At 38.9% G+C, this 142,179-nt stretch overlaps 9 protein-coding genes across 18 annotated transcripts; 3 read left to right on the top strand and 6 right to left on the bottom strand.

Moving 5' to 3' along the window:
- Positions 1-276: 276 nt before the first annotated feature.
- si:dkeyp-115e12.6 (centromere protein F) lies at positions 277-15,906 on the top strand. Its single transcript, XM_036568584.1, has 12 exons — positions 277-476; positions 1,502-1,744; positions 3,004-3,200; positions 3,520-3,623; positions 3,876-3,928; positions 4,109-4,391; positions 7,462-7,643; positions 8,082-8,207; positions 9,057-9,185; positions 11,897-12,019; positions 13,982-14,117; positions 14,696-15,906. The coding sequence occupies exons 2-12, from the start codon at positions 1,583-1,585 to the stop codon at positions 15,874-15,876; spliced, it is 2,676 nt and encodes an 891-aa protein (XP_036424477.1). The 5' UTR covers positions 277-476; positions 1,502-1,582; the 3' UTR covers positions 15,877-15,906.
- A 1,208-nt stretch (positions 15,907-17,114) lies between these two features.
- Positions 17,115-23,405, top strand: LOC118806904 (centromere protein F-like). 3 transcript variants are annotated; one of them, XM_036568587.1, is made up of 6 exons: positions 17,115-17,261; positions 18,252-18,460; positions 18,700-18,829; positions 19,345-20,251; positions 22,277-22,423; positions 22,597-23,405. In XM_036568587.1, exons 1-5 carry the CDS (start codon positions 17,157-17,159, stop codon positions 22,402-22,404), a joined length of 1,479 nt encoding a protein of 492 aa, XP_036424480.1. In that variant the 5' UTR covers positions 17,115-17,156; the 3' UTR covers positions 22,405-22,423; positions 22,597-23,405. The 3 variants fall into 3 exon arrangements, with proteins under 3 accessions (XP_036424480.1, XP_036424479.1, XP_036424481.1); XM_036568586.1 differs by having other exon boundaries at positions 22,277-23,405; XM_036568588.1 differs by having other exon boundaries at positions 18,703-18,829; positions 22,277-23,405.
- A 2,353-nt stretch (positions 23,406-25,758) lies between these two features.
- Positions 25,759-33,761, top strand: kcnk4a (potassium channel, subfamily K, member 4a). The gene is made up of 9 exons (XM_036568589.1): positions 25,759-25,950; positions 27,832-27,941; positions 28,519-28,773; positions 30,166-30,280; positions 30,414-30,574; positions 31,248-31,431; positions 31,793-31,929; positions 32,232-32,509; positions 32,715-33,761. The coding sequence occupies exons 3-9, from the start codon at positions 28,585-28,587 to the stop codon at positions 33,274-33,276; spliced, it is 1,626 nt and encodes a 541-aa protein (XP_036424482.1). The 5' UTR covers positions 25,759-25,950; positions 27,832-27,941; positions 28,519-28,584; the 3' UTR covers positions 33,277-33,761.
- Positions 33,762-40,979: 7,218 nt separating this feature from the next.
- Positions 40,980-47,221, bottom strand: tgfb5 (transforming growth factor, beta 5). The gene is made up of 7 exons (XM_036568591.1): positions 46,166-47,221; positions 44,877-45,040; positions 44,622-44,754; positions 43,817-43,927; positions 43,488-43,665; positions 42,179-42,332; positions 40,980-41,643 (listed from the first exon to the last, which is right to left on the bottom strand). Exons 1-7 carry the CDS (start codon positions 46,512-46,514, stop codon positions 41,485-41,487), a joined length of 1,248 nt encoding a protein of 415 aa, XP_036424484.1. The 5' UTR covers positions 46,515-47,221; the 3' UTR covers positions 40,980-41,484.
- A 4,215-nt stretch (positions 47,222-51,436) lies between these two features.
- On the bottom strand, positions 51,437-53,351 carry trmt112 (tRNA methyltransferase subunit 11-2). The gene is made up of 4 exons (XM_036567828.1): positions 53,183-53,351; positions 52,506-52,607; positions 52,039-52,131; positions 51,437-51,804 (listed from the first exon to the last, which is right to left on the bottom strand). Exons 1-4 carry the CDS (start codon positions 53,255-53,257, stop codon positions 51,703-51,705), a joined length of 372 nt encoding a protein of 123 aa, XP_036423721.1. The 5' UTR covers positions 53,258-53,351; the 3' UTR covers positions 51,437-51,702.
- Positions 53,352-53,808: 457 nt separating this feature from the next.
- Positions 53,809-72,934, bottom strand: atg2a (autophagy related 2A). Of its 3 annotated transcripts, none has more exons than XM_036568594.1 (42): positions 72,380-72,934; positions 71,815-71,977; positions 71,560-71,709; positions 71,311-71,413; positions 69,681-69,819; positions 69,168-69,350; positions 68,874-68,973; positions 67,840-68,010; positions 67,595-67,737; positions 67,070-67,145; positions 66,701-66,953; positions 66,229-66,370; positions 65,783-65,881; positions 65,323-65,484; positions 64,719-64,980; positions 64,036-64,123; positions 63,706-63,877; positions 63,373-63,515; positions 62,987-63,120; positions 62,752-62,909; positions 62,510-62,660; positions 62,166-62,350; positions 62,000-62,080; positions 61,785-61,891; positions 61,502-61,594; positions 61,348-61,418; positions 61,194-61,270; positions 60,925-61,095; positions 60,668-60,794; positions 60,150-60,376; positions 59,841-60,070; positions 59,340-59,475; positions 59,025-59,240; positions 58,647-58,748; positions 58,229-58,313; positions 57,983-58,136; positions 57,815-57,884; positions 57,259-57,341; positions 56,964-57,085; positions 56,441-56,595; positions 55,914-56,066; positions 53,809-55,326 (listed from the first exon to the last, which is right to left on the bottom strand). In XM_036568594.1, the coding sequence occupies exons 1-42, from the start codon at positions 72,548-72,550 to the stop codon at positions 55,090-55,092; spliced, it is 6,045 nt and encodes a 2,014-aa protein (XP_036424487.1). In that variant the 5' UTR covers positions 72,551-72,934; the 3' UTR covers positions 53,809-55,089. The 3 variants fall into 3 exon arrangements, with proteins under 3 accessions (XP_036424487.1, XP_036424486.1, XP_036424485.1); XM_036568593.1 differs by having other exon boundaries at positions 62,752-62,906; positions 67,840-68,013; XM_036568592.1 differs by having other exon boundaries at positions 67,840-68,013.
- Positions 72,935-73,208: 274 nt separating this feature from the next.
- Positions 73,209-91,211, bottom strand: zgc:153681 (uncharacterized protein LOC751719 homolog). Of its 3 annotated transcripts, XM_036568595.1 has the most exons (22): positions 91,126-91,211; positions 90,197-90,253; positions 88,658-88,865; positions 88,318-88,492; positions 88,104-88,187; positions 86,377-86,481; positions 86,029-86,109; positions 85,872-85,941; positions 85,657-85,745; positions 82,101-82,208; positions 81,226-81,335; positions 77,307-77,343; positions 76,965-77,033; positions 76,833-76,888; positions 76,613-76,720; positions 75,684-75,742; positions 75,215-75,330; positions 75,069-75,111; positions 74,862-74,934; positions 74,464-74,646; positions 73,723-73,783; positions 73,209-73,535 (listed from the first exon to the last, which is right to left on the bottom strand). In XM_036568595.1, the coding sequence occupies exons 1-22, from the start codon at positions 91,196-91,198 to the stop codon at positions 73,497-73,499; spliced, it is 2,004 nt and encodes a 667-aa protein (XP_036424488.1). In that variant the 5' UTR covers positions 91,199-91,211; the 3' UTR covers positions 73,209-73,496. The 3 variants fall into 3 exon arrangements, with proteins under 3 accessions (XP_036424488.1, XP_036424489.1, XP_036424490.1); XM_036568596.1 differs by lacking the exons at positions 90,197-90,253; positions 91,126-91,211 and adding an exon at positions 90,317-90,545; XM_036568597.1 differs by lacking the exons at positions 90,197-90,253; positions 91,126-91,211 and having other exon boundaries at positions 88,654-88,859.
- A 1,477-nt stretch (positions 91,212-92,688) lies between these two features.
- On the bottom strand, positions 92,689-101,202 carry si:ch73-22a13.3 (inositol-trisphosphate 3-kinase B). Its single transcript, XM_036567959.1, has 7 exons — positions 100,690-101,202; positions 99,220-99,304; positions 97,899-98,112; positions 94,998-95,202; positions 94,822-94,923; positions 93,174-93,245; positions 92,689-93,030 (listed from the first exon to the last, which is right to left on the bottom strand). The coding sequence occupies exons 1-7, from the start codon at positions 101,083-101,085 to the stop codon at positions 92,689-92,691; spliced, it is 1,416 nt and encodes a 471-aa protein (XP_036423852.1). The 5' UTR covers positions 101,086-101,202.
- Positions 101,203-103,842: 2,640 nt separating this feature from the next.
- On the bottom strand, positions 103,843-115,441 carry bscl2l (BSCL2 lipid droplet biogenesis associated, seipin, like). 4 transcript variants are annotated; one of them, XM_036568599.1, is made up of 10 exons: positions 115,154-115,246; positions 114,141-114,210; positions 111,612-112,268; positions 110,763-110,847; positions 110,382-110,525; positions 108,987-109,121; positions 108,199-108,296; positions 107,964-108,093; positions 105,654-105,750; positions 103,843-104,704 (listed from the first exon to the last, which is right to left on the bottom strand). In XM_036568599.1, the coding sequence occupies exons 3-10, from the start codon at positions 111,869-111,871 to the stop codon at positions 104,427-104,429; spliced, it is 1,227 nt and encodes a 408-aa protein (XP_036424492.1). In that variant the 5' UTR covers positions 111,872-112,268; positions 114,141-114,210; positions 115,154-115,246; the 3' UTR covers positions 103,843-104,426. The 4 variants fall into 4 exon arrangements, with proteins under 4 accessions (XP_036424492.1, XP_036424494.1, XP_036424491.1 ...); XM_036568601.1 differs by lacking the exon at positions 114,141-114,210 and having other exon boundaries at positions 110,763-110,844; positions 115,154-115,266; XM_036568598.1 differs by lacking the exon at positions 114,141-114,210 and having other exon boundaries at positions 115,154-115,266.
- Positions 115,442-142,179: the final 26,738 nt, after the last annotated feature.

The following is a 142,179-nucleotide window of genomic DNA, read 5'->3' on the forward strand; positions in this document are numbered from 1 at the left end:
GTGGTCCTGTGGGGGTCCTGACCATTGAAGAACAGGGTGAAAGAGGGCTACAGTCTGTAACTGTAGAACTCCATAGTGCACCTATACGGTGAATGGAATTGATATAATGAAGAAAAAAAGGTGTTTTTAATGTTGCGACTGGTCGGTGTGTATGATCTTGTTTCAGTCACATTGTGAGTTGTGTTCTGCCCTCCTGTGGCTGAAATGGAAACTAGGGGAGGCGAGGCCCCGCCTTCTAACTACGTCACCCTCTCCGCCTCGTGTCAAATCAAGTTTAGGAGGGCTGACGGGGCGCACGAGACGCGCCGCGTCTGTTGTGTTGTCGGATAGCAGGTTAGCTTAGATATCGTTGGGTTCATTTAGTTTTCAGACGCGATATTTTGTACACAACCGGTAGAAGAAATCTCTGCTTCCAAATGGTTTACGTCGGGCATCGTGAAATGAATGACCGTGATTTACAAACCCCAGAAGTGGCGGTAAGTGATCCCCAACATACTCGCTAGCTAAGCTAAGCAGCGCGACGCGGTGTGTCTGTTAATAATTTAATCTCAGTACACTGGCCTGGCTTTTTGTTGTTTTTTTTTAGCTGGCATCAGGCATGGCTTTGAGGCTGTTGCACTTTGTCGTTCTTTTTTCCTTCCCTTTTTTAAATCATGCTTGCAATGGGAGCTGCCATAATAAACCGGGGGACAAGCGGTTGTTTGCTTGGTGACTAACGTTACCATCCATTAAAGATGCTTCTTCGTCATAACGATATTCGGTTCAGTTCGTAACTGTAATCCAAAGCGCAATAAAGTAAATAATGTTTAAAGTCCTTTAGCAAATAAGTTACATAAAGTGTGAGAGAAGCTGTAGATAGAGCCAAAGCAGCTTCTTTGGCTGCTCCCTGATCCCTTTATTGGCAGCACTAACATCAGGCTCTTTGCTTTGTTTTGCTAATCAGCGTGACCGAAGGTCCACAGGCACGAGAGCTCCTCAGATCAAGATATGAAGTTTGTAGTTGGACCCATGATCCGGATTTTCCACATTCCTCTCACTGTACAACACCTTTCCGTATGAATGGATGAACACTTTCAGTGAACAAAAGAGTCTATTTCAAAACCCAGTTTAGATTTCTGCTTAAAAAGATTAGATTCTTTTATTTCTCTTCTGAGTGACCTTTGTGTCGTTTATATTTTATTATTTATGCAATCTGCCATGTCGGTGTCTTGGCAGCAGAATTCCCTTGAGTGTGTTTCCATGAGAACCTGAACAAAAATACAAACTGACTCTTACACATCTGCAGACTGGATGAACCAGCTTGTTGCTGGATTGCCCGCAGTGGATGTAGTCACTCTCCAAGTCAGAAACAAGTATGGATAGAAATACTTCCCTGAGGCAGAACGCTGTTTTGCACTGAGTTTCCATTGGAACTAGAACCTTGTAATGTAAAGTATTTCCAGATCTTGTCTTTCACCACCTGGTCATGCTCACTTTGTCATGCCTGTTCTCTTGTTTCCAGAACTGAGAACCACCTGTCTGTAAACCCTGGTGGATTTCTGTAACACAGCTCTGGTTCTGGTGGCTGCAAGTGTGTGCTACGATGAGCTGGGCCACAGAAGACTGGACCGCAGGTCTCTCTGGCCGTGTCCTGCAAAAGGTTCAGGAGCTTCAGGCGCACAATGAGAAGCTGAACCGAGAGAGACAGCAGAGGCAGCTCCAGCTGGACAACTCTGAGGCAGCCCTGCACAAACAGAAGCAAAAGGTTGCGTGACTTGATAACATTTATCTGTGGAGCTGCTGCGAAATGGAAGTGCTTGATTTGTGCTTGATCAACTGTCTGAAATAAATGAAATGACTGAAGACCTTTTTTGTACAATAATGCATTAGGCAAGGTATTGCAGTATTTGTAATTATAGATGAAGCAAGATTTGTAATTATAAAAACTGTCAGCTTAATGGACTTATAAGTAGCAGGCATTAACTAAGCCAGCCTTGTAATTGCAGAGCTCTTGTAGAGCTAGGTGGAGCAAAAGGTAAAGGTATTTATTTTGTTTGTTTCTCACTGAGCCAAGCATACAGTTGGCTATGAGCTATGAGTCGTTTGAACATATTGTGGTTGCATTATGAAACTGATCTAGGATAAATATATATTTAACATATAAACCTTAATGAGTTCAATTTCCAGTCAACATGGCCATTACATACAACTTATTCCTTTCTCAAGGGATATTCCTAATGAGACTAAATATAGAATAATCTACTTGTTTAAGGAAGGGGAAAGTCAAAGGAACGATCATCTTTTAAGAGATAAAAGAAAATCAAGCTCCACTCTTACTTCAGATCTGAAAAAAAGCACAGGTTTTTGTCTCTCCTTCCGCTGTAAGAACATAACTCAATGCTATAGGTCTGAAAGGATGTGTAGCTGTCAAGAAGCTGTTACTGAGAAAAGGAAATGCACAAAAAAGAAGAAAATTTGCAAATCAAACAAAGAAGCTGCTGGTCTTCTCAGAACAATGGACTGGCCACCCCTCAACATCACTAAATGTGTTTAGGTAATCTTGGATTTTGAAAAAACGAAAGTACAGCCAACTTGTGGAAAAATATCCCTGCTGATTTCTTTGAAAAACTGAAAGCGAGTCTCCTGAAAAGAATGGAAACTGTCATAAAGGTTAAGCCTGGACACACTAACTACTAAACAAATTGATGTTCTTATTCAAATGTGTTAAGGCTTCTGATACTCAAACATGAGTACTTACTTGTACTTAATGTCCATTTTGACTGGGAATTACATAAATGAAGGGTGGTCTCTGACTTTTGCACAGTACTGTATAGTATATTTAAAGAGTGTTTGTCAAATACTGTAAATATCAATCCAAACTTTATCTTTCTTTACCATGCAAAGGTCACTGGGAATCCTGATGTATGGTTGAATTGTCTGACAAAGGATTTACATATGATATTTCAGTGCTGGTGCTTTTATTATTTTGTCTTTAACCCTTACACCACTCTATCCCTGTCTCAGTATGAGGAAGTACGTGTGGAGCTGGCGGCAGTGCAGAGGGAGCTGGTGGGAGTTCGAGAGGGGGCGCAGGCAGAGGTGCGAGTGAGGGAGAGACTGGCCCAAGAGCTTCAGACGAAAGCTGCTCACGTGTGCGCTCTTGAGAGCCAACTCGAGTCGGCAAAAACACTTACACAGAGGCTCACACAGGAGGTTAAACGGTGAGAGACCTGCAGCCTCACAGTAGAAGCGCAATAGAGTGACCAGTGACATGCACACAGTAACAGTATACAAATGTACAAAGCATGACTAGCACAATAGGTGTGTATTAACATACTCATGTAAGCTTCATAGTGTCAGCTTCATCAGGATGTGTGGAATCCTAAATAGCTTTGGAAATCTCTGTGGATTGCCATGAGCTAAATAAAAGGAAATTCAGGAAATCAAATTTGCATGATTACGGCCCTCTACTAATTAAGATGGAGGTGCTAAATGATTTAGAGCTTCCTCTTGACCTCCCCCTGTCTCTCCCTCCCCCAGACTGGAGGCTGAGCTGGAAAAGCTACAGAAGGATAGTCTCTCAGGAGACTCCATGTTGTTTTCCACTCCATGCTGGAACATAAACTCACCCTGGGATCAAAACGGTATCCTCCCTTCTGTTTTTCTTTTTCTTTGCTCCATATTGTTTTTCTGTCACTCCTCATCACTTCATTTCTAATGTTGTGCACTAGTACCATATCATTCAGAGAAACCTGAACCCCAAATGAAACTTGTAAAAGAAATCATTATTTGTTTCCAAGAGCAAATCACTGCACAGTGTGTTTTTATTCTTTCTGTGACACTGTGCTCTGAGCCTAGATATATAACGTCAATTCTCTGTGCTTGTATCTCTGCAGGTGGTAAGAGTGGTCTCAGAGGAGAATGCGACACTAAAGCTCACCATGTCAGAGTGAGTTTCCTCAAACACAAACAGTCCTTCACCTCAGTTTCTAAACTGACCTGCATAAACTTTGTCCTGCACGTTTTTTGGACACTTAGGAAAAGTTTTGGCAAATTAATCAAATATTTAAACAGACTTAAAACAGAATTCTTGGTACTAACAGTTTTTGCTTGTCCTATTCCTCTGTAGCAACAGCTTCTGTTTGGAGAAAGCCCCAAACCCTCGGTGGGTGGAGTTTCATCACCGTTCTCTCAGCAACCCCACAAAACCCCATCCCTCCGGCGTGGAGTCCTCCAATCAGAAGCACGTACCCACTCCTCTGTGTTTCCGTGGGAACGGGATGACACAAGGTCCACTCCCAGAGGAAGACCAGCGTCCCCCCCTTCTTCATTCTCCTCGTCCAGTGATGTCGTTGTAGACTCTGATTCACAGGATAATGGGGTTGCGGAGGCGCTGAGGAGAGAGAGAGAGGGTAAGTGCCTCTATTACAGTGAGAAAGCCAGAACAGTCAAATGAAAAACCTGACTTTATAGAAACATAACACATGCACAAAACTCTATAATCTAGTCACACACACCATGTATAAAACCACAGGACTAATAAATATGCATAAAATGAACTAGGTTCACAAAAAGAGTCATTTGAAAGTGCAATGAGACTATTAGTGCTCTGCCACTGGCTCTCTGATGTTCTGGGTCTGATGGAAAAAATAAAAGCTTCCCTTCGTTCAAAGGGACTGTTTGTAGTGTGTTGCCATGGTAGCCACTTTGACTTGGGTCATGCAGCCCTGCCAGTGGCCGTTGCATATTTGAGTATTGCTTTGCATATTAGTAAAGAATGGGGGATTCCTTCAGTTCACTCAGAGGAACTAGAATTAGAGCTAGAGCTTTAGGCCTGTGCAGTAAAAGCCTACACGCTGTCCTGTCATTGAGCTATTTTTGTAATCTGTCATAAGACAGGGTGTGTTATGAAAAGGAAGCAGATGCTGTCTTATTGTATTTGACTCATCCGTTTGAGGACCAGAATTAAACACTAGAGCTCCAGACTCTGGCTGTTTGTTTATTCTGTTTTGTCTTAGAACCACATGCAGCAAATCCAGGGTTGACTCATCATTGTATACGGAATACTGTACCTGCATTATAGGGCAGAGTGTCACGTGTCAATTTTGAGTTGGAAGGTGGGAAGGTTGTAATTTTGGTATTTGAGGTAGCTTTAAAAGGGTAAAAAAACACCACTTTTATGTGACTCTTCCCTCATCACATCGTGGCCCATGAAGATGTCTCTGGTTTTATTATTTTTTATAAACTGAGGCTGTGGAGCTGAATTGAAGTGTTAGATTTAGAATGTCTTGTGAAAATTGTTTTTTTTCCATTTTTTTTTCTGGTTGTTTTGCATTAGGTTTGTCCCATTTTTAAGACAAAGTGATCTAATGAGCTATAAGAGGTTTAACAGAAGAGGTTCCTGTCAGGGACAGAGATTCAAAAAGCAGATAAAGACTGCTTCGGCTGGCATACAATACTCATCTGTAACGAAAACTACTGTAAATACTACAGTGCGACCAAAACTATGTCGGTTGTATGTTTGCATCGTCACTGTTGGAGCAAAACTTTGGTAATTAAACAGGAGAAGGAAAAAACATTATTAAGTTGTAATTGTAATCTCTATTTCTATTGGTCCGTTAATTATGAAATGAAACCAGTGAAAGGCTAAAATTTTCAAATTGTGCAAAAAAAAAAAAGTAAAAGACAACATAAATGGAGAAACAAGATTTTTCCGTGATAATGGTATTATAGGCATTTGCTAATAATATTGGTGATAATACACCAATAATTAGTATTTTTTTTTGGTCACAGCACTGCTGGAATTCGACTGATGGTTCACAAAACTGGGCAGCTCAATGTGTATTACTCTCTGTTTAAATATATGACAGCAATACAGGCTGAACTAAATCTTCGGAAGTATTAGTAAGTATTACAAAAAATATAAAATGCATCCAAACCTACCGTTTAGCACAAAAATAACACAAAAAAATATATAGAGAACTAATGAAAAATGAGGACAATAAAAGGTGAGTGCAAAGCATTTTGGGTAGCTCTAACCATAGTGCATATACTATTTGAGTTTCTGTTGTTCATTTGAGTTTAAGAAGTGAGATAATTGAGAACTGACTGATAAAACTAAAACCACTGGAATATAAAATTAAAATCTAAAATGTAAATATAAAAGTGTGTTGGCTGATTATCGGTTATTGTAATTTTTAGCCTCCTAAAATCAGTTTTGGCCACAAAACGTTTGTATCAGTCAGTCTACAGTGAACATAATATGGTTCTCAGTCTTTGAGTTGTAATTCATTCCTGTAGTTCTATTTTATTCAGTAGTTGTTGGTTTTATTATGGAAAGAGGTCTCTGTGTGTGTCTGTTTTATGGCTGCAAGAGCTTTAATGTATGTTTGAGAGAGGAACGTGTGTGCGTGTATGTACACAGTAGAGTTTGTTTAGTGCTGTATGAGGGATCTGAATGCTCGTCATTGTGTCGGGCTATGTGTAGTCACTGCTGAGGTAATCTGCTATTGTCCTCTTTCACTGACACATGCTGTGTTCCCGGAACACTCTATGGGATATTACAGCGCAGTATAGGAATAAATCATTTGGCTTTCCAATGCAAGACTATATTTGATTGTTAAACTTAAATTAAGCATATCTGCGTTTGACTGTTAAACTCAGATTTCACTGCTAAAATGTCTTATAAATAATTAAATATTCATGACTTTCACATGATGCATTAAGTAGGGCCTGATTAATATGAAAATTTTGTGGCCAGTACTGAATTTAGGAGGATAAAAATTCTGATAACTAATAATTTTAAAGTTATATTTTGGTGTTATACTCCAGTAGTTTTAGATAAATTCATTAGTTTTTTGTTGGTTCTCAATTGTTGACCCCAGGTAAAACAACAGTAACGTACAGTCTTAAATAATATAAATATTGTAGAACTGGGGTGGTACTAGATTTGTTTTCAGTTTCGGTTTCTGTTTATCACCTCCTATATTTTATTACTTCTCTTAATGAAATTTTTTTTGTCACCTCATGACATTTTATTCTCATGCGAAAAGTTAGGTTTGGATACATTGAATGTGTTAAATATAACAAGAATAGGCTGTTCTTGGTGAGAGATGAAAGAAAACGTACCTCAAAGCCCTTTGCAAACCGTTTCGCACTTCGTTTTTACGAAATGTCATTCAACTCTGATACCGTAGCAAACTGGTGCACAACGTTCTGAGATTGAATGTGCCTGGTGCTGCCCTGACCCCCCCCCAAAAAAAAAGTTGCAGTTTTTCACTGATACTGATAAAATTGCAGGTTGTCAGTTCTTTTTTTATTATTATTATTATTGGCCAATTAATGGCTAACAATCTGGATTAATGTTAAGATAGAAATTATTACAAATACTCATTACTAAAATATTTTGGGAAGTTTATACACAACCTCTCTAGGAAAGTTTTGTAGTTTTATATCTGTATCTCAACATTTTCTCTCTCCCAGATCTGTGTGTGCGTGTCTCTGGGCTGCAGAAAGAGCTGCAGGTGGAAAAGGAGCGCTGTAGGGAGACTGAGTCTCGTCTTGCTCAGACACAGAAAGAGCTCAGCATGAAAGAGCAGAATGTTACTCGCTCCAGAGACGAGTTGGCCCGTGCACAAACGCGCGTCACACAGGAAGGGGACCGGGTGAGCATGCACGTGCACACAGACACACACAGAGGGAATGAAATGTGTTATTCATTAGCTGGTTAACTCTTAAATGCTGTGACCAAAAAAGAGTCTTTTCATCTTTTCTGCCTTTTCATTTATTTTGTCCTTTAATAATGTGACTTCTCAGTGCTGTTATCACATTTGTTCGTCTCACAAACTGTCATTTTGAGCAATAAAATTATTTATTTATTTATTTATTTTTTTAGTAGTGCTTTCAGATATTGTACTCTAATAATTAAAACGTAAACATTAATATATTGCATAACATACACACATTTTTAGGCACTCCTTATTTTTGCTGTATTAAAAATGCATTGAATTGAGGCACCGTTGTATTGAATCAAATTCAGGATCTTAATAATTGATACATCCCTAGTAATATATTATAGACAATAAGTGTATGTATGTGTGCAGGCCCAGGCAGCTGAACAGCGTGTGAAGCAGCTGCAGGAGGAGTTAAAGTGTCAGAGGCAGAACGCTGAGACCAGCCGCTGCAATGCTGAGCAGCGCAGGAAAGACATGGAGAGAGAGCACCAGAAAGTGAGTAATGCTTTGTGTGCATTAAACATGCATCCCTCATACTAGCTATCATATCAAAGCCTACACCATTTACACCAGCTGCCACTTCCATTGTGTGAACATTTCATGACAAATGGACCTATAGAGTTGGATTATTTGGCATAGAGAGTATGACATTGTTTGAACTAAAATCTTGTTACATTAAAGAGCCCATATGCTACAGTTTTCTGTAATTTAAGTTTTTCTCCTCAGGTCCACTTATTATGTTTGTGAGGTTTTATGTATGGAAAACGGTCATAATTAATTTTTAGATGACCATTCAACCTCTTTTTATCTTAGAATTAAACAGGCTGTTTTTGTGCCTTGAGGAATGATGTGTACATGACCTCTCTTCTCATTCAAAAGGCAGTCCAGGCTGAAACATTCCTTATGACTTCATTGTGAATGGGCCGGGCTAAACTACCAAATGCTGAATAGGATTATATATTTAAAACGCATTGGTTTTCGTGACAAAAACAGTTAAAAAGCAGTGAATTTTGCTAATTAGTTTCGATGTACGGACTGTATGGACTTGTTAGTAAACATTACATTTTTAAACTTCTTCAGTGTTCACATGCTACATCAAACTCTGTTCTGTGGGAGAAAAATTCAGTTTTCCATGATATGGGCCCTTTAATGTACATTAATGTTAAATACCTTTTCTATCACCTGTAAAAGAACCATTTCTTAGTTTTATGCCACCACTGAAAGTTTGTTAGTTTCCAAACTCCAGTTAGTCTTTTATCTCAGGATTATAAATGAATGGAATAATGGATGGGTGCATGGATGATTGGACAGATATGGATTTTAAATGTGTGGTGGTATTTGTAGGAGTTATTGGAACTGCAGAGAGAGAGGCAGTCTATGGAGAAGCAACATCAGCAGGAGAGCAACAGACTCAACCAGGAGATTCAGCAAGCAAGAACAGCACACAACACACTACAGGCGCAGCATGACAAGGTGTTCTGCACATACAAACACTACAAAACACGTTTGTAAGCTCATGTTGCCCAGACCCAGTATGACAAACACTCAGACACTCATGATGTAACATACTGCAGGCACAGCTGTCTCTGAGCGCTTCCTTAAACCCCTGTTGTATAACCCTCTTCTCTCTCCCTCCTCTCTCCCGTCCTCTTTTTTTCTCTTCTTTTCTCTTGTTTTCTCTGTATTCCAAAGGTTATTACACACAAATGTGACTTTGTGACTCTGTTTCCCTTTTCTTTTTCTGCTGACTGTTTCTTCTTTTTTGTTTTCGCTCTTTCTTCTTCCTTTCTAAGTAGTATAAAAGTTATTGCAAAGAGATGTCGATTTAATACAGTTTTATCTTGGCCGTTTGTGACAGTATGTTCCCTTTTCTTCTTTGTTCTCTGTTGCTTTCTGTTCTGTTCTCTCTTTCGCTCTGTCTCTCTTGGGAGTTTCAGTATGTATTCAACAGGTCAATGCTCTAATGTCACCTCTCTCCCTCTTTGGCCTCAGGGCTCCCCCCTGCTTTCTCACACTTCTTTCTGTCCCTGGGTCACTCTTTCTCTCTTTCTCGTTTTCCTTCTCTTCCTCTTGGCTTTCTGACAGAAGGCACTTGAGTCAAGGTCAGTGTTGTAATCTCTGTGTGAATTGATTAAACTAGTTATACATTCTCTCTCTCTCTCTCTCTCTCTCTCTCTCTCTCTCTCTCTCTCTCTCTCTCTCAGTAGTAATTATTTGGGGGTGTAGGCTGAGCTTGATGAAGGGGTCAGTAAGTGGAGATCCGGAGACATGCAGACTGCATGCCCAGCTGTCTGTTTGTATACTGCAGTTAAGAAAAAAAAATGTGTGTTATTTTTCATCCTGACGAGTGGGATAGTGTGTGTTTAACTCATCTGTCTTTGTTTGCTTAGCAGTAAAACAACACTCTCATGTCGTTAACACTGCTAGCCTGTGGGCAAATGGCACCGAGGCCTGGGCCTGTAGCTTTCTCAGGAGAAAGTGGATATGAATAGCGTTTGACCCCGACTGACAATAACTAGTCAGAACAGTGCACTGTTTATATTGTGCTTGTACATGTGGATATCTAATCTAATCTAATTCAAACCGATTAACTGATTAAACTCTTACACGCATGTTATGAATTCATAGTACCGCTAAGACTTGTGTGGTTATAAGCCACTATTTCAGTCATGTGGTAAATATGTCAGTCAAACGTGGTGATCAGTCGTGCCCCGTGCTCTGTGCTGGTGTTGTGTTAACTAAAACAAGTGACCTAAAAAGAAGTATTGAACAAGGGCTTTTAAAACAGGAGAATCAAACTGTTAATTTAGCTTTGCATATTCTAGACTATTATAGTGGATTGTCGTACTATAACTGTGTGCAAGTGTTTGATTTATTAGTGTTTTGGCAGTCGGCTGCACAGTCTTATTGTTATTTTAGCTCGGAATATTTAAATAAGAGTGATGAATTGTCCTGTTTTTCAAAATTGGGCGGTCAGTAAGTTGTTTAACTGGAAATGTTTTCTGTGTGTGTTAATATTTGAATTTCATCACTTGGAATGCATGGTTTGGCACGTGGTCATAATTCATACTGTTTGGTTTGTACTAATGTATGTTTGTGAAGCTTCTTGAATCATGAACCATGGCACTGAATCCATAAATGATGTTTATCATTTTGTATTTTATATATATCAGAAGTACAGTTTGAACAGGAAGTTTTACATGAGAGGTTATATAATTTTACCACAGGGAGTTTTATGATGATTATGACCAGTTCACTCTGGATAAGCTGTCTCCTTATAAATTAGAGAGGAGAGTGGCTACTTAATTTACGTATTGCTGTTACACCAAAAAAGTTCCATATTAAGTATATTGGGCTGCTCACAAGCAGAAAATATGTCCAAGCAGTTAATGTAGTATTTTACCCTTAACCATCTACCTAGCTGCCTTAATTGAATGTACGGTGTGCTAAGCCTTGTTATTAGCTTGATAGTTTGCAGACCACAGTCAACATCACCATGTTAAAAATGACATTGAAAAAATCAATGTAAAAATTTTTGAGGTAGGACAATACATATTGGTGCCTCCATATGCCAAAACTTCTTTTCCACAGGATACAATGGAATCTTTACTGACATGGCAGTTCGTATGGGATTAATATAACCTACATAGGGCTCAGCAGTATGACACTAGTCATCGTTTTTGTGATAAAGTACTTTGTTTAAAGTGTTTAAAATACCCAAATGCATTTTTGATTGCAAAGAGAACATAACTATTAAATTGGATGGGATTAAATTTGCTGAGAAACACTGGCAATAATTGTATTACCCCACCTCCCTATGTAAAACTAATCCTGTCTGAATAGTACTATACATTAGAGTTATGTCTTGCCTTTCTACTTCAGCATGGATGTACCATATTTGCTGTGACATGGAATTGTTTCACTACAGAGCACGTGATGGCCAAGTTCTTCATGAATAATTTGTTGGAATGAGCTGTTTTTTGCCACGCCTGTCCTCCAGCATTAGTCTTTATTCTGTTCCTTCTTTGTTTCTCCTTGTTCCCTTTACTCACCCTTTTCCACTGTCCTCTTTTTCTACTCCCCCTTTTCCCTACTTGCTTTATTTTCCTCTTCCTTCTTTCACTCTCCTTGTGTTCAGTCAGCTCATTCTATGTGTGTTTGGGTCTCTGTGTGTCTCTTTTCAGCTGGCTCTGCAGAAGCAGGCGGTGGAAAGGGATCTGGAGGGAGTGCAGGCCAAGCTAAAGAGCACACAGGCTGATCTCACTGAAAGTCAGAAGAGGGAGACTCAGACACTGGCAAAACTCACGGTACGCCATCACCCTGTATACACACACAAACACAAATAAGTGTGTTTTCATACAATGTCAGGACATGGTGTCATATGTACAGTAGGTGCCATATTTACTTTACATATGTAACTACCTATATATAATGATAATGATAATTTTCTAGTCTAGCCATAATCTCAGTAACAAAATACAAGAATATTTTGCCTTTTCAGTTTTACAAAATGAAACATGAAAGTTTTGTTTAAAGCAGTTTACAAAATCAGCATGATTTTGTTGGGGCTGACATCATTATTTACCTCTGTTTCTCTCTGGTTTTCTGGTTTTCCCTGAGACGTCAGAGCTATTTTGTTCAGGAAATTTACAAAAACGCGTGCACACACACACATCCACATACGCCCACATACCCACATGCAAGCTGTGCAGTATACACATGCTGGCGAGTTTTTTTATTGCCACAATAAAAATTGGGTGGGACAGAGCGAAATGGCAGTTGATCAGTCAGAAGAGCACCCCAGATCTGATTAAACATTGCCATGGCAACTTTAATTTGCCCTGTCAAAAACATTTTCCTCACTTTACAGAAATGGAGTTTAATGTGTGCAAACATTGTGTCAAAATATACTTTTCACTCCCCAGTCAATATGGTCCACATAAGGAAACTAAGCTGCAAAAACAGCTTATTTTGAATTAATATATATATATATATATATATATAACCAATATATTTACATATTTCCACCCATTCAGTTCATAGCAGTTTAGCCCCGCCCATTCACACTGAAGTTGTAAAGAGTGTTTCAGTACTTTTTAGAATGAAGCCCAATCCAGGGCAGCCAACCAGAAACAAAGGTCATTTACAGATTGTCATCCAAAAAAATCTCCATTTCTTTGATTTTTTTAATTTATTTATTTATTTATTTTCCTACATCTTTACATTATGTGAAAAAATTATAATGAATGGACTGAGAGAAATGCTGCAAAATTACTTGGGAAAGGGGGGGATTCTTTACATTAACTTGTATTACAGTAAAGAACGTTTTTGACTTCTGTAAAGTTGCTGTTTTGGACAGCCATGATGTATCAGTCTTAAAAAGTGCAGTAACAAGAACAGCCTGTTAACTTCTAAGGCAGGGGTACCCAAACCTTTTGTCCTAGAGGACCAAGATGCAATTTTTGTGGTGGACTGAGGAAGACAAAATCGTATACGAATAAAAAAGAGTTTTTAGAAATGTAAATGAAAAGATTACACTATATTTTGTTATTAAAAATACTATTTTATGAGGACAATAAGAATTTAAGTTATGTGTAGAATTAAAAAAATGTACTTACTCTCTCACTGAAAAGGTGTGTACGGTTAGAGTAACTGGTGGGGCTTCTAAAAGGCGCCATCAGTTGCCACAAGTGGTGCAGCTGTTTAACTGCCATTAATGACTCAGCAAAATAAGTCCTTAGGAGATAATGGCATTATATCTAGTGGCTTAACACTGTTGCAGTCTTTTTTTACTGTTGCTGAAGATATTAGGAGTGTATCTGCTGCAGTAGCTTCACAGCAAAATCCCCTATTACACGTTAACTCCTGCAGCATGGTCACCAATGAACATTGTAACTGTTAATTCAATACTGGAGATTTTGCACTGTGAATTATAAATGCAGAAACCCTGTGTGACTTATTGAATACTGAATGATACAGCAAACTCCTTAGGGCAGAAACTCAAGTTCATCATAGCAATGTAACAATGTTGTTGTTACAATACATAATTTTTTATTTATTTATTTTTTTTAAACAGTTGCATGAGCCTTGCCTCACCTGTTTTGCCAGCGTTGGTGTTTTTTGCCACTGTTAGAACATTCATATGATGTCTAGACACTGATTAATTATTTACTGTGACAGCAGGGCATACAGCGAAATACATTATTATTTAATGCCACAGATGATATTTTGCTGTTTTCCTGTATTGTATCACTGATCTTGGCCAGTAGGAGTCACTGAGGGAAAGTGAGACCCTCAGAGTGTCTCTGGAGCAGCTGAAGAAGAGGGAGAAAAGTCTGGAGGCAGAAGTGAAGAGGCTAACTGAAGAGTTAGCTGAAGCACTGAAGCTCATTAAGGAGTTGCAGGGTAAGGAAAGGAGGGAGAGTGGATTGTTAATGTGTTTGTGCCACGTGGATGTCTTTCATGTGCTTCTATCATCAGTATCATGTGTTTTTGCTTCCACCTGCTGGAACATATCAGATGGTACATTTTTTTTAAAAGTCTGATCTGTTTAAACTTTTGTTAAGAAGATAATGAATATAGAAAGGATATAAACTGATGTTTAATATATCTGTATTAGGGCTGTCATGATTATGTGATTAAACTTGATTACTCAATTAAAAAAAAATCATGAATTTAAAACATACATCCTCACTGGGTCAGCAGTGATAACAACAAGAAACAACAAGAAAAAATAGGTAGATAAACACAGTCCTTTTTAATCTTATTTTTATTTTATGCCAAAATATTCTGCCATTTTTTTCCTTTTTTGGCCAAAAATGAAAGTGCCATTTTTAACCGTTTTTAGCTGGAAACTTACAGTGGCTGAAATTTTGGTGCCTCTCTAAAAATAATAGATCACTTAATTACTGATTGTGACAACCCTATGCTGTGTATATATTACCTTGCGTTCTCACCATGTCTCTCACTCCTCTAATATTCAGCCCAGCTTGCAGCTCTTCCTCCACCATTGGTCTCTCATTCTTTTACTCCTGTGGCTGGAGATAGCTTAACTCCTGTTCTCTCCGTCCACCATGATCGCTCTCCTCCTCCTCAGTACTCAACCCAGAAGAAGAGAGCTCCAAAACCCGGAAGACCAAGAGAGATTGACAGACCAGGGATATTAACATATCCACCCGACAGAGAACCTGGTGAAGGTATTGAGTCGGAACATGTCAGCGAATTTGGATCTGGAGACTCTGTGACACTAAGCATCAAAGAGCATGAAGGGAGTCAGCACAGAGCAGGAAGGCCTGGTGAAGTTGACATGGACAGCTCTATTACCGAACAAGACACAGGGATAGAAGATACGGACACAGACTCCTATATGTCTGATTCAACCAGTGAGCGTATGTTTAAAGATGAAGGTTTTCCACAGACAGACATTCATCGTGACCCTGGAACCAAAAACTCAACCTCTTCCCATCAGGGACAGAAACAGGATTCCTGTTCTATAAAGGAGTTAAAGAAAGAGAATGCTGCTCTGCGGGATGAGCTCAGGGACACCAAGCATGAGCTGGAGCGACGTCTGGACGATCTTGAGACTCAGAGGCGTGCAGAAACCGAGGCCAGGACCAAACTGAAGCAGCTGAGCAAGAAGTACTCAAGCCAGGCTGAGCAACATCGTGCCAAGGCCCAGGAGTTCAAAGAGAAAGGCAGCAAACTGGAAGCCCAGCTGGAACAGGAGAGGAAGGAGAGTGCTAGACTCAAGGAACTGGTAGCTACTTTGGAGAAGGAGGCTGTAAGAAGACAGGAGGAGGGTGAGAGAGAAGAGGAAGAGAGCAAAGAGGAGAACATCAAGCTCAAAGAGACCTTGGCTGAGATGGAAAGCAAGGAAGAACAGCTTGAAGAAGAAAAGGAGAAAATGCAAAAGGAACTTGAGAAGCTTCAGTCTGAGCTTTTGCAGGAGCGAGAGGAGAGAGCGAGGGAGAGGGAGGAGGAGAAGAAACGACTCAAGAACAATGAACTGGAAGGTCTAAAGATTGCAGAACTTCAAGCAGAGTTAGACCGACTACAAAGGTCCGCTGGCCTGGAAGACAAAAATGTAAAAGACAACATGCCTTTAACCTATCTGCAACTTTGGAAACCAGTCAAATGCCACAGATTACGTTACTGCAGTCGTTGAAAATAACGTAATTTCATCTCCTGATGCTTTTTCCTTCTGTGAGTCTGTGAACCTTCAGAACACCCTGCTCTCCAAGGAAACAAGAATAACGTCCCTGATAACAGAATATGGCACTCGGACAAAATCTGCAGATCACTCGCAACAGAATACAGAGAGCAGTACGTCTGACAGAAGTCTTGAAGGCCAAGAACAAAACCAAGAAGGCACTGACTTGGATAATATTACCATTTTGGTCTTGGAGGTGGAACATTTACGAGTACAGAGAGACAGGGAAGCAGAGAGGGCAAAAAAGTCCCAGAAAAAGCTGGAGGTTCTTCAGAACCAGGTGACAAGTCAGACCCAGCAGCTAACACTAGCTTTTGAGAAGCAGAGCAAGCACATTCAAGATCTCTTGAGGGAACTTCAAGAAAGAGATGATGCCCTCCAGAGGCAAGGAGAGGAGCTGCGAAGCTACAAAGAAGAGATTGCCTCTCTCAAAGCAAATATACACATGGGGGACATGGAGAAGTCAAACACTGAACAATCTGCAGAGGCCTTTGAGGAGTCAAGCTGTGATTTAGTTTCTAGCAGTCCCACTGCAGATACCCTAGAAATGGTCAAAGAAGAGGCTTCTCGCACTATGAAAGACAAACCACTACAGTCTGATTCACAGTCCTTTACACATGTAGAGGACAGGGAGGGTCAACCTTCCAGTAAAAATGCTGAACTGGATAAATCACATATGAGTGAGGTGACAAACACCAAGGAACTGATGTCACTACCCTGCAGAGACTGTGCCTGCCCCATTGAAAACACTAAAGCAAGTGAACCACTGGAAGTACCAACTGCTGCTCAGCAAGGCAGAGGTCCTGTGGTTGAGAATAACACAGATAATGCAGAGAGTTACACTACGAGTTCCAGCAAGACAAGGGAACAATCTTATATTTCCGAGTTCCCACAGAGCCTAACTGAATACCCCACAGATGACGTCAGGAAGTTGAAGAGGGTAATAAATGAATTGCATGAAGCACAGAACGAGCTGTCCCTCTTGAAAGCTAAGCATGACCAGCTGACATTGCAGCTGCAAGAAGTGTCCAAGGAGGATTTTCTGTTCCTCAAGCAAGAGAATGAACAGCTGAAATTAAAACTGGAATTAAAAGACAAAGAAACATGTGCATCACAAAAAACTCTGCTTACACAAAATGAGTCCTCACATTTGACAAACACTAAAAGCAGAGGATCTAGCAGCTGTAAATCAGGATGAACACCATGCTGGCAGTTCCTCTAGGCTGAAGGAGGCAATGGGACTTGGTGGGCGTTCTGGAGATGACAGCAGGGAGAAAGGTGAAGAGAAAAGTGGAGGGAGTGAAGATGAGACAGCCCAGACTCACTCTCTTCAGGAACAGGTATTTATTTTCTGCAGAGTCTGTTCTTCTGCATATTGCAAATCTAATCCTTTGCTTCCCCCCTCACATTCTCGAAGGGACATATTCCTGCGCACTTCAGCAGTTTTCCTGCTTTAGTGTGCCTCTTTTAATCCATCAGATAATTATGAAGCCCATAGTTACTGTGATGGGATGGGCTGAGCCAGCGCAAACCAGTGATGGCTTACAATCAAAGTAATTGCAGTCCCAGATACAATTGCTGCATCATTTTTGCAGAACTGTCTAACAGTCTCACCTAAATAATTGGATATTCAGTATTTGTGTATATGTGCATCTGTATATAGCACAGTTCAACAATGAGAATTAAGCAGAGTATCTGGATAGTTAGCACTTATTAACTAAGAAAAACTAGCATTTGTAGTGATGTTATAATTTTATGTCAATGTATTCATTTGTCCATTTCTAAGCGTCTTCTATTATCCTATTTCCTATATTTGTAGTGATCGTCCAGTATCTGTTTTGCCTAAGCAATCCTTCATTGAATTAAATCAGATGTACTAGTGATGGACTTTTAATAAATCTGTGTGATGGCTGGGGGCTCCAAGGAGAACTAAACTTTGCTCTATAAACTAGCCATCAAGATATCAGCTGCTTTTTTTCAAAATACATAATAATAAGTTTTTGTTGCTGTTTACTCTATTTAGGCTGACGTTTATCTATATGATATTGGTGCTTTTGCAAGCAAAAACACATTTATTGCCAAGATAAGGAAATATGGTATGTTGCATAGTTACATATGTAGTGCTGTGGCCCATCAGGAGTGAAAATTACTGAGCAGTTCTGATTCTTTGCCAGTTTACTGACTGAGTTGGTGTAAATCAGTCTTAATAAAAAAAAGTTAAGCTGTTCAGCGTTCCTAGTATTGAGAAGTCTGAAAAAATTTATATTTTGTGCATATTGCCCTTTCCTTGAAGAGGGTGTTTCATTTCCATTCTCCTTCTCCTCTCTCAGGTTCAGGCCCTACAGTCTCAGCTCCAGCTCCTCTCTGAGCAGAACAGAGAGCAAGCTGAAGAGCTGAAGCTCTGGAGACTCTCTGCCTCATCGTTGGGGGAAACCATGGATGACCAAGGCAACGGTAGCCCCATAATGCTTGTGCGAGAGGACCAGCTAGTCCTCTCGTGCAGCCCCACTGCTCTACATATGTACAGCCAGCAGAGCAGGTACCCATTCAGTCCAAGAATTTGAGTGGCATTTGTTATGGATAAAAGCACAGTAAAAGTGAGCCTCTGATGTACAGTGTGTGTATTTAGGACATATATTTATACGTTAGCTGTAGGGCACTTGAAGTGATTAGCGGGGTGTTGGGACAGTAAACACAGGTGCAGGGTCGAGGGTTTATGTTGTGCCGTAGGTGCATTGTCTTTCTTTCTTTCATATTTGTCTGTACTGTCTGTTCCAGAAGCATTGGGGAGTATAGAGATCTTTCTCAGCCTAAAGGTTTTTCTGGCCTTGAGACTGGACAGGATGAAAGAGATAAGCAGCTCTCATCACAGACCGCAGAAAAGTTTCAATCAGTGCTCAAAGCCGAGGTAAATTTTTGGAAAAAAATGGAAACATAGTTTTATGTGAAGAAGTCCAGGTTACTGTTCATTGCTCAGTTGCAAGATCACTATTTGTTTTTACAAAGGTATGCTACTTTGCAGTCTTTTGCTTTGAAGTAAAATTTTTATGTTTCTGAGCCAAACCAATGATGCAGCATGTAATTAGAGTTTCAGTAGACATTTTTAACACAGAAAATGTTTAAAATAGAATTAAATCTTCAACTCGGAATCGAAAATTATATTGAATCTGAAAATATTCGCATCATTTCATCCCTGCTGTTGTGTGGGGATTGACTTATTATTTTTATAACTTGAGGGTTTATTTTACTTATTTGGTTAATGTATTTTTTTGATGTGAAGCACCTCATGGAACTGGCTACTTAGTCACATTTAGCAGGCTAAAAATTATCCACAAGGTGGTGCCATTAGCAGTCAAATAGCTTTTGATGCTTCATCAGAGCAGTGCTTCACCTCACTGACGCTGTGTGTCCTTGTTTCCTCAGGAATTGATTGCAGACTATGACAGTACAACGATCAAAGTCGATGATCAACATAAAATGGAGACCGTAGCCGTGGATATTTATAGCACAATTCCAGTGTTATCTTCTAGAATGGATAAATCTGGGGACAAGCTTGATTCAGCTCATCCTGTCAAATCAAGAGGACCACGAGAGGATGCTACAGAAGCTGTCTTAGTCAGCCTTGAGGAACAGTCAGATGAAAACACTTTCACAACAAAAGTCCAAGAGGATTGTTCAGCTACATCCAAATCTGAGACTAAAGCAATTGATCCAAAGCTAAACACAATGCTGTCAGACTTGAGTGATTCACTGAAGCCTTGCCTCAGCCATGATGAGGGAGTTACACTTACACAACGCCTTGACACACTTGGAAGCACGACAGATCAGCAAAATGAGCACACTACTGCTGTTGGGAGACAGACTGATAACTCTGCACAGAGGGAGGATGATGTTGTAATGAAGTTTCTTGCTACAGATCAAGGTTTAAGATCAGAGGCTGTCAAGGTCACAGGCAGTGCAGACCATGCAGGCACCAAAGAAGTGAAGAGTGTGTCCACTCAGACAGAAGAGTGCAGTGAGAGGGAAGTAGAGGAGGTTGGAAGGTCCATTGACCCTCAGGAGAGAGCGATCCTAACACACGCCAGCACTCAGACCCAGGTCGAAGAGGTAAAACAGCCTGAGGCAGAGGATTTTGAATCAGTTGACTCCCCTTCCTCCTCTCCTGTCCCACCACCAGAGACAGAGAAGCTCCTGTTTTCTGGTGCCTTCCCCATCCCAGCTAATCCAGCTCATCTAGCCGAGCGCATCCGACGCAACCGCAGCCGCATGTCTGCAGCGTATGACGACACAGAGTATGAACCCTATGGCCTGCCTGAGGTCGTCATGAAAGGTTGGCGTTACACTATTTCCCTCTTCAATTCAAACATAATTGATCAGCCAAGACATATCTGAAGTGTGGTTCTATAAAGGCCTGTCATGATTTACATAATTGCCTAATAGCAGTTATGTGAGCTGATAAGTTACTTGAGCTGATCACAATTATTTTCCACAGTTGTTAGCCTTCACATTGTTAATTTGATAACGGCTTTAGAAGGCGGCAGTGAGTCATGTTTGTTTGAGCTTTAGCTGTGTCTGTCGTCACGTAGGAGTGACTAATGTAGCTAACAAGTACAAACTGTTGTCCCACCATTTGGAACTGGACTGTCACCTCATTATTTTCTTTGCTGGGGTGGAGCAAAAATCAGGCAAGTATGGGTGGTTAAGATTAGGGGTGGGCAGTATGTTGTTTTATCATTAATGTGATCAATTATGTCACAATATGCTTTTCTGAGCATATCATATACATCATCGGTACTTGAAGAACATTCACCAACTGCATGTTTCATTACAAAGAGAACATAATTAGTCCTGCTTAACTGGATTTAGTACAGTGCGGTTTGTAAAAGATTGAATAAAATCATTGTAGTTATAGGTTTATTATTATGCTTGTAATATTTTTAAATGTGGCACTATACAGGTGTTGTCTATTCCAACTTATTAAATCTCTTATTAAATGAAATATTGTGATCCGTATTGTGTAAATGTCTTGAAGCATTTCTCCCCAATTTAGATGCATCCAATTCCACTCACTAGTTAGAACTCCCCCAGTCACACAATACTGTCAGCGCTAGGAGGGCGAAAGCTAGCAGGCTTCCTCCGAGACCTGTGAAGCGAGCCACCGCTTCTTTTCGAACTGCCACTAACACAGTGTCTTTTGACAGCTGAACACGCTCCAAGGAAACTTCCAGTTCTGTTACGTCAGCTAACAGACGCCTGTGCTGGCTAGCATCGCGCTAAGTGATAAGGGAGACATCCTGCCCACCCAGACAGCAGAGAGAAAGGGCAGTTGTGCTCTCTTGGAGTCCTGGCCACGGATGGCTGTAGCATCACCAGGGATCGAACTCACGATCTCCTGATGATAGGGCCAACAATTAAACGGTTGCGCCAATCAGGAAACACGTTATAATATTTTTAACTAGTTTGCCTGCGAGTGACAAGCAACATAGCAGTATGTTGACTGAGGAGCAGTTCCTAGTTTTTTTCAGAAAGATATTACGACTCCCTCTTGTTTTCTGTTGGCTTCTTGTTCTGAGGTTCACAAATTTAAAGGGTTCAAATTCATCTAGATTACATGCGTCAGGTTCCAGTACTCACAGACTTCAGAAAACTGCCTCATTAAACACACCTGATTCAGCTCATCACCTTATTAGCAAGGCCTTCATGAACTGCAGTAGATGAGAGTAAATGCAAATCTCTGCAGCAGTTTGGCCCGGAAGGTCCTCAGTTTGACATGTCTAATGTAGATGAAATTAGTGGGAAGTGAACTTATCTGCTAGTAAAGTGTTCTGTACAGTTCAGTTGAATTGGCTTTTTTGCCAGACAAATCATACTCACATTTGGTGAAGCTGCAGCTTAATTCATCACACGCTTGCTCACATGTACATATGTGGTTTCTGACACTGTGAGCTTGTTTATACCTTACCTGTGGTTCATGTCCAGATTGTATCTGAATGTGCTTTGGTCAGATTCCATTAACACTTCACTTTAGCGCTTCACTAGCCAAGTGAGATCCAATATGATTTTCCCTCATAAAAGCACATCAGCTCATGCACGTTTCAGTTTTATTTATGTTAACCTGCTGTAACCTGTGTGGTTTCTCCCCTGTTACTACCAGTGTATTAAAAGCTGTCAAATAACAGAAGAAACCATCCAACAAGAATAGTCTGCATTGTAGGTGTCGTTTTACTGCTGCTTTCTGCAGTGGTCAGTGCTGTTACTGTCCAGAGGACTATTTAGACACGAGAGAAGTCAAGACTTAATTGTATGCGGATATAAAAAATGCATCACCTTTATATGTCTCTGTTTCTCTCTGCAGGTTTTGCTGATATACCTAGTGGCCCAGCTTGTCCATACGTTTTGCGCAGAGGGCTTCTGGGGACTGATGCTCTGCCTGTTTCACTCAGAGAGCCACTCAGAGAAGCAGAGGAAGATATTGACCCATAACAGTCTAACACTGCCTCTGGTTAGTACTTTCATCTAAGCAGAAGCTTCATATCTTTCTATGGGTGTTCCATTTTTCTGTACAACAAACATTTACTTAATTTGGTTGCCTTTATTTGGATCAAATCAAATTTGAATCATTTTACGTATGTTTAGATATTTTGACATTTACGTGTTTAATTTGCCTTATTGCAGGTTTGTAGGGAAAGATGTATTTGAAGCTGCCTATCTCATCTTGAATGTTAATAGCCTCTACCCCCACCCCCACACCCCCTGAAGACTCAGTAGTGAATGCTAGCTTTTTTGAGTTTTGGATTAATGAATTTCAGCTTTTGGGAGAATAATAACATGTAGGTGTTCTATATGCTCACAAAAGCAATGCCTTATTATTTTGTGCAAATATGTTTACAGGGACTTGTGACGTATGCTAGTTTTATTTTTAAAAACTTGACCTTTGTGAATATCCTTATTTGTAGGTTTTGTTAATAAGAGTTTCTTTTATGTTGCTGTAGATTGATTGCTGTGAATATTGTAGAATAAGAACTTTGGGTGTGTGTGTGTGTGTATCTGTGTGAGTGTGGAGTATGACTCAGACCAACCTGAGTCTGTTTCCGCTCCTTGTATGGTGTTGAAGTGCATATACACACTCTTGTCTGGCTGCTCTACAGTGCCTGGTTGAGCTTATTTCAACAAGACTTTTGTGTAGTTCACTTTTCATGGAAAAGTTTTGAATTGTAGCTTTTTTTTTCCCCCTAAATTAATATATTGAATATTGAACCTTTTTTGTTCAGTTGTAGCATGTGTACATTGTTAATATTTTTGTTTCATATCAAACAAGGAGGGTTTGCAGTGCTGTATGCTTGTTTTTATTTTCAGATTTTCTGTTAATTTCTTTAATATTTAAAAGTTTCTTGACTTGTTTGAAGTTTCATTTTCTCCCCTCCACTGCCTTGAGTTGTACAAGTTTAAGCTAACTCTAATAAACTCTGTGAAGTGACCTTGAAATTGCAACTTGTGTGAAGGTTTTTTCCTTGTCCTGCTTATGTTATATCACCTAAATTAATACATGTTAACAGTTCAAGCAGCTCTTTGTGCTCACATAACACTGATGCAATTGATGCAGGTTGTTTTGTTTTTAGGAACTAGCGAAAATAATTAAATTGTAGTGACAGGTAGCTTCTCTTTGGGACGCCCAGTATACAATACGTGTATGGATACATTTACCAAAACCATTGTAGCCGTATAGAAGATAATTAAGCTGTCAGCACACATTCAGTACTACACTGCTTTTGGAAAAACAGACCCAGATCCTGTTTATTTCACTTGTTAACATTATTATTTGTCTTAACTGGATCAGGAATTAAAGGTGTCTGAATGCTGGAAAGAATGGTTTTGGCATCTTGTGTTGGCACGGAGGCCTGTTTATACAGTGCGGCTTCGAGACTGAGATACAGATCTACCGCAGGTCCCTCGTGTGTGGGAGTTAACCAGAGCAGTCTCGCGCTGCGCTCCCGCATGTCAGCTGAAGTGCCGTTCTTTCCGTTCTACTACGCTAGAACCAATTCTTTTGTGTCAGATACTGAAGGCTTTGTGTAAATTAGTTTTTAGATCATTTTTTCAAATTCTCCTTTTAGTGTGCAAGATGGGTGAACACAAAAATTGTCCTAAAATAGAGAGAAATGTAAACGTGTACTTTTAACATAATCGAAAATAAGAAATTATAATGCGTTTTCTTCCACATCTTTGTATATTTAAACATGCATCAGGGAGTGTCTCTGAGATAGCTGAGTATTTTTGCTGAGTGTTAGGTGGAGGTGGTTCGAGGAGGAAGTGAAACGTTATATTATTGGTTAATATTATTATATATACCTCTGGTGCACAGTGATGTAACCAAAACTCAGAAGACATTTTTGAGATGAGCAAAAGTCATTGCACTTCAGCCAAAGCTAACAGGAAAAACAAAAATTTTGCTTTTTGATGAACTGTGCTTATGACCAGAGATATGGACTAACAGGGTAATAAAGGTAAAAAAATAAATCTGTTTTGAAGTAATTGATAATTACAAGTACAAAGTATCAAAATTAATTGTCCAACCATGCCTGGACATTTTCCTTTGGTCTCAATAAAGATTCAATGTTTAAAGCATCCAGAAGTCGTTGTCAATCATACAAAAGGTAACATATTGAATAATACTTCTGTGCAGCTATAGTGCATGTTTATTAATATTTTTGTTTTATGTGAAACACACAAGGATGCTGAGAGTTTTTTTTTTTTTTAAATTTCATTCCACTCTAGTGCTTTGAGTTGTATAGCGTGCATTAAATTTAATAAGGTCTGAGGAGTGATCTTGCAATTTATGTGAAGTTTTTACTTTCCTCCTTCTTAAAAGGAAATTTCTCAGAATTTCTGCATAATTCAACCATTAAGTTGTACACAAAAACATTCTAACAAAGTTTTTATATGAAATGGAGCACTGTATAAAAACAGACTCAGATTTTTTTTACAGTGGTGATAATAGGAACCAGTGGTCACAATGTCTGAAAAATCTATTTTGCCTTACAACACCCTGCCTGCACCTCTCCCCAGTGAATGGATTTTAAAAATGCATTTTGTCCAAAACCATATTTTAAAACTGTAATAAAAGGTCTGGGGCAGCGTGTTCATCATCGTGTAATAACTTTCTGTGAGGGAGCTTTTAAAGCTGTTAAACGCTCCGGACCTTAAGTTACTGTCACCACAACTGTGATTACTTCTGACTTGGCAAGCTTCTCTAGAACAGAGCGTTTTACATCAAACCAGTCTGAATGACAGTTTACATCTCAATGATTTAATTCAGAGATATTTTGAAAAATGGGAGGAATTCCCCTTTAAGCATCTCTGTAGTTTGTCACTGGTCATATTAAGTGTCCAAAGTTAATGCATAAAAATACAAAGATCATACGTAAGGACACGCATGTTTAGGTTTCCTGGGTGCAAGTAAAAGAATCAGCATTTCACCATTGTTTCAAGAATTTTATTTTTTTTTTTTGTAGAAAGATGCCCATAGATGAAGTCTTTCTATGCAAAATCAACAGAACTTAGAGGCTAATTGTTTAAATGCCTATGTAGAACTTATGCATCCTGTATGGAACTTGTAATGCCTTCAAAGATGAACAAAATCCAGCGAGGAGAAGGTGAAGAACATGAGGCTAGAAATAGAGGGATGAGCAAACAGTGGGCAATGAAAGTGGTTTAGAAATATGAGATGGAGACAGATAAACATTTATTTATGTGCTACTCTACGTCCCTAAACTATCTTCCTCCTCCTCCTATCTCTCTTTCTCTCTCCCACCCTCCTCCAGCACATCTCTGATCTCTGTTCTGTCTGTTTTCTGTCTTATGTCCTCTGTTCTTTCTCCTGTTGTGCGCTGGCAGGCTGAGGTAAAGGCATGGGAATGGGGAAACACCAGGAGAGTGTTTGCACACACTCCTCTCATTTATTGCACAGAGGGAACTCCTGACTGTCACTTGCTGGATTCTCACGCTCTTGCATCTTTTCTCTTCACTGAGGTAAGAACGCTTGTGGCAAGGTGGCAACTTACCATCTCAATCAGAGTAGGATTTGTTTTTATTAAGATATGTATGCATGAGTTAGAAAGGTTAAAGTCAATGTGGCCCTCAGGTCATCTGCTTGTTCAAGTGTCTTAAATGGTACAGTGTTTTGTACTTGAAACTTCTTAACATTGAGAGTGGTTTGACATCTCAAACTCTGGGCTTATTATTTAGTCATAGGTCAAGACTTACTGAGCAACTACTATGAAATGACTGTGGAATTTAAGCAGGTATGAGTGAAGAACTGAAGTGGAGATCCATATATGGCTGGTTTTCCAGCCCCAGTTTAAGCCTAAACCTAGGCTGAAAATGGTAATTCTCCACTGACACTGAAATTTAGTCCAAGATTAGGCTTGATACATGTCTGAGAGACTGTCAGACTTTGTAAGATCAGTCATTGGTGTGTTTAAATGGCAAAATGTTCTTTTCCCAAAGTTCTTAAAATAAGCCTGATCTGTAGTTACTACGGTACTACTGAAGTACTCTGTGGTTTGGCAGTGATTGCACAAATTCTGAACACTACTTTACCATCTCATGTCTTTTACATATTCTGTGAATTTCAGTAAGCATTCCCTTGTAATACATGAATAATTTCTGTTGTGGCTGTTTATACTTTGGCAACCAAATTTTAACCCTTAAATTCTGAGGCGTATTACTTTATAAGCCTTATTATTCAGTAATTGCATGGCCAACGGTGCAAAATGACTGAGCTATGTTATAGGAGTGAGGAAAGGAAACCTGGACATCCTGGTATTTGAGAGGTTAACTATCCTAAAATCTTTGAAGTTTGTTATATACAGCAAAAGTCAATTATAAGCTGAATATGAAAGCAATATTAAAAAAAAGCTTGTGCAGTCATAATGTAGGTGTTTTATTTAAAAGGTGAATTGCGTTGATTTTTCAAAATTTCTGCGTAATTCGCTTGTTGCAATGTAAACAGTCATTCAAAGTGGTAAGATGTGAAATGGTGCACTGTAAAGAAACTTACCAAGTTGGAAGTCACAGTGGTGTTGATAGGAACCATGGGCCACAATGTCTACAACAAAAATATAGCCATTTTATTTACTATCTAAAATGACAAGAATTTATATATATACACAACGTTGATGATTGTAAATCAGAAAAAATAAATTTCTTTGGAGTCTATTTCTCCTTAAAATGCTGAGTGCGTACCTCTCCACCATGAATGGATTTTAAAAAAATACATTTTACACCAAAACCTTATCTCAGAACAACTGTAACACAACCTATCAGGCATCAAGCGGTATATTTATAATCATTTAATGTAATAGCTTTCTGTGAGGGAGCTTTTAATGGCATGAAACGCTTCAGATATCTGGTTCCTATCACCACCACTGTGAACAATTCTAACTCTGCAAATATTATTAGAGTAGCACATCTCACATCATACCACTTGGAATGACTTTGTTTACATTTTAACCATTGAATTATGCAGAAATTTTGAAAGATCAGTGGAGTTCCCCCTTTGCTGCATTTTAATTGCTTTTCGTTATCAATTTAAGAACTAATCTGACCTCTTAACTTTAACAAATACTACTTTTGTGCAGTCTTCTCGTATTTAATGCAGTGTTCTCGCATCACTGCCGCATGTGAGCATGTGCCAGTGATGCTGAATGTCCTGCTGTGCATCAGGGCGCTGTCAGCAGGCTTTAGAACACTGTGTTTACACAGACCTCCACCACAGGCCCTGTTACTATGGCGTCATTTGTTGTGTTCTGATCTGTTATACTTATGATACTCTGTCTCGTGTCTGGTTCGCGCCGACATGTCTTCAATACGGAGCTGTTTAGCACATTTTTTGGCCACTGTGCTCCACAGGCCGGCGTAAGTTCCTGTAAAGGAGGCTGAATGCAAGGAAGAGTGAGCGAAGACACACTGTGATGGAGGAGGAAAAGACTACCTTTTGGGATGACAGCACAGTGTCATAGGTGACCTGTGCATTTTCACCTTTCTATTAGATTTCTTAGTGAACTGACCTACACTGCCTGTGAGCTTTTCAAAACGCTTTCTGAACAGCTGTATAGATATTGCTGTTTTTCTTTGTAAAACCTGCAAAACTGAAGGCACATCTGATGGAAGACGTAGGCTGCCTTGGGAATTATGGCATACTTCATTCATTTTAGCAGCACTCAAAGCTCTCAGGTGTTTAAACCATCTTTGGGAAAACAATTTCAAAATGTGCTTTTAACAACAGCTTGGGAAAGAAAACTGTCAAACCAAACCTAGCACCCTACTGAGGAAGACACTTTGATGAAGATAAAGCTCAGTTTTTCAAAGCTTTTCAAAGTAAATAGCTGTTTCTTAATAACCAAAGCTTTGCAGGTATTATATTTCTTGCTTATTTCAAAAGTAACAGTGAAAATTAGAGAAGCCAAGTTATTTCCAAACTTGACAGGCAGTGTACATGCGTATGTTTAGTCTTGACCTTGTTAAGCAGAAATGCCTAACAGTTAGCAGCCATATTTCCCCCGCAGACAGCAATTAGCAGCTACATTTCCCCTGCAGCTCGTTCATGTGGACATGACAGAGAAAACCCCCTGAATCAGAATCCCAGAGGAGTGCTGAAGAACCATGCGTTGCTCAACCCTGCTGACGATCCTGGCTGCTGTGCTGCTGTATCTGGTAATGGGGGCATTGGTGTTTGGTTGGCTGGAGACGCCCAGAGAAGAGCTGGCTTATGGGAAGCTTCTCAACTCTCGCCTTGCTTTTCTGCAAAACCACACCTGCGTCAGAGAGAGCAGCCTCACCAAGTTCACTCAGGTACATTTGTATGAGCAGGTAAAAATGAACATCCTAGAGTACCAGATTCTGTTACTGCCATATACCTTAGTAGCATATATACACATATGCTTTCATAAATATTCATATATACACATACAGATATATACATATTTGTATGGATAAATAATGACCATAAAGGGATGCACATGGTGAACAATAGATGGACTATGGCATTCAAACATTCTCCACACCATTATACCTCCGCCACTAGCTTGAACTGTTAATACAACGCAGGTTGGGTAAATCAATTCATATTCATATGATCATATATTCACCTGCTAATTTATTACACCACTCTAATACTGGATTGGATCCCTTTTGCTTTCAGAACAGCCTTAATTCTTTGCGCCATGGATTCCAAAGTTCAGGAAACATTCCTTCCGGTCCATGTTGACATAATTAAATCACTTAATTACTTCAGATTTGCCAGATGCCGGTTCATGTTGCAAATGTCCTACATTCTCTTCCACATCTCAAGGGTGCTCTAATGGATTCAAATCTGGTGTCTGGGGAGGCCTTTGAAGTACACTGAGCTCATTGTCATGTTCATGGAACTAGTTTGAGATGACTTGTGCTTTGTGATAACTTGCATTGTCTTGCTGAAAGTAGCCATTAGAAGATACATTATGGCCATAAAGGGATGCATATGGCATTCAAACTCCACACCATTACACCACCACCACCAGCTTGAACTGTTGACACAAGGCAAGTTGGGTAAATTGATTCATGCTGTTTAAACCAAATTCTGGCACTATTATTTTCATGTGGCTACAGACACTGAACTTCATCAAACAAGGCTATGTTTTGTTCCAGCTTTGAACTGTCCAGTTCCAGTGGCCTTATGCTGTTGTAGCCCATGCACCTCAATGTTAGACATGTTGTGCATTCAGAAATTCTGATGTTTGATATGAAAATTAACTGAAGCTTTTGACCCGTGTCTTCATGATTTCATGCATCGCCCTGAGCAGGTGTTTCTGATGAAGTGGCCGAGTGTATATGCATTATTTAAAGATCAGTTCTTGTAAATACGTTATGCAAGTGTGACAAGGTTTGAAGAACCTTGATATAATGTTATATGTCAAATAAAGGCTTTTACTGGAACCATCCCTCCAAGCCAATTATCACCTAGGAACCTTTACTTTTGTAATAGTTGTACACTGATCCCATGTTCCTTCGCATTTTGGTGTTTTAACAAACCCACTTCTATGTAGGAAGGGCTTGTTAATTAGCTAGTAGTTCAGTATCAGGTGTTTCACCAGGGAAAACACCAATTTGAGTGGTGAGGGTTACTCCAGGGCAGTGTACCACTCATATAGGGTATGCACAGAAGTACAGTGTCTAACATCTTATAATCCTCTGATATCTCTGCAGGAAGTAGTTAATGCCATTGAGGCTGGAGTAGATGCTAAAAGCACTGCTAATTTCACCAGCAGGTGGGATCTCTCCAATGCTTTCTTCTTCTGCGGGACTATCATCACCACCATTGGTGAGTGTCACAGTTTTGCCTCTCTGAAGATAGACTGGTCATCCCTCACTTTAGCAAGCGCAGTGCTGCGTTACTGTTGAACTACTAATCAAATGGTCATAATGGTCCGTTCTCTCCTGTGTGCACTGCTCAGGTTTTGGGAACCTCTCCCCTAAGACTGAGGGAGGCCAGTTGTTTTGTATATTCTATGCGCTGGTGGGGATCCCCATATTTGGAATCCTTTTAGCTGGAGTGGGGGATCACCTGGGAACCATACTCAGGAGGGCAGTAGCAAAGATAGAGGGTCTGTTCCTGGTGAGTGCTTTGAAGTAACACGCTGCTTTAAGGACCCTTTTATTTATGTTAAAGTCTACTGCACTCAAAAATAAGCGTTTTAAATGGTTAACTGGATGGCTTGTATGACTACATAAATGTGTGTCAAATGTGATACCACACAATATTATGGTTCAATATACTAGAATATGCTAATTAAAGGATTACCACATGGTGACAGGCTTGTTTAGCTACAGAACATGCCTAGTCTAACACAGCTAAACATATAGGTGCCAATGATATTGGGTCATTGGCCCCCCAAAACTGAAGATGGGGGGGGGTGAATTCCCCACCAACTCCTGCACAAAGGTTGAGAAAAGCTGTAGAACAGTCGCAAACAATTAAATTGCATTTAACAGTTAGCAAACAGTAATGATTTTGAGCATGCAAGGATGCTATGACAACCAGTAAGGCTGCTGTTTTCCACATACATGTATTTCACTCACTACTTGTCTGATAGTGAGTCTGTTGCCTCTTTTGTTAGGTAGTCTAGCAGGATGACAGGGATGAAGTGGGAAAAAGTAGGAGTAGTTTTGGGGGTAGTTTTAAGACCATTGTCTTGGCCAAAGCCATCAGTTGGGTGCTTTGTAGAGTATAAAATCAAGGATGTGTTTGGATAACAGCTATTTTTCCTGCTTTTCTCAAATAACTGCAGAAGAGGGTGAGCCCCACCAGCGTACGGGTCATATCTGCTGTGTTCTCCATTTTGATTGGTTGTTTGATCTTCATCGCCTTGCCCACCGTGGTGTTTCAGGAAGTGGAACAGTGGACTCTTCTGGAGGCAGGATACTTTGTAGTAATAACGCTGACAACAGTCGGCTTCGGCGATTATGTAGCAGGTATTCAATTACCTTGTTAATGTCATTAGAGGGGCAGGATATTGCATTTACATTGGGTTTGCGGGAAGTCTTGCAGATATTTTCTCCCGGCATACAGAGCATTCTCTAATTTAGCTAATTTCCCCTGCTGAAGAGGTTAATAACATTGAAGTTTTAACAAGCTGATTAAACATGCTTCAGTGAAAATTTATTTTTTCCAAGAATGTACATTTAGATATTAGAGTTAAGAATTTAGTTTCTAGTCCTGACAAAGTCAAATAGTTAGAATAGTTACTGAAAATTTCATTAGATACTTGAGCTCTGAAAGTTTTAGTTTGAAGTTTACATTTGGAATAAGCTCAGTGTGTCTGCCCCCAACTAGATAACCGTAGACAAGGCATCCCAATGTACAAGCCCCTGGTGTGGCTGTGGATTGTGTTTGGTTTGGCCTATTTCGCTTCCATCCTCACTATGATAGGCAACTGGCTCAGAGTGCTCTCCAAGAAAACCAGGGCAGAGGTGGGAATGTGTTTTTATTTGTATTTGCCTTTGCAAATAGTGTAACAGTATATTTAACATCATTCGACAGATTTATAACATACTTGATGTCTTACAGTAAATGTAGTGTCAATATTTACATACTTGCATATTTTTCCCATAAATGTTTTTCTATCCAAATTCTGATAAAGTAACAATTTAGTCAGCCCTAGATGACCCTTATCAGGATAAAAGTATGAATTTTAAGCATTTAATTTCAAAGTATTTAAAGCAAATAGTTCTCTGTGTAATTATTTCCATTTGCCCTTTATCTTTGTCCAAAGATGGAAGAGCTGAGAGCTCATGCCACAGATTGGACTCAGAATATCCAGAACATGTCCATGGACTTCCGCATCCCTGTCCCTCTGGACCTTAATGACCCCTTTCAGCTCCAGCGTAGACGCCGGAGGAAACGCCACCGTGGCGCCCACCGTAGGCACCCACGCTTGGCTGTGGATGGGCTTCCTCATGGGGTCTCCCTGGAGGCTGAGCCCATCAGGGAAAATGGGCATTTGTTTGTAAGCTGGCCTGGCTCCCGATATAACACTGCATCCGATACCAGGTGGGAGGGGGAGTCTCTTCACTTCTCTCTACATTTTGATGCACCATCCTAGTTATAAGAAGCTTAAACTTACCATTTTTAAAGTTATAATAACAAATGCTAAATTAAAGGAATAGTTAGAGATATTTAGAGATAGTTAGACACTTCATGCTTTAGAGTGTCCGTTTAAAGACAAGATAATAATAATGTTGTGATCTTTGTCTAGATTATATGCAAAGTACGAGATGAGGCCTGGATCAAGACTGACGTCAGGTCATGGGTCAAGGCCTGTCTCACAGTCTGAGCTGAGGTCCCAGTCCAAGCCTGCGTCAAGGTCTGCCTCCAGATCAGTTTCTGGGTCAGATTCCAGATCCGAGACACCATCAGAATCCTGGTCGGAATCAGACTGGAACTCGCAGGACTCCGGCTCTGCCTCCGGGTCCGAGGCTGCACAGAAAAGGCCGTTAAGTGAGAAGGACGTCCCTGTTGTCTTGGTTGCAAGTGGTTCAGCTCTTCCGCCTCCTTCTCCTTCTTCCCCATCTTCTCCTCCTCGCCCTTCTCTCCTGGACTTCTTTGGTGAGAACCTGGCTTACATTGATGAGTCTTCAGACACTTTGAGTGATCGCATCAAACCGACCGGAAGTGGATCAAACAGGCCTCGCAAACCCAAGCGGAGAAGCATGAGGAGGCAGCTTCCCTACAGGGGTCCTGCAGGAATACAGAGAGAGTGCAGCAGTGAACTTCAACCCCCATCACATCCTCCAACACCTCCACCACTCAAAGACTGATGCTGTGTCTTAAATCAAGCACTTCTGTAGTACACTATCTTTTTTTTAGTGCAAGTAGTGTGTTACACTGGAAAATTCAATGGGTTGTTAAGGGGCAGTTCCACCGATTTTTAAAAACTTCTCCATACTTCAGAGGTTAAGATGTAAATAAAGTCATTCAAAGTGGTTTGATCTGAAATGCTGCGTTCTAGAGAAACTTGCCAAGTCAGAATTGTTCATAGTGGTGGCGATAGGATCCGGACATCTAAAGTGTGTCACTCTAAAAACTACCTCACAAAATGTTATTACATGAAATGGCTATGAATATGCTGCCTGATGCCTGGGACATTGTTTCGCAATAGTTTTGAGATTTGTTTTTGGCATAAAACATATTTTTATAACCCGTTCATTGTGGTGAGGTACTTGCAGGGCATTGTAAGACAAAATAGGCCCCAAATCTTTTTTTTTTTCAAATTTACCATCACCAACATTACATATAAAAACATGTAGGCTCACTGGTCAGTTTGGATAGTAAATAAAATGGCTATATTTGCTTTGTAGACATCGCAATCTCTGGTTCCTATCACCATCATTGTAAAGAAATCTGAATCAGTAAGTTTCTCTACAATGAACCACTTCATATCAAACAACTCTAAATAACTTGATTTTAACTTAATTATGCAGAAATTTTGAAAAAATCTGTTGACTTCCCTTTCATTGCCCAGATCATGTACTAGAACCACAGAAAGATGAAATGTGTCTATTGTTGCACAATGTTTATAGTCAGCAGACCCAGGCTGCCATATGTAGTAGGCCATAACATTAGCAGGGTGACTGCTGCTACACTGTACATATGAGTTAAATGTCTTTGTCCTTCAACATTTTTTTATTTTAAAATTGTTGATTGTATGGAGACCAGACATGATTCAGTGACATGAGGTGGTAATTTATAATTACTGTTTAATGCAATCAGTTTGAGACAATAATACCCTACAAAAATCCAGGCCCTAGACAGTGAAGTACATAGTGTACAGTGTAAGAATATAGTGCACAGTGCCTGAATTGAGACTCAAGGTGATATTAAGCAAATTGGCCCCCAGGACTGTGGGAGCACTATATAGAAAAATAGAGTGGACATAAACCAATATGACTTAACCTACAACGAACAATTATGTTGATGAGATTACAGGTGTGAAGACTAAGTACTATCCTTGAAGGGACATTCCTGCCTAGTACTAGAGTTTAATATATGTTATTTATTGTGTTTTGCAGTGTTTTATGGTACAGAATTATCCCTCAGCCTCATCAATTTGACAGAATTCACAATCTTATATTACCATGTTTTCATTCAGCAGTGTCCCCTCATTACAATATCCAGCATGCATTACAAAAATACATCTATTGGGAATCACTGTAGTGTCAACCAGTCCTGAATCCTAGCCTAGCCACTGAGCTATAGGTGAATAAATACAACCAGACTAGAATGAATGTACCTCTTACCTCGGTCATCAAATAAAAAGAAATAGCAATTTGATATTCATTCAACACATACAGAATGCCACAATTTTTTAAAGTTTCCAGCAAGAGAAAATGAGCCAAACTGAGGTAAGATAACTAAATGGCCATGAAGCTACTTTGCTTATTTTACCTTTTAGCTTGTTGTTCTCCTGATTGGAGTCATTTCTGTCATTTCAGTATTTTACTCTCTCCATTGTAATTATGATTTGAAGACACATATGGCAAAAAATTTACATATATTTAAAAAAAAGTCCACCCCAAAAAATTGACCCAAAGCAATGCTAGCCTAGTTTTTCAAAAGTTTCTCCCAGAATGCCTCTGAGATATTTGCCGCTGTGAAGGCAATGCTGCATCGCACAATTTCCTGGAGAGTTTAGTGCCTTCCAAAAGAAAAGCTAACATCATATCGCTGTCCAGATGATAATGTTAATCAAACAGTCTGTAAACAGCCTGTAACCCAATGGTCCATTGAGGGTGTTTGAGTTAAAAAAGCCTACACAGTTAGTGAAACATACCATTTACAGAAGTCTTACATTTACCATGACACTTTCCACAACTTGTTTTAGTGAAGATATTCTTTTTACTTTTGTTAATGTATTGTTTAAAACAATTATGGTGTTTTGAGTGATTATGATATATTTTTGTGATTTTCTTATTTGCACTTCTTATTTGTCATATGTGACATGCATGTTGTTGTGGCACTTCCAGAATGAAGTTTCTGGATTGCTTCAGTTTGGACCTTTTACAAATGTTATCATTTTTTTTTTATTTTACTGTATTTTACTTCTTGATGTCGTGTGTGACGTACATTTGATGATTATATGAAAATCTATTAATGTAAAAGTTTGTTATTAATGGCTGCTGTATTTCTTCTTTGCCATGGTGTTCATGGCAGGGTCGGTTTTGGTGTGAAGATGAACAGATGGCGCCCTCTAAAGGCTGCTTTTCCATAAATTTCCCACCATTTCCCATTTTTCTATATTATTTTACTAAACATTGTCTTCTTCTTGTGATATTGAAGGGCTTGTACAGCCTGAGTGAAATGTATTAACTCTGTAGGTGAATGGTTGGCTGAGAAATGAATCACATACACATGCCCTCTGTCACCCACAGTAACCTGATTCTTTACATAACTCTCCATTTCCCAGAATAGGCCTCCATACGTCTACTCCAACCCCCGTTTTAGAGTATGTACACAAAACCTGAGATAGATCACAAACACAAACAACATGTCTATGGAAAAGTCCAAACAAATTGGAAAGCGCTGGCCAGATGAGCTTTTAAATGCCCAGGGTGGCAGATGAGAGTGAGAGAGAGAGAGAAACACGTTGCAGGCCAGAGGGAGACAGCTCCAGGAATGGCTTTTGTAAGGCCCTGGAAAGCTTGACTGCGGGGATAAGTGGCGGGTGTGCTTAGTGAAGGGGGTATTTAGAGGCAAGAGGACAAACACATGATGGTGGTTTAGTGAGGAGCCTCGCCACAAGGCCGGCAAAGCTCCCCTAATTTCTACCTCTGAGGGCCTACAGCTCAGCCCCACCTAACACTGCCTCTCTACACCCAGAGCACTGATGTCTGGGGGTGGACGCCTTTTTTCCCCATCCGTCTCACCCAGAAAATCAACCCTAATCTGCTTTTTTTTCCCTCTCTTCATTTTCTTTGTTTGTACACGCTGAAATTTCTCTGACTACGTTTTCTCTTCACACTTATGGACTATACAGAAAAACTACCAAATTTTTTTGAATGGCCTGATTTTTCTCTCAAAGCAAATACAGGTATATGTAGGGAAATATATAAAGGGATAATAGTTTTATATACACAAATGTTAGTTATTCTACTGAATTGGTTCAAAGTTGAAAACACATTGTGGACTTTTAACTAAAATCCTTTTCCTTTGAATGACTCTATACCTTAATATAAACAAATGATTGAATATTTCATTTTGTCACTACCACTACAATCATCATTTCTTTAAAACTTTACCAAATGTTTCAGTGGTGAATGTTTCGCTAGCGACAATTTTGGCTAATTTTGAGGATAACTCAAAAACACTAGCCAGTATGTGAATAGCAAACACAGCTTTGAACAGTGTACACATATAAAATCATAATATTATTCTAGAAAACATGAAAATGTGTTTCAGTAGTGACAATTCTTAATGTTCTTAATAGCATTTTTACTATTTTTTTTTAATTAAACTCATTATAAATCTAAATCTTCCAGCTTCACTTTAAAAGCAATTAAAAACTAAAACATTAAAAAAAAGTATTATATTCACAATTTGAAATTTAGGGGTTAGGGTTTGGGTTTGGAACAGCCACCAAAGTACTCGCTAACACTTTATTTGAAAGCTATCTACTTAGAGACTACATAACAGATGCATAAGCATTGAATAACATATTTATGAAGCAATATTTGAGTATTTATGACCAGCTTATGCTAGAAACCGCAAGATGACACAAGATGTTATAAGAAGTAAATGACTTTGCTTTGACATAAGGGACCTTAAACTAAAGTGACTGACATTTGTGCTATTTATAACACTATTTACTTCAGCTCATAATGACTCAAATATTGCTTTATAAATACATTATTCAATGCTTATGCATGTGTTATGATGTCCTTATGTAAGTAGTCTTCAAATAAAGTGTTACCAAGTACTCCTTAAATGCTTATTAATATCTCACATAATGCCTTTGTAACATTATCTCTGTAAATATTTAAGGTTTGAATACTTAATTTTTTTATTTTTTTATTTTTTTTACTGTGGGACTGCATGTTGATCTAATTTAATCTCTATAAATCTCCAAAATGGTAACTATGTGGAAAAAGTTCAGAAGTTCAGTACTACGCAGCTAGATAGCGCCTGTTTCTCCAAACTGTAGATCAAGCAACAGTGCTGATTTACCCACTTAAAGGAAGAGTTTTACAAGTAGTTAAACCTTTCACGACCTATGTACAATCAAAAGCTCAATTACAGAAGCATTCAGACATGCCAGGACTATGTGAACCTGTATGACATTTGATACTACTTCTGTAGATACCAGTGGAAGAACTTCATATTTGTGAACAATTGCAAAACCATCTCAGATTGTGGTGTAGTGGTGTTAGCATTGCTACATTGCTATGTTGGTTTGGTTTTCTGGAGCAAACGCTAAGAAATGATGCAGAAGGTAATGTCATGCCTAAATCCAGAAAACCACAACCTGCTCAAAAACTCTTTAAGGCTGGTTTTGAGAGTGTTTGGGTGACCAAATAGTCCTGAGGCAAAAGGTGATTTATTTCTGCTATATTAAACACACAATAGTGGAATTTATTACTGCAATATCAAATCTTAGGTGGACTCAGTTAGACTCAGTTGCAGCTCTTTTAACATGGTCAGCCTCTTATAGCCTCTCACTTTCTTCCTCCTGTTTCTTTCTTTATCTCCTGTTTATTTCAAAACACATTTCATACATATGTAAATATATGAATAATGTATGTATACGTGCATTATTTACATTTTCATCTGAACACTCCATGTGGAATTTGATGCTCCATGACAAATAAGAAAAGTTACTTTTTCTTTTTAATTCACTACTGTCTGTATTAGCTGATGCACTCTTACCATATTTTGCTCCACAACAGATTTGTTAGTTCACAGAAATGGAAGCAAACTCTTCTTTCTGAGTAGGAACTCCTAATCAGAAAGAGAGGCTGTGTGAATTCTGCAAAGAAGGGAGCTTTATTTTACGAATGCCATACTCTTGTGACAAATCAAAGAAGTTCCCTCATTAACGCTTAGAACCCGCTTAGAATGTTCATAGCGGTCTTCAAGCCTCCACAACTTCAGAACAATTCACATATTCACAGTAACCCAGCTCCAAAAACCACCCAAAATCCAACAACATATGACATGTATGACTGTCTCATGTAAATACTGTAATTGTAACTGTAATTGTAATTGACCAAAATACCAAAACAATTACCCTACATTATTGCAGGGTACTAAGATTTAAACAATCCTACCAAATTTAACACTTTTGAATTCTTCAGCTTAACCAGATCAAGGGAAGTTATACCAAAAGAGATGACACTCTATGCACCTCTAAAATCTTCATGGGCTTATATTACAAAAGCCCAATTATATCTTAAACTCAAACTGCAAGTCTAAATCAAACAAAAAAAAAAGTAACATTACTCTGTTAATTTAGTACTGCTTCCTACTACCTGCTACCTTTTCATTCATTTCCAGTCAAAATGGTTATTAAGTACAAATTATTCATTAGAAAATATTTCATATTTAACAGAAAATTACACAGAAGCCTCCATCACATTCCATTCTTATTGAGAAACATGCATTCTGTTTCCCAAATAAATCCGTAGGGATATTTTTCCACATCTTAGAAGTTGGTTGCATTTTCTGCTTCTCACAATCCAAGTAATCTCAATTACAAATTTAGAATCATCAGTCCATAAAACCTAGCTCCACATCTCAGATGTCCAATTTCAGTTTTGTGCAAATTTTCTTCTTTTTTCTGTATTTGTGAACCATATAGCTCTACATTTATATATACGATTTGAAAAACATTTTGAAAAGTCACATTTGTGTAGCTTGGGTGAACATTTTTGTGGCTCAAATTTTGTCACTGAATGGGATGTATTACACAACTGAAAATGGATTTAGTCAGGCACTTCTAAACTGAACTATAACCAAAGTAGAACCCAGTCAGAGAGCACTAACATTTTGAATTAAATTTATTATAATCGCAAACTTATTCCTTGAGCTGCCTCCTCAGGCATATCATTTGAAACCGTCCAAGCCGACCTCTTGACTACACTTTCCGTAAGAGTCCATGAGCAGCCTATAAAAATGACTCATCTGAGTCAGGGCTGCTCTGGTTTATTTTGTGGCTTGTGTAGGTTGTAGGGAAGGAAGGAGGAAGGAGGATAGGAAGGAGATGTGTGGACTTAATGGATTGGCTAGAACATTTCAGTGTAAACCCACCTAGCCTCAACCTGGTGCAACATCTGAGCTCACATGAAACCTGTCTGAACTACGGTCTTTAGCCTACAGAACTTCAGAGACAAACTTCTACTCTCTCTCCAGAGCTGTGACTTCAGTGGACCACGATGACTGGGCAGTTGCATGGAGACAGTATTTTGGTTGATTGGATATAGAAGCCACTTATGTAACTGCATTTAACAGACTCTCTCTCTCTCTCTCTCTTTCTCAGCATCCCCTTTTTGCTGGGTTATAAAAAGTTGTTTTCATAAGGCTCAAAAAGACGGAGGCATGCGCTGGTTTGGACTCTGGCAGCCAGACACAGAAAGCCTCTCATTTCCCAACGATCGCCCTCCCAGGCCGCAGAGCTCCACAGATAAACATTATAACAGCACAAAAAACTTAATGTCTCCGCTCAAAAACAAACAGCGCTCTGCCATGCCAGGGCTATAGGGATGGTTTTTAAAGGATACACTGAGGCTTTATAGGTTTAGATGAGAGGAAAAAAAAACAAGCAGACGCAATATGTAGGGCAAGAGAGCAGCTGCAGAAGGGCATTATTCAGCAGTATAGAGGAGCAGACGTGGACGGCTCAGCTGCGATATTTAAAGAAACGTCCAGCTCGCTCTGACCGATATTTCAGAGGTCTGAAGAGGATACAGAGGGAGTGAAAGGTGCTCTATCAGTCCTTGCTTTCTCTGTTGTCCCGGGTGTGACCGCTGACCGTGAGGCCCAGGCAGTCACATCCTGTTTACAGCGGACATCTGTAGCCCTGACCACAGGAGAGGTGCTCAACACAAAGAGCAGTGCAGTATCAGTTTACATCCTACCTCCTTTGGCATTTAGATGAGAACTAGAATGTTAACTAATGCAACAATTTATGATTGAATAAATAAATAAATAAAGCAAAGAAGTTAGTAGGTAAATAAATACATAATAAATAAACGTAACAATTAACTACCTGAAGAAACGCAAGTAAATAAACAACTCAATGCAAGTAAATAAACAAATAAAAGTGAGTTCATTAAAATAACTAAATAACATGTAAATAAATCTAAAGTAAATAAACATAAACAAAGGCCTGAAAAAGGAAGTAGATAAGTAGAGTCAACAGGTTACTAGGTAACTAAATAAATAAACATACTGTACATTATATCTACAGATTACCTCCACATTTCAATAAAACCATTGCGCAGCTTATCCAATTAAAAGTGCCAAATTCAAGTTATGTAATCACATTTTATTTTTATTTGGTACATAAACATATACAACCCTTACCTGACTGGGAAAAATATTTACACTTGCTGTAATCAAAAATATAAACTGCTCTACAGTAAACTGCTCTTGCACAACTATGTCCACACTCTATACAAGCAGCACAGAAGAAAAAATGCTTGGTGTTTTTTCTGACCACCACCTCCTGAATGCTTTATTTTTTACTCAAGCTATGATAACTATGATTAAAAAACAGTTTGCTAAGACTGATTATGACTATGCACCTGAACGTAGTTTGTATTTCTCAAGTAATGCTGTGCAAGTCTCTGAATCAGCTCAAAATGAGTGAAACCTGAGAAACAGCATGCACACCAAGATCTCAGATGTATTCACTTGCTCTTCTTGGTGTCCAGAGATACTGTCCATCCTGTCTATCACGTCCTCTCCACCCGTCTCCCGCACACCACCTCAAACCCTTCGACTCTTCAGTATCCTCACTCATGTACCTCTAGCAATCAGCGGCATTTGCAGGATTTGACCACCATGTTGGAAAGCTGCTCCACCCGAGGGGTCCGGCCCAGGAAGTAAACGATAGTAAGGGGCTCCAGGTCCTGGGGTACACAGCAGGGAGATGCTGAAGCCTCAGGATTCATTTTATTATAGAGCGGCAGAATCTGGGAGAAGTACAGAGGTGTACAAATAAATAAAGATGTATAAGAAACAGAAAGTAAGAGTATAAATTCCTCCAAAGATTTCTAGGCGACACAGAAGTAGCTTGTATTATATGTATAAGACAGTAGGCTAGACCAGCGATGCTCAAATAATGTGCTAGTTATCTGCTGCCCCGTAGAGTTTCATTCCAGCACAGCTGGAACTAATAATCAGACGCTCCTTATTGCCTTGATTAACTGGATGAGGTGCGATAAAGGTGTAACTAAACTGTGCCGGGCAGCAGATCACCAGGACCGGACTTGATCAAACAAAGCCGATTATTATAAAGCAGGGAGTCAACCCGGTTTCCTTCCAGGCCAAAACTCTGCAGAGTTTAGCATTATGCATCATTAAACATACATTAAACATACATTATTGAACACATCGCCTAAATAGAAAGACCTTTATGTGTTGGATTTGGAGTGTTAAAGCTGCAGAGCTGTGGCCTGGAAGGAACCCAGTTTGACACCCCTGATATAAAGCATTTCATTCACGCACCATATTGTAGTGATTGTCTGCACTCCACAAGTAAGGACAGTTCCCAGCACAGAAGTTTGCTCGATATCCTTTTGGCTCATGGATCCATTTCCAGTTTAAGTCCCGACGGAAGTCAATATATAGAGACCTCAAACAGCAGCTTTGATCTGCATTCCTGTAGGAGAAATGACAAGAAATGACATGCAAAAACTAATACACAATTCGACCTGGATTTGTTTTACCAGAAGAGGTTCTGTAATGTAATCCATAAGATATGTGACCAGCTGATTCATAAAGTATCTGTTTAATTTATCCAAATTACAACATAGTGCCTTCAGATGGCCCTAGTGAACTCATGAATTTCTAAGGTAATCTCAAAACGTTGCACTTTAACAGCTGACAAAGACAAAAATACCAATTACACACTGGCAATTTTACTGGTTTCCCAAGATCTAAATGCAAACAATGGTAGTTAAACTACCTCCTCAATTGAAACAGCAGTTTAATTACAGTATATCCTCGACTTAAACGGTAGTTAAATTACAGTATTTCCTCATTGAGGAGCTTGGGGAGATCCTAGGAGTGGCAAATAATAACAGTCTATCTTTACAGTTTACTGAATCTTAAAGTTACTCTATGCCAATGACCTTTTTATATACTTCTGTTCCATCAGACAACACACATGGATAAAACTAAACTACCTCCAATAAGGCTTAAGAACAAAAAATAACAAATAACAGTCCACCCTCACTACTTACTCTGTCTTATATTCATTCTATGCTAATTACCTTTTTATGTGAACCTCTGTTCCAACAGATGGATTGGGGGCTGTTTTCAGTCAATTTGAAAATGTTTTTGTAAGAATTGCCAGACTTTTCAGTGCAAGTGTGTTGACCTCAGATTTGTTTTTCTTATTCAATCTTTATAAATACATTTAACTGGCCATGGGGGCTCTAACTTTAGATCATATTAATACCAAAAAGCTTTTAGGAATATGTGAAATATAGCCCCACGAGTCCCTGATCTCCAGCCTAATTAATAAGTAAACAATCAAAAACAAGCTAAACATGAGATACTTTTCTCAGCCAGCACTGAAAATCACTTATGATTTCAGTTTATACAGCAATGAGATGGCACAAGCAAAAAACATTTTATGCACATCTCTATGATTCTTTTTCCACAACTAAATACAAGGCACTCCCTAAGCAAGTCACTGCATGCAAACACTGGATACACTGTATGTCAGTCAGGTTACAGTATAACAGGGTACAATGGCTCTTTTATAGACGCTATCATGCACAGTATAATGTAGAAGTCTTTCAAAAGCTACCTTGAGCACGTTGTGGTGTCGGCAGCTGCCCTCTTCTTGCGATTCTTTTTAGCGGGGTTGTCCAAACGATCAGTGGGCAGCAGGGTCAGTATGAGGTGTGGTGTTTTAGTACTGAACTCTATCTGGCCTTTGGTCGCTCCCGGCCTCCTGTTCTGTCGAATCAGGTCGTCATCAACACCTGTGAAATTGAGGAAGAATGGTTTGAATTTGATTTTTTCACCCAATGTACTGTTAAAGTTAACAGTAACATTGTTCCTGCAGTGTGATCATCAAAAACATTTCAGAACATATGCTATATATATAGAAAAAAAAAACAGAAAGACCCTGACCTGCAAATCGAGCTTCTAGTTCTTCACTCTTGTTGGGCACGATATTGTTTGTGGATGGCACAAATGTGCAGCAAGGACAATGAACGCTGAGCTTTAGACCCAGGTTCCTCTCTGAGTGGGAGGATAATGAGGGAAAATTATTGACTGCACACATCTTTCACTGTGATGTTATTTGCAGATTTCAAAAGAAGAAGAGTTTGAGCAGTTCTATCATGCACTATATGTCCAAAAGTTCCTCCTGCTCATCCAACCTTTCCTCTGAAATCAAGGGTATTAATAAGGAGTTTATCCCTCCTTGCTGCAGTAACAGCCTCTACTCTTCTGGGAAGGCTTTACATTAGATGTTGGAACATTGCTGTGAGGATTTGATTGCATTCAGCCACAAGAGCATTAGTGATGTCAGGTATTGATGTGTCACTCCAAAGAACAGAGTTCTATGCTCCACTGCCTAATACTGGGGAGCTTTATACTCAATGCTTGGCACTAGGCATGGTGAACTTAGGCTCTTATGCGGCTGCTCCAGACGACCTCATTCTAGTGGCAATTTTCTATGTAGATTATATAAGCTGCACTTTAAAGTTGCGTAATTCAGTAATTAGAAGGAGTCTCAGAAGTAGATCCTTTTGGGCATATAGTGTTTGACAGCAAAGAGAAACTATTAAAATATGACTCCACACATATTGCTCTGTGATGTTATTTGCAGATTTGTGAAGGAGATGACTTCTAAGTAAATCTGTCATTTGAAAACAAAGGGAAATGAGTAAAATGCAGCGCGGCTGTGGTGTGGCTGCTTGAACTCTCTGACCTCTGAAAGCCATCCATTCCTTCACTGTCTCAGTGACATCCACAGACAGCCACGCCCCCTTGGCCTGTGGCTGCACTGTTCTTGAGTCTATATACCTCTGAGAGGGGCCTGTGACTTCATCAGACTTTAGAATCTGGGGAGAGAGAGAGAGAGAGAGAGAGAGAGAGAGAGAGAGAGAAAGAAAATAATGCTAGATCAGCACTTTTACTCTGGACTAACTGCAGGTCAGTGCTTATATCCACGGTAATGACCCACCTGGTAGATTTCCACGCGCTGCTCGGTGGCGCGCGCTCGCGCGTTCTGCACCCTGAAGATGCGGAACTCTGCCTTCACGAGCGTGCTGGAGTTTCTCTCCACGTTGGTGACGTCAAACCGAACCACTCTGAAGTACGGATTGAGGGGCTGCGGGTTTATCGCGTCTGCGGGGGGATAAGATCGATTCAGTTCAATCACAAAGCACAGAATGTATTGTGCAGCTTTCAGCATTACAACTTTTTAACTTGTAAGGTTACGTGATGAAGCTAAAGGCAACTTTACGCACTGTCAAGAACTGTTTATTCATGGTAAAGGGGAACTCCAACGCTTTTTTTTTAAGTGTCCGTATAATTAAAGGGTGGAGATGCAAAGAAAGTCACTCAGAGTGGTTTGATGTGAAATGCCTCGTTCAGAATTGTCAGAATTGTTCACGGTGGTGGTGATAGGAACCAGACGTCTGGAGAGTTAAATGTCTCTGAAGGCTCCCTTACAAAAAGTTACTCAATGAAATGATTTGATATATGCTGCCTGATGTCTTACACGTCATTTATGGTAGTTGTGATATAAGTTTGGCTTAAAATTTATTTTAATCCATTTATTTCAATCAGTCCTTAGCGGAGGAGTACATGCAGGACGTTCTGAGACAAAATAGTCACCAAAGAAAACTTTCTTTTTCAGATTTATGACTATTTTAAAAACTCATAATACACATAAGTGTATGTTCGCTTGTGGTTTTGGATAGTAAATAAAATGGCTATATTTGTGTTGTAGACACTGTGACTCTTGGTTCCTATCACCACCACTGTAGCCAATTTAAATCGGTAAGTTTCTCTACAATGAACCATTTACACCAAACCACTCTGAATGACTCTGTTTACATCTCAAGGGCTGAATAATTTAGACCTTTTGAAAAATTGGTGGAATTCCCCTTTAAAATTGAAAGAAGTTAAGCAAAGAATACAAGAAAAATCTTGTAAAAACTCTGTGAAATCATTTGCCATCATGCCATTTGCATAAAGTTAGCTATGAATATTTGTACAGCACCCCAAAATATTTTTGATGCACTTCAGCGTAAATTTTCTTTATAAAATCCTTTTCCATAACGTTAAAGTAAGCTACCACTAAAGTACAGCTAAAGCAAGTGTCTATAATCCTGAAATGAACCCCATTTTAAACTTTTCCCACAAAAAACAGTCGGTTACTGTCACTGCTATCAGAAGGCTGCAGGCAGCTCGACCTCCGCGCAGTGATTTACGGTAAAGATAATGCCGAGCTCGCGCTGTACTGACTGTTGTCCGCGCGCTGGGGCAGCATGTCCACGCGTTGCACCTCCTTGGCATAATAGTCCTCCTCGCTGCTCTCGCGGTCGCAGGCGGCCTCGGCGTGGCGCGCGCGCTCCTTAAGCAGCTCCTTCGTGCTGTTGTAGAGCAGCATGACCTCCATAGGCACGGCGTCCGGCTGCGGGGCGCTCGCGGGGTCCGGGGGCGAGCGGATGCGCAGCTTGCTGAGGATCTGCCCGCGCACCGCCTCTATGCGCTTCGACTTGTGCTCGTCCAGGTCATACGACTGGCAGGTGGAGAAGCCCTCAGCCGACACGGAGAGCTTCAGCACGAGAAGGATGAGGTTGATGAACCACATGGCTGAAGCAGGAAGGAGAAAGTAGTAAAACAGCAGCAGTTTCCTCGCGGAGTGAGCGGACCGGAGTGCGTGGGCAGCAGCGCCGCCGCCTTCACCTGCTCAGCACCCCGCGTGGCGCTCGCGTGCACGTTTTAACCGTCTTTGCGCGCCCCTTTCCACCTCCTTCACGCGTAGCAGCCCAGCCTGTTTGTGCGAAGTTACTTTTAGCCTGTGAGAGTTTCTTTGAGTTTACAGCTGCAGCTTCATTCAGCCTCCATCAGCCGCGCGCTTCAGGTAAACGAAGCGAGAAAAACCATTTTAGAGCCCCGTGTTAAACTGCTGCACCTCATTACGGATTCTGCCTGCATGCTGTTTTCTGGGAGGTGTTATAAGTGCCGTTTCTTTTTCTCTGCATTATTCTGAGCAGCTCTCGCTCTCCGCAGCGTCGGGAGCGGAACCGTGTCTGCGCGCCAGTGTTTCTGCCGGAGCTCCGCTGTGGTCTGGATTCTTGCGGTCCGAGCTTTGTGAGGAAACGCTATTTTAGTTAAACTACTTTCTTTTTAATGTTACTCTCCACTTCACTTTCCCACGAACACAGGACGGTCCAGACACATTTAACCGTTTCGCTCTTCGCGAGAAACTCGCACTTAAATGAGTTCACAGTTAAAAGTCCAAATTTTTCCTCTTAAATTCGTTCACTACCGCTGCCGCTCAGAGAAATAAACACTGAAAACATTCAGCACATTTCTACACGCAACCGCACTGAGCGCCGAGCAGTCCGGACAGCAGAGACAGAGCCTGGTCTATAAGAGAAATGTAGAGGGTTTTAATTCCGCTCCGTAATGGAGAAAAAACAAAACAGTATGTCGATCAGTGTGGCGTCAAAACGTGGACAAAAACATTTAGCTTTAGTCGAGAGGGAGAGAGAGGGAGGGAGAGTGAGCGAGAAGGAGAGAGAGAGAAAGAGAGAAAAACACCGAACTGCCACAGTCTCTGGAGAGAAGAGTGGGCTGATCATACAAGATGTCTGGCATCTTGCCTCCACCTCAGCGACAAAAAAACCAGGAGCAGTTATTTGGGCATTTATGCCTTTAAAAAACACCACGTTACATTATAATAAATGCAAATGCTATAAAGAGTAACCAGAATTCCTTGGTTCCAAAAAAAATAGTTGTGTTTCGGACATCTTACTGACTTACTGACTAAACTCCTAAACACACCCAATTTATGAAGTGTTGATCTGACAAACCAGCTACTGGACAGTAACTACAAATAATTCCACAAGGAGAGATTTGACCTTGGCTATGTGAACACAGGCATTCATAAAATCACTACTTAATACTAATATTAATTGTATTTAATCTGATGTTAGTATTGTGCTGAGCAAATAAATACCTAGTGCCCAATTAAGTACCTTTTAAGTATAATTTTGTTTTTTTTTTATTTTTATAGAGAAAAATAAAAAACAAGGAAAATTATATATTACATATATAATACATTATATATGTATTAAATGTACTATATACTTAATAACTATGTTGTAAAGTTACATTATGAATGGGTCATAAAGCAGAAAAGTGGAAATAGAACAGTAGAAAATAAGGTTAAGAATAAAGACTAAACATCAACAAAGAAATATGATTTTTTTTGTCCCTATTTTAAATGATATAACATTACAAATTAACATTTATGTTGAACAGAACACTTCAGAGAGAGAGAGAGAGAGAGAGAAAGAGAGAAAGGGGGTGGCAAGCCTGAAGAATGTAAGAAAATGATAGGTCTGTTTCAAAGAGGTCAAAAATCACAAAGGAAGAATTTAAGCAGGTTTTATCCCTTCATAATGCCAGCCGTCTGTGTTTTGAAGTTTTCACGCGTAGCTCGCCGCTGCTCAGCCTGAGAATGATTGCAGTTTGATCCTCCTTCATCCCCCCCATCCCACCTCACTCTCTCCGTTTCCACACACGAGCCCATTAATGAATCATCGTCCTGGCTCACCTCTGGAATCTACTCCCAGAATCTTTTACACAGAAAAAGTTTCCACCCAGCTCAGGTGCTGCTGGGTAATTAACAGCAGACCATACAAAGCGCTGCAGTATAGCGGAGAAACTAAAATAACTTTCCCTCAACTTTTCCCCTCTCATGATCCAGCCTTTTCGATTCGCCTCACCTTCAGCTGTGTTATTTTGAACTTCCATTTTATTCTCACACTGAAAAGATTAATTTCCACCTCAGCTCTCAGTCCTTTCATTTTGACTACACCCTCTCCTTCTTCTACCTCTCCCTTCCCTCCTCTCTTCCCTCAGTCTCATTGTTAATTACAGTTCATGAACTACACGATCGTTAATCTGTCAAAAACAGCTTTATTGCAGCTCTCCACCTCCCCCATTATAACGTTATTATAGTCGCAGTCAGAGGGCTGTAATTGAAGAAGTAGGCTAAGCAGAAGAGAAGTGCGCTCCAAGGCGCAGAGACACCCGAGCAAGGAATTTCTTTTTAGCAGAGTGGTTGATGCCACTGATAGAAAAAAATGTTTTTTCCTGTTCAAACATGACTTCAGAATTTGAACATTCATTCAAAGGAAAGCGCTCCCGGCAGGAAAAGTGAAAAATGCTTACGTGGATCTAGATGGTTTGGCGACATCTAGCGCCAGCAGGAGGGGCGGAGGAATACGTTTCTGGTGGTAACTCTCTGGCGGTTAGTGGAAGGATTGAAATACGAGATAAAAATAGTGACCACCAAAGTGTATCGCCCTTTATTTCTGACGTCCCATAATCTAAATATAGTCCTTAAAACGCCACGTCATCACACCTTCAAAGGTTTGAGTGCAAACTTTATCAGCAACACGCATCACACATCGAGTAACAGGCAAACAGTACTAAAGAAAACAATAATAGGGGTCCAAGCACCTCGAACCTCACCTGCCAACACTGCAGCTACAGGGCAGGAAGAGGTTGCTTTCAAATCCAGTATTCCGCTAAGACTGTCAAACGGCCACTGAAAGATAATCAGCTCTTATAGCCATGTCGATCATTCATTTTTATTTAAGGTGAGAGTTCCCCTAAAACACAAAGAGCACTGTTAGACATCACGTTTTTCAACACACTGTAGTGATTCAGATCATCTTAAAATTATGATTTTAGGAAATTCGTGCAGACCTTTGAGAAATGCCAAATTTAACTTGATTTGAACTCTCTAGAAACCAAATGCACTAAATACCAGTCACAACACCGGCTGGTATTATTGTACACCAAAACACCACATAAGTTTCTTGATGTGGTCGGTGACAGAGTATTTTGAAGTTCCTCTCAAAGCATGACAGAAACCATACAGTGTAAATGCAGATTTTGTAAAAAAAAGGCTGAGCTGGAATTTGTGTGAAAACAGGTGATTTGTTTCTTAGGGATCCAGTGATTATGCATTTTTGTGGCTGGCTCAGATTCTGATTTCTTTACAGTCAAATTGGCTGATGGACATTATTTTTGGCAATTTTTTATTAGCCTTACATTTATTGACCCAAACGCTCACACTGTAAGGGCTAAATAAACACATAAAACACACCAGCACATTTCCAGTATTTTGTACATACCAAAGTTGACAAAAAAAAACTTAATTTGCTCTTTTTTGGGTCGAACTGGCCTTTTAAATTCTTAAATTAAAATTAGTTTCCTATTTAAAATAGCAGGACTTCAATCAAGGGCTACTTTGAAAGAGGCAACAGGCTGTTTAGCACAATTAGCTATTAATAATTCTGACATCTTTGTAGCAGCAGCTTTCAGATACAGCACAAATGCACTTTACTGCATCATGTTATTTACACTAAAGTTGCAAAATATTAAACTGGCTGATTTGTGACTGTGTGTTAATGCAAAAATCTGTTGAGGCTGCTGTGGGCACAGGCTCACCAAAACTGGACAGTTGGAAGACTGGAAAAACATAGCCTGGCCTGATGAATACTGATTTCTGCCAAGGCACACAGATGGTTGGATCAGAATTTGGCACCAACAGCATGAATCCATGGACCCAACCTGCCTTGTGTCAACAGGTAGAAGTGATGTAATGGTGTAACGAATGTTTCTTCGCACACGTTGGGCCCATTAATTCTAATCAATAATCGCTTGAATGCCTATTTGAGTACTGATGCTGACCATGTGCATCCCTTCATGGCTACATTTTCTAATGGCTACTTCCACCATGTTAACCCGTCATGTCACAAAGCAAAAGTCGTCTCAAACTGAATGACACTGCATGTTCTTCACTGGCTTTCCCAGTCATGGATTGGGATGTGAATCCAATAGAACACCTTTGGACTGTGGTAGAACAGGAAGGTCGCAGCATGAAAATGCTGTTTCCAACATCTTGTGGAATCCGTACCACAAAGAATCAAGGATTTGTTGTTTTGAGTGCAAATAGAGATCCTACCCAGTATTAGTATAGTGTTCCTAGTGTATATATATATATATATATATATATATACATACATACATACATACATACATACATACACACATACATACATATACATACACATACACACACACACCTACATATAGATCCACCACCAGAGGGCGGACCTTCCCAACGTCCCCAGATTTGTATGCAATACTGAAATTATGTCGCTGTTCAATCCGGCATTGCTTTTGTATAGGGTCCTCTCTTGCATTTGTTATAAATCTTATGGAAATTTTACCTTTAGCTTTTTCTTAAAGTCAACCTCTCAAAGTCAAGTCTCTGCCTTCCACAACCCCCATATATCACTGAATGAAATGCTACACTAGCTCAGAAACCCTCACTGGTACCGCATTTCACTCAGAAATTCTGAGAAAAGATGTGTGATTTTGATTCATACTGACTTTAAGGACATCAATAAAGTGCATTAAGTACAAGCAAAAGGGGCCATAAACAGAACCGAATAATGATATAAAAATTACTTTGTCATTTTTTTTAAACACAATACAGATTTATTTCAAAGTATATTACAAAGCATAACACACAAATACAAAAAAAGCTGAAAGAACAGTGGCCTTTTCTTTGAAACAGAAATGAACTGCAGAAATGAAGGATCATTTTAAAATTCTTGCCAGCTTTTCAGATTAAGTCCTGCTATCCTTTCTAAAAGGATTTGCTGATATCCCTTTCAATTCTGCTGCAAGCCCATTTGACAATGATGCTCTATTAGTTTATTGGAGCGGAAAGGGAGAGGGATCATCACCTATGACTCATCTTCATTGAGCAGCATGTTGGGGACTCCTTTGGAGATGGGGAATTCTCTGCCAGATTCGGGACACTGTAGCGACCCTTCAATTACCTCTACCTATGATCAAGTAAGAAGAAAAACATTATCAGTGTTTATAAATATTCTTGTACCATTGCTGACTCAGTACTGTAGGTACAGTCTATGTACATAGTCATGTTTTCATGTGTAAAAATCTGTCAAACGTAATGCAACCACATCAGTTATTTGGGATAAAATGCACCAAATAATACACCTGCTACACAATGCACCTACTGACTATTACATAAGGATGCTAAGCGCAACTGCACTTACCTCCAGCAGAACTCTGTGTACTTTGCGTAGAAAGTCTTCATCATTTTCATAGTTTGATATGAGTGTGCCGGGCAAGTCTTGCCGATGTCCCAGCTATAGAAACACAGTCAGCACAGTCAGTAGAATGATCTAAAACAATGATGCTGACTTGAAAGGCGCACCGGGCCTCATTCACCAACCGTTCTTAATAAGAAATTTCTTCTTAACTCACTTACATAAGGTTTTCACAAGGATTCAGACATTCACCAATGTTTTCTTATTTGGAATTTGTTCTTAGGTAAGTACAGAATCTACACACACTCAAGAGCACAAAGGTTCAAACAATTCTGCGGTTTAAGAACATCAACAATCTGATGTAGACTTTTTCCTCAAGGACTTTTCTCAAGAACAAATTTAAGGAAAAAACATAGGAAGATGTTCACGAATGAGGCCAATTGTGCCTAAAATGGAAGTGCAGTCCATCTTACCTCTTCCGCTGCCAGGATTAAAGCACTCCACTCAAGCTTCGGGATCATTCGGCTCACAAACTGGGGGTTGAACTCCACTTCATTTACTTTGACCTCTGTTGCCTTTATAATGGACAGAAGTACAACAAATGAACAAAACAGCCCAATATAGTCTCCCCTCTGAGCCTTTAAAGGGGAACTACACTCATTTAAAAAAGTAATTCAGTGGTTTGATGTAACCTGCGCCCTTCTAGAGAAATAAAATGGATACCAATGTTGTTATTGACATTGTTATGCTTTACTTTTTAAAATAAGGTTTTGGCTTAAAAATCATTTCTAGAAATTAATTAACGGCGGAGTGTTACAATAATAACACATCCGCGTTTCCGTGTCCTCCATGTTAAACGCAACGTAGTGTAAAGTTAACTACGGAGCCTCTCGACCACCGTTAAACACCATATCCAGAGCTGAGTCCGGTACTGCGGCTCTGCAGTGAGACCCTTCTCAGGGCAGGAGGGGCTGCTATTTCCCCATACAAGGTTTAACAAGACAAATACAAAACTACTATCTACATTTTTCGCTGTAAATGCTACAGTTACGCAGCAGAAGGTGGCCGCTGGTGAGTTACTGGATGGTGGTTAAGTTCCTAACGTTACCCAGCTTTCTGGCTCCTGTTTTCAACTCCTTTATTCATTTACCTTTATCAGCAGTGGATATCCTTTAGTCACACCTTTAACGTGCGATGTCAACATATTATGCGTTAGTAGTTTCATCTCTGTAGTAGCTGGAACTCTAAATTTGAGGGAAAATAAATAACAAGTAAGGCTCCCTCGTTAGCTTTCCTCGGCCACTCACGTGTACTTCTTCTTCTGTGTTCAAATGGCAGCTACGACCGGATCATATCGCCACCATCAGGACGTTCACTGAAATGATTTTACACCTTCAGTGCTTCTCTTTCAACAAACGGACAAAAAGAAACACTTTTGGTAAAATATTACTTGAGTAGAGGTACAAGTATTCTGTTTATATTCCTAATTGAATAAAGTACTTGTGTTCAATGCACTTAAGTATCAAAAGTTTTATTGTTTTTGCTGATTACGGAGACGTGTAACATTTACAAGCAAGTACTTTTGCACTTTTACTCGAGTAGAAATATAGATAAAATACTTTTAAAGAGTACTTCTACTCATACTCTAGCACAGAAGTGCTTCGTCCACTCTTAGCAAATACAACAAATACAGTATAGGTACAAAAGTAGAGCGGCAGGCAGACGGCCATCAGCTTCTAATTCTCCACACATGCAACACTAAGTTCAGATCAGAACCTCTTTCAAATGTACATGTTTTATTATTTTTGTATTAATTTGTTTACACATTGTCTTTGTATTATACAGGTCATTCTTACAGCTTATGATATAGTAGTAATTACAGAAAGAAACATACTGAGAGCTATGAGTGACATAGCCAACAGATCACCCCAACAAAACAACGGTCAGCCCACAAACATGCACATCCTCAGTCAGACACTCATAAGACACCATGTACACACACCACACATATCTCACTTTCTTTAAACTGTATAATGCATTTAACAAAAAAAAGTGTAAAACATTAATCATAACCCCCTTTCCAACCTTTCGGTGGCTGAAAGCCATTCCCAGTACAGACTACATCACAATGAATATGATGATCATCCTGTTAATCATAATTAGCAAAAAAACAAAAAATAAGACAAAACAAAACAAAAACAAAACAAAACTTTTTTAAAATTCAGGAAGGCAACTAACAAGACAAAGCCAAGCATGTCTGAATTCAGGAAAGTGGACAGATAAAGGCTTTTCAGCAAAAATAACTACGGGTACTGATTAGGAAATTAGCATGAAAGTGCTACAGAACCATGTATATACTGGCCTTAGGAGGAGAAGGATCAAACTAACGTTCAAACCAAATATTGTTCATCTTCACGTTGAACAGAATTATGGCACAATAATACCAGGGTCATAGTTTAAAATAGTTCAAGATCATTAAACAGGTTGTGGAAGATTCACATTCCCATTGTTTAAAAAAATATTACAGCAAGGCCACCTTTATGCAGTCTTCCATGTTTTGCTGACAGATTTCTCTCATATCCCCCATGTGGGCCAGACAAACAATGTCACATTTATTATAGCTGACAAAAAGAAACAATTTAAACAATTAAAGAAAGACAGGAAAACATTCTAGATGCCCTACGTGTAATTCCAAGAGGAAACAAAAACTAGTAGCAGATCATTTGGTAAATGGTAAACAGTGTTCAAGATTGATATGATTGCATACTTTCTGATAAGATGACATGGTAGCGTATTGCACTTGGCTACCTACAGAGAGCTTTACTTGTACCAAAGTGCACAATGAAAATGCTTGCATTGCATGAATGTGAAAATGTGCAACTAACATCTGGAAGCCACTTAAAACATCTCAGATTTTGCTGAGCGGCAGATTTTTTTTCTTCTTCATCATCACTGAATTGATACTCACACAAATACTCACACTTTCACTTGCACACTCACACTTTCACTCTTCCATTTGCACTAGGAAAAAAGTTATTAAGCAACTATCTCAGTCAGTCATTCTTGGCCATCTTCTGTGCGCCATTTTAAGAAGTCTTCTTTTCGTGCGTCTGGTTTGATTTGGTTCCGCATGCCTCCAAGCAGGTTGGAGGTAGCCTCAGAGGCCACTATTAAGGGACGCACCACAGTGGGTGGGATCTGACGCAGAACCCCACCGACTGCCCCAGGAAGACCTTTCTGCTCGTGCCCTCTTGAAGCCACGTCACACAGGGTCTGAGCAGTGTCGATCACTCCCTATAAAATAAAAGAAGATGGCTCTATCAGGTAGGGTTAGTAATGTTATGCTTTAGTAAATTTGTGCATGCATGTGAGGTAATTTTCAAACTGTAGGGGAGGAGGTAAAGGAGGCCACAACAAAATTTACAACTTTGCTTTTTTTTAATTTTGTCAGCTATTAAATCTGCTTAGATCTAAAAAGGATTCAACTGTTTAAAAATGGTAGATGTTGTTAAATATTCAAATTTAATATACAAGCCAATCACAGTTCAAAGACCAGGGGGTGAGACGAGAAGAGGAGTGAGAATGAGAGTGTGGAGGACAGGGGGGTTTGGGGGGCTTGTGGGGCTTAGGTTGGCCAGGTTGGTAGGTACAGTGGCACTTACTATCCACAAAGGGGCCTTAGACAAAACGTTTTTATTCTATTCATCTACTTTTGTCTTTACAATTTAACTTCTATCAAATTATGACAATATCAAAGCAAAAGAAACTGAGCAGAGGGAAAGAAGATATTTATATACATTAAGTAACTGTATTTGTGTCACTTTATTTTGCAACTTACAGCTAATGAGCACTGAAAATATGATATGAAATATAAACAATACCTCTCTGACAGTGTCATAGGCCTTGGCCACACCTTCTCTGAGGTCAGCTGGTTGGGGGGTCCGTCTGGGGCGAGAGGTGGGGCGTCCTTCTGTGATATAACGTGTCAAGGGTGGAGTTGGTGATAGGATGTCATACACTGTTTCTGCTGTGGCCTGCAAAACAAATACGCAAATGTGAAACACTTCCACATTTTTTTTGCACTTGTATGTCATCATAGAACCAAATCTGTTTTACAGATTTGTTGCACAATAAAATGACCATAAAATTACTTTAAATTAGATCAGTCAAATTCCACAGATTAAGTAATCAAATGAATAAAAAAATATTGCACTTACTAATCTGAATACAATTAATACATTTAGTCTACATTTATTATAAAAAATGTAATCTAAAGAATTGTTTGTCATTTTAGTTATAGGTACTTCACTGAAGAGATCTCGAGCCAGAAAACAAGACAGTTTTGAAAGCTAATTTAGAGTACAAAAAAAAAAAGCAAAGAACAAAATGAACAGTTGTGTGTGTGTACCTGTATGGCCTGCACCAGTCTGTTGCTAAGCTCTAGAGCAGCAGAGGCTGTCGAAGTGCCGAAGGATGCTGCCCCCCTCTGTAAGCCACGGATAATGCGCCCGTCTCTCCTGTACTGCTCAATAGGCATCCAGAACAGGTCCCGCACCCCATGGACTACAGTCAGAAAAGAAAAGCAAGCAGAACTTAAGCAAATATACAAACATAAATCAGGATTTTATGGATTTATTCGCTTTGTTAAACACTGATTAAATAAATACAGTAAATAAGTGAAAAATGACTTTTGCTAGGGAGCTCCTATTGGCAATCAAATCAAGTCAAAATTTATTTATACAGTGCTTTTTACAATAGGGGTTATCACAAAGCAGCTTTATAGAGATATAGAGATATAGAGATAGATAGATAGATAGATAGATAGATAGATAGATAGATAGAGTTTCTGGGCAATGACCTCGGAATGAGAGAAGTTGCAGAAATATATGGCTGATTTTGATTAATTAAGCTGTATTATAATGCATACTCACAGAGCTGAACTACAGAGTGCATCGGACCTACACCTCCCAGAATGCCTGGCAATTGATTCTTCCTGATGTCAGTCAGCCACTCGTTCACAGCATACTGAATGACTTTATCAACACCCAGCAATCTAACAGAAGAAGACAAATGTGAATGTCACTTACTGCAATATAATCAGGCAGGCCTTGGCATACTATTGTGAAAAATGAAAGGAAAAGTGAGAAGTACTAGGTATAATGGAGAGAAGTGTCCTATAGGAAAGAGGACAGAGATGGTGGATGTGAATGAGAGGGAGCTATTCACCCATGTCTACAGCACAGCCTCTTCAGCTTCAGCTCTGAGCAGTTCAGCTGGGCCAGGCCGATCAGAATCCCTGCAAATGTTCCCTATAAAACAGTATGACATCGGTGGGTAAACACAAGGCAGTCTGCAAGCCACCAGCAATTGACCATTTTTCTTGTTTCAGTTGTGTACTCCAGTATATTGTACTTTACAGCATACGGTACTATCTATGGATCAAGTTTGGCTAACACTGATTTCAAATCATTTGCAACTGACCACTAAACATGACAAGTACTTTTGATCCTCTAATGTGCTGGAGTACAAAAACTGTATAACTGTGACTTTTGGGCTGCACTGTAACAGATATATATATAGCTCTGAGCATATATATATATATGCTTCTGAGGCACAGGAAAGAAGTGTTATTAAGCATAGAGAGACATCTGTGTCCTTTCTTAATGTGCTATGAATACAAACAAATCAATGCTTGCAACAAAACATTCACTTCTGCATTAATTAAAGAGTTCTTTAACCCAAAAATAACTTGTATCATTTAGCATATCTCCTGAACCCCCACCTGTTCAATGGCCACATGCTTCCCGTGGTAGTCAAGCCAGATAGGAACTTCTGAGGTGAAACGGAATTCTCTGATAGGAAACAAAAAGAGAAAAGGCTTATAGACCTTGATGGAAACATTACATACTGACAAATCAGATTTGTAAATGTTACTGTAAATCCAGTTTACCGGAAATAGATTGGCTGGTCAGAAGACGAGGAGGAGCCAGCAGAAGAAGAGCTCTGCTCACTATAGGTTGTCTCCACAGAGGCAGTGAGGTCAGGGCCTAATCCAGAGCCAGGTTCCGCCTCCTCTGACTGCTTTTGTGTAGTGTCTGCCTTCACTATAAAATAAAGAAGGGAAGATGTATAAGAATATCTCAAATATTTAAGCATCAATCCTCTCCTAAATGCTGGCTCAGACTTCTAGGCTTACCCTCAGCTGCTGGGTCAACAGGCAGATAGGGGTTAACTCCAGCTGCCAAGTTACTGAAGAAGTCCTTCAGGAAGAAAAGTGCATCCTGGGGAATAAGAAAACAATTATAGTAAACAGTCGCAGTGCTTACCCACCACACTGGGAAAAAGTTTCAAGTTTTGGCTACCTTGACACTGGGGCAGTGTTACTGGTGTGTGAATATGAACATTTTAAAGTGTGGCACAACACTGTTTCAAGAATCTCTACCACAGAACAGCTGGGTCTCCTAAACAACTTTCTACAAAACAACTTCTTACAAAGCTCTATTCCATCTTGGATATAAATACCACCAGTCTATCAAATCTATGCTAACATTCGTAGTGATTCCATCGAATGGCAGAGGCCAGTGAAGCAATTCTGCTTCACTCATGCTGCTTACCTGGTCTATGTTGAGTCGGAGGGGCAGCAAGCTAACTCTCAGGCAACATTCTGGTCCTCCCAGGCCAGACTCAGGAAGTACTTGCAGAGCCTTCACTGTCAACTACAGCACACATACACAACTATGTTAAACACACCATGATAGAATACTATTAATATATCCCCTCTGCATGCTATTGCTGGTGCACAGGTAAAATTCTTTGACTCGGACTGTCCAGATGTCGGTGCAAGTTCCATACTGCATATATTATTCCTACCTTCTTCTTCTCCCTCAACACCCAACTATGTCTGATTAAGCTTTCTACACTCTTTGAAGTGGGATAAAAAGAATTACGCACTCCACACCAGTACAGAGAGTGTGCTCGTCTTCTTTGCTCACCATGTTGGAGTGGGCTCTGCGAGGCATGCTCTCGCTGGTGTACAAGTAGAGGAACTTGTTGATCTGGGAGGAGGCCAGTCTGTCGCGCACCTCCAGCTCCTGCACGATGAACACCTGCCGGGAGAGAGGCTGTTCCCCCACACCTGCCCCTTCTACATCCTGCCCTGGGACAGCAGGAGGCACCACAACTGGGTATGACTCGTGCTGGAAACTGACCTGGAATGACAAGTAGGAGTTTCAGACCACATACAACAAAATGCTGAAACTACTGTTGTAAATATTAGTAAATATCTTTGGACCACTATCATACTCAACCTTAGTCAGCTGTATCTCCATGAGCAGTGAGTGTTGTCTGCCACTGCCTCCCACCCAACGCCATGAGTTCTGCGGCCTGGAGGAGCCTGCTGAGCGGGAGGGAGAACTACGGGCTCCTGGAGGAGCTGAACGGCCTCTGTAGAATGTACAGAGGACTTATCAGCGGTATCACAAAAAGGGGTACACACATCAAAGAAATTTTAGTTGTAGTCCTGGAGACCTCCAGGAGAGTGTTCTACAGGCCCACCATACCTGATTTACCTCATTAGCTAATAATTGAGCCTCTCATCAGCTAAATCTGGAGAGTTAGAGAAAAACTCAAAACTGGCAGGAAAAAGGGCACAGACCGAGAGTAGGAAGTACTGCCATAATAATCTTCACTTCTTCATGTAAGCCTAAGGTCATCTGACCTTTTTTTAACAAACAGGCAAACCAGCAATATCATTGTGGAACTGTATGTGCAAATTTGCACATGCTAGTCAGTTATATACACTTCCTTACCTGTGGCTGTGCTGCGTGTGAGCAGATGTGGGTTTGCCCCCAAAGTCTCTGCCTCCAAAGAGGTGCCAGACGATGGAGACCTCTCTGAGCACTACTCTGCTCTGGGGCACAGGGAAGCGGGAGGGGGCCCGCAACAGGTCAGAACTGCCCCGAGGACGAGAGAAGTAGCCATCACGCACTTTTATAGGGCCTTGACACAACACTGTCACCACTGGCTCTCCGTCTTTGGGCTGTGAAGGAGAGAGAGAAAAAATACAGTAAAATGCTCATGATTTAAAAAAAAACAAAAAAAAAAAAAAAAAAACTTACCGGAATGCCCATGCCTGGAGCCTCTAAGATACAGAAGTCATCGTTGTCAGTGGAGCCTTCGGAACCCTCTTCTGACATCATATCTGCATGAACCTCAGTGGCTGTGACCACTAGTCGATCAAGCTCTGACTCCTCCCCTTCTAGCACAGAAGAGCGTGACTTGGGGGCCTCTCCTGGGAATAAGTACACTGACACAGGGGAGCCTCGCTTTACTGAGGAAGGAGAACCTGCCAATCAAACACAAGGGGTGGAGAAAATCAGCGAACAGTAAGTGATCATGCTTAGCATTCAACAAAACAGTAGTCCATTTGCTAAGTGTGGTGTGCCTACTGAAAGTACACCCAGCTCATTGTCTGATAAAAATTCTGTAATAGTATGGTATCCTAACAATTAGACTATTATTATTATTTATTAGACTACCATGATTTGGTTGGTAAAATGTACATAAAATAAATATAAAGCTAGGCTACTGACAAACTCACTGATTTGGTCACAAAAGATGACAATCAAAATCTTACCAGTGTCTTGATCCTCTTCATGTATGGTTCTTTCTGTGTCAATCAAGGCATCAGTAAGATCACATTGGTTAATCTCTGCAGTCTCTGCTGGTGGGCAGGGTGGTAAAGATGCAGCAGTTTCTGAGGGCTGCAGAAAACCAACATCTTCACATAAGATTCCTGATCCTCAATTAACCCATGCCAAACACCAAAAGCCAATAGGTTTTAACCTTTAGTTTAAAATAAATAAATGAAAAACCTTAGGGGCAGATTCTTACCGGAAGTTTCTGTCCAGCAATTTCAGTAGGGGAGGCATGCCGTGGGGGTGGGTGCAGGTCGCCCTGGGAAACCAGGTACTGTAGCATGTTCACCAGAGCAGCACAGGAGTCTGCACACGTACGCACGTGAACCACATTATTTGAGCAGCGCAGCTCAAACAAAGGCTGTGTCTGAACATGGGAAAGTGATGTCAAACATTCAAACTTTGAACACTACACTGAAACATAAATGTAACACTGAGGCACGAAAAAAGCATCATTAGGCTCACCAATTTGCCAGTGTCATTGCCTTTCCATGTAGTAATGGCCAGCTCCAAAAGGTCAATGTCTAATACACAAACGTAGTCTAGAGAAAAGGAAAAAAATATCAGTAACAGAAAAATTATCATTTGGTGAGACGTATACAATATACAAGCACTGTACCTCGTCTCAAATCCACTGTCTCGCTCTCACATTTATCAGTGAGGTACAACGCAGAGTCATCCAGGATGAACCTAAGAAGGGTTTCAAAGTCAGCAGCTTCCACCAATAGAACATATCTTAGCATGACCATTTTCCAACAAAATATGTTTAGTACCTGAGGTGGAAAGTGGCTGTATCCACAATAATATTACTGGACAAGGAAAAGGATTCTGCTGTAAACAACACACGCAATGGAAGATACAGGGGCCTGAAAACAGAGGAAATAATAAAAGATTACAACTATGGATACCCTTGCACACTATTACTATTCACTTTAACTGCTTCATCATTTCTAAAAATGTAGGTCACTCTGGGGGATATTGTGGCGATTAGTAATGAAAAGAGAACTAATTTTACATGACACTTTTTCTGGACTTTGAGCTCCTCTAACTTTTTACCTGTAGTCAACTGCACAAGTTGCCAGGTGTGTATGTAAGACTGTGATGATGGCAGGAGGGGTGTATCCTAAAATATCATCATCGATGACATCCAGAAAATCAACCAACTAAAGACAGAAGAAACAGCCAGAGGATGTCAATGTTCAATCACTGGATGTAAACCAAAAACTCCTGCTGATATCTATGCATTCCTTACATCATTTAATTAGAGATACCTGCTCATGCCAACTGTGATTGGTCAATGCCATGTGATGTCGTAAAGTAGCACCCTGGAGTCGAAGGGCAACCAGGAATTCCTGAAGAAAAAAAATGTGTTGAGCAAAATCAAATTTCAATATAGAATACAATTATAGATGCAATAGATTGAAAATACATAGAAACCTTGACATTGCGTTGGAGGTCTAGTGTGATTTTGATGGCAGTCGACAGCATCTGACCACCTGTCTCTCTGCCACCTACGCTGCTGACCCCCACCTCTGTGGGATATATCGTAGGGTCCAGATTGTTTGGGGGAATGAACCTGGGCATTTCCAATCGTACAGGAATAGGGGAATCAGGTACCTCCGCTACAGAAAGAATCAAAGGAATTTTGAGAGTTTTGGATCTGGATCGTATCTTATTATAGATAATAGACATGTAAAATGTGAATGACAATTGTTATCCATGCAATAGATAAGCTACCGTCAGAACAATTTTTAGAAACAACAGTACTTTTGACGTCTTACCTTTATGATACAGCTCAACTTTTTTGCTCTCTATCGTCAAGAAGTTCAGATTAGGATTATTCTGATGTTGTGTAACACTGAAAATCTTTCCACCTTCAAAGTCTAGCAACATTTCCCCATGGCACTGTTCCACTCTTCGTCCTGTCTCATTCTTTGAGAGCAGAAAAAACAGGATATGAGACAAGCCCACCATTTGACTTTTAATTTAAGGCCAGCATTTGCATCTATGTTCATTTGCTCACCTTGGTGTCCACCATGGCCTGGATGCGGCCCTTGCCTATCAGTACAGTTAAACAGAGTAGACTGAGGGCATGGTTAAGTTCAGACTCTAGTTGCCTCTTTTTCCCTGGATCACTGGCTGAAGAGAACTGAGGCTCCTCCTCTTCTGAGTCAGATTCTACTATAAAAAATGAACTCCATGAATTCAACATTTAAAGATCACAGACAAGTGCCATCAGGTTTTAAATATAAACTGACCAAGTCTAAAGGCAGATTTGCAGAGCTGAAACTCATCATCCTCAGATCTGTGCTGCTGTGAGGGGCTGTGAAAGCTTTTTGGGGGGGAGGGTGGTGAAAGAGGGGGCTCCCACATCAATAAATCATTATTGATCCTGAAGAATGAAGAGACAGAAAAAGGTGAAATCATGGAAAAAAAATAAAAACATGGGAATGAGCTTAAAACAGAAAAAGCGGTCACTGTCATACTGGCACTGATAACACTGACAGATTAAAAACAACTGAGGATACATGTGCAGAAGGTTAAGCTATCACGCTGATAGACTGAAGGTCAGAGATTGAAAAAATAAATGAAGTCACATATTTTTTTATGTAATGAAATGAAACACTGAGCAGGATTAGCTTACCTATTGTATATACTTTGGAAGGCCTCTTTGCTGGGAAGGAGAATGTAGGCGACAGGCAGTGTGATATCCACCACATACTGACACTGAGCCACACACTGAGACTGGAATTCCTTCATCTCTTCCGGATCTGCCGGGATCACCATCTAACAGAGTCAAAATAAGAAAGACAGGGAGTGAGAAAACTGTGAGGGTAGAGCGACAGATGGGAATTCGAAGCAGATGTGAAAAAGATATAAGTGTAAGAATAACATGACAAGATCAGAGGGACTAAAAGATGAGGGCAAGAGACTGAATATAAAAGCGAGAATAGTGAGAAAAAAGAAAGCAATCTACCTCCTCTGTCTCAAACATGGTGCGGTTGGAGGAGAAGGGGGAGCTGTTCTTCTCTCTCAGCTCACAGGGATTTTCCATAGACACAGAGCCAAGCCCAGAATCTCTGTTCAGCCCCACACCTACAACTCCTCTACTGTCCGTACCTGCTTCTCCACTCACACGTACAACAATCCTGCAGAGAGAGAGAGAGAGAGAGAGAGAGAGAAAGAAAGAAAGAGAGACAATTAGAATTTAGAATTGTTTGTTTCAATATCTACTGCAAAATATTAAGTTAAGTTTAAGTTTTAAATTTAGCGTATATACAGTCAGAGCCCACACACAAACACACACCTAGGTGTGCCATCTGGGTTCTGCGAGTCTGTGCTTTTTTGGACACGGATACAAGGGAAAGAGCCTCCCTCCCAGCCCTCATAAAGTCCTAAAAAAAGAGAGAGAAAAAAATAACAAACAAAAAATATGAACAAAGGATGCTCTTTATCATTGCAGGTCCATGCAAACAATATACGCTATATTTCTGTCCAAATGTAAACCACAATAGGGACAGCTACACATATCTAAATAATTTCAGCATAAAACATTCAAAGCTACACCATGTCAGACTTTTTTAAATTAAAAGAAGTAGCATTACTGAGTCAGAAGAAAAAAAAGAAAAAAAGAAAAAAAACAAAACCACGAAAATATGGTGTCCATGCACTACTGCAAGTTACCCTGTAATGCCTGTGAAAGGTGCTGGGTCAGATTTTGTGGCAATATTTCAGACCACATTATCTTAACATTCTCTTTTCTTTAAGTTCTCTTCGAATACTCTTTCAACGTGCATGCAAACATCTGATTTATCCACTTGGGGAAGGGGTTCAAAGCACAAACAACGTTACAAAGTTATGTTTTCACCAGCAACGTCCCCAAAATAGTGTAGCTTTAAGATCACATTTATGTGGTTTTCCAATAAAAAGCAACCTTTTAGTCCAAGACAAATAGCTAAAAATGTGTATGATTGAGTTTGCCCCACTCACCATGCATGTCACTGAAACTGGCCTCAAGCAACTGTATGAGCTTGGCACTGGGAGTGGAAGGCGTCTCTTGGATGTCTGGGCCCTGCTGAGAATTCAGCTCCAAGTTGGACAACTCCAGGCTCAGGATTTCCTTACGCACTGCCCGCTCGCTAATGGGTCTTCTCTGGTCTAAGGGTCGAAGGTCAGGGATGGGGAAGCGGAGCCTCAGCATGGCGTGGGGGGAGAGGAGAGTAAGAGATGAGTGCACCTCTAGTGACTGAGTCTGTGGAAACATAGGGGGAGGATAAGTAGAGGACAAAAGATGGAGATGTAATAGTTGAAAAGTACTGAGATCATTTACAAACACAACAATGACTAGCATGTATGTAGTTCTGAAAGCATATTATCACAGTCATACCAAAACCTCCTAACTTTTGATGGCCTTTAAATGGTGTGAAGATTTCATGATGAACACACCAACAGGAACGGTCGAAATTGCTTAGAATAACATCTTGTTACATTCCATTCCATTAAAAGTTTGGAATGTTGGCATTTTGGAGATACAAGGTTTTGTTCTGACAGCAACAATATGTAACTTAACCAGTGTGTTAGCATATACCAGGACCTGTATATGTGCTGGTTTTGATGGTTGGCTGGGACAGTGGCTCAAGGCCTGTATGATGCTGTCCAGTCTGCCCAGTGTGTCAAGGTCTACCTCAGTGGTGAGCTCACCCAGCTCTATACGCACAGAGCTGTCCCTGCGCACCACGCGTTGCTTTAGTCCACTCTGCAGATCAGCAGCAAAACAAAACAAAAAAACAAAAAAATCAATGTCAAAACAAAATAAAAAAAACAAACAAATGCAAGACAAGATTCAAGTAACTTCTAATGAGTGGTGGCAAATCTTATGCTAGGGTTAAATGATGCATGATTAACTTGGATCTATATGCACAGTTAAGCAAAGCTGTGGAGAATGGGCTTGGACAGGTTGATACGGATTTGTGGTTAAATATGCAATAGCATACGGGGGAATAATTAACGATAGACAAGTGTAATCACTATGTAAATTAAATGAGTTGGAGCACCTTGCGCTGGTGTTTCTCTGTCAGACTGTAGTGTAGTTGTGCACAGGGTCTGGCAGTGGCTCCCACAGTAAAGAGACCAGCAGTCTGGAACTGCAACAGCTGAAGAGACACACATGTAAACACAGAAACAGTGTCACATGGCAGCAAGTTTTCCAGCAGTGATTCAAGCTTATTAATTAATAACCTACATAATAACTTGGGTAATACGGCATCTAAGGTAAAAGAGAATAACTGTTGCAAAGATGAATTAGGATTATTAGTTTATCACTAATCAACCCAGGACTAGTAAAATAATAAATGTGAAATGAATAGAAGGTAGAGGTGACAAAAGCCGGTTTATGGCTCTTGGTAAAGGTGAATGAAGACTTGCGTAAAAGTCACCCAGATAATTAAATTGTCTTGTAGTAGATCAACTGGACTTCTAAAGGCTGCTGCTGATACAGTACCTCAATGTACTGGGGGTTGCCTGGCTCCCACAAACACTCCAGCAGTTCCAGCCTGCTGAAGGAGAGGTCAGACATCACAGAACAGGTGTGCCGTCCAGAGCTACGCATCTCACATGCCACCTGTACTGCTGCCCCTGTCAGCCTGGAGACCAGAGCACAGTGTCAAAACTGAAGTAAAACTGTGCTGAAAAATACTGCATGTTCTAATATGGAGTGTACACCATACTCTGTCCTTCTTGTATTGTTTATCTCATGCTTATGCTGGGTTTAAAATTAATCTGAATAGCAACACAGCTGTGTGCCATATATGAGCTGTGAGAGTTTCTGCATGTATAAACACCCTGGATCAGAATGTACAGCAGACAGAACATTCCTTCAGAGCTGCCTCATGGATTTAAAAAATTACGTTGAGAATTTACATTCAAAGAGAGAGGAAAATGTTTGTGTGTGAGAGAAAAGAGGGAGAAAGTACCTGAGGTGAGAATGAGGACAAGCTTTAGCAAAGTTGCCTCTCAAGCTCTGAAAATTTCTCTCGCTGAACATGCTGTCTTTGAAGAAGGCCAGCTCGTGAAAGAACACCTGGGACACCTCAGCCAGTGAAGACTGGCCATCAGGACCCAGGGGTGGTTCTTGCTCCAGTAGAGTCAGAGTGACTCCTCCCAGGGAAAGACGAAACAAGGAATCAGGCTTCATGGATTCTGCCTGGCCGCCATGGGATGAGCGCCCTATTATAACAGAGTGAAAGAACAGAGGTTTTCAGAAATTCCATATAAATTAGTACTAGGTGCAAGATAAGTAAATTTGAGTGTATGTGTGTTGTTAAGGAAGGAGCGGAACGTACGTGGAGGCCTGCTACATTGAGGCAAGCTGGATAAGGTACCTGGTACAGGATAACGTCTGGGGCAGTTGAGCATTCCCTGATTAAAAAAAAGAACAATAGCAAACTAAAGATCATAATCACAGCACAAAGATATAAACACAGCAGAAATGCGAAAAAATACAGACAGTAAGGGTCGGTGATATGACCAAAATATAACAATACTTGAAGACATTTTAAGTAGAAAGCACAAACAAAGACCATTAAATTACTGGCAAAAAAACAGGTTAAAACCAAAATGGGAATTTTTTTAATCGACTTACGACTTTTTTTATGCAGCTTATGCATTTACTATACATTGGTTGGTTATAAGCTCTCTATAATTGGTTTAAACCTTGGGCCTTTTAATGATAGATGCAGCTGTTCAGTGCTCTACATGAATTGATTATATCCATTATATACTAATTTGTCACCATAACAATAATATTTTTACATTACATAATAATATAATCTATTGCTCCCCCTAAAAGACACACACAGAGAGCTGACCTGTGGAGACAGAGGGTGTGTTTGAGCCAGGCTGCTTTGGCTGTGTATTGAAGACTCCATGTCACTGTCTGAGAGCTCACTTCCTGAGCGTGCTGACATCACACTGCTCGTCATATATCCAGGCCCCATAGAATAAAACATTTCTGAGACAGAAAACACATGTAGGACAGACGTAAATGAAGTTGTTAGGGAAAAAAGTTATACCTTTTACGACTAAAGACGTAAAATATACACAGTAACCTCACCTCCATTCTCCAGGCCAGAGACATAAGGATCTGCATCCAGCTCCAAATCTCTGTCTGCCATATCTGTACTGAGTTGTTTACTGAGGTCTTCCTCTATCAACCTCAGATCATCTGTTCCCAGAGGCCTACTATGACCACCAATGCCTGCACCACCCCGAGTATTACCGCTACCTTCTGAGAGAGGGAGAGAAAAAGAATGTGTCAGTGAGAGAGTGCAAGAAAGCAAGTGAGGGCGAGAATAGAGATAATAACGGACGGCCAAATAATACAGTTAATAATTAGAGATGCATTGAAATTTCAGCCACCAAAACATTCACCCAAATGAAAACAAAAAAGTAAACATGACTACAATGAAGTTTCAAAATCTAAAACTTAGCAAATAAGTTGAAAATGAGAAGTGATTAAAAAAATTTATAATGAGCCATTTATAATGACTGTTCATCCCGAGAATGATGAGAGGGTATGACAAGAGGGTACAATGCTCAAGATCTTCTCCATTACAGGTCTGCATCTCGTTCATTTCACAGAATACAACAAAACAAGAGAAGCAGAAAGGAAAGTCCCTGTGAGCACAGCTACATAATGTGTGGCCACAGGTTTTGCAATGACGAAACACTTCACAAACGACAGTGCCAAAGAACAAAGTATTAAAAAAAAAAATAACACACACACACAACCTCTCTATGTTGCCAAAGATGTTGGATTTTGTAGATACATTCTGTAATAATTTTAATGCTTATTTTAGGTAAACAGCTATATTTATCATCAGCTCAGTTTTGTCCTCTGAAGGGAGATTTTATCAATAAGAATTGTATTTTCTTTATTACGTTGTAGTTTTTATGTTTAGCATGTTCAGTCGATAAAACAGTAAATAATAATAATAATAATAATAATAATAATAATAAAAACAGTACTAAAACCTTTTTAGTTTTTCACATTTTGCGCATTTTGGTTTCGGCTTCGGCCAGGAAGTTTTGCTTCGGTGCATCACTATTAATAATGGTGAGTGTTTAGAGCTCTGAAAGGCATGTTACCTGTCTCGATGCAAAGGGCAGTCAGAAGGTCGGTCAAGTGAATAATCTGACTGGGGGACAGCAACAGGTGCAGACAGCCCACCTTTCCATCGAGTTCCAGCTGAAAGAGTTGAAGAGTAAATTCAAAGGATCAACGCTAGAGTAATCTCAATTCTCAGAAAGCTACCAAAAAACACATATACACATATACACACACACAAAAAACACAAAGCAGCACATTTTCTTATTTTCTACTCAGTAAAGACTACACACATTGGTTCTTGATGTCACACATGCATGAGTCAGACCACAAACCTTGGGCCCTGGTAGCATGTCGTTCTGTTTGATTTTGACAGTGGTCTCCATGAAGCCAGAGCAGCTTCCAATGAGCAGAGGCTCAGGAGCCAGCCGTAATGGCTGAGGAGCAGAGTTTTTCTCTTCCTCATCATCATCAACATCATCTTCACTGCCTCGGGTGTGTTCAGGAACGAGCAGTCCCTAAATAACGAGAAGATTACAAGAACTTAGATTATTATACCAGATAACAATATTAAAATGTTTGTATTATAAAGTGAACTACTGAGAAAATACAACTCTGCCAACATGATGGGAATGGCAGATAATTTCAGTTAGTCATATTTTCTTGTATTACCCTGAACGTAGCATTAGCATTAGAGCTTTGACTTTATTTGAGGTTTCATGTGCAATCTGTTGGCACCAACTGTTTAATCTTCCATTGTCAAACACAGATTCACTTTCACTTTGTACTTTCAGTTAACCACGTATACCAACTGGCTGCTAAATCCTCAAGTTGTAAATGGCTCTCACCTGTGGTTCTCCGAGAGTCTCATAGAGCAGCTTTACAGAGTTTAGTTGGAGGATCTTGTGCAAGAAGGCTGGGGGCTGGTGGATATCTACAGGCACTGTCTGATTCGAGTCTCTCACAGCCTCATCACAGTAATCCAGCCTACAGTATGAGCCACAACCACCAGGAGCAGAATACAGAATACAATAATGTACATAGTATGTTAGTTACAGCCAGCTATTTTGTTTTTGTGATAATTTTTTTTTCTTTTCTGTTGATCAAGCAGCTCTTCGTCACAATAACCCAAAATCAGAGGAGATCAAAAACAACCCCCCTTCCCTCCCCACCCCCTTATTCGGTACATACATTTCTAACTGTTCATTAAATAAATAAGAATAATGAGATAAAAAATGATAAAAAAAAAAAAAGATATTGCATCATATCATTTGTTCTAATCTTTCCATTACATCAACTCAAATCTGTCTCAGTGTCTCAAGAGTAGGTGTTTTAGCCTTGTTACCTCTAGCTGTGGTCAATTCTAACATAACTGTGTTATGTGGTTGAAATAGCCAATGTTGTACACTTAGATTATGTGGCGGAAGCCACCTCTGCTTTTTTTGCCCATGTTAAACCAGCAAGGCATATCTTCCTTTTTTTCCCTGTTAAGTTTAAATTGGAGTCATCGTTAAGCAATAATAGAGCTGGATTCACAGGAATTTCTTGCCCAAGCACAGCAGACATAATGGTAGTATTTTATCCAGAAGTCATGTACACAAAGTTCCCATTTGCTGTTGTGGGCAATGGTTACAGTAAGGATTTACTATGTGACAGCCATCTTCAGACCTGCAAAGCCATTTACAGTGTATGTTTGTTTCGGGGCATTTTTTACTCCGGTCTTGTCTACAGTAAGTAAAACAAATACTCAAGGGGATTCAGGTAAGGTGACTGAGCCAGTCAAGAACAATCCAGTTTCTAGACCTGAAACATGTCTTAGTTGTTTCACTAGTACGCACAGGTCATGGTAATACTAATAAGTGAAGCATCATCAAGTGATGCTTGAGGTATGTGGCTGGATCAAATGGTAATGATTACCACTGCTTGAATCAACTATACCAGCAATTCAATTTCTCAACTTTCAATTAACCAGGAAGGAATTCTACAGACAAAGCATAACATTAATCTAACAAAAACATAACACAGGACATATGTAAGATAAACGTTTAAATTATATGAATTATTTACAAATTTATATATGAATTTTTGAATTATTTAAAGGGACTTAGGTTAAAAAGACTTAATTTTCTTATAAATTCGGTTTACACTAAGTGTGCATTACCCAAAACTCTCACCAGTTATGTATTATGTATAACAACAAGAGTGCTATTAATCATCTCTAACCACAGCAAATTATGTATTTTTTTATGTTGCTACTTGTTTTATTTTGCCATTATTTTATTATGGTTATATTATTTGTTTCTCAACCTGAAAAATAATTGCATGTGTTCAGTGGCTGTTGACTTTTGTATTGACAAAAAGTAGTTCATGGTTAGACAGATCTAACCCACATACCAGATGATGGATGTGTGGCTATTCGGTGATAAACGGAAATTAAGGAAGAGGAGACAAACAGTTTTTGATATTTGACATTCTTACCGTGTTATTCGCATCTCTAAGGCGACCCCAGTCTCAGAATCAAGGGGTTGATGTTCAATTCTCACTATAGTGTCCAAGAAAGTGACTTTTATCCGTCTGAGAACTGTACAGTTCAGAAAGAGAGCACCTCATTAGACTGTTTAATGGCCAAACTGAGAACTGACAGTCAAACTTACCACAACATATATTTTACAGTTACTCCATTTGTCACCATGTCAGGCCAAAAGGACTCCATTTGCTGATACGCACCTGTTTCAATGGTCTGTGCAAACATTTCCAGCCCCTCCAGAGGAGCAGGTGGATCTTCAGATGCCTCAGGTGGGTCCTTCAGACACTCCTGGGCCAGCTGCATGCTGGAGGTCATACATGATGACCAGCCCTGGGAGTCCCAGCTCCCACCTACAATAATACATTGCATGTCATATGATCTGTACATGATTCACTGTACAGAGTAAACCACAATCAATAACTGGTCACAGGGTTTAGTAGATGCAATCCACTCACTGGTTCTGTACTTGGGTCTGCATGTTATCTGTAGCCCGGTGACTTCAAGTGTGCAGTGGTCAGTGACAAGCGCTGCCCATGGTATTGTTACTGCTATACTCTGCACAAAACCTTCAACTATCTCCAGGGGGGCCCCTAGCGACTCCAGCAGCTCGTTCACCGCCTGTGAGAAGACGGATAGCAGAGATAAAGAACGACAACAGCTCACAGAGATATAAAGTAAGAGGCTATTTAAGAGTTTTTTGCTTGAGGATAACTTAAACACATTTCCAAACGCACTAAGTTACTAAAATCCCTTGTAATGAGAACATCTGAGGGCTGACAATGTCTTGGCCACTGGGGACATAGATGTCCAGGCCCAACTCCAGTTAATGAATAGGGATATCTAAACAGCCACCACAGAAAAAGATGGTTTCTCTTATAGACACTCCAAGATTTTGCACACTGACACGGTTGTTCTCAGCTTTCCCAGAAATTGCGAAACACTTCTAAGATGTGTCTCATGGTTACTTTAGAGGAGACTGGCCTGCACAACGTGGTGAACAAACTAGCCAGGTTAACTTACCCACACGTCGAGGTTGATTTCTTTAATGAATCCACTGCCATTGTACAAATCCAAACTCAGCTGTTCCAAACTCAAACGCTCCTCCAAGAAGTGACCGAGGTAATGCTGTAAAAGGTACCGACAGGCCCGCTTCTTTATTGAGCCCGACCAGGGGAAGAACCACCGAGACATAAGTCCAGAGAGAGAGGGGTGAGGGAGTGAAGAGGTGGCGGAGGAAAACAAGTGAGACAACAATCCTCCGGCAACTGCATAACAATAAACACGAAGTGTTGGCTGGCTGAACGAGGTACAAGCAGAGGGTAGACTGGGGTGGCTAGCTAGCTAGGAGACTGGCTAGCGAACTTCCTTTTTCTCTGACACAAAAACGCCGAAATTATTCGAGTCAAGATAAATATTTGTCCCGTGTAGTTTCTTATTTCCTTTAACTAGGTCGCTCCGTAAAGTACGCGGTCCTTCTAATACAATTTATTTCGACTCTGAGCGACAGGTCCTCTTTCGTTTCTCCTTGTTTATTGTTTTCATAGTCAGACTCAAAGAGTGGAGCAGCGTCATTGCGTCACCACAGACGCACGGTCTGCAGGTCAGGAGTTTGGAGAAGCCATTTTGAAAAGGTCACATATGTGCACTATACAGGGATTAAAGTCTTTTTTTTTTTAATTATAATGAATTATCGTGAACCTACTTGTCCATTACTTTTTGCGTTTAGATGAGGTTGTGCCGAGACATTTGCCATGCTTTATGGTAGCATCATTGTGGTACCCCAAATCATCAAAACGATGCCAGTGGAGAAAAAAAAAAGTGAAAAAAGTTTCAAACAGTTGTAAAAGGATGTATGATAACTATAAATTTTATTTTTGAGAACTCCTGGTACATCAGAAATTAAAATATTAAACAAGGGTTGCAACACTTCGAATAAATCAATTACAATGCAACTGTAACAGAATAACAGAAGTGCTTTTAGTGTTTCTAACTCTCAGCACAGCTTGAAGTGTAATACAAAGTCAAGAAACAGAAAATAAAACAATAAAAATTTACATAAAACAAGTTCCTGATTATTTTTTTTCCACACAGCAATTGGATTTGGTAAACAAACAAACAAATCTAAGTTGATCCATCTTCATTTAATGAAAGCGGCTTCTGGTATGGAGCCCTGAGCCTAAGAGAGAGCAGGGATGAAAGAGAAAGTGAGAGAGGCAGACACAGAGACACACAAACACAAACACACACACTAAGATTGTAAGTCTAACACATTTATCACAACAAGCATGTTACAAAATTACAAATAAAACATGATACAATCTATAGGGTTACATTCCTCTGCAGATACGTCTGTTTAGTTTTACCTTGAGTTCTGTAAAGATCTGCACGGCTCGGCTGAAGTCCCATTCACTATGCTGCAGACACCTGACACAAACATGAAAAATATCATAAGCAATATTTAACACACTGCAATGTGTTTGAATAAACTATTTTCTCAAAGTGTGGGACTGAGAGGTTTGGTTAAATGATTTTGACTGATAAATTTACACTTAAACATAAACTAATTTAAACATACTGTATAAACTGCACAACTGTTTCTTGTATTTGTTCCCCTTGAGGTCCATTTTTGCACGATTTTATGTACCAAAAATGGTCACAAAGGTTACAAGATCTTTTTCCAACCTCTATCCCTGAAAATTTAACTGCCGGTTTTTGTAACTGTGCTTTTACTGACACAATAATAATACTGACATGATAAAGGAGCTCTGTTCTAAGCTTCATTTAAAACACACACAACATTATAGGCGGATGTGAGTTGGTTCTCATGACACACGATCACAGAAACAACTAACGCAAAATAGGCTGTTTTTGCAGCTTAGTTTCCATATATGAACTGTGTGGATTAGGCAGAGAATATTACCAATTACTTAACAATACTTAAATATTACAAACTCTTTTACTAAAAAAGGCAGGGGAAAATAGTTTTTCCATGACACAGGCCATTAAAAATGTAATTTTATTTTAGTAACTGGGGAAAAAAACAACTACATATTTCAAAATGTTTATATCCGTTCAAGGACATTTCCATGAAAATGTCCACTCACTTTTGAGACCACTCGAGATTCATCTCAGATTTCTGGGAGAATGCCGAGAGCATCTCTAGCTGAGAGGCAGAAAGGGTGGGCACAGGGCTGCTGGAAGGGGTGGGGGCTGGAGCAGCAAACGCACGGCGGATCTCCTCAGTAGTGGCATTCCTCACAAACAGCTCATCGTTGACTAAACACAGCCTACAAGATAAAAACACACTTATAATATCTAAAAAAAGCTTCTATTTATTTATACAAATTCTAGCTGAGCTCCGGCAAAAGGCTGGGTGTTTAGTTCTCTTGTAGAGACAGGAAATTGCTATAGTCATGTTAAGAATTAAACTAATTACACTTGAAACTTTACTTTATGAAAGCAAGAGAGGCCCCTGTCAACAAAACAGTTCTTTCTTTCATACCCAGAATTCATGGCTGGAACTGCGATAAAGACCCGAGAGAACGCACGAACGGAGTCTCTTGACTTTCCATCCACTAAGAAAGCAGCACAAACAAACAAACAAACAAACAAACAAAAAATCACAAACATTACTTAATGTAATAGAATTAATATGGGCAGAAAAGTTGTCAATACCTTGCATAATGTTTTGCAGGTCTGCAATACATACCTTCTTTAAATACTCCGCTCACTGTGAATGCCAGTAACATTTGCTGTATCAAAAAAAGGAAGAGGGAAGAACCATCAATAAGTTTGATGACAAAAGCTAATGAGACTTAAAGGAGACTCTTTAAATAAAACTGAACAGGAACTCACTGTGTAGGTGTTAACATCCACACTGAAAGAAGCTGTGTCATGCTGAGTCTTTGGGAGTTCATTTAGGAAGGCGACTACATTAAGTCGATTGTGCTTTAACAAGCGGAACCGTGTGGCTGTCAGGAAAGTTCAAAAGGAGAAGCTTTTCAGGTACAGCCATCAGCAAATCTCACCATTTTTTGTTTAGCCATCACTACATTTGCTACTTTTCTTAAGGGGACTCTTCCAACACATACATCTCATTGCATTCTTGCAGAGGATTAAGGATTAAGTGATGCCTACTCTGAAAATGAAGACAAGGACTAATTTTATAATGAAGCTATGTGAACAGCTGACAGCAGCCTTGCTGACTGATTGTTGCAGTGCTGATGTAAGATCCATCATTCTTCACCCACATCCTAACACATGGCCTATAAAATACTAGTCTCTACAGAACTGGGAACCACATAAATTAAAATTACATACTTACCAGGATCTTTGACTTTTTTAATATTGCGACTGTCTTTGTGATAGTCTCCCAAACTAGACCTGTGATAGTAAAGAAAGGCTAAGAGTTAAAGAGGGTAGAAAAATGAGAATGTACTTACAGTACTGTGCAAAAGTAAAAATAATTTCATCTTTCATTTATTTATTTTTTTATTCATTTCCAGTCAAAATGTATAAGGAGGATTTTCTCAGGAGATATTTCTAAAAATCTCACATATAAGATATTTCACTTGCACTAGGTAGGGGAACGTCAACAGAAAGTTACACAAGGAAAATGAGATCATGACGGTGAAACGGTTACCATTTATCCATGAAATAATCATGAACAAAATAAATCCTAAAAATAAATGTGCAAGTGTTTTGGTCCATCCTACCGCTGTGAGAGGACGATGCTGAAAAGACGTGTAGCTGACAAGCCGTTTGTATGAAAATGAAATATAAAAAAAGGAAAAAAAAGAAAAAAGAGAAATATTCAAATCAACCAAAAAAAGCTGCTGGTGTGCTCAGAACAATGGACTGGCCACCCCAGATTCCAGACCTCAACATCACTGAATGTGTTTGTCAAGACTGAACTTTGGAGGTGTGGAAAATATCCCTAGAGATTTCACTGGGAAAACTAGAAGCAAGTCTAGAAATTAATGGAAACTGTAACAAAGGCAAACGGTGGACACACTATTGAAAAATGTGATAATACTTAGTTGTTGAGGAGTCTGGGTATTTTTCTTTTAAATATATTTTCTGCTTTTTCCCCTAGTGAAAAATGAATAACTTCCTAAATGTCCATTTTGACTGGAAATTACATAAATGAAGGGTGGTCTCTGACTGTTACACAATGTTGTGCATTTAATATTGAGAAAGAACTGAATGTGGGTTGTGTACCATGTTCGGTACTTAAAAGGGACAACTATGCACCTGGAAGGATTGTGCATGGAGAAAGGAAGACTGAGAGAGAAGCAGGCTCCTTCATGATAGGCGTCCAGCAGAGGCTGTCTGTCTCCTGAGTCATACACGCTGTAGTATCTGTAATAAAACAGGCAAACCTATTACAAAAGACTCCAGTCTATCAAGCATAGGGTAAAGAAGAACAAACAATTTGAAAAACATTTGAAAAATCTCAAGCGCACAGACTTACTGTTGCAAGAAACGGAGGATGAATTCCTTGATTTCGTCTGAACCAAAGTGACTGCCCTGAAAAGACAAACCCCATTAAAACATGCAGTTCTTCATATTCATCATAACCCATCTCAATGAATGAACAGCATACCTTACAGGGAGGAATTGTAGTGCCAGTTTCAACATCAAAGCCTATTGGTGCAGGAAGATCATGGCCATCCTGCAGGTAAACAGCGCAGAGAATGGGAAAAAAGTACAACAGTAAGACAATATTTTACTAGCAAAACTATGGTTTATTACGACAACATTCAACAGCTTATTTAAGACTGACATGGAGCTTAGAACTGAAGGCAGAGTGCAGTTTCTATCTCCTCAAAGCATTACTGTCCAGTGGATATTACAGATGGCAAAGAGGGTTTAAAATAAGGTTAGCAATATATAAAAAAACAAAGTCAGATAAAAAGAATAAAAAGAATATGGGCGGGGGTCTTACCAGTTTTAGGAGCCTGGGGAATCGCTCACGAATAGCGCTGTCAACAGGAAAAAAGGTACAGTGTTAGATCTGAGCTTATAGCAAGGCATATTTACCCTGCATTCACATTCATGCACAGGTCATACATTTACAAATTAAAACAATAAAAGATATATTCCCAATCAACAGTGTCAGAAAAGATCAGTTACATCATATGTAAACATATAAAATGTAAAATAAAAAAGGAAATTTGTATGAGAAGATACTGAAGAGATAAAATCGTTACTGCACTACCCTTCCAGCAAGGTCTGTCACAATTATTACATAGGTGCCTGACTGCCAATATTTTCCAGTTTTTAGAATTTACAATAATACTGTGTTGTAACAAACAGAATGTGAAACGGGTATATTTTCCTTATATTGGTTGCGGCAAACAAACAAAGAAACAGTTCTAGCTTTTAACGGGTGCCAAAACACATTTAGAAGAACAATTGTTTGTTAGAGAAACATTAGGTTGTTACTTAGGTAGCTAATGTTGTTAATGTTGTTGCTTGTGGATTGAGTGTTATACAATAATAAAAGAAATAATTATTATAATAATAAACAGAATGTATTTGGTAGGGGTGGGAATCTCTAGGCACCTCATGATTCGATTACGATTCAGAGGGCTGCCATGCGATTATAAAATGATTATCGATCGTTTTTTCTATAAAAACGATATTTTTTTTCTATACAGGATTTCTATTTTCTTACTGTGTCAGGACTTGGTACTTTTAAAGCAAAGTATTTGTAATGATCTATAATAGATTTACTTCCAATATCTTTTTTAATAAAACAAATGGAAGTGATGTGGCAAGTGAACTAGAAGGCTCTCATTCACTGCTATTGCTTGGAGCACATGAGACGCTGCTACCACTCATCTGCGATAAAATGCACAGTTACGGTTAAATAAGATCCAGTGGTGATGGATGTCCACGCAGCACGTTACGGCCATCCTGCCCGGTTTTCTTTAGTGATTTTATAACTTAGGTTTTGGTCTTGTTGTAGAGACGGGGGGATCGCCGTGTCAGTAAAATATCTTCGGGACGTGTGCAACATAGTGCGAAAGCGTAGAGCGTTTTCGTTTATATTTTAACCTAACTTATAGCAGGACATTAACACATACTGAGACATACTGGACATAAATGTTGTGGCTGCCAAGGTGGTTTGATTTTTGTTTAAAGGACAACATGTCTCTTCTTAACATTTGTGCTGTGACTCCTGACCTAACCTGGCTTTTAATGCAGAGGGTGCCGATCGGATTTCTCGATCATCCATGTGTGTTTTTGTTAGGTGCACCTCACAGAGTGTCCGGGCGCTGCACTTCCGCACTTCCCGGGTCTGCCTTTTGCTTTCCGTCAACATTACGGTATAAATTAAATATTTAGAAAATCGATTTTTGACATTTGTGAATCGATTCAGAATCGTTCACGTCCGCATCGCGATGCATGTAAGAATCGTTTTTTCCCGCACCCCTAGTATTTGGTAATACTGCATGTATAGTTTGTCAAATGTCATTCTCTTCTTGTCTCTCAGGTTACGTCCCATGTCCCAGCCCACTTAATTTAATCACTTCAAGCACTTACCAGCTGCTGCAACCCATCTACACCCAGATATATAGAGAAACACACATTTTAAAAACCCAAAGCCTCGGACATACAGGAAAATCTGTATGTACGTGCGCGCAGCACACACACACACACACACACACACACACAAACACACAGTGTACATATGCAGTGTCTAAAAACCAACACCACAGAAGATTTTGTCCGCATGTCTCTGGCTTACACTGACAGCACAAACAACACAGACTTATGTAACTGATCCTTCAGGTACACACACACACACACCACACACCACACACACACCACACACACACACACACACACACAAAACAATAAGGTGAAGTGTGCCTCACATCAGAAATTTTAAGAGAAATTACAGAACAGAGCTGTAGACAAAGGGTTTTTTACCAACAGGAAAAAGACCAAGGTATTTAATAGGAATCACAAAGAGCAAGAAAGCCAATGCTACATTAAAACATTCAGCATCAGCTTGATTGCAGACCACCATTAGAGAGAAAAACCATGAGTAAAAAATTATGAATTCGGCAAGCGTCAGAGCAGGCTGAGGAGAAAAAGGCGATGCTGTTGACCACCCTGATTGGACAAGAGAGGTTTGTGAGGGAGAGAAGCAAACAGTGAAGTTGACCTCAATAACTCCACTACAGAAGCCATTCTCTTCAACCAGTAATGATTCACTCATAAGCTCATAATCAGCTAACCTTTTAAATCTTGCTACACAAGGAAGGTAAGCAGGGACTGTGATACCCCAAAGAATATCCCAAAGAAGTATTTGTATTTAGCCTTATTTCAAAGACAGCTGAAGGAAAAAGATGTTAACTGGCCCTTTCAGGTCAGCTGAAAGTGCATACTTTTACCCCCTATGTCACTGTTTTTCATCATCAGTCATATTGCTTTCCAGTGCGGTTCCTTTGGAGATTTTTCTCCCCAGGTTGGTGTAGCACCATCACGTCTCATGTTTTTGAGGTGCTGCAGAACACTGTGAAAGCTCTGCTGAATTTTGGTGTTGCATAGACCAGTTCCCCTCCTTCCAAACAGTTTTACTTTTACTCTTTGTTGACATCAAGTCTTTCTTGCAGAGGACTTCCTCCATTTAAGTGCACATTTCATGTATTTTATGGCCAGTTATTACGACTGTGCCTGCCTTAGGTTGCCCCAGGTGCAGTAGGTGGGATCTTACCCGTCATTGGCTAACCAGCCTTCCTTACTGGCCAAAAGCAGTGCTCTGATTGGAGGGACAACATGAGGGGAGGGAAAAAGGTGAGAAATGAGGAAGCAACACTGAATTAGAAATGCATAGCACAGAAACATGACCAAACTCCACAGAAGTCACAGTCATACCACCCCTTTATGTTATCTGTCCCAGATGTTAGTGTTACTATTGTTGTCCAGAGGGGGCTTATTGTTTTTTTTCCCGTTCTATATCATTTAAAATCATTCAACTGCCTTGAAACATGTCCAAGATTTACCTTCCATCAGTACAGTATAAATGGTTATCTATAGTGGAACAGGTCAACTTCATATTTAACTGTCTCTTGAGAACATGGTGCACACAAGCAGACGTCTCCAGTAAGAGAGAGCTGAAAAAGTCGAGGGAGGGAGGGAGGGAGAGGGGGGAGAGAGAGAGAGAGAGAGAGAGAGAGAGAGAGAGAGAAACAGGCTGCTGCGTTTCTGCTCCATAACTGTGGCTGCAAGTTAGAGAAATGTTAACATCACACAGTCAGCTCAGAAAATAGAAAGATTGCAACTGCAGAAAATTCTTGCTAACATGCATGCAAATAGTGATTAAAATGAAATTCACGTTATTTAGTCGAGCTTAGCAAATGAATATCACCCTAAATTAAACTAAATCATCAACATACAATGCATCCACCTCATGTTGCTTCTTTACAAATCCCTTCAGCATTAAGAAAATCCCTACAAATATATTCTTTATTCTTCTTGAACATTCATACTTTTGAGGACTGCTACTGCACGCTCCACACGACTACTGGTCTAACCTCACCAAATAACACCACTGTTCCTTCTTTTTTCCTCATTGCTTTAGGCTCAATGTGCAGAGGCAGAACTGAACCTGAACTGACTCAAGTCAATCTGCTGTTTCACATCATCATGAGCTGTTAAATATTGATACTTTATTCCACTAAGAATTCAAGTAGATTCCAGCCCTAGAATAATATACCATCACATAAGAATCTTAAACACAAGATGCCTATCCACTGAAATCTGACACGTTAAAAATCTTTCTACTGATATTACTGCACCTGCGTGGACTTAAGTACTGAGATGGCTGCAATGGGGGAAACAGCACTGACCTGATGTATGTGGACTGGTCTTTGAAGTGATCACACAGAGGGTTGCGATCCAGCCACAGCTCTGTCAACTTAAAACCCTTCACTCTGTCCAGCTCCTTCTCTGACTTTAGCTATAGCAGAACCACAGAGAGAGAAAATACACATGCACCTAATATGTTTACACGCACTTGGTTAATCAGATAATGGGAAAATTCTGGGTCTACGAGTCATGCAGTATTTCTGCTTTGCAACTGGCTAATAAACTCACAGAAGAAGATGTGACGGAAACATAATGTAAAACTTAAATTCAATTACTAAAGATTGCGCCACTTTACCTGAAAATATGAACATATCTACAATATCTACAAGATGAAGAATATTTAATTTTTTCATTTTGTCAAGTATGTAGTTAGTTTTGGTGTCGCTCCAAAAATGTTTTTTTGCAGTCTCGTGGTCGCTGTGCTAAACGCTGCTTATTTCCAGTACCGCGGTCCGTTTTCGCACATGCACAGACCCAAAAATCCGAAAGAAATCCAACTAAAAGTATACATGTGCTGAGAAATCAGATTACTGAGCTAATCTAGCTCTCTTTATCAGATTTCTTAATCAGACTTGTAGACCTTACATTGATCTAAGAAATCAGAGTCTGCTGTTTACACGACTATTTGAATAATCAGATAACTGCAGAAATCCGGTTATGATCATATTATTAGATGCAAGTAAATGCAATTACTGACTCAATAGCTTGAAACAGTGTTGGGCTCAAGTTTATTTTAATTAGATCAATTCAGAACAAACTAAACTCACAAAGCTAAATAGAAATGAGTTTGAATTGTGAATTTTTCAGTACTGTATTAACTTGTCATAGGGCAAGTGCTTGAATGTTACTGTGTCACCTCATTATGGGACAAGTTGAGTGTCTTTATGTTGGGTGCTTTGTTCACCAGCTCTGCCAGATCGTCCAACTTGTACAGTTTGTTATTGCTTAGGTTGAGACATGCCAGCTGCAGACAATATGAAAGAGGTAGAGGTAGAGAGAGAGGTAGAGAGAGAGGTAGAGAGAGAGAGAAAGAGATAAAATACTAAATCAAAAGGTAGTGTTAATGACCTTCGCTACCATGGTTTGTTAAAATGATGTACAACAAAACAAGTCGGAGCATTTTGACAGTTTTTCAGACACAAATCTCAGTTGCTCGCTCATGTTCAGTAAAACACTGCAAGATTGCCCTACTGAAGCATGTCTCTGCATAAAGAGGAATTTCAATCAAAATCTCTGCATAGCTTGATCACTAAGATGTAAACAAAGTCATTCAGATGGAAATGCTTGAGAAGCTTAGAGAGTCAGAACTGTTCACAGTGGTGGTGATATAAACCAGATGTCTGAAAAAGGTTTATTGCATCTAAAACCACCTTCACAGAAAGCTATTACATGGACAATTTGTGAATATGCTTCCTAATGCCTGAGACATTGTTTTATGATAGTCCTGAGATGATGGGGATGGGCTACTTAAAGTGGGGGGAAAAAGTCAGGCGGACACTATTTAGGGTTCAAGCATGCAATGCATTGAACCCTATTGTAATTGTCAAGATTTTTCTTCATATTCTTTTTCTTCCCTGAAACGGAATGCACAGCCCAAACCGTAAGTCCTAGAGAAGATTCTGAGGTAGCCATTCGATTTTTGTGCGCATATGTCATTAGGGGGCGGAGTTAATGCTACATGGCTGTTTCTCAGCATCCGTGCATCCGATCAGGCTGAAACTTTGCAGATACCATCTGCTGGCCAGACTATAAGTGAATCCATAAGGACAATTTGATTAATTGAAGTATGTGGTCGCCATCGGCCAATCAGCATTTAGCAGGCTTTTGACAGGCTTACCATTGACCAATCATCTTGAAACTTGAATGATCTCTACCTGTAGCCACTTTCTAACAACCAATCAAGTTTGAAAAAATTTGACCACTGGGGGGGCGCTATTAATAAAAATTAACATATTATTACATATTATTACTATTTTCTTAGAAGATTGCTTGAAAATCCTTGTGTATCATATGTAGTATGTTATTGCAAACAATTTTGCAAATGCATATTTATTACAAAACTGCAGTTTTTTTGTAATTGGTAACTGTTTAAAAAGCCTACTTTTCGAATTAGTCCCTGGATTTTGATCCAATCTTTTCGAACTTGGTCTGGAAAAATTCTTTGGCATCTCTAGGTAAATAATTACCAAAAACATGTTGACTTTTCTACTCAGGGTCGTGTGGATCAATCAATAAATTACTGTGGCCATGGCTTTGCTAACTTGATTAGCTATAACTCAACAGTCATTGGTCAATCACATCCAAACTTTAAGGACTTGTACATATTTGGACTGTAATGGTGTATGCCAATGTTGGTCCAGATTGGCCTTTAGGGGGCGCTTTAGCACTCAAAAACACTTAAAAAAATCAATTAAAATGTTATTACAATGTTATTACAATGTTATTACAAGGTCAACAGATAAACAACTCAGGTTACTCACATGAACAACTTTCTAATTACATGTTATGTCACAAATTGTACTGTTTGTCTGGTATTTTGGCTTATTCATTCGAAGTCTATATTATACGAAGGTTTATTATACAAAGGTCAAAAGGTCAATCTGACCAAAACATCTTTGGATATGGTCCCTGATCAAGAATCATTCCATTCTGTGGCCTTTTCACTAATTCTGACCTACTTTCACTGAGCTCATACTTTACTTTAGTCCTATGTTTCAGCTTTTCATCTTTTTCAACTTTACTCATATTTTTGCCTGTAACTTTTGATCAGAGTGAGATAGAGACAAAATTCTTTTTTCTGCTGATTCCTTGGGACTTACTGAACAAGTGCACTTCCAGTCAATTTTGCCCCACCCCCTTAGTTTTTGAGCTAATTTGCATAATGTGAAAAACCTATTCTTGCGAACTAGTCTCTGGATTTTTTGCCAATTTTCATCAAATTAGTACCATAAGATTCAGAAGACACTGATCCTCAATAATTATCAAAAACATTTTGACTGTTCCACTCAGTGTATTGAGGATCAACCAATTAATTACTGAAAACATGGCATTGCTAGCTTGATTTGCTATAACGCAGTCATTGGTCAGATCATCTCCAAACTTTAAGGATATTTACATATTTAGACTTCAATGGTGTCTGCCAATTTTGGTCCAGATTGGCCTTTAGGGGGTGCTTTAGCACTCCAAAACACTGAAAAATCAATTAAAATGCTATTACAATGTTACTACAAGGTCGACATATAAACAATTGGTGCCATCGGACTCAGTTCACTGACTCAGATCACACACAAAACTTAGTGAACGTCTTTGGATATGGTCCCTGATCAAGAATGATACCATATTGTGGCCTTTTCACTAATTCTGACCCACTTTCACTGAGCTCCTCACACCAACAGGGCCTCTTATGAATGCATTGGGCCTCATTATGGCCTACATGAAATCAATGGCTTGAACATAGAACCAATCCACTGTGCAAGTGCAACTTCTTGGATGTTCTACAGATGTAAAGGAGTGTAGATCAGTACATATGAATGCAAACCTATAATGTGTTTAAAACACCACTGCTTCTTGTTTATGGCAACTGAAGGCCTTTTGATGAACTGACTTCCTATTAGTTCTGTTCACTCTGCCTATGAATAAGACCCATAGCTTGAGGCCTTTTTAGGTCTAATGGGCTAAACGAAAAGCTTGAGGCCTTTTTAGGCCTAATGGGCTAAACCTGCAGGAGGGCCCATACTGCTGTTGCATGCTTGAACCCGCTCATTGCCGCTTGCGGCTATATTTCTTCTTATTTTTTTGTTGTATAATACTGGGTGCTGTTGGACAATGAGACATTCATCTACAGCTCTCATAAAACCAACAGCGGGATTATTTCACACCCACAGGTCAATTTAAAGGTTGAAAAACCTGAACTCTAAATGGAATGTTCTGCTGACTGCTGCAGGACTGGCGGTGGCAGAAATGTTCATCCCTTCTTCATTGAAAAGTAAGGAGCCTTGCTGGTGACATCCCATATAAATAAAAACAACCGGCCACGACTTAGTAAGGTGTGGGAACAAGACCATGCCTCACAAAGTCGTGGCCACGCATTAGGATCTCATTCCCACGCCTTACTAAGTCATGGCCACGCAATAGGATCTCAGTCCCATGCCTTACAAAGTCGTGGCCATGCATTATTTTTACTTATACAGGATGGCGCCAGCGGGGCTCTGTAGAAAGGAATAGAATGTCCGATTTCTCGTCAAAATTCTACAGTCGTAAATGCAGTATAAGTGCCATGCATTTCACTTGTTTCATAAATGGTGTACAAAAGGGGGGCAATAATAACCCTCCTAATATGGCATATTATAGAAAAGAGTGGTACTTTAAACCCAATTCTTACTTGGAAATCAGCATTAGTGAAACAGTCTTACCTCTGGAATATTTTCCTCGATGATCTTAATCACAGCCTGCATGCAGCTCCTCCTGCTCAAAATCACCTCGATGTTCTGAGACACTAAAGCTGAGAAAGACATCACAAGTGCAATTCTCTCTTTCACAAAAGGTGCTCTGTGATTTGTGCAGGTGTTTCTGCTTTACTTTCAGTAGTGTCTAAATATTCTACACAATTTAAAAATCAAAGACTTACCTGGATCGGTGCGAATGCTGTTCAGATTGAGATACTGCTTGGAGCGATCAAAACGCTTGGACATGCATTGCTAACATAAATACAGGAGTTACTTCAATTTTAATTCAATTGTATTATTTTCCAGATAAAACATCGACTAAGGGCTGATCTCTCTCACTTTTAAGTGCTCCAGGTCCTGCTCTTTAAGGTCACTCTGGAGGAAGGAAGGAGGTGGGCAGGGGTTCATGAACACAACCACCTGAACAGAAAAAAATAAAAATAAAATAAAAAAAACACCATAAGACACATCTTTATTTTAAGAAATACTTTGTTCAAACAATACTGAGGGCGATAACAACTAATGAAAGCTTATTAACTGAGCTGTACTAGATTTACTCATTATTTGTAAAGTTTGTAAAATACTCTTAATACCAAATTAAACACTAGTAAAAGTGAACAATTTCAAACACAACAAAGTAAAATCATTTTAAAGCAGCTGTTTAAAACAGAAAAAAATGCGTCATGCCTTATATCCTTCAGTATCTGTGATCCTGCGAGTGAGTTTGCACAGGGCATTAGCAGAGGTGGCATCATCTAAGTAGAACTGCACTTTCTGCCCCTCTGTGGAGTACTGTACACACATCGGAGAAAAAAAACGCATAACAATAACATAAGTGGAGTTAATTCCACAATTAATCATTCTCCACTGACAAAAAAAAAAATAAATAAATAAATAAATATATATATATATATATATATATATATATATATATATATATATATATATATATATATATATACACACATATATGTGTAATGTGTGCCTAATTATTAAATATACTATATGCACAAAAGTACTGTGACACCTACACATTACACCCACAGAAGCTTTTATGACATCCCACTCTAAATCCACAGACATTAATATTGGAGTTGGTCCCCCCTTTGCAGGTATAACAACTTCCACCCTTCTGGGATGCTTTCTACAAGATTTTGGAGTGTGTCTGTGGGAATTTTTGCCCATTCATCCAGAAGAGTATTTGTGAGATCAGACACGGATGTTAAATGAGAGGGCCTGGCTTACAATGTCTGTACTATTCATCCCAAAGGTGTTTGATGGAGTTGAGGTCAGGGCTCTGTGCGGGCCAGTCAAGTTCTTCCATCAAACTCACCCAGCCATGCCTTTATGTACCTTGCTTTGTGCACTGAGGCACAGTCATGCTGGAACAGAAAAGGGCCTTCCCCAAACTGTTCCCACAAAGTTAGAAACATAGAATTGTCCAAACTGTCTTGGTCTGCTGAAGCATTAAGATTTCCCTTCACTGGAACTAAGAGGTCTAGGCCAACCCCTGAAAAACAACCCCATAGCATTAATTCCTCCACCAAACTTTGCAGTTGACACAATGCAGTCAGGCAGGTACCGCTCTCCTAGCATTCGCCAAACCCAGACTTGTCCAACAGACTGCCAGATAGAGAAGCGTGATTCACCACTCCACAGAATACGTTTCCACTGCTCCAGAGTGGTCCATTTTTTGCTCCATTTTGGTCTTAGGTATGTGTGTGGCTGTATGGACAATGGAGACCAATTTTATGAACCTCCTGATGCACAGTTTTTGTGCTGATGTTCATGCCAGAGGAGGTTTGATTATTGAGTCAGCAGAGCGTTGGTGAAGCACTATGTGCTTCAGCACTTGGTAACCGCACCCTGTAACTTTACATGGTCTGCTACTGAGTTGCTGTGGCTTCTAAACACTTCCACTTTTCAATACCACTCACAGTTGATTGTGGAATGGTTAGGAGGGAAGAAATTTCACAAACTGACTTGTTGCAAAAGTGGCATCCTATTACAGTACCACGCTTGAGTTCAGTGAGCTCCTTAGAACGACCGACTTTTTCATAAATGTTTGTACAGGCAGACTACACGGCTAGGTGCTTATCTTTACACACCTGTGTGAATGGGACTGAATAAAACACCTGAATTTAATGATTAGGAGGTGTGGCCCAATACTTTGGCCACATAATGTATGTCTATGAGAGTGTGTGTATGCATGCATGCATGCATATGTGCATATACTCACACACACACACAAAATTTGAAAATGCCAGCTGCAGTTCATAACTTGTCAATTTCATGACAAATGGACCAGCAGAAATGGTCCAAAATGACTCATTACAATAATACAAGACTTAATTCAGTCAGTAAATGCTAAATTGCTCATTGTTGTGACCACTATGCATCTAAAGTTTACTCACGTGTATTGGACTAAAAGGTAAAGGGCAGAGATTCTGCAGTGCAGTAAGAAGCCACTTCTTATCATATTTCTTGCCATACGGTATCTGTCAAAGAAGAGACATGATTCAAACCTGACTTTTAGCAGATCAAAAAAAAAAAAAATTAAAAATTAAAAAATTGAAAATTCATCATAGCCATTTAATTTCAGACAGGCCCTCAGTTCCATTATCTTACCGTTATTTTGAACCAACTTCTGGACTTTTCTGAGTTTGTTCCTCCACCTAGTCTTGTTGCATCCCCCATTGCTCCACTTCCTCCTGCTGACCTGTATCCCATGAATCCCCCTCCACCTCCTCTTTTGTCTCGATCAAATCTGCCATCTCTTCGGTTTGGCCTTCCATAAGGATTACTTTAATAAACAAACAAACAAACCATACATGACCATATGAGATTTTCAGCACTTACTTCACTAAACTGACGGAAATCGTTCAGTACAAGCTCTGATATTACCTTCAGTTTAATCACAAAGGCTACAATGCCATGACTGCATTAACACACAAGCACACATACTCACAATCTCCGCTGGGACACCCCATCTTGGCCATCACTCATAGTCACATCACCATCTTCATCCTCAAGCCTGCTGCGGGGTCCAGCGCCAAAGCCTCCCACAGGACCACCCCGGAGCCGCTGACGTACTGGCTGGCTGGGCATGTGACCTCTGAAGGGTCCACGACCCTTGCGATTACGGAACTGAGGGCCACCCACACGGTCATCATGCTCTGGACCACATAGATGATGTTGGATAAAATCAATATCAATTCCTCTTAGCGCCTTTGGCGGTCTAACACTTGTCTGAAAATGCCTTTTTTTTATTTCAACTGTTCAATGAGTAACTGTACATTGTTGCTATACTCAAACATTATTTTGGATTTATACTTTACTCCAGTATTGCTGAAACTGAATACTTGTTCTTTTACTTAATTACATTTCCAAAAGAATTTTTTTTCCACCCATTTTCTCTCCTTACATATTAATTTTTGACTGGCAAAGTACTGTTTTTATTAAAATATCCAACTATATTTATATCAGTATAAAATGACTCTGCTCACGACTTTGTTAATTTGTCTACTGGTACTACCAATTAGAAGAAGATTTTTAATTTTATTTGTTAATCTAATTTTTACTTGTGTGCATCTGAGTATCCATCAATCGTGATAATTTACTTTCACTCAAGAATATTTTTGGCTCCATACTTCCACTTTTAACTGACTGAGGTTTTGACAAAAATACCCAACTTTCACTTATCATTTTGTATAATTTCTCTTTGTCCACCTCATTTTCTTATTTGTGGGTGTTTGGATTGGTCTCTGTGGTAACAGTAGTTATTTCAATATCTGTGTAAAATAATTTGGGTTATTTGTAGTGAAACATCATAAGTGTAGTTAATGATTTAAACAACAAAATAAAAATGACAATAACAATATAAACATAAACAACTGAAAAATGACAAGAGAAGAATAATCATTGATGTAATGAAAACACCGCACAGTGAAACTTAAAAGTTGTATAAAAGGGCTACAAATATACTTAAACGTGCTGGAACATTAACTTTACACCATGTACCTACAGTAATCAACAACAGCACAAATCACTCAGTGATAGTCAAATAAGCTACTGTGTTGAATTCTTTACAGTCATAATCGTGTTTTACACGTAAACACAATCTTAAATCAACAGGCGCTTTTCTGCGGTCGTGCATGCTAATGCGAACACTACTTAAAAGAAACATCAACAAACAATAATAGGTTACACTAACGTTGTAACTTAATAAAGTCAGGACGCCTCCTAACAACAGCTATAAACAGTACAAGTATTCCCCTGGGAGAAGGCAGTGCAATAACAAGAGAAAGGAACACCAACCAGGCTGAAGTTGCTTCTTGTTCGAGTTTTCCCGTTCCACCTTAAAATGTGCAGTAATACCTTCTGGCGCCTGAAGGGTCATAATAACAACTGCTGTACCAGTTAAGGTGGAACGAACATTCGAACAAGAAGCTGACTTCAGCTTCGTGGACCATCATGAACGAAAACAAATGCCTGTTTTTCTGTTTACCTCCTGGAAAGCTGACATTGCTCCAGACCTCTCTTACACCGGGAACTCCATCAACATCTACAGAATGAGGAGAGACTGTATTCAAATCTCAGCGCACTTCATGGTGTTATTCTCACTTACCACTGTAGAAGCGGCCAGCTTCCGCCATGTCCGCACCTGAACACGGTCAGTTTGATAAACTGCCCGTGTCTCCCGACTAAAGACTAAGTCCACACTGCTTTCAGGCAGAGACGACCATTTTAACCGCCATCACGCTTTACTTAACATTATGTTATAGTGGTCGGCGTAGTCCACTGCTGCGCACTACGCCAAAGCCCACTGTTTAAAAAATACACTACCCATCATCGCCAGCGGCGATGTATTTTACTTCCGGGTTTTTCTGACGTACTAGATCGACCCACTACATGCTTTTTAAAAAGAATTTGTGGGAATTAATCTACACTCTTTCGTTGTCGTTCAGTTAGCATATATATATACATATATAAAAAAAAGAAAAAATCGTGTCTTGTACAACAAAACAATGACAAATTGAATTGAAAACACGTTTTGTCGAGCTAACCTGCTATGACAGCGCGCTCACAGCACTTACTTCATTCAGAACACTGACGTTAGTCAGAAGACGCTGAAAGTAATAAATAACCACGAAAATCTTTCAAACATGTAAGGAAAGATTTTCAACAACCCCAGTAATTTGTCTCCAGACCGCTTTAGCCTTGGGTTATAACGAACCAGGGTTAACTAGCGGGAACAGGCACTTTAAGGGCGGGAAGGTAATCTTGGCTGGCTAACGTTACGTTAATTAATCAGCTAATTAGCGTTAGCCTCAGTGCATTCTCTATTTATCAGTACAAAACTGCAAATCCTTGCCTTCAAGGACTAGAACATGGTCCCGCTTACAAAACATCGAGTTAGCAAACTTCTCAGATTACCTTCTTCTAGAAAGTCTGGGCGAACACGTGTAACCACAGCGAGATTCTGGTACCATCTGCGGAACGGAACCATCTTCTTTCAGCACCGATATTTAATCCAGTTGGCGCTGCAGTTGAACACACTTAAGTCTAATAAAGTAAAAACGACAAACACCTGCACATTTTACTCTTCTTCTGAAGCACACAGAACAACCTGTTCGTGATGTGTCAAAACCTTCATACACGACTGCAAAAAACCGTTTTTTCAGAACTTCGAGAAAAAGACTCACAAATGTTCACTCTAACCTGCAAAATTAAAGACAAAGTGGCACCACCTAGTGGAACTATTAGGCAAAGCAAAGAGACTGTTCATTACACCCTTAACAAAAATATTTATTCATGTGTTCTTTAGTAAAGGCAATGGTTATACGAACAACCGTGACAACTCCAAGAACCATTTGAAAGCATAAATCGTTCTTGTCTATGATGGAAAATATGTTATATGTTTCTTTAAGCGGGAATTCCATTGTTATGTGTTTTTTTTTTTAAATTTCTGCATATTAAGATTATTCAAACATAAACAAAGCCATTCAGAATGGCATTTTGTAATGTTTTGTTCTATATAGTACCAAAAAGTTCTTTGACTTGTAAAAACAGTAGAACCCTTTTTGATGCTATATAGAACTGTATTTTTAAAAGCTTCTTTAAATGTGCGTTTCACTATTTTTCTCAGTTTCTGCATTATGAAATCACTGTTGTGATAGGAACCAGATGTCCAAAGTGTTTAATGCCTCTGAAAGCTACTTCATAGAAAGTTAGTACAAAGTAAGGCAAAATAGTCCCCAAAGATGAGTATTTTACCATTATCAGCATTACATATAAACTTAGAAGACATGTAGATTCACAGGTCATTTTGAAAAGTGAATAAAATTTCTATGTTTGTGTTGTAGACATTGTGACCCCTGGTTCCTATCACCACCACTGTAAAGAAATCAGAGTTGTTAAGCTTCTCTACAATGAACCATTTCACATCAGGACACTCTCAATGACTTTGTTTACATCTCAGTGATTTCATTATGCAGAAATTATGAAAAATGAGTAAAATTCACATTTAAAGAAGCTTTTAAAAGAGGGTTCTGTACAGCACCAAAAAGTGTTTGGCTATTGTCACAAGTCAAAGAGCACTTTTTGGTACTATATAGAACCTTTTTTTTGCTAAGATTGTACGTCTCAAATTTATACAAGAAGAGTCTTGTCAGCACAGGTGCAACAGCATTTTGTTTAATACCAGACTTTTTTTCTCAAGATTTAATTGATATTGCCACTTAAAAATGAACTAAGATTAACAAAGGAGGAACTATTTAAGTTAGTTTTTAAAATAACACATAAGGAATTTACATAGTTAATCACCAGCACAAAATGATATTACAAAAATACTATAAAACATAAAAAAGTAGGGTTCCACAATTACAGTCCAGTCCAGGGTGATCAACCTGTTATAAATGCTTAACATCACAGTCTGGCAGTGTTGTTTAAAAATAGTTATTGGTGTGAAATGAACAGCACAAAAACGGTAATCCAGCATCAGTCAAGGTGATTGCTATTTGTAGTTTCCTTTAACAAGTCCGATGGTGGCTGGTGTAGCTCAGACTGGGGTTGATTAAGTCTCTCTGTCTCCTTGTGGTCAGTCTGTGGGTTTTGGCTCTTCATGTTTTCACTTGTAGCTTCCTTGATGGCCTCACGCAACAGAGAGGTTAGGGAGTCCAGACCAATGAGGTAGCCATCCTCATGGTTCCCCTCAACCCATGGAACATCGTGTTTCAGACATATGTTTTCAGGTGTTGGTATGGTCTTCCCAAAATCAATCATCCATATGTTGGCCTTGCCGGTGTGATCGTGTACAAAAAGAAGAGAGCCTCCTATGACCTGTGGGGAAACATGCACAGGGAGTTATTTAAAGGGTGCCAAATAAATGGAAGAAGGCTTTATTTGGGTAAAATTATTCATTGTGAAAAGAAAGTGAAATGCGACAGTCATATTAGAAAGAAACTGCAGATGTTCTGTTTCACCTCGTGGCTGCTGAAAAAGGCAGATTCCTTTAAAGTCTCTTTCAGGGCCTCTAGTCTGGACTGATAGGCCTTCTGTCATGCATACAAAATGGGGAAAAAGATTTTTTGAAGTTTTTAAAGGCATTAATTCTAAATAACAACAGCAGTACACTTAAAAGATGAGTCAAGGCAAGGGGGTTGTTTGGTTTACACAGTAAAAATCAGTGGGGAGCCCTCAGGGTCTTTTAGGCCTTCAGAGAAGGCTAACTTTGTCTGGCACCAATTTCGTGAAAAAACATCACTCTAGGCCCTCTGAAAGTCCTAGATATGTCACTGACTGCAAATACAAGCAGCAGTGTAAGCAAGTTTCAGTCAGTTGTTAGTAATGGGAAACAGCAGCAACAGCTCTAGGCCAGGAGTCGATGTAAAACTGCTACATACAAGATAAAATATGTCACACCTTGTATCTCCATTTCTGTCATTTTGTACTGTTTGTTTACAGAATTTGAAAATGCCAGCTGCTGTTTACAGTGTGCTAAAATTTCATGATGAATAAACCAACAGAAAAGCTCCAAAATTTCTTGGAAAAAAAATGAGTTCCATTAGCTTCCTTTCAAAGTTATGAATGTTTTTTCCTTCTCCCGTAAGGTTACGACTTTGGAGATTGATAGGGCAGCACGATAAATTGGATTTTTATCATTATCACAATATGAGTTTCTGCAATGACAGAACAGGACAAATTACCTCACACACAGTGCCAAAATGACACAATTAGATTGGTGGGAATGTAGCATTAGAAGCCCAACAAGTGCTTCTCTGCTCTGGGTTTGAATCCTTCTCTCCAATGTGCACAGAAACCACTCTGCCCTGAACTACTAGCCTGTACAGTGCTTTAAATGTGATGACTATCCTCAGTATGTAAAATGCGTAGACTGAATGGTAAAATGTATGAAGCTATATATATATATATATATATATATATATATATATATATATATATATATATATATTGTGTGTGTTTACAGGCCTAATAAAAAGGAAAAACACACATGTTTATTCATGTTTATTCTTGAATGCAACTCAAAAAGGTTAAGCTCTTCATGGAGTCCTCATCGATTTTAGACTGAAGCACATTATGGAGGTCTTTGCAGCCCACAAATTCTCCTCAAGGTGGTAGCATTAGCAGTCGGATTGCTTTTGATGCCTCATTAGAGCAGCACCTCACATCAGTAACATTAGCTGTACAGTGTACAGAAATGTGCTTGCAGTTCTAATCTAAGTACTTTATTTTTATTTTGCACAATAATGAACGTTGCTTTTGGAATTTAGAGTTTTTTTTTTTTTGCTATTTGCTTAAAGCAGAGGTTAGATTTCTGTTTACACAGCAAGGAAAAGACTATACTTGTGGCACATCCAGTCAGAGGCATGCTATATTAATTATAATTTATCACTCATATCGTCATTGTTATTTTTTTGAACATTGCATTCAATGCCCATACTGTAAAGCCTTACTGACTGAATGGAAATGTGTGGCATAATCAAGTAGTAGGATTATAGTAGTTATATGGTATATGGATTAGGTTACAGAAAGTTAATCAATGAATGTTAATCAATATTTCTAAGCAATTAATAATACGTGTGAATGAAAGATTTGACATTGGCCACTTACTAGAATATGAACCTGCCTCTTGGTAAAGAATAACAGAGTCTCAGTGACTTGTGCTTTCGTTCGCGTTTTATTAAAATCCCGTAGTACAATCCCATTCTCTGTCTGAAAGAGAGGACAAAATTTATGTTAGCTGAAACTGATCTCCAAGCAATGCAGTCTATCAGTAAGTCTCATACCATAATGCCTTCTACGCGGAACCCTAGTGTTGCAGTGCTGCTGGTGCTGTCCCTCCATTGCATGTAGCGTAACTTGGTTACACCTTTCTGCTCGTGTTCCTCCTCTGTGGGAGCCGTAGGGTCTACTTTCACCATCTTCTGGTACATATCAGTCCGCAAGCTTGCTTTGGTCCTGGCTTTAACAATCTCCTCCTCCTGATATGTCCTGATTAGATGACATCAAAATGACAAAGGCAGTGGTTAAACAAGTGCACACTTGCACGAACAATCAACCTCATAAGCTGAGTATTAAAACTCGCTGTTTGCACTCCTTCATTGTGCAAACACAGTCATGTGTAATCTGAGGTGCTGCTAATCCACGTCTACACTATAGTTAGGTTCATGCTATTAGAAATTTGAATTTAAATGCAGAAATCTGAATTTGAATTGTTTTGTATCTGTATCGTACCATCTAAAGTTGAAAGTTGAAAGAGTTCAAGCAAAAGATGGGCTACAATCAGAAAATACAAGTGTATGTGAAGGGTAGGTGTTTCTGATAAAATGGCCTGTGAATGTAAGTACATGGTAGGAAAGGGGTAGGGTTGAAGAGATTCTGTGTTTGACTGCTTCTGCCTGCAAGACCCCCCAGATTATTTTAAAAGTGAAAACGTGAATTAAAATAAAGATGTGAAGCTTTTTAGAAATTGAATTTCAGACATTGGACTGTACATAATGAGACATCCTTGATAGCAAGAGGACAGTGGTCCACGGTTGGCCCACTGATGGCAAAGCTGGTGGTCCACTGGCCTATTGCTCAGCATTTTCTGGGTGGCCCACCGATGTTTAAACAGAGTATTAGACATAATTCCACTTATCATTGCTCATTTTCCACTCATAGTCCAATTTACTGATTTTACCTTCCTTCCTTTCTTTAATTATACTTTGTAAATCAGTTTAGTAAATAATTTTAATCCAGCTCAGTGTCAGCAACAACATTTTCTATAAAATCATTTCATGCTAGGCCTAGTCATTATTTTTTCTCTCTCACGTGTTGGCAATATTTATCTTAGTTTATTTTCTGAAAAAATAGGCCATGTGCATTTACAATCTGTTTGAGGAGATTAAAAACTAGGTAGAGCAAAACAATAATCTTGGTGGTCCAAGGGTGGACCAGAAGTGACAAACTGTCTGTGGGGTGCCGATCTTATCAAGCCAGCGGATCGATATATGCTTGCTATCTGGAATAAAATTCAGTTTTAGATTTTATATTGCTCTCCTACAAACCTTACAGTCCAGTATTCAATTTCAGATGGTATAATACAGATTCAAAACAATAACATCCAAATTTAGATTTTTGCATTCAAATTCAAATTTCTAATTACGTGAATGTAACTCCATAGAGATATACTGATCATGTTTTTTTTTTTAGGTTGATTCTGAATTTTTACTGGCAAATTGACAAATGGCCAATTTTTGGCCAATTTTTCGTAGCTCAAACTGTGTGGGCTAAGTGAACACCTAAAACACACTAGTACCAGTACCTTGTATTAGCCAGGGGTGTAACATAATTAACATTCGTTGCTATTTCATAGCCTTCATTAAAATCAGTTATCAAAAAAATCAATCAAAAATCAAATAACATGCTTCATCGAAAGTAATAGGCAACTTATTATTTAGTCATGCATAATAATGCTACAACATTTTGTTATAGGTATAGCAGGAGCATTCAAATTCAGCACAAGTACTAATAATAATTTGGCCAAGTGCATGTTTGGAGCAAAAATTGTTCGAGTCAGATCTTGGCCAATGCCGATCATGCACCCCTAGTGACAAGTGTTACTACATTAAAGTAAGTAATGCTTTGATATTGCCAGGTTTAAGCAATAAAATCTGGTTTCTGTTTTAACAAAATAATATAGTGTCCAAAGAACTTCTGCTCTCATATTCTTAACGTAGCATATTAAGTACACTGCAATTAATGTACTTCACAACAGAAATGATGACCAATGACCAAGTTAAACTGATACAGAAAGATCCATGCAAAATGTTATTTGTAACATGTAATACATCACTCCTTCACCTAAATAGGAAAAAAAAAAATCCAACTTAGCAGTGACAATAGTGTCATCTGACAAATGAAAGATAACCGCAATGCCTGGCCAAACCGCACACTGGCCTTTGTTGAGTGTTTTGACTCTGTCTATGTTTAACTTACTGCTTCTTTAGCTCTATGTGAATAGAGCAGAACATGTTATGGAAATCCTTATTTGCTTTTCTGCTTCTATCAAACAGCATGAAGTAGATGCAGTGTTTCACTTCACACGCATAGCTTCAGCCATAGCACATAAAGTTGTATGTAAAAGTTTGTGGGCCCCTGGTCAAATAACATGCTTTGTTGATTTTCTAAGCGAAAATAAGTTCAAACATCTTACAGAAAGAAAACTCTTCTGCACATATTAATGCACAGTTACAGTTTATTTGCTGAATTTAACATAATGGGGAGAAAAATAAATCTTAAAAAGTGGCCTGTACAAAAGCTATGGCGCATTTTCTGTTTTATTTTTTGCAGTATGTTAAACCCAGCAAATAAATAGAAATTGTGCACTAAACTTATCAGAAAATTCTGTATTTCAGTTTGTTCCTTATAGTGGATGTTAACTTTTATTCACTTCAAAAATCAACAAACATAATTTGATCAGGGGTGTTCAAACTTTTGCATATGACTGTAATCTTGCAGTCCTCAATGATATGTAGGCATAAGACATAGCACTATGGCCACAATAATGTGAATCCTCTGCTGTGTCAAACTAGAGAAGGCACTAATCTGTGCCTAGAATGTGATCAGAATTGTATGCAGACTGATTGCAGCCCCCTCTTTTTATGTGAAGCACATAGAACAAACAAAATGGTGCTTCTGCCTACCGGATGCCCATTTTGCAGTCCATGATGACCGGCTGCTTGAGGCCACTCAGCAGGTCCTCCAGACGGATGTAACACTCTCCATTCCTGCTGATGTGCCCGTAATACTGAGGCACGAATCGGCGGAGGGGGTCTGACATGAGTGCCTGCAGACAGCTGTCCTCTACTTCGTTAAATCTCTTTAGCACCTCCCCACCTTCACCCAGCTGGATGTTACCTGGTAACACAAGCAATGTCAGGAACATTTGTATCTGTGCCACACTTAGTAGGTTTGCAGATAAAAGAGTTGCCAGTGTATTACTTATTCATGCACTGACCATTTTATCAGGTAAACCAACCATTTAGGTGCACTTTGTAGGTCTATTACTGACTGTTGTCCATCTGTTGCTAGGCCTAATTTGGCAGTCATCCTCTACTCTGTCCATTAATGGAAAGGGACCACCATAGTGGTCCAAATAGCAGTCCTGTGGTCATAATCTGACCACTGATAAAGGGCTAGAGGGTAAATAGCACAGACTGCCTATAGAAAAAGATGATTAAAGGTCTCTGTACACCTGCAAGGTGCACCAACAAGGTACACTTATAAAGATGCTACAAGTGATTTTGGAGTGATGCCATTGAAGAACTACTTGTGGTTCCCTAAAGAACCATGTTTGAAATAGAGATATGTGAGTGTGAAGCACCTCTTAGGGGTTTACGCATAAAATAACAGCTCTGTTCCAACTTAAGGGTTCTTCCTAGAACACCTACGTTATGTATTGGATCTTTGCGCTTTAAAAAAATGTTCACACATTCACTCATCTTCACTCATAAAAAACACCCATTGAGAGGTTCTATAGGGAATCAAAATTTGTTCTTCTTTGGCACTGTGCAAAGAACCCTTTTTTGGCACCTTAATTGTTAAGAGTATAACTGTATCTAACATAGTGGACAGTAAGTGTGAACAGTGTGTAAAACCACTAGCATGTAGATGTCTCTAATGACCTACCATTCAAAAAATACCTGGTCAGTAGACGTTCTATGGTGGTCCTTTTCTGATGATGACTGACGTAGAGTGACTGATGACTTGTGCAGCTACAAATAGACTACAGTCACTAATAGTTTATGTACAAAGTGCGGCGGTTGTTCCCGGTAAGTCAGCATTGATTCACGGGGTGCCATACATAGCATGTCTTTCAGATTTTAAATGAAGAAAACTATACCAGCAATGTGTAAAACAAACCGTAATGAACAGAAAGTGAACAGGACTTTTAACTGGAGAGTGACCCTTTCTGAATGAAGCAAACGCTATGATGGTGTTACTGATTAAGCACAGATCACGTGCCTTGGTGTCCAGCCAGCTGAATCCAGGAGCTCTGTCTACGCTTTGACCACTGCATCATGGTCAGGAATGTCCTCCAGGATCGACACTGGAAAAGGAGAAGTTCATCTTTATCTTGTGCAGTTTATACAAGACATTGCTTAAACTTTAATTCATATGAATGAAATTATATTAGTTTGATAAACTTTGATAAAATGATGAACGTTTTGGCCCTTCAAACAAGAATCATTCATTTTTTACATTAAAAATTGTTTTTCAGGGAGACATAGCAAATGCAAGTAAAATATATGTAGTTGTGGAACTGTTTAACAAACTGAATATTTTAAGAATTAAAATCTAACTAATTTGTCAATATTATTACTATTATTATATGTACTATTGTTGCAATTATTAATTGTTAGTATCACTACAAGTTGTTTACATCCCTCCATCAGCTGAAATATGTTGTCACTTATTGGATATATTAGCAAAGAATATTTTAAATTTGACTGTGGCAGGCTACTATCACAACCCTATCTTCATCTACTGGGCTATGCAAATAACTTATTCAAATGGCCGATGTCAAGGTTCTCTTTCAAAACCATGCAAATTAACTGTGGGACATCGAGAGGGAGGCTTACTGAAAACACATTTTTTTTTACCCCCAAACACCAATATGTTCATGTTTGCTTTTAGAAATGTACACGTTGGTGAAGAAGTGGATATGACCTTAAAAAATACGTTTAAAAAAGCATGCTGTTTAAATAATTAATTAACCCATTCAGTTCCTGGGTTTATTGCATCCTACATCTTTTTATTCTGTTTATTATTCATTTAAATGGAAAACAGTGCAATCTGGCTGTGTTATTCTTATGTTATGGGAGTGAGGAATAGAAGCCTGGACCTGCTGGTGGGTCCTGGGCATTTAAGGGGATAATATATTTGAATTCATTGTTTATGCTATTGGCTCATCAAATGTTTTGAGATACTTGCCTTCTTTTGAAATATTAATTTTCTAGCCATTTTTATTAGACAGGAAAAACAGCAAAACTTATTAACAGTGTATGTTTTGCACTTAGCTTAATGGTCATCAAAGTGCCTTCTTTGGCATAAGAGTAGATTTTGCCTAAATAGGGGTTTGACATGTTTTCCTTTTTCAAACTATTGTTAAAAAACACGTACTGAAAATTTTGGCCCAAAACACCTGAAGGGTTTGAGTGCTGATGAATCCTGACACCAAAACAAGGGTTAAAATGTGTGGGCTTTGGCATCATTCCCAAAGTAGTACTGTCACAAACAGTGTCATAAATATTTACATGTGAGATATTGATTCTTTAACATAAACCTGCCTAGTCTTTAACATGTTAAGTTACTGCAAAGTGACTAATTTTTGTAAAAAAAAATTTTTCCCAAAAAACACTAGATGTCCCCTAATTTTTGACAGGCAGTGTAGTAGAGATGTTATGCTGTCTAGGCTTTGGTCATCATTCTCACCCTCCTCACGTCCTTCCTCTTGGCCATCTCCTCTCCCTCGCTGAACACTTCGTCACTTTCTGCTGAGGAACAGTTGAAGGATGAAGATGAGGAAGAAGAGGACGAGGCAAAGGAGTGAGCGAAGACCCTGGAGAAAACGTGTTGTGACATGGTTCCTCTTGCCTCTGGATCTCCCTCCATGCTCCCTTGCCTTCTTTCTCCTAGTCTGTCCTCCTTTTCAGACTCCTCGTCTCGTCTTTCTTTGGACCCCCAGTGCTTTTGTGTGTTTCGGCATCTAATTCCACGGTTCATTTCTTTCTCAATAACTTCATTTTCCTGTGCTAGGTCCTCCACGCTGCCTCCTAGCCTTTCTCTCCTCTTTCCCTTCCATCTCTCCCTCTGTCCGGCTCTCCACATGCTCTTCCTGGACACTTCTACATTCTCTGGTAATAAACGCTTTTCATCTGTATTTTTTTCTTTGCCAGTTTCTTTTACTGACTCTTCCCGTCTTTCTTCAGCTGTGGACTTTCTGTCTTCGGTAGCATTGGTTTTAGAGCAGCCCAGAATAGCACTGGGCTCCACATCCTGTACATTTTCTAGAGTCATTAGCGGTTCCTCCTGAATGGACTCTGGCTCCAGTCTGGAAGAAAGCACAGCCTGAGCAGACACCAGTTTGGGCTTGGACCTTCGTCCCTTGACAAATGCATCCTTCATTATGTTGTTCACCCTTTTTGTTGGATAGGAAGGAGCAAGAGCAAACATATCTCTTTTCTCCTCTTCTTCTTTCACCTTGTTTCTCAAACTCTCATCATTCTGAGGCTCAGTGGACTTTCCTGGGTCATCTTCATCATGCTTGTTTGTAGATGTGCTCATATTTCTCAACAAAAACTCCAAGCCTTTCATGAAGATAGGCTATCCAATGCAATCCAGACAAAAGCACTAAATTCCAGTAATCCAATAACTCATGATCTAGAAGGAGAATCAGATGAGAAGATGGGTCAAATATACTCTACTAGCTGTAATCGATCTATAAAAACTGTAATTGGTCATTCTCATGAATGCTAAAATGAAAAAAAAAGCACTTCTGTATGGAAATGTGAAGTTCATTTACCAAGTCTAAATGCCTGATCATCTGCATTACTCCATATTAAATAGAACTCTTTTTGTATAGCCTGTCCCAGCCATGAGCTCAGAGCTTGAAGTTTGCTCTGCGAGGTCCAAAGGCATTCCTGTAGCCATCCAAAGTGCACCCGGCACTCCACTCAAAATGCTCTCTGTCGACGTCTATAGCCTTGGATTTGCATGCCCTGACATCATGAAGTTTCCACAAGCCCCAGCAGTCAATCCTGATGAACTGAGCTGGATGCCAGTCAGCACACTTACCGCACCAGCCAGTTTGGAGATGCAAAACATGTTGGCCTGTGGCCTTATATAAACCAATTCCTTGTGAGATTATAGTCTGTGTAGACTATAATATACTTGTAGACCAATTACCAACACTGCTCCTAGAGATCTACCTTCCTGAAGAGTTAACCTCCAATCCTGTTTAAACACATCTGATCTAGATCATCTATCCACTTAATTAGTTGGATCAGGAGTTAGATTAGGGCTGAACCTGAATTCTGCAGGAAGGTTGATCTCCAGGTGCAATGTGGGTAGCCACCGCTGTAGACTATAGACTGTTCTGTGTTAACCTTTGCTTTCAGTGTAACCTGTAAGAAGGAGTTGCCTGGCATGGCGTTTACATATTTTGTTTATCTAGGGTCCCCTTTACACCTTGTATTAAGCGCAGTCCATCTCAGGAGCAGCCTTCCCCTCACTACAGGACATTTATCACACCAGGGTCATCAGGAGGGCCCACAACATAATCAGGGACAGTACACACCCCCAGCACAGACTCTTTACACTCCTACCTTCAGGCAGACGCTACAAGAGTGTGAAGTCCAGGACTACAAGACTGACGAACAGTTTCTATTCACAGGCCATCAGGCTTGTGAACACATCACTCACTACCTCCCACTCTGAACTGGTTTAACTTTTGGCTGACTTTGCACTCAATAACTGCACCTTACATACACTGTACTGCTGCTGTCAGAATAATTCTGTTTACATCTATTACTTGCACAGAACACTACTGTTTACATCTGTTACTTGCAACATGCACTTTATGGACCGCTGCTCTACATACTTGCACATACGCACATGTAACTTTAATTTTCTTTCAACTTTGCACATATAACTGTACTTTTTTGTACCAATATAGTCTGAGAAAATATATATATATATATATATATATATATATATATATATATGGTGAACGGAGGAACAGCAAAGTAAGAATTTCATTATACAGTGTAACTGCCTGTTTCTGCTGTGCATATGACAATAAAACTGTTGAATCTTGAATTAACTGTATGTACATAATATGTGTGAATATGCACAATTAAAACTGTCTAAATGTTTCTTTTTATGAAGCTAGTAGAACAGCAAGAAAATTTGTATATCATTACTATAGTTGTATGCAAAAGTTTGACCACCGCTGGTCATTTTTTTTTTTGACCACACATCCTCTACAGGGAACAAACTTACTTTTGACATTTTTCTGTTCATTTTAGGGCACAATTTTAATTGTTGTTTGGATTAAAATGTGCAGAAGTTTGTTCTCTGTAGACAATGTACTGCTTTAACTACTTTAAACCAACAAAACATGTCAGTTGACCAGGGGAGGTCAAACATTTGCATACAACTGTATGTATGTAAGTCAGTGATTTACATATCATATTAATGCATGCAGAACTTCCAAGAATGAATTATGTCAGCACATCTGCATGAAATCTGTCTTCAAACATGCCGTGTGGATCTGCAAGTGGAAACATGGGATGCAAATGAAGGCGTTGATTTCGGCGTTCATCACAGAACCTACAGCACGGAGACAACCAGGGCAGATAATAGTGAACTCAGGTTCAGGTAGATCAACAGGTTCAGGAAGGTTACATAAGGCTAGGATAGTGCTGGATTTTAAGACATGCAGTGTGTAACTGAACTCAATTAAGCTTACCACTGTTGTTTTTAATGTCATTTTGTTTGCATAAACTTAATGATCTACAGTAGACTTATGATATCTAACACATAGTTCTGTTGATCACAATAACAACAACAATGGAAACTTTCATCTTCAATTCTTTATCTATGGCTGTGTTTATTTGTCTCAATAGCATGACTGCACTCCCTCCTTTCAACGTTATAGCAAAGTGAATAACCATTGCTCTTATCCTAAAATCACCTAGTGCACCTAGGGACATATAGACATAAAAGAAAGCCGTGATATCAGTTATTCAAAGAACAACCTGTCATATCTGACTGACTTGTGAGCAAAGCAAAGGCCATGTAAATAAATGCAAATAAAGATTTTACTTTCCACAAATACACCGCAAACAAATGTTGCTGGTTATACAGTGTTAAACTTCTTGAAAAAAAAGATAATGATTTGGATATCTGTGTAATTGCACAACATGGGCCAGAACATTACAGAACAGTACATACACTTGGCAAAACAGGTGGAAAATATGGGCCTCCTGGCAATCAACCAAAGTGCACATTCATATCTAATTCACAACAATTCATAACAGTATGTTCACCACCACCTTACATGACTGAATCTGCTGCTAAAGCTAAGATACTGAGAACAGCAGTTTACTGTTGCCCTTTGCTTGTCATAACCTTTACCTTCATTACTAAACTGCTCCATTTGCTCTGTTCTAGGAGCTCAGACAGGTTCCAGTACGGTAATACGCCTTGTCTGTGGGGTCAGTAGACACATCTGGCAGCCCCTCAGACAGAAATCTAAGCTTCAAATAAGTCTCCTCATTCCGTGCCTCAGATACATGCTGTTCCTCAGCAAGGCCTCTAGAGTCATTTGTCTCCACGTTGTCCTCCACCCCTGTGTCCAGAATTGACTGTTCCATCTTGCCAGAACTGTAAGCCTTGATGTCACTGGGTCCCATTACAGATGCATCCAACAAATGTGTCTTTGTGCCTAAACAAATGAGCAGATATTGTTTTTCAAAATCAAAAATATCATCACTGTCCTTGCAAAACCCGAATAGCAACTTCGTAAGAGAAAAGATATTTTTAACTTTAATGTACTGTATGCTAATTTAGCAAAGTTTGATTCAAGATTTTAGTAATTTTGGAACATTTCAATTGGTCTGTTCATCATGAAACGCTCCTATGATGTAAAGTGTCGCTGGTGTTTTCAAAGGGTGTCAAAGTGACACAGTATAAACAAAAGTGTTGTTTTTCACATTATAATATATATTACCATCAGCAATCTGTAACTCAGTCACCCTCAGTGACCATGAAACTTTTATATCAAGCTTTAAAGGGGAATTTCACTTAAATTACTCACTTAAATTGTTAAGATGTAAAGAAAATCATTCAGACTTTGATACAAAATGCTCCACTCTAGAGAAATGTAATGAGTTGGGGCTGTTCACATCGGTGGTGATAGGAACCAGATCTCCAAAGCATTTAATGTCTCTAAAAATCTCATGCAACGCTGTTTCACAAACTGATTACACTGTCTGATGACTGAGACATTGTTCTACAATTGTGAGATTTTTGCCTAAAACATATTTTTTTAAATCTATTAATAGTGGAGAGGTACATGCAGGGCGTTGTAAGGCAAAACAGTTCCCAAAGAAAACTTTTTTTTTTAAATTTTTTTAGATTTACTATTTTACCATTATCAACATACGGTAAATATAAAAACTCAGAAGCCACATGAACGTTCACTGGTCATTGTGGATAGTAAGTAAAATGGCAATGGTTCCTATCACGACCACAGTAAAACGCCTTAGTTGGTAAGTTTCTCTATAATGCACCACTTCACATGAATCCTTTTTAAATTACTTTGTTCAAATCTCAACAACTGAATTATGCAGAATTGTTTAAAAAATAACTTTTTAAAGTTAGGCAATATTTACCCGTGCTGTTGTCCTCAGGGTGTGTGTTTGTTTCATACTGATCTGTGGCTTCAGGAACATCTGCTCTCCTCTGCCTCTCTTTATTCCATTTTCCAACCTGATATCAACAGAAGAACTCTCACTAGTGTAATTTAATTTTCTTGGAAATACATTTCAAGCACTTAAGGCACTTTAAGACTAAAATATGGTAATTTTTTAAACAATACATATCACTATAAATCTTGATTAGTTGATTACTGATGTTCTAATTTTTTATATTTGAAGTTTAAAAAAATACACATTATGACACATTATCTAAGAAAATAGGCAAATATTAAAAAACAGAAAATCTAGCCTTTGGATGATGGAAATAAAATGTTTGATTCATTGTGAAAACACACTAAAAAGAAAGGATTTTACAGAACAGATTATTGGAACCTTATAATTTTAGTGCTGAATCAAGAAAACAGTGTTTTTTTAGGTCATTTTATAGGACAAAATCTAGCATCAACACAACTTTTAGCAGTATATTAAGAAAGTATGTGATTTTCTTAATGCTAAATTTCATGAATGTAGGTATTCTAGAAATTTAAAAATGTTTGATTCTTAATGTAGAGAAAATCTGATACTAAGAAAAACAATTTTAAGAATGGGGCTCAAAACTGCGAAACTCCAGTGAGATCTCAGAAAACAGGTACCATTTGTGGATGTGTTGTTACTATTTAAAAAAAAGTAGACATACAACCCTATTTCCAAAAAAGTTGGGACACTGTGCAAAATGTAAATGAAAACAAAATGCAATGATGCAAAAATCATTTAAACCCTATATTTTTTTATTGAAGATAGTACAAAGGCAACAAAAAATTGTCTTGTTTTTTGAAAAATATATGCCCATTTTGAATTTGATGCTAACAACATGTTCCATGTTGGGATGGGGGCAACAAAAGGCTGGTAAAGTTGTGTAATGCTGAAAAAACACCTGGTGGTTAATTGGCACCAGATCAGTAACATGACTGGGTATAAAAAAGCATCCCTGAGTCTTTCAGAAGTAAAGATGAGGATGGGTTCACCAATCTGTAAAAGACTGCACAATCAAACAGTGCAACCTCAGACCTCAGACGGCACTGCATTAAAAAACAGACATGATTCTGTAGTGGAAATCACTTCATGGGCTCAGGAACACGCCTGAAAACCACTGTCTGTGAAAACAGTTTATCACTGCAACCACAAATGCAAGTTAAAACTCTAAAATGCAAAGAAGAAACCAGATATAAACAGGACACAGAAACGCTGCCACCTTCTCTGGGCCCGAGCTCATTTAAAATAGACTAAGGCGAAGTGGAAAAGTGTCCTGTGGTCCGACAAATCAACATTCTTTTCGGAAATCATGGATACTATGTCCTCCGGGCTAAAGACCACTCAGCTTGTTATCAGTGCACAGTTCAAAAGCCAGTATTCATGATCGTATAGTGCACATGACATGAGTGACGTGCACATCTGTGAAAGCACCATTAATGCTGAACGATATATATATGTTTTGGCAACATATGCTGCCATCCAGACAACGTCTTTTTCAGGGAAGGCCTTGAATATTTCAGCAAGACAATGTCAAACCACATTCTGCATGTATTACAACAGCATTACTCCGTATTAGAATCCGGGTGCTAAACTGACCTGCCTGCAGTCCATACTTGTAACCACTGGAAACTTTTGGCACATTATGAATTGAAAAATACAAGACAAGAGACAACGAACTGTTGAGCACTTTCAAAACTACAGCAGTTGGTCTTCTCAGTTCCCAAACACTTACAGAGTGTTGTTAAAAGAAGAGGTGATGAAACACAGTAGTAAACATGCCCCCGTCCCAACTTTTTTGCAACATGTTTTTGGCACCAAATTCAAAATGGGCATATATTTTTCAAAAAACTTTCTCAGTTTCAAACATTTGATTTGTTGTCTTTGTACTATTTTCCTTTAAAAATATGGTTTACATAATTTGCATATCATTGCATCCTATTTTTATTTACATTCTGCACAGCGTCCCAACTTTTTTGGAAATGGGGTTGTATTTGGATAGTCTATGTAGATTTTAAAGGTTTCTCAGTGATATATGACACCATGTAGTTTTTCTATTTGTGGGTGGGGCTAACTGATTGATGGGAACAAAACTCATTTCTGCCTAGGATGTCTTGCCTTAATCATGAGCCTTTAGATCAAAATGTTTTTAAGTGCAGGTTGCATTCACTCATGTGTGTCCAAACCTTTGACTGGTGCTATAAATTTGATTAATGCTATATTAATGTTATATTATATTGGACTGATAGTACATACCTGTTGACTTGGCCAGATGCCACCCAGGGCGACCTGAAGGTAGCTGATGAGGATGAGCACACTGAGGAAAGTGAAGTTACTCAACACGCCCACAACAGCTGAAGCAATAGGGAAGTGATAGAGGATGTACCTGAGCAGAAAAACAAAAAGATTTCAATCAGATTCTGTTCAAAGACATCACTCACACACACACACACACACACACACACACACACACCCCTACACACACACTTACCGTATGCCGGAGAAGTGAGCGTGGATGTACACCTGAGCTTTGTAGATCTGAACTTGCTGAGAGTGGATTTCTATAACTGCTCCAACAGTGGGCTTATACTGCAGAGAGCGAGAGAGGATAAGGACAGCCAACGTAAGAGCTCTTTTCATGTCACCTTTGTACTCTGTGTGGTGACTTCTTCCAATGAAACATCTTTCATGCTACACAGTTTTCGCAAGTCTATAGCTTTGTGTCCAATATTTAAAAGAGAGAGGCAGTCTAAGGGTTTGAGGGAACATATGTAAGGACGTTTATTATTTTTAAACAAGCTTTTCTGTATGAATATGGCATCCTATTCCAGCACTGGTGGATCAGTGTTAAAGGCCATCCTGTTCAGTCATATGGAGTGAATAAGTATAAGTTTGCAGGTTGAGGAATGTAAAAGAGCCATGAAACAAAACCTTCTAAGTTCTAAGAAATAATGTTGCCTTTCCATTAGTGTAGCTTAAGCAAATATATACAAGTCCTTCATGTTACATGTGGGTCAGTCCTCCTGACAGACCATTTCAGACTTATTTAAAAGTTCAAGGATCTAGGCCTTATCTTCATTGGTTTCTGAGATACAAATGCATTAACCCCTTAAAATCCCAGGTTTATTGCATACTAAGGCTTATTATGCATGCATAAAATGTTCAGACGTTTCTTGGTTTCAGTAGTGTTTTAAGGACATTTTCTAAAATCAGATGGTTTGAGGCCATACTGTATGGCCTTTTTATATGGCTTGTAATCTGAGTGCAGGCTGCACTCACTGAGTTGTCTATGTAAGAAGAGTAAAGTTCCACCAGGATGTACTGCTTCTGCTCAGCCGTTCCCATCAGCAGCAGAGGAGAGAACATCAGAGTGCTCAGAGACTGCAGCAGACTGGTGCGATAATGCAGCATGGTCTAGGAACAGATGCACACACACAAAGGTGTTATTCAGGCAAGATTAACTTGGTGAGTGCTGCTTTATGCATGATGGAGCAGCTACACTACAGCATAGTGTAATGGCTTAGTAACAGTGTGGCAAAATATCAAACTTTCACAATTTTCCTCCCAAATGCAGTCAATTAGCTAAGACATGTTTGTTGTTTGAGGCTTGCTTCTTTAGATTTGCACTATGAGAATAATATAACTGACAAGTAACGGAAGCTTTTAGCCCACCAACTAGCACTGTACAATTGCCTCCAACTGTGTCGAGTTGTTAAAGGGCTTATCTTAAAGGGCTCATAGAAAATCAAATTTTCCTCACTTCTTTTATAAATAAAACAGTTCTAAGCAACATGTAAATGTTCCAGTTTCAACATGTACCATTACCTCCCCATTCCATGAAGTCCATGGATTGAAATTAAGCTTAAAAACAGTGTGTTCTGAATTCATTGTTTTATGGTGTCACAAAAACCAATGCATTTACATATACCTGTCAATCCTGGCTACAGCAGTGTAGCCCCACCCATCCCCTTCAAAGTTATAAGGAGTGTTTGAGCCCAGATTGCTTTTTAAACAAGGTGCATTACAGAGCAGCCAGTCAAAACAGAGTCATGTACCTATATCAGTCTTAAAAGCACAGTAACGAAAACAGCCGGTTTTATTAAAAGTAATAAAGTGAGGTTTGAAAATGGTCATGTAAAAATAAATCATGACAGTTTCTTGTACATGAAACCACACAAATGTTATTAAGGTTAAAAAAAATGCAGGACATAGGCCCTTTAAATAGACTCACTTATGTGGATTCGGACACTATGACATAGTACGTTTATGTGGTTTTGCATATGAAAATGGCTTCAAGATGGCTGCTAGCACTGTTTTAAGCTATATAACATTCTTTTTGTCCATTTTTATAGATAATGGTATGTGATACACCATACAGCAAGCCCTATAGCAAGTGTATTTGAAATTACATGACAATTGAGGCAAGTTTATGATGATTTAGGTCTACAGTTTCGCACATTGCTAACAGACTTCCATTACTTGTTAGCCACATTAACCTTGTAGCTCAAGTGCAAAACTAAAGAAGCTGACTTTGGACATCAAACATGTCTAGGCTGATTGAAGACATTTGGGTTAAGGGGAAAATGTGTAAATTTGACTTTTCACTAAAGTATTTCCTAAAGCTGATTGTGTGTAAGTGTTTTTATGAATGTTTTGACTCATTTTTGATCTCACAGAGCGTGCAGCGGTGTCAATAATCTGTCCCTCATAGGAGTAGCAGTACATCTTCACCAAGAACATTCCCAGCTGCTCATTGGCTGGAGACTCGGGCATTTCCAGCTCCAGCGTGATCTGATAGGGCTGCCCATATGTCATCACCTAGAGTCAGTGAGTAGTGGCAAGAAAAGTTTCATAGCAGAAGCTGGAAAAGTCACAAATGAAAACGTTTTCAATACATGCCTGTGAACATGGGCAAAACGTTTAATGGATACCAAGGCCACAGAAAGTAAAAGATGAGTTATAGCAATTCTAAAGGTGAATTTAACAGATAAAAGGGTAATTAGCATACATACACTTCCATAAATCAATAACAAAGAAGAACAACAATGATGGCACCTGTTTCTTGCCGTTCCTAAGCAGGGAAAAATTAGCCATGGGGAAGGAGCAGATGGAGTGGTGGGGAGAGGTACAGTCAGTTCTGCTGGACAATCAAACACTGGTTAGAAGGAGTGAGGGAGACAAATATGCCTTTGTTACACAAGCTTCTGTTTCTTGCTCATTCTGTTTTTGCAATTTAGCACTTCTAAAGTCAACAGATGGCTATAGAACATATCATGTACCAAACCTGTTACATATCTTTTACAGCACAGCAAAGTAAATGATAACAGGATTCCTTTTACATGATATTCATGTTCATCTTTTTGTTGCTGTTATGAGAGAATGTTCAATTTCTCATTTTTTTATTAATTCATTAACTCTATTTGAAAACTCCAGCTGCCATTTAGTGTATACAATGTGAACATTTCACAACAAATAGATCATCATAAATTTCAAATGCAATTTTGGAATTTTTTTTGTGGTGATTTTATTGTTAATGGTGATTTTGTGGTGATATCATCAAACATAACCATTAAGTGCCAGTACTTTGGGTTTATTATTTTAATGGTATGTTAGAGTTAAAGGAATACTTTTTAACTTATTGTCAATCTGCTGCATCTGTAGAATATCCTCACTTACCTTGAACAAAAGATCAGAAAACCTGTCGACTCACAATAGACTGATAACAGAAGCCAGCTGGAAAATGTTTGCCCATTACTTTAAGCGTGCTTTGAGTTGGAGGGATTTTCGTTCTTTAACTAAGCATAAGGAAACGTGTTAAAATCCTTGTCTGTGGTAATCGACCATATGCTACAGATGCAGCAGACACAGGTTCAAAATGCTCGATACCCACAGGTGTGCTCTCACCTATAATAGAAGTGGACAGGAGTGATGAAGTTGGCAGTGGGCATGAAGGAGTAGTAGAAACTGCCATAAAGGAAGATGGCCACCCAGAGCAGAAGCAGAAGAACGCACACAAGAATAGCAGTCTGCAGGACTCTCTTTTGGATCCTTTTGTACAGAATGGTCAGCCTTTCTTGGATGTGAATCAGGAGACCGCTAAATTGGGTCCCCAGCTCCTGAATGGTGGGGCCCTCGCTGTCCATGTCCTCCATCTCTGTACTCATACTTTCCAACTGCCTGGAAGACTCTGAAACTCTGTCCTGTTTAGAGTATCTTTCGCAACCGCCTCTTGTTTTCTGTCCTTTTTTTCGTTCTTTCTTCCTCTCCTTTGACCTCCTCAGCTTTTTACTTTCCTTTTCCACATTTGTAGTAAACTGACAAACTACACATCATGAAGTATGACTTCCTGCACTAAGTCACTTCTCACTTCTGTATGCTCCTAAAAGAGAGGCTCCTTATGGGCTGCCCACTCCTCGTCAGCTATTAACCCCTCTTCATCTTCCTGAAATTCTTTGTACTAAACAGTACAAGAACCCTCTATGTCACTCTTATGTTGTCTCATTCGGGGAAAAGGGTGAGGGCCTGGAACATGGAGACTCTTAACCCAGTGTGGAAGAGTTCCTGAGTTCATGACCAGCATGTGAGGCAAGAGCACAAGGAGAGCAGTGAGGAAATCAAGTGCTGTGAAATATCTGAGACTAATCATTATAAGAAGTGGAAAAATGAGCATCAGATGACTCAAGACCCTGTTATTTAGCAATGAACTTATTCATAAAAGTGTGAAAATGCGTAAACAAAATGCTACAAGTAAATCTAAAGCTACTTTGTTAAAACATTATCTACTGCCCATGAAAAGTTTGAGGAATTTTCAGAGCAATGTTTGATTTTTAAAGGCTTTTTTATTAAGAAGAAATTCCTGAAATGTTTTTTTGTAACATAAAAATTATTTTTGAGTATATTTTGAGTATATATGTTTGAGTACATATGTCCATTAATGTTTTTGAATGTCTTAATAAATGGTTAATGGTTAATAAATGATTTGACACTCAATAATTGTCCCACAGGTGGTTAAACACCTGAAAATTCTGAGTGTTGACATGACGTGTGGGCTTCGACATTACAGGTAAGATACACTCTTAAAAACATGGTTCTTCAAGGGTTCTTTGGTAAAGACATTGGTTCTATGTAGAACCATGAACATTCAAAGAACCATTTGCATGCTTAAAGGGTTCTTTGCATGGTGAAATCATTCTTCAGATTGATGGAGAATATGTTATATATGGTTCTATATAAAACCTTTTTGAAAAGGGTTCTATATAGCACCCAAAAGCACTCTTCTGACTACTACTTCTGACAATGGAAGAACCCTTTTTGGTGCCATATAGAACCAGTTGCAAAAAGGTTGTAGAACCATATAGAACCACACTGGAAGAAAAACACATGCACTCATAGAAATCTGTGAATGAATGAAGAAATATGCCAGCTGATGAAAAACTGTTGCAAATCAGAGCGCAAGTACATTATGATATTCTCAAAGGGCAGATTTTCAGCTTCAGTAATGCTATGAAAATATCCAGACATCATACCTCTCTAGTGTAATTAATAAACACAAAGATAATACCAAAGTCCTTTTATCCAGGTGCAGGCATGGTGATTTATTTTCTCAAATTTGTGAAGTGTCTGCAATTAATTTTTAAAATAAAATAGCTTTGATAAGACAGAGCATAGCTCCGCCGACAGAAACAAGCCAGTATAACCTTCCTGATAAGCCACTTAATCAGTGATGACATCTTTCTGGAGCTTACAACTGTTATAAACAAATTAAGTTCATCGACATGTGATCTTGACCCTGTTCCTACTTCACTCCTTAAGAGCGTTTTTGATTGTGTTCAAAATGATGTCGTAACTATTGTAAACTGTTCTCTGGCAACAGTTGCTTTTCCAGATGCTTTTAAAACTGGCTTATTGAAACCTCTACTAAAAAAGAATAGCATGGATGCTTCTGTACTAAATAATTTAAGACAAACTCAACTTTTTACGGTAAAAAAAAAAGTGAAAACAAGTTATTTGAGGAATTGCAATGGTACTATGGTTTTTACTTCAGCCATAGTACTGAGACAGCTTTGGTTTGTGTTGTGAATGACCTTAGGCTTAGTACTGATGCACAAAATTCTTCTAGTTTGGTCTTGGATCTTAGGGCAGCTTTTGATGCTGCTGATCACAGTTTCTAATTCACCATCTAGAATACTGGGTAGGCCTCTCAGGCACAGTTTTAGAAGGATTTAAATCACAGTTCTTGGTTTCACTGGGAAATCATTCCTCAAAAAATGTGACATTTCTTGTGGAGTCCCACAAGGTTCCGTTTTAGGGCCTTTGCTTTTCTCTTTGTGCATGCTACCTCTGGGTGTCTGATGTCATAAGGAAACATGATATCAATTTTCATAGCTGTGCTGATGACATGCAATTATACATTTCCTTAAAGCACCTGCTTACCTCACAAAATGTCTGTCTGTTTATGTTCCAACATGTGATCTTAGATCTGCAGGTACTGACCTGCAAACACCTTCAGCAAAATACAGAAAACGTGGAAAGGCCTCTTTCAGTTATTATGCACACTTAAAAATAATGGCTCTTCAAGTGTTCTTTAGTAAAGACAATGTCATAGACATTCAAATATAAACATTCAAAGAACCCTTTCCATGATTAAAGGGTTCTTTGCATCATGGAAGGGTTCTTCAGATTGATGGAGAATATGCAAACCCTTTTCGAAAAGGGTTCCATATAGCACCAAAAGGGTTAAGCTATTGTTACGATGTCAGGCTTGTTACAATAGAAGAACCCTTTTTGGTGTAATATAGAACCCTTTTCAAAAAGGTTCTATTTAGTATCATCTACAGAACATTCTCCATCAATCTGAAGAATGCTTTCATGATGCAAAGAACCCTTTAATCATGAACAGGGTTATTTAGGTGTTCATGGTTCTAGAACCATTTTCTTTACTAAAGAACCCTTGAAAAACATTTGTAAGTGTATGCTTCTAAACTGTGCAACTCAATTCCACTTTTTATTAGTCAAGCTCAGTGAACAATTTTGAGAATCATTTGAAAACATCTCCCTTTAACTTTGAGCTGCGATAGCATTATTAACATTCTCCATCAATCTGAAAAACCATTTTACCATGCAATGAGCTATTTTATCATGTAAATGGTTCCTTAAGTGTTCACGGTTCGATATAGAACCACTGTCTTTACTGAAGGGCCCTTGAAGAACCATCTTTCTGTAGTGTGAGTGTAGCACTGTCACAGATATCGCCAGAACAAGCTTATTTAAACCTGTGATACTGTTTCCCCAACATAGCTGGTTAGCCTTTAATATGTTAAGTTGTAACCCGACAAGGAAAACAGGCTAATTTGCATTTCAGACATTTGAAGAAACATGTCCCCAAGCTTTTAACGGGCAGTGCATTTTTTTAAACCCACAGTGGCTACTAACCCAATTAAACTCACTTTTGGTTTCTACTGAAAGCAGCATGTGAGGGTCGATGACTCAGAAGTCCTTGGGCGCCAGCTGAGCCACAGCTTGTAAGACAAACGAACATGAGCAGCAGCCACAGTGCTAAAGTCTTTGGCATAACGTTTTGTACTATCGTTGGCTAAATGTCGACACTACAGTTCACCGCAAGTAAACTCCATCTGACGGAGTACCGTTAATAAACTGTTATTCCACAGCAACAAGAACTTTTGTGTCTGTTAGCTGTTGTCTTCACCACCGCCTCGTTCACTGTTTTTGCAGTGTCCGTGTTCGCCCGCTAGAGGGCACCAAAACGCTTTGCATTTATTTCCAGTCGTCGAGCTCTCCAATTACAGCAATTACAGCAGCGCTGTACATCACAACATTCAAATCAGGGCCGTTTCTGAGCATTTGGGGGCTCTGCGCGGTGTCCTACTTGGGAAGCCCCCAACCTACACAGATCGCGCTGTTTTGTAGGAAAAAAAGAACAACGAATAATTAATCTATTTCCATTAAGACAAATAAGATTTATTTTATTTTATCACCTGTAATAATAATAATAATAATAATAATAATAATAATAATAATTGTTTTCCTACAAGTAGGCCTACATACTCAGGCTACTCTGGCGGCTCTAGAACCCTAACCACTTAAGTCGCTTATAGCAAGATTAAAATCAATATAATCTTCATAACACTAATGTAAAATTGGTTATGTTGGTTGAGGTTAGTAAATAAAATTGTGAGTAGCTTTTTTACTAAGAGGCTCCTTGAAGCACGGTTACTGAGTGGTTGCTTTGAAGGCGAGTTTTCATCTCCTGTCCTGAGCCTGTCCTTGAACAGGTGCCATGTCCAACCCGATTTTCCTGCTGCCAGTGTAGGTGGAGACGAAACTTTGAGGACGATTGCAGGTGACCTGCCAAAAGAAGAACAAGAAGGGAGAAAAACCCTGTTGGCCTACATCTGTATATGCATAGAAACTGGCAGGTAAATTGATCTGTTCCACAGAGTGCTGTTCACATGAGTTCTGACGGTAAGCCAGTCACTGAAGTGTGCGACCTCGCAGTCATGGAGCAAATTTAAAAACATGAATTCTCAGGACAGTTCCTGAAGTGCGGGTGGTGCTTGATGTGTTATGTTGCAGGGAAGGGAGGGTGTGCTGACAGTTTTATAGAGCCTATGAAGTTTCCCTTCCAAAGCTATGAGTCAATTTCAAAACAGGCTCGAAATGCTGGTGTGAAAGCATAATCTTCATAAAATACCAGCCGGATTCTGGGCCTCTAATCTGCGTCAGCTCAGAGATGTGTCTAGCAGAGACGTTAAAGGGCCCATATCCTACATTTGCATTTTATTATTTTAACCCCCTGAAGTCCACTTAAAATGTTTGTGTGGGTTTATGTATCAAAAACACTCATAATTAATTTAAATTTATCCCTTAAAGTGAAATAAACTGTCTTTGTTACTGTGCTTTTAAGGCGGATTATGTAAATGAGCTTTGTTCTGATTGGCTGCCCTGCGTTGTGCCTCATTTAAAAAACAGTCAGGGCTGAAACACTCCTTATAACGCCAACATGAAAGGGCAGGGGTCAGGTTGTGTAAAGTGTGAATAGACGGATATACAGTCGCACGCAAAAGTTTGACCCCTGGTCAAATTACATGTTTCGTTAATTTTCTAAGTGAAAATAAGATAAACATCCCCTACAGGGAAAAAACTTAAATATTAAATGGCATTTGTCTCTAAATTTTAGTGCACAGTTTCTATTTATTTGATGAGTTTAATATATTGTGCAAATCTATGAAGTGTGCTCTCTGTAGAGGGTCTGTACTTATTTTTACTCAAAAAATCAATAAAACAAACATTTGCATACAACTGTATGTAAATGTGCTTGCTTTTATGGCATCACAAACACAGTGATTTAAAAACAGTCTGTTTTTGCAGCTTAGCTTGCATATATAAAAGTTACATACTAGAACGAGAATGGTATGTTTTGATACTTTTATATTTACATACTACATTAAACTCTTTTACTAAAAAAAAGTGAGGGAGCTTTTCCAGGTTTTTCAAGATATGGGCCCTTTAAAGAATGCTAAATGTAGCCTCTGTCAGTGGGAGAATCCTGGCATTGTCTTCAGGCTCTTTTTTTGCATTGATTCACACCTTGCTGAGCAATCTCAAAAAGCAATACACGCACACCGCAGCTACAATAAGCAGCAGGTCATGTGTAAACAGTGCAGTGGTGTGGGCATGCTTTAAATTTTCCTGTCAGTCAGCCCACACTGTCAGCAGAGATCAGCAACAGTGTTCATACTCCTGAGCTCTCTCAAATGCCAGGCAGCCGCGAAATGTCAAGCCCTGCCAACAATCAGCACCATGGAAGGGAAACGGCTGCCATGCTCCTAGAAGGACCACACTTCTATACATTTACATAGACTGCATGTCCTATAGGAGTGATGGGTTGTACTATAGATTGTTATGGCCGCAGGTGAGATGAAGTAGAGTAGCCATAGGCTGACCTGCTGAGAATGGCAGGGAGACTTTGATTGGCAGCTGCCTGCATTAGAGCCGCTCGCTGTAGGGAACAGGGCAGGCTGAATGTCAGATGTGGAAGTGAGTATGACTTCATACACCACCAGAGGGCATTCTCACATTGCACCTTGATTGTTTCTTTAAAGTGTGGGACTTTTGCCAAGTCCTGCTTCTTATCTCACCTTCATGCATTTCTAATTCTGATAGTCAATGTGAAATTCAGCATACGTAAGTAATTATAACGTTAAATGAACATGTTGTACTGAACATAAACAATAGGAACGTGAATATGATTGTGAATGTTCAACGATGCATTGTGATGGTGCCGATTCAACTGCACCAATTTTGAAATGTTAGATTATAATTGATTATAGTAATATTCAATGAACTATGCTTTCATTTTCTAATGTGAAGATCCAAAGATTTCATTGGTGTATTGTTTTTTGGTCTATATTCCACTACTGTGTAAATAGATATTCCAGTCACATTTATGTATTAAGTGTATTTAATATAAATAAACAAATATGTGCTTGTACCCAATTAATTGGATCAACTGTGGTGAAGAGATTTCATGATGCACTGGATGGCTTCTTGAGGAATCAATGGTAGGCGATTTCCGTGCCATGTGACACAACCGTTTAACAGAAAATTACACTCAACCTGCTGAAAAGGCTGGTATCATGGTAAACCAAATTCCCTTTGGTTTTTCTAAACGAAGCAGTTTGAACTAACATGTAAACATTGTTAAAGTTTTAAAACACGTTTCACTACTCAGTCCACACATTTCATATGTGGAAAAACTCCAGCAGCACTGCTACATCTGATCCACTCATACCAGCACAACACACACTAACACACCACCACCATGTCAGTGTTACTGCAGTGCTGAGAATAATCCACCATCCAAATAGTACCTGCTCTGTGAAGGTCCATGGGGGTCCTGACCACTGAAGAACAGGGTAAAAGGGGGCTAACAAAGTATGCAGAGAAACAGATGGACTACGGTCTGTAATTGTAGAACTACAAAGTGCACCTATATAGTAAGTGGAGCTGATAAAATGGACAATGAGCACAGAAACAAGGAGGTGGTCATAATGTTATGCCTGATCGGTGTATATATATATACACCTATTCAGCCTACACAAGTTTAGCCCTGCCCATTCTTATGGAAGTTCAAGAGTGTTTCAACTCTGAGTGCTTTTTAAATGAGGCACAATACAGATCAGCCAATCAGCCAATCAGAACAGAGCTTATTTATCTTATACCAGCATTAAATGCACAGCAACTAAAACAGCCTGCTTAATTAAGAGAGATAAAGTTGGAAACTGATCGAGTAAAAATGACTTATCATAATTTTTTGTACATAAAACCACACAAATGTTAAATTGAGCTCAAAATAATTAAAAAAGAAACTGTATGAGCCCTTTACTATGATATCAAAATGTTCAGTATTTAGTGTGTCCACTCTTTGCCTTTATTACAGCTTCAAAGTTCAGTCTTAGAAGCTGGTTGCATTTAATTCCAAACATATCCAGTGATGTTGAGGTCTGGGCTCTGGGGTGGTCAGTCTATTGTTCTGAGAACACCAGCAGCTTTTTTGTTTAACTTGCAAATGTTCTTTTTTGTCTATTTCCTTTTCTCAGTAAAGGCTTCTTGACAGCTACACATCGTTTCAGACTCATAGCATTGAGTTGTCTTCTCACAGTGGAAGGATGGACAGAAACACCTGTGAATTATTTCAGTCAAGAAGAAACAGTTGAGCTTGATTTTCTCCAGTCTCTCAAATATTAAAGCTGTACTGTTCTGTACTGTTTATCTGTTGGTGACAGTTTTGACTGGAAATTAAATAAATGAAGGGTGGTCTTGTGCTCTATGTTGTGATCTGACCTAGACTGTAAAACTCACAGTGATCACACTGAGGGTATGTCAGTAGTGTGTCCCAGTGTGTGATGTGGTGTGTAGCTGTGTGTCAGGGTCCAGGTGTCCATTTCCCATCTGGTTGATTTGCCATTACACAATACTAATAAAACCATCAGTGACCTCTACACTCTCCACACTTCATGGTCTCTCTCTCTCTCTCTCTCAGCCTGAGCAAGATACCACTGAACAGTTCTGAGGTCAGTCTTGTTGAACAGACTGTAATTCCACCATAGAACCATCAAGTTCATTTGTACCTTTATACCATCTGCTTGATACTGAGTTTTAGTGCAAATGACATGACTATAGGCTATTTCGCTCAGTGATGTCATTCCACATATGGCTGTTTTTAACAAGGTCCCAATTCCAAGGCAAAGCAACTCTCAGCTGGTTAAAATTAAAGGGGTCATATCCCCTGAGGTCTTGTTTTGTGATGTTTGTGTGGGTTTATGTACCAAAATCAATCGTAATTCATTTTTACATGATCATTTTCCAACATCTGTGTTTCCCTTATAATTAAATAGGCTGATGATTGTAAGTGAGCCCTGTTCTGATCGGTTGCTCTATATTGTGCCTCATTCAAATAGCAATCCAATGTGGGGCTAAACTGCTGTAGACTGATGTAGGTGTCTATATCAAAATATACAGGTTCTTGTTACATCACAAAAAACAAGCTGTTTTTGCAGCTGTTTTCATATGCAGACTGTATTTGGGGTGAACAATCTTATTTTAAGACAAAATCTTTTTTAAGACAAAAATACATTTTCCATTACGTGTCCTTTAACAAATGCCATGTTGAAATATATTATATATGAATAAATATATATTTGAAGCATAATAGCAACAGTCATGGGCTCTATCAAGAAGAGACAGAGATAATGTGATTCTTTGTATTCCAAATGATATGCAAATGTAAGCAATTTGTTACCAAATTAATTTCCAAAATCTTGAGAGGACAGACATTTTGGCTCTGGCCTTTTCTCTGTGGATCTGCCTTTGGAAAAGGTTTATGTGAAGACAAAGCTGCCAGGCTGTGAGAAGTGGGAATGGGACTCTACCCCAGTAGGCAGGATTCAGGGTGGGATCTGGATCCTATTGTGCTGGAAACACAAAGTACCTAAAAACACTGAAATATTGGGCTTTCTACAAACCAATTTAACACTTCAATGCAGATACAGTAAACAAATTTCTGCATTCGTTAATCCTCCTTGAATGTTATGACTTCTCAATGCCATTGATACATTTATACAGATATGTAAAGGGCATAATCTGACAAAGCCAGTTCTTATTTTGTTGGTGTCAAAAACTTCAGTTTGACCAAGCAAATACACAGAAATATACTTTCCACTTCAGTCACTTTTTAATGTTATTCTGATATAACAACTCAATAATAATCCCTAAATGATCTGAATTGTGTTCTGAATGTGTGAGCATGCCCACTCAGAAACTACCACAGTGTATCCAACAATAAATGCATCATCATGCTTCTTTTATACAGTGATAAAAACGGCAGCACACAGAAAGTCCACATGCTGATAGATGTTATTATGCTGAAGGTGGACGTTCATGCGTTCCAGCTACTTTGGAGGCATTTTAATGAGTCACAAGAGGCAAAGACAAAGTCTGTGAATGTATCACTGACACACTTTAGTTCTTCACTCTCATAACTATGCACAGTTATATGCTAAGGTTTTTGCACGTCTTGTCAAATTATGCTTTGCTGATTTTGAAGTCAAAAGAAGCTGACACAACGTGCATGGAAAAAAATAAATATAACACATTTCTACAAATATTATTGCACAAATACCATTTATTTGCTAAATGTAATATTTTGGGAAAAAACTTCAATAAAATGTGGATTGTGCAAAAGTTTGGGCACCCCTTCAGTTGATCCACAATTCCACTTATTTTTGTAATTTATTTAATTCATTAGGCCCTAATCCCAGTCAAGTGTAGACAATTTCATAGCATAACAAATTATGTGACTCTTCAAACTTCTCAGGGTGTTATGCTTATATTCAACAACCATGGGTTCATCTAAGCTGCTGACTCAAAAAAGCAAAAGAAAACTGTAAAAGATATCTAAGTAGTTTCTGCTTGTATATTTCACTGTCTGAAATGTCGTTAAGAAATGGAAGAAATTGAACAGCAAAACCCCCACATCACTTTCAAGGACCTACAGGACGATTTGGCTGGCACTGGAATAGCGATGACCCACTGAGCAGTGTTGTTGGACAAACATCATCTACATGGAAGTGCTGTAGTCTAAAGAAATAAAACAACAAAAAAAAAAATGAACAGGAAAAATTGGAGGGGAATCTTAAGTCAAGAATAGAAAGACTATTATCTGGCTATAAGTTTGGAGGATATTTCAGCCAAATGGGTTTTTACTAAGTACTGACCGAAAGGGTGCCCAAATTTATGCACATGCCACAATTTATGTTTTTTTCCAATATGTTACATTCAGCAAATAAATATTTGTATGGCATTAAAAGTAGCAGAAATATGTCATGTTTAAGTTTGTTCCATGTAGAGGTGGTGGTAACTTTTTTTTTTACTGTCAACAAATGTGTAACTTGACCAAACTTTCACATATAACTGTAATTTGTATATTAGTTTCATAGTATTACTGAATAACTTGTAGTAGTAACTGAATAATAAGTAATAAGATAAACAAATGACCTGCAGTGTAATAGGTTAACTGCTGCAAACGTTTCAGATTTTGCCAGTGACAGTCGAGGAAACATGAGGGTAGGCTAAGAATGTGATCCAGCATGTGGTGCTGTGTGCAGTTTACAAAATACTAACAAAAACATCACAGAGCCGTACGCACTTTACTTCACACTCTGTTTCTGTCTCTCTCTTTCTTTCTCACTGTCTCTCTCTCTTTGGAGGGATGAGAGTTAACAGAGCTGCTTTGGTGTGGAGAATTCTGACCCAATCACCTCTTCTACACAAACACTGATGATGTTCAGATCTGTGTCCCTATACAGTTGTTCTGTAATATACATAAAACTATACATAGAAATTGTGCACTAAAATATGCAGAAAAATTTGTTCCTTGTCGATGACAAGCCTCACGGGGTTAAAGGGGAACTCCACCAATATTTTAACATTCTGCATAATTAAATTGCTGAGGTGTAAACTAAATTATTCAGAGTGGTTGGATGTGAAATGGTTATAGAGAAACTTTCTTTGAAGTGAAGGTGATAGGAACCAGGGGTCATGATGTCTACAACACAAATATGGTCATTTTATTCACTATTCAAAACAGCTAGCCAACCTGCACATGCTTTCTGTTTTTTACAAGTAACGTTGATAATGATAAGATGGTACGCCTTTGCTATTCAATGGCCTGCATGTCTCTTTGGATTTAAAAAATATATGCTTAGGTAAAATCTCTGAACTATCGTGGAACAACGTCTGTTTCATATAATAACTTTCTGTAATGTTGCTTTCAGAGTCATTAAATGCTTCGGATGTCTTGTTTCTATCTTCACCACTGTGGACAATTCTGACTGAGTAAGCTTGTCTAGAACTCCAGGAGCATTACTTCTACTTTGAATGACTTTGTTTACCTCTTAATGATCAACAAATTATGAACAACTGTGGAAATAATCAATGGAATTCCCCTTTAACCTCGAAAAATATTACTTTTCTGAAAAAATATTTTTATAATGTTGACAAATCATCTTAAGCTGATTTTCAAAGGCATCCAGCACAAATGAATCTGAAGCGAGTAAACAATAGAGTGAGTTTCACAAAGATTTTCTCCTGCACTGATTGAAATTATAACTACTACAAGTGCATAATAACGGATTGTCCTATTTAGCAGCTTTATGAGGTGATACTAACACATCAAAGAACAGACAGGGAGTCTAAAAGGATTACTTCCAGATTAGTTACGGACAGCAATGTTCATGTTCTCACATTAAAAATGAAGTTTCAGCCAGCAGATCTTATTGACGTGGTGCTATGCCTGCGCCGTCGTAATCAAAACACAACACGGATGGGTAAGCATGGCATATGCACCTCCTCAAACATGACATATGACCTTTAAATGCCAACATTCATTATGCAGGATCAAACAAAGGCATATTAACTCTTTACTTTTACAGCGTCTAGGCCTAGCTATGCATTTAACATTATTCAAGCTCTGGCTTTAATGGTGTTATAGGCTTGTAGAGGAATGATCCTAGCCTAGGAAGACAATGTGATTGTATTCACAGTAGATTTAATTCAGCGTATTTGAGATAAACTTTACTTTGGTCTACTTTGGTGGCTCTGTGTAAGCCTGAATGTAAAAGTCGCATGGCATTTGCTGTATTGACCGTTTGATCCAGTTTGTCTCGGAGCCGCGGTGCTCAGCAGTCGCTCGTGTGATGGACAGCAGTGTTTAAGCCGTCTGCTCATTTACATTAATTCAATCACACATTATGTACACCTGTCACTCTGCATCTTACAGGGTGTGTGCGTGTGCGTGTGTATGTGTGTGGATATGTGTGTCTAGAACGTACCATAGGCAACTGTCAATCAATACAATGTATGGCTGCACATTAATTCATCACATGATCTGGAGCAGAATAAAACAGTCTCACAGTCCCTGCCTCAATCAGCCACTGCTGAAATAGAGCTGAAGAAGAAAACAGTTGCATCCTTCCCCTTCCTGCACTGTCACCTGTGCAGAGCAGCACACTGAGCCAGACTGCTGCTGGCCATGCAGGCTGTAGTGTGTGTGCGCATGTGTGTGTGTGTGTGTTGGAATCGCTAGTCAGCAGATGGTCACCTGGAAGAAACTTACCTCTGACCTTGTTGGCTGCTCGTAGGCAAACAGTGCTGGGAAAGAAACTCACTCGAGCTCACATGGTCTCGCTGTTTGGTCAAACACACACTGCAGGACACACACACTCTAATAAAACAGTGAATGGTTCAAGTGTTGTACTACCAATAATGCAGAATGAACACATCGTCATCGAACAACAACTTTAAGTACATAAAAGAAGATTTTAACCCCTTAAACACTGAAGGACCGATTTCCCCCTTACACTCAAAAATATGGTTCTTCAAGTGTTCTTTAGTAAAGACAATGGTCCTATATAGAACCACGAACATTCAAAGAACTATTTGCATGCCTAAAGTGTTATTTGTCTTCTGAAATGGTTCTTCAGATTGATGGAGAATGTTGTGTATATGGTTCTATGTAGAACATATTTGGATATAGCACCAAAAACTTTCTTTTATTGTTACAAGCTTGACATAATACCAATAGAAGAACCCTTTTTGGTGCTATATAGAACCATATACAACACATTCTCCATCAATCTGAAGAACCATTTTACCATGCAAAGAACCAGTTAAGCATGAAATGGTTCTGTATAATAATCGTGGTTCTAAATAGAACCATTCATTTCACTAAAGAACCCTTGAAGAACCATATTTTTTAAGAGTGAAGCTGTTTATGTTACTGTGCCTTTATGACTCATATATGCAAAGGACCTCTGTTCTGATTGGCTGCCCTTATTATATCTTGTTCAAAACCAACACTCCTTATCACTTCAGTGTGAATGTGTGAGCTAAACCACTGTAGACTGAATGGTCAATCGATTAGTGGACCTGCATGTCTCCACCTGTATTGGGGCAGCAGTTGTGATTGTGTTTATGTGTGTGTTTAAACAAGCTAAAACCATGCAGTTATTCCTGGCGAGAACCTGCCAAGGCAGAATGTTTGAAATGGCCTACAACTTTGTGTCTGACTGTGATGGAGTCAGTAACTCTTCTCTGTGTGAGCAGAGCTTCACTCACTGCGTTTGTTCATTAGCGCAGCAGTGTAGCTAGCCTACACTCGGCTTACGTCACAGCAGGTATCGGAATGTTGGTATCTGTGAATTTTCACGAGTACAAGTGCATGAGCGCTCTATCAGGCCAATTCCCGATACCTGTATCGGTATCGATGCATCCCTAGTTTTTATTTTTATTGTTGTTCAGTGATTTAATCTAAGAGGGTAATATATAAATGGTTTTTAGTGCTAGATGCTACTGTGGTGAAAGAATTTGCTATTTATCAGTACTTAATACCTTAAAGGTGTGTTGTTCCGTAGGTTTAGATTTGATCAAAGCCCCGAAGAATTTATTTTGTCAATGCATCTATTTTTCGGTGGTGACATTTTCAGCCTCTTCAGGTCATGTTGTTTTCATCCTGCTCTATTCTGACCCACTTGTCACAGTGTTTGTCTCTGTTCAAACAGAAAGTTTTATGTTGTTAGAAAGCCTGACACTGACAGTGACACAGGGGGACAGATTGCTCTGACTCGCTCTCCTCTCCTCTCCTGCAAAGCCCTGAAGGACAATTAGCATTATTCTGATCAGCTTGAAAATAATGATCATAAAGACAAGCAGAGCGTGAGAGATGAAAATCAATAAAAGGTTGCCGTTTTAATGGTTACACAGTTTTCCTAAAAAATCAATTAATGAATTAATGAATGAATGAATGAATCCATTTTGATTATATTATCTTTGAAGTGCAGATTCCATGCCCTCACACTGTGCCTGGTGAGCGCTTGCCATCATCCAGATGATAGCTGAGGGTTTGGAAGCCTAGTTCCTGCCACACTCATGCCAAGCTCAAATGTTTTTGGCCAGAATCACTCCTGCTCAAACAGTCCAATGGTAATTAGCAATGCATGCTTATGGCTCTCCTCAGTGATGTGAAAAAAAATAATGATCAAGAAAAGTTTTTTTTTATTAAAATATTTCTTACTAAGGCTACTATGTTTTAATGTTGTATTCTAAAAATAGCATTATGGGGTAAGAGCCCATATTTTACTTTATAATGAAAGAGTCTTAAAATGAAAAAAGAATAAAATATATAATTAAAATAAAGCAAAATAGAAGTACGGCACAGAAAAGTGTACATTACATTCAAGGTGTGAAATACAGGGGTCCTAGAGGTTCCATGACCCCCCAAATAACCTCTTGGATCCCCTGAATGTCTCAAAATCTAAATTCTGGGGGATCCCTAAAAAAAACTTATTATGATGTTATGCTGTCTATTAGGGGAAAAATAGATGCTCAAATACAAATTCATTGAAAGCTTATTTTTTAGCTGCTTCACCCACAACCAGTGAGTGAGTCCAGTTTTGGAAACTTCTTTTTTTCACATTCTTTTGACTTGCCCCTTCCTCATGCAAGTGGATTATTTTACCTTAATGTTATGACAACAGAAATGACCTCTAACTTCACCACTGATGGTGGTTGGTATAGTGTAGTGGTTAACACCTTTGCCTTCTATGCTATAGACCTGGACAAGCACCCTGCACTATACCGATAAGAGTCCTTGGGCAAGACTTCTAACACTACCTTCACCTACCTGTGTAAAATGATCACATTGCAAGTTTGCTCTGGATAAGAGCGTCTGCCAAATGCCGTAAATGTAAATGTAAAATGTAAATGATGGAGAAGATGTGGAAATGGTAGACAGCTGTTTCCTACTCAGATCAATTATTACCAGGCTATGGATTTCTCTGTGTTTTGTTCTGGATCTGAAAGCTGGACAATAAACAGGTGAAACAGGACAAACATAGATGCCTTTGAACTTTGCTGGTTAAAAGACTTTTGAAAGTACCTTGGACCACAAAGAAAACAATCAAATGGATCCTTAACCAAATCAATCTCTCACTTGAAGCCCATAAAAACAAACTGAAATCATATTTTGGACATACTCTCAGAACAACCGTTTTATTGGAAAAAAGATTAAGAGAACAACCAGCTACAAGATACATGGATACAATCAGAGGATTCATGAACCAACCATTCAGGAGCCTGAAGACCCAAATAGAAGACAGGACATTCTGAAGAAACATTATTCATATCGTCACCAGGAGTTGGAGCTGACAGCACTTAAAAATAATACATGGAATAATAATAATAATAATAATAATAATAATAATAATAATAATAATACCTCCTAAATTAATTCCTAAGAAATTAATAACTTGAAGTCTCTGACTTGTGCACAGTAATGTACATACAAAAAAGACTCTACAAATATATAACATACAGACCTGAGGAGTTCAGGCCTCAAGACTGCTGTTTCTAGATATGTGATTGTTAAAGATGACAGTATGTCATACAGTGTCAAAAACCATGGAAGTCTGTTTGCGATAGTTTGAGGCAAACGTGATGTTTTAAGTGTGCGTTTTGTACGTTGCTGATGGTGACATTAGCCTCCATTAGTTGTTTGCTACAAGTGTAAAACTAAAGAAGCGAACTTTAGAAACCAAACATATTTTGGCTGATCAACAACAAAAGCAGAAAATTGTGTACATTTTTCCATGAATATTCCTTTAAGGTTGTTTGCCGTCTGAAAAGCAGTGCCAGCATGACTGCAATGATATTTAAAATAAAGGTGTGAAGGCAATTTTTGCACTCTTATTATATGAATTGCCTATTCTGTGAGAAGTGTGTGGGTGTGACATTAAATAAATATTCACAGGATCATTTGGCATAGCAATGCATTGGGTGAGATATTGTACCATCTCTTGCAATAAATGGAGCTTGCTGAACAACAGAAACTATATACCACTTAAGATCACAACCGCTAAGAAAATGTGTCTGATTTTGAAACAGTGCCCTTAAACCACAAACTAACATGCATCAGCAGTGAGTTTTTTGGCTAATCCTATGATTGATTTAAAGAAGACCTGTACCTCAAACAAACTGATTTAGAAACTGCACTGAAAGTATTCAATGCAAAACTGCACTTTAAATTACTCTGCTGAGTTTCGGTAGAGTGATCAAGCATGTCACCTTCACAAAGTCAAAAAGTCAAATCCTTTCATGAAACACCAAAGAAATAAGGCTGCGAATGTTGCACTGCATCCTACCAATGCACACATATACCAAATACTCATTATAGAGCATCTCAATTTATTTGATGTTATTTGTTAATTAATTTATTTATTTATTAATATGCATTAGTAAGCATTGGCGATATCATTTTAAGGCAGCCAGCCATAACTGCTTAAAATGCATGCAGCACGCAAATTTAGTTCAGTGCCCTTTCTAAGCTGTAGGCTTAGTACTTTGCATGTTTTAACGCTAGTAATATGAATAATTCAGTAAGCGCCGTGGTGGTTGGGGTTTCTTTTCTAGGGACATAAAAAGAGCTGGCCTGGCGGTAAATGAGTTCACTGTTTTTATGTAAAATTAGTAGACAATACAAAACAAATTGATTAATAAGCATACTTATTGTGTCTTCTGCCAAGCAAAGTTTTTTTCATTGCATCTGCCTTCTATCTGCACAGTAGCACATGATAAATTTCAATTTCATTTCACTGCTCATACCACCTGTTCCATCGTATGGTTAGACTTTTATGCTAAATAATAACATTAAGGACACGTTACACTAGAAATATGCAGATTTTTTCAACATGTAGACATATTCTTACTTATAATGCTTGACTTTAAAATCCTATTTGAGACATGTTGCACCATCAATCTACTTTTTCTTACCAGAACTATTTACAATTATACTCCAGCATCGAGTGTTGCAACTGGCTCCTTTATTAACAGTTCACTGTCCTCCAAACATTGGAAGTGACATAACCCCTCTACCCCCCTAGATCTATGTGTACATATGCAGCTCCTTCTAAAAAAAAACTGTTGTGAAAGCTTTGGAAAACCCCAGATGTTTGTAGAGTAGTTTGAAACTATTTTCTTTCCTCAGATAAAAGTATTCATGCTTCATTAAAATAATGATTCAAGTAGAAGGACAATTTATTGCTGAAAATCAACACTCTTAAAAATAAAGATGCCAAAAAAGGTCTTTGGAGTGATGCCACTTAAGAACCACTTTTGGTCCCCTAATAACCTTTCAATAGTTGGTTTCCTAAAACTCTATTGAAACCACTCAAGTGAAAGGCTCTTTGGGGAAACAAAACTTATTCTTCTGTGGCATCACTTCAAAGAACCTTTTATGACACCTCATTGTTTAAAAGTGTCCAGTTAAATAATAAATTGATGTCCAAAAACACCTCAAGTACTGAATTCTCATTGCAACTACAGCAGAGTTTATTTAATAAAAGCAGTTTTTAAGTGCTGTTTTTCTCTTTTTTGTCAAATATAAAATGCTAAAGCTCAAAAGTGAGCAGTGTGAGCAGCAAAAGAGCAGTCCAGGTTCAAGGTAAACCCCAAATAGTACAAAGTACAGGCCTACATGAGTTGAAGTAAAAATATTAGCTGAAATACTTAAAATACTCTTGCATCACAATTTTTTACTTAAGCCTCTCTTTGGAAACATACAGTTGATTTTGACTGAGCTGAAATAGTCTCTGGTGCTTGAACATTGGGTGAATGGTACAGTATGCTATAGATGCTGGTTAGCATGGTAGTCAATGTGTTAAAGCATGTAATGACTCTAGCTGCGGCCTCCTGGTGTATGTTTCCTTTCGTGCTCCACTACAAAAAGCCAATCTAAAGGTCAATTGCACTTTTCAAAGGCTGTGTTCCTGGCGTGCTCATGAATAAATTAGTGAGGGGTGACCAGATCTGGTGAGTTAATGGTGCCATTAACATTAACAGACTATTGAAAATGCCAAACCAATTCTCAGCATAAACAGATAGACAATGCTGAATGCCTGTCTAGTGAGAAGTTTTGCCTTTTATGGGAGACAACAGAATAATTGCTTATTTTTCTGCACCACTGAAAGAGAGCTGTAAAAGAGCTGGTAACTTGTCCTCCTTGGCCTTAAATATATAGCATGTGCTCAGTATTGTATCTACAATAGTGTCTGAAAATAGAATACGCCAGATTTGAGGTCTGAGTCAGTACTTTTACACGAGAGTCACGTTTCTTCTAAGAATTACTGTATAATTACAGGTATTTTTCATGTAAGCGGAACCGTTAACAAAGTCTTTCATCTTTTCTTTGGGTTTATTATCATTATAATATCTCTTTTCATGCCCATTTTAAAGTCCACTCTCTCTCTGCCTCAATGGGTTGGAATTTGGAACTTGGAGGTGGCCATGTTGTGTCTGTCATCTTGGGGCTGGAAAGGCACACTGGAGGGAGCTGAAGGGAGCTGGGTGGGATTAGAACGTTCTGGAAAGCATTTACTGGAGGCCCAGGCCCATCTCCCGAGCTAATGGGCTGGAACAGATGGGAGCGGATGAAGAGATCTGTTGCCATGTCGCTGCATTCCTGTGTCACCAGCTGTTAGGCCCAATAATGAGTGCTGATGAATGAAGATGCATCAAATAACCTCAAAGAGCTCTGCCATGGCTCGAGTTCTGCTTTTGCAGCCAACCGGAGCCAGCGAAGGCCTGGCAAAGATAGGAAAGAAGGCAGCGGTGTGTGTTCACTGGTGTGATGGACGTCTGAGCACTTCTTCATTTCCTCTAGGGTCAGGGTTGTCAACGAAAGCTGACGGATGCAAATCAAACTAAATGGAGAAGAAAATGGAAGGCCTTTGAAGATGGTCGGCCATAATCCACCACCATTACTCAAGACCAAAGGAGGAGGTCTTCATTTTTGTGGATGTCTTCCCATTAGAACTGCAACAAAATCAGACACTGAGAGCAGAGCAGTTTCCGAACATTTGTGGGCCCACCCTATTATTTTGTAAAAGAGACTTTAGACGTCAATCATTTTGATCAATAAAAAAAAATTAATAAATTCTACACAATTCTATACAGTATTTAACTATACATAATAAACTAACAATACATAGTAAATAAGACAAATTCAAATACAATAAATGTGTATTAGGGAAGTGGGAAGGTTTTACGCAGCGTGTATAAGTATGAGCAATGACATCATGTAAATTATTTGCCTTATAAAATTATTTATTATTCATTTTATTTGCATCAGAACGTGTCATAAAGTGCTATAACAAGGTGAGGGATGACACTATATACACAGAGCCTAACTGACACATCTAACCGCTGACACATCCTCTCTCTGGCCTAAAAGACCACTGTACTTGTGTCGTCATTTTGTAGTCAGCGCCATGCTCTTATGCCGATTTAAGGTTTTTCTCTATGAGAAGAATTAATTGAGTTCAAAAATTGCCTCTTTTGCATCCTGTGATAATCAAATATATTCCAAAGCTGATACGTTTTGTCCTATGAATATTCTTCTCTCGAATTTCACTGGATCCTCTAAATTATGAGGTGATTAAAGAGTCAAAATATGAATATTGCTACATGTAAGCTAATGCCACTGCACACTGAATTGATTTCATTAGACTGGCAGCCTCCTTAAATGCTACACAAACCAGCATGCTTTGCCAGTGCTATGCAGTCCTATGTCTTGTGAAAGTGTGGCTCAAAGCAGAGGATGACTGTGCATTTGTCAACACTGTCAGACAGACGACAAGCCTGTCATTAACCTATGGACGTAACGTAAGCCGAATAGTTTTATAAAACTGTATGTCACGTGTGCAGAGTACACGTTACCTGTGGTAAGAATAAACATTACCTCTTTCAAGGGATAAACAGTTCCATTAAACCAAATTATACTTTGGCTTTAGATGATATTACTGGGCTAGTGCTAAAAGTTGGTTTACCAGCGGCAGTATGTGGCCTCTGCTGTTCACAGTCTGACAAAACTAAATCAAGCAGTATTCCTGAAACATTCATTTTGAGGAATAAATGTAAGCTAATGATAGTGTTTTGCTAGCTAGCTTTTTTGCTTGAGTTATTGATTACTCTGAACATTAAGAGAGCACAGACTGGAGGAATTTGGTGGCAGGTTTTGGAGGGGGTGTATCTTTGTCTGCAGATTTTGCCAGTTGCCTTGTCCACAGTGGAACCTTACTAGAGTCATAGAGAAAAAAAAAAAAAGGTCTAATTTCAACCTTTCATTACGCCCTGCTTCATTTTTAGCTCCAATCACTGCTTAGCTACAGTTCCACTATCCAACATTACCTTTCAGTATTTGTTTTTAGCAGCGAGCTAGCATTTCTGTATGAATTTGAAGGTTTATTCAAAAGATGTGCCTGGGGGGCATATAAAAGTGAGATGGATTGTGACACAGTAGAGGATGCCCATTTCCAAAGCCACAGACACACACACACACACACACACACACACACAAAAAAAAAAACAGACCTTGTTGCTGCATTGTTGTTGATCGTGGTCTGCAAACGGTCTACCTATGTGCAAAAAATCATCAATTGTAAGATAAATAATTCATAAACATTTGTCATGCCTGCAATAGAAGTATGATGTAGCTTAGGATACTTGACAGTTGATGTTCTTTAAGTTTTCCAGTGTTTTTTTTTCATCTTGTGCTTGTCACAAGTGGATGCAGAAGTGTAGCATTGACGGATGACTTTATGCTAAGCTGCATTCTTGTTGATGTGTACATAATCTTGCTATTGTTTTGTTTTTTTCTACCCCCTGTTGAGAGTTGGAATATGTAGGATGATGACTGCACTGCTGTCAACAATAGGTTATAACCTCATATCACACCATAGCAAGACATAGCGCATAGCTAGAATATATTGTCTTGCAACTTGCTATTGTCTTGCAACCAGGGTAGGTCAACACACTGCCTTCCGGACAAGATAGATAATAACAAAATAACAGTTTTAATAATGCCACAGTCTTTCAGCAATGCACAGTATAACCTGTTTGCACGAATTACAACCTCAGCCCTACGATTACACAAAAAACCCTGAATACACAGTGATACAGTTGTTAGTAAGCTATCATGATCCTGCACAGCCCTCATGTAGTCTGCTGTGATATCATTAAAAAGCCCTTACCAGCAAAAAAGGTAGTCCAACATTTGTGCCTGAGGGTCTAAACTTTATGATCTGTGCCTGACTACTTATACAGCTTACACCAAGAAACAGCCTTGACTGAGAGAACAAATGCCGGTGGTGTAAAACAGGCATCCAAAGGCTATATTGTAAGATATGTTGCTATGCTATGGCATTAATGGGATTATTTAAATGTAGAAGATTAAAACACTCAAGTCTACTTTTACTTCATATCTCCCAGCACCATCAGCTTTTGCACAAAAACATATCTCGAATCCTACTTTTTATATAAGACACAATCATCTGATCAGCGTGAACACTGTAAGTAGCCATTTACATTTGAAACACTAAAAAAGACTCCAAGAAAATGGACATAGTACAGAGCTTAAAGGACTGTGGGAGGGAAAAGATGATGAGGAAAGATAAGATAAGTGAAGACAGATGATTAAAATGTCTGTCTGTATTCTTCTTCTACAGAGAGATTTTCTCCTAGTAGGACGACCCACCATGATCATTCATTTCCCGCACAATCTAAAAAGCTCTTTGCAGAGAGGATTAAAATATGAGTGTTAAATCTAAAAGTGTCAGTGTCAAAGTTAACTTCTATGTACTTCTACAAAGTTTCAAAGCAGAAATGCCGGAAAAAATCCATTCATCCAAAAGGGTGCTATATTTCAGAGGCAGGCTGTTTTTTTTTGATTTGATCCTGTTGTAGAGGGGTTATTCATCTTTGTTAGAGCCTTTGGTGGATTTAATGCAAAAGGACACCATGTTAAGCATCACCTGAAAAACAGCTCTGTTCAAGGCATATTTCTCTCTCAGTGCTAGGAATGGAAGAAGAATGCGACATGATTGGATACCCCCGAGGAAAGGCTAGCATGTCTGAATGGAGCTGCATCAGAATGTGACGCTCTAAAAACACCAAATCCTCAACTGCAGGAGTCTCACAGCATCAGCATGGAGATCAAGAGCTTTGCCCAGAGGGGGAAGAGTCTAAAGAGTGTGTGTATGTGTGTATGGAGGGTGGGGAGAGCGAGAGCGAGAGAGCAGGCAAGTGAGAGAGAGAGAATATGAAAATGATCTTCATAGACAAACCCGTCCACACCTTGTCACACAGTGATGACACTATCACTGGTTTGATCATGCCCACCCTGAACCAATGCTGTCAAATCAGCCCTATACCACATTATCACATACACACACACACACACACACACACACACGCACACACACACACACAAACACACACACACACACACAGAATATCTATATTCAGCTTTCTTTCAGTGCCAAAACCACTGCTACCACACGCTATGCATCAAAGCCACACCTTTTTACAAAATCTTAACCATCTTCACAAGCTTAAATCTTATTAAAGTCCATCAGTGCAAAACATTTAACCCTGTTTAATAAGTACATGAATTTTACACATGGTAGTCAGTTGGTCTCTGGGTAGGCAGACTGAAATCTGATTACTATGTGATGTGAAATATGCAAATCAGATCATATACTAAATCCAGTCACCTGTGCTGTTTCCTGTTTTTCCTGTTCTATTTAAAAAGATGGTTGAAAAGCACAATTTGCATAGCGTTATTCATTTCCTTACACTGTCTTTACATCAGTGCTTATTAAAAGATGACTGTGTAGAATAATCAGCTTCCTGTATTAGTCATCTCAGTTATGGACCATGTAAGACACTGAATAACAACAAGGTGAAGCAGAGATTAACCAAACTGCTGCTTTATTTGAACTAGCTCAGGCTGCTAAAGGCTAATGAAATAAACTCAGAGGACAAACTGATGCAATGATGCCTCTGTTTTGGGAGGGGTTTTGTTTGTCCAATGTGTTTTGGAGAGACAAATGCATTTACACTTGTATAAATATCTAGCTAGCGATTAGATTTAAACATGTTTTATTTGGTCTTGTGTGCATTTACACTTGCCTTTTTGTGTGGATAATCTCAATCTGGAAATAATCCTGATACTCAAGACACATTAAATGATTAGGTGTAAATGATGCTTCTTTGAAGGTTTTGTATAAGCTTTGTTCATAGGTACAGTTATGAAGAATGTGAAATTACAGAGCCAAACATTACATCAGTTAATCTGATTAGATCTAGTGAATTAGACCTTATTACATACTGTACAGTAACGTTTAAGCATTTAAGCATTTTGATTCATTATGTCAAAAAACAATAGTGAAGAAGATAACTGTAGATCATATAATTAAGCTGCAGTCTTTAGTTTGATAATGATTCTTTATAATTATGTATTTGTTAGATATACATTAAAATGTGACTGTTTTATTGATTGAATGTTTACTTAGTGACTTACAAGTAATTAATGGTCATTTTTGAATAACAGAAACCCAATCATTAATAAGTGTTAATAATTATTTTGTTTTTTAAACTCATAGCTTGTAAATAATAAATCTTATTTAGCATATTATTGAACTAATAAAATACTAAGTGTCTATTCAGATGCATACTAACAATTCATAAACATTATGAATAACTACTTAGTAATTGTCTGCATCCTGTTTTAAATGATTAAGTAGTTATTTGTTATCTTATTATCATGGTCATTGTAAGATACAATAATATATACTACTACAATATTAATAAAAAGCATATAAAGATTATATGTACCAAATTAATAAAACAGCAAATTTTACTGATTTACTTTTGTACAGCTCTGTTAGAAATGGTACATTATGTCTCTCAGGTGTAAGCTAGAAGTAAACCTACTTTGGTCATGTGACCAATTACACTACCCATATTAAAAAGTGTATGGGAAATCAAGACATCTTGTAAATTAATTTACAACTTACAGTTCAGTGAAAAATACACATGAACAACTCTTTTAGATCGTTACAAACTGAAAACAAAATGTTGGTCATAATTGTGGTTGATGGTCCATAGAGGAAAAAATGTAGATTTTTTACCCTTTCAAAAAGCTGAAGAATCCAAGAATGAACAATGTGTACAGTTGTGTATTGTGGAACTACATCACCCATAATAATTAGCTTGTTCCATATGTGACTCTTTTGCCTTTGCAACCTGGGATGTGAGGTTTGCTGGGTTTAACTGAAAGTGTAACAGTCCTGTATCTTATCCATCCATCCATCCATCCATCATCTAAACCGTTTATCCTTCTGGGTCGCGGTGGGGTGCTGGAACCTATCCCAGCTGTCATTGGGCGGAAGGCAGGATCCTGTATCTTATCAAACTTGTTAAACTTGTCAAGCTTCCATCACTAACATTAAAGAAACAGTTTAAGAACAGTAATTTATTGTTGGCAATTACAGCTTCAAGGTACAATACTATACAATTCTACAATAAGAAATAATTAGCTTTTTGCAGCATTTTGATTCAAAATTTGATTGGCTTGTCCAGGGGTCTCCAGTCTTATCTGCAAATATGGCTGCAGGTTTTTTTTGCAACAAAGCAGGAGCACACATTGTCCGTTATTTAGAGACTGAGACACCCCATATCATGATGCTCCCACCTCCGTACTTTGCTGTGTTTATGGGATCCTAGGCATAAATCTTCGTCCTCCAAACATGAGGAGCTGAATTATTGCCAAAGAGTTTTATTTTTGTTTCGTCTGACCAGAGCCCCTTATTCCAGGTGATTGCAGTGGAGCACAGTGCTTATTGTTCTCTGTGTAACCATTGTTTCTCTTGCTTTTAGGTCATCTTGCACCTCTTTTCAAGCAACTGCTGGCTTCTCTCTTACCTTGTCGGAACTCTGAGAGAAATCATGCATAATTAGTTGTGGTTTCATGATTTTTCCACTTGTAGTAACTAACTGTACTGACAAGGATGTTCAAGGTCTTTGCTCTTTGCTATGGCTCTGTAGCTTTTTTTCCATTCAAGTGTTGTTTAGTAATGTTGTCCCTGAAAACTTTAGGGAGCTTTTTCACTTCCAACATGGTTGCTACTTGTCACTTGCAGGAAATCTTTCCAGCCAACGGCTCTTTTATAATGACACCTCGTGAAGTTTACACAAGAACAGTTTTAACCTTTGCATGTAGTTAAACCTGTCTTTGTTTATACTTATAAATTCAAGCCTTTTTGTATTTATAAGGGCAAAGTCAAAAGTCATTATGTGTATAAATTTGAAGTGGATAGATGCACTAGATAACAAAAATAAAAGTGTCTGAATACTTGTTTTCCCTCACTCTGTATCTTTAAGGTGTATGTCCAATTAAATCAGAATGATCTGGCGTATCAGAATGATCAGTGTATGATTTTGGATTTGAAACTGGACATTACTCTTGTATGTTACAGTGCAAGGGTGACTGTTTTGTGTTTTTCAACATAATCCAGCAATAATATTTGTGCTCCCCCATTTTCAAGACGCTCTATGCACCTCCACTAAAAACAATAGTACAGCTGTGTTATGGCTCGCCAACTCTGATTCTGACCTGCTTTAAGACACTTCATTCATCTCCCAGAAGGTCTGATAATTAGCTGATGAGTTCAATCAGGTGCGCTAGAGCAGGAAAAATTCTCCCTGTGGACCTAGCGAGTTTGTATCATATAAATAGATCCATTTGTAAGCGAATAAGCAAACCACTCTTTCACAAAATAGAGAGGTCACAATGTAACACAGGTACATGTCTTTTGTACTGACCACACGCTCCCTCATGACATCCCACAAACAGGCTAGTACAAAATCCTTTTAAATGGCTTTGAAAACATTTTGATTTATAAGAATGGCCTGGAGCCTGTACACAGTGACAAGGGCTAAATATTCAGAGCACCCCGGAGTTACATGCCTCGCTGAAAGGCATAGCAGCAGCTCTCAGAGGCCATTGAGCTAAGAACTCCAGTGCAGAGTTCACAAGGGATCTACCCACAAGCCTTTTGTTGCTAGTCAGTGAAAAAGATGTTGCAAAGCTTGAATAAAAAAGATATATTTAGTTTTTAACCCTGTAAGTGTTAAATGACCATAATAAATACATGAAGCACTTTCATCAGTCAATGTATCAATACAGTTTGAGTTTATTATGATTATTATTATTATTATTATTATTATTATTATTATTATTATTTTCAGCCTAAATGTAATTCTAAATTCACTGAACTGGTAAATGCTCAACATACAGTACTGTGCAAAAGTCCAGGACCACCCTTCATTTATTCAATTTCCAGGTAAAATGTCCATTCATTTTTCAAATAAAAAACAGAAAACATATGTTCTGAGAACACCAGCAACTTCCTTGTTTAATTAGCATTTTTTTTCCATCTTTTCAGACTCAAAGTGTAGGGTTGTTTTTTCACAGTGGAAGGATGGACAGAAACAACTGTGGATTTTTTCAGATCTGAAGCAAGAGTGGAGCTTGATTTTCTCCTCTCTCTCAAAGATGAAAGCTTTAAGTGCTGTTTATCTGGGTTTGCATGATGGAGTTCAAGCATTATCCTTTCACTAAATCCTTTCAGTGAAAATTCATAAATGTTATTGACCAAGCTTAAGAAGCAACAAATCCATTAGTATTAGTATTGCTATATTATTGACCTATATCAATATCTCCATGTGTCATTTACTGAGACTGTTTCTCACTGGTAGTTCAATAATTCATGATCTCCATTACTACCACAACCTGAGAAATGATTCAATAAATGGGCTCACATCCTCTAATGAATAGGAACACAAGTAACAGTGATTATAAGGTGTGAAATCAATATTTCCAGGTTTCATAATCAGTGGTGCCACAAGCATTCAGAAATCAATCACTCAAAAATGTCCACAATCAAACTCAATACTGTAGGATGAACAGCTATAAAATAACCGTAGTAGCAATTATATGATTGTTTGATTGAATTTTTCCCCTCATTCCACAGCAGGTTTTAAAAATAAGCCAATTGCCCTGTCGAAATAGTGCAGCAGCTTTGAGAGTTCTATTAGATTGATTCAAACCTTATTACTCCAGTGCTTCATAAAGAAGATGTGCGCTGCATTGGGTCTTCTGCCTAGTCAATCTCCACTTGAACAATAAAGAGCAGGAGTTTTCGGAAACCTACCTAAATAAATTACCTGGGCCCGTGTTCAAACTGTGCAATATTCTCTCTTTTATCACAATCAATTAGAAGTTAATTGAGAAACAGGCTGTAGGCTTTGTGAGCTAACCTGCAGAGAATGTTATCTGTAATTCCATTCTCAGTTCTGGCATTTTATGAGAGAGAACAGTGTGGAAGTGTGAAAAATTAGTTGGGACAATCTGATTTACCATGTTTAAATTATGATGTCAGAGCTAATAACTGAGTTCCTCTGCATATGAGTGTGAAACAGCAGTAGGTTACACATGAGAAATGTCTCTTTCTAAATGACATGATATCAGTGTTATCAACTTGACCTCACAGAATTTATTAGTAGGCTTAGAAAACTATGAAAATCATAGGGAAATTTGGAGAAAATAACATGTTTGGTGGCAAAGTAAAGAATAATAAATGCTAACTGTGTCTACTAAAAGCACACAGCACAGTGAAATACTTGTAGAAAACAATGACTTGGGTGTTTCTATTATTTGAATCACAATAAACAATGTTTTTTTTAATTAATCATTAAGATTGTTAACATCTACTAGCTGGTTGAGCTGCCTGTATAAAGTAGCCCTTTATTAATGGACACTGAGAATAATGCAGTTTGTGATGCTGTTTTAATTTTGCAACCTGAAAAATTAAAAATATTACTAGTAAATATGTCCATGTGCCTGTGTATTAGAAATACATTTTTTAACCTCACACACATAAAAAGAGAGAAAAACAGGCCAAGACTAAATGAATGAGAAAGGCCCCACAACAAAAGCTAACATGAACAAACATTAAAAACATAAAATGATGTAGAATCTGACTATGTAGTCAATCACAATCTCTATTTTTGGGCATTCATGTGGGTTACACCAAATTAGTTGTGATATTATTAGTTTCAAATAATCTGTTCATATTTATCTTCTATCTGAAAGCACAGATAGAGGACAAACAAGCATAGCACACTGAGAAAAACCTGTTGCTAACAGCCAGTGCATCTGCACCGCACTGTCACATTTGAAATTTTGCCTATAACTTGATTTCTGGGTAAGAAGGTAAAGTGATGTCAGTCTCCATTTTATATCATCTTCAAAATCATGTTTAATACAATACAGATGTGTTCTTGTGCATATATGTTGCTCAATGCAATCACATGAAATAAGTTGTAGAGGAAATGGATTTGTGATCTTCTGTGCCTTAAATTATAATGTAAAATGTGTGTAACCTTATGATTGAGCAATTTGTTAAAGGGTTAATCAGTTGTGGCATTCATACTAACGTACAGTGTGATGACATAGTTGCAGTGTAATGTACTACTACATCTACTTTTATTGGAAGTAGTGTAATCATAAATTGAAATTAAAGCCAAGGAGAATTCAGAGGTCACTTAAGTTTTATTTTTTTTAAATATAAGTTCATCTTTATCTTGCAGTAGCTACAGTTGTGCATGATATTATACATGTAGACTGCTTTAGATTGTGACATACAGCCAAGGAATGTTATAGTAGTAAATGGCTAGTTATGTTAATTTTAGCTTGCTACCGTTAGCTAACTGTATGTCTAATTTAATGACTTGTGGTGCCATGTGTCATCTCCATTTAGTGCAAAATGTTAGTGTTCAGATTGGGACAACACTGTCCTACCAAATTCCAGGCACTATATATTGAAGTGAATGTATCAAAAGGGCATATCTGAAGCGACGCTCAATGCTGTCAAATAATCTATTTTTCATTTAAGGTTTAAGAATGTACATAGTAGAGGAGAGACTGGGAAGGGTTGTAAAACTTTTTGTCCCAGTCTCTATAACCCGGTTGTTTAGAGTGGTTTGATTTGAAATGCTCTGTTCTAGAGAAATTTGCAGGGTCAGAATTGTTCACAGTGGTGGTGATAGTGACCAGACATTAGCATTTAATGCCTTTGTAGAACTAATGCCTCAAACATTGTTAAAGGAATGATATATATATGGGCAGCACGGTGGGTAGCGCTGTTGCCTCACAGCAAGAATGGCCTGGGTTCGATTCCCAGCCGGGTGACCAGGGTCGTTTCTGTGTGGAGTTTGCATGTTCTCCCCGTGTCTGCGTGGGTTTCCTCCGGGTACTCCGGTTTCCTCCCACAGTCCAAAAACATGCAGTTAAGCTAATTGGACACGCTAAATTGCCCCTAGGTGTGAGTGTGTGAATGTGTATGTCTGTCTGCCCTGCGATGGACTGGCGACCTGTCCAGGGTGTATCCTGCCTTCTGCCCAGTGACAGCTGGGATAGGCTCCAGCACCCCACCGTGACCCAGTAGGATAAGCGGTTTAGATGATGTATATATATATATATATATATATATATATATATACATATTTGGATTAAAATGGCTACATTTGTGCTGTAGACATCAAGACGCTCGGTTCCTATCACCACCAGCTAATGTATTTCTTTACAATGAACCATTTCACATCAGACCGCTCAAATGACTCTGTTACTCTATACATAAATTCAAAAAAGTTATGGAAGTTCCCATTAAGAGAGAAGAAAGCTGCAGGTGATGTAGGACGAAGTAAAAATGTTTGTGCTGGTTAGCCATGACATTACAAGATTTTTAGCATGTATGTTTGGAGCTAGCAAACTAGCATTTAAAACATCAAATTAGACTAGAGTTACTATAACTCACGAACAAACAGATTTAAACCTTATTGGTTAGAACACTGAACTTCCTTTTAATATGAATGCTATCCAAGCTAAAGATCCAGATGTAAAATCTTCCTTTATTAAACTCAGAATTGGATTTCGTTAAAT

Source organism: Colossoma macropomum, unplaced genomic scaffold (genome assembly GCF_904425465.1).
Source record: "Colossoma macropomum unplaced genomic scaffold, Colossoma_macropomum, whole genome shotgun sequence".
Classification (NCBI taxonomy): domain Eukaryota; kingdom Metazoa; phylum Chordata; class Actinopteri; order Characiformes; family Serrasalmidae; genus Colossoma; species Colossoma macropomum.

Bases quoted from the DNA above. Each gene is read 5' to 3' on its own strand.
- tgfb5 (XM_036568591.1), bottom strand. From the start codon at position 46,514: ATGTGGTTCATCAACCTCATCCTTCTCGTGCTGAAGCTCTCCGTGTCG. The intron at 43,928-44,621 runs GTCAGAGAGTTC...CCTCCCACTCAG, and splicing joins GGAATGGATGGCTTTCAGAG to AGAGGAACCTGGGTCTAAAG. The intron at 42,333-43,487 runs GTAGCTTTTGAA...TTTCTCCTACAG, and splicing joins GACACCACAACGTGCTCAAG to GAATGCAGATCAAAGCTGCT.
- bscl2l (XM_036568598.1), bottom strand. From the start codon at position 111,871: ATGAGTACAGAGATGGAGGACATGGACAGCGAGGGCCCCACCATTCAG. The intron at 109,122-110,381 runs GTGAGATCAAAA...ATCTGTTCCTAG, and splicing joins TTGACACCGCTGCACGCTCT to ACCATGCTGCATTATCGCAC. The intron at 108,297-108,986 runs GTGAGTGCAGCC...CGCTCTCTGCAG, and splicing joins CTTCTTACATAGACAACTCA to TATAAGCCCACTGTTGGAGC.
- si:dkeyp-115e12.6 (XM_036568584.1), top strand. From the start codon at position 1,583: ATGAGCTGGGCCACAGAAGACTGGACCGCAGGTCTCTCTGGCCGTGTC. The intron at 3,624-3,875 runs GTATCCTCCCTT...GTATCTCTGCAG, and splicing joins CTCACCCTGGGATCAAAACG to GTGGTAAGAGTGGTCTCAGA. The intron at 4,392-7,461 runs GTAAGTGCCTCT...TCTCTCTCCCAG, and splicing joins GCTGAGGAGAGAGAGAGAGG to ATCTGTGTGTGCGTGTCTCT.
- kcnk4a (XM_036568589.1), top strand. From the start codon at position 28,585: ATGCGTTGCTCAACCCTGCTGACGATCCTGGCTGCTGTGCTGCTGTAT. The intron at 30,281-30,413 runs GTGAGTGTCACA...TGCACTGCTCAG, and splicing joins GACTATCATCACCACCATTG to GTTTTGGGAACCTCTCCCCT. The intron at 31,432-31,792 runs GTATTCAATTAC...GCCCCCAACTAG, and splicing joins CTTCGGCGATTATGTAGCAG to ATAACCGTAGACAAGGCATC.
- trmt112 (XM_036567828.1), bottom strand. From the start codon at position 53,257: ATGAAACTACTAACGCATAATATGTTGACATCGCACGTTAAAGGTGTG. The intron at 52,132-52,505 runs GTAAGATGGACT...GTGTTTCTATAG, and splicing joins TAATCCTGGCAGCGGAAGAG to CTGGGACATCGGCAAGACTT. The intron at 51,805-52,038 runs GTAAGTGCAGTT...ACTTGATCATAG, and splicing joins TACACAGAGTTCTGCTGGAG to GTAGAGGTAATTGAAGGGTC.
- LOC118806904 (XM_036568586.1), top strand. From the start codon at position 17,157: ATGGGACTTGGTGGGCGTTCTGGAGATGACAGCAGGGAGAAAGGTGAA. The intron at 18,461-18,699 runs GTACCCATTCAG...TGTCTGTTCCAG, and splicing joins ATGTACAGCCAGCAGAGCAG to AAGCATTGGGGAGTATAGAG. The intron at 20,252-22,276 runs GTTGGCGTTACA...TTCTCTCTGCAG, and splicing joins GCCTGAGGTCGTCATGAAAG to GTTTTGCTGATATACCTAGT.
- si:ch73-22a13.3 (XM_036567959.1), bottom strand. From the start codon at position 101,085: ATGTGGAGAGCCGGACAGAGGGAGAGATGGAAGGGAAAGAGGAGAGAA. The intron at 94,924-94,997 runs GTATGAGACTTA...CCTCTCTTTCAG, and splicing joins TCCGCGTAGAAGGCATTATG to ACAGAGAATGGGATTGTACT. The intron at 93,031-93,173 runs GTGAAACAGAAC...GTTTCCCCACAG, and splicing joins CCTTTTTCAGCAGCCACGAG to GTCATAGGAGGCTCTCTTCT.
- zgc:153681 (XM_036568595.1), bottom strand. From the start codon at position 91,198: ATGGTTCCGTTCCGCAGATGGTACCAGAATCTCGCTGTGGTTACACGT. The intron at 85,746-85,871 runs GTAAGTCTTTGA...TGTCTTTCTCAG, and splicing joins CAGCATTCGCACCGATCCAG to CTTTAGTGTCTCAGAACATC. The intron at 76,889-76,964 runs GTATGCTGTTCA...TTGTCTTTTCAG, and splicing joins CTACAATTCCTCCCTGTAAG to GGCAGTCACTTTGGTTCAGA.
- atg2a (XM_036568592.1), bottom strand. From the start codon at position 72,550: ATGTCTCGGTGGTTCTTCCCCTGGTCGGGCTCAATAAAGAAGCGGGCC. The intron at 62,910-62,986 runs GTCAGTTTATAT...CATTTTTTATAG, and splicing joins CAAATCTGCCTTTAGACTTG to TAGAATCTGACTCAGAAGAG. The intron at 61,419-61,501 runs GTACTAAACATA...AACCCTTCTTAG, and splicing joins ACAGCCACTTTCCACCTCAG to GTTCATCCTGGATGACTCTG.